This window comes from Gymnoscopelus braueri, assembly GCF_963280865.1.
Source record: "Gymnoscopelus braueri genome assembly, chromosome: 13".
NCBI classification, from domain to species: Eukaryota; Metazoa; Chordata; class Actinopteri; order Myctophiformes; family Myctophidae; genus Gymnoscopelus; species Gymnoscopelus braueri.
In genome coordinates, this window is record NC_137615.1 from 46,069,088 (window position 1) to 46,189,015 (window position 119,928).

At 42.5% G+C, this 119,928-nt stretch overlaps 3 protein-coding genes across 7 annotated transcripts; all 3 read right to left on the reverse strand.

Annotated features, from left to right (window-relative positions):
* Positions 1 to 15,032: 15,032 nt before the first annotated feature.
* On the reverse strand, positions 15,033 to 50,965 carry LOC308099338 (uncharacterized protein). Of its 2 annotated transcripts, none has more exons than XM_080448077.1 (10): positions 50,839 to 50,965; positions 44,154 to 44,492; positions 42,540 to 42,818; positions 28,784 to 28,906; positions 23,730 to 23,833; positions 20,928 to 20,964; positions 20,651 to 20,690; positions 19,364 to 19,433; positions 19,042 to 19,211; positions 15,033 to 18,812 (listed from the first exon to the last, which is right to left on the reverse strand). In XM_080448077.1, the coding sequence occupies exons 1-10, from the start codon at positions 50,945 to 50,947 to the stop codon at positions 18,629 to 18,631; spliced, it is 1,455 nt and encodes a 484-aa protein (XP_080304203.1). In that variant the 5' UTR covers positions 50,948 to 50,965; the 3' UTR covers positions 15,033 to 18,628. The 2 variants fall into 2 exon arrangements, with proteins under 2 accessions (XP_080304203.1, XP_080304204.1); XM_080448078.1 differs by lacking the exon at positions 50,839 to 50,965 and adding an exon at positions 50,421 to 50,546.
* Positions 50,966 to 53,097: 2,132 nt separating this feature from the next.
* On the reverse strand, positions 53,098 to 87,540 carry LOC308098358 (butyrophilin subfamily 2 member A1-like). 2 transcript variants are annotated; one of them, XM_080446676.1, is made up of 8 exons: positions 87,428 to 87,540; positions 74,681 to 75,022; positions 72,802 to 73,077; positions 70,096 to 70,215; positions 69,895 to 69,912; positions 67,599 to 67,628; positions 55,706 to 55,732; positions 53,098 to 55,603 (listed from the first exon to the last, which is right to left on the reverse strand). In XM_080446676.1, exons 1-8 carry the CDS (start codon positions 87,489 to 87,491, stop codon positions 55,551 to 55,553), a joined length of 930 nt encoding a protein of 309 aa, XP_080302802.1. In that variant the 5' UTR covers positions 87,492 to 87,540; the 3' UTR covers positions 53,098 to 55,550. The 2 variants fall into 2 exon arrangements, with proteins under 2 accessions (XP_080302802.1, XP_080302803.1); XM_080446677.1 differs by lacking the exon at positions 87,428 to 87,540 and adding an exon at positions 82,932 to 83,175.
* A 2,921-nt stretch (positions 87,541 to 90,461) lies between these two features.
* mvp (major vault protein) lies at positions 90,462 to 117,385 on the reverse strand. 3 transcript variants are annotated; one of them, XM_080447704.1, is made up of 18 exons: positions 117,232 to 117,385; positions 115,354 to 115,440; positions 112,747 to 112,907; positions 110,474 to 110,669; positions 109,017 to 109,137; positions 108,473 to 108,604; positions 107,812 to 107,906; positions 107,479 to 107,715; positions 106,420 to 106,545; positions 104,347 to 104,580; positions 103,526 to 103,761; positions 101,697 to 101,894; positions 99,942 to 100,086; positions 99,057 to 99,268; positions 97,311 to 97,427; positions 94,096 to 94,222; positions 91,290 to 91,478; positions 90,462 to 90,944 (listed from the first exon to the last, which is right to left on the reverse strand). In XM_080447704.1, the coding sequence occupies exons 3-18, from the start codon at positions 112,905 to 112,907 to the stop codon at positions 90,825 to 90,827; spliced, it is 2,646 nt and encodes an 881-aa protein (XP_080303830.1). In that variant the 5' UTR covers positions 115,354 to 115,440; positions 117,232 to 117,385; the 3' UTR covers positions 90,462 to 90,824. The 3 variants fall into 3 exon arrangements, with proteins under 3 accessions (XP_080303830.1, XP_080303828.1, XP_080303829.1); XM_080447702.1 differs by lacking the exon at positions 117,232 to 117,385 and adding an exon at positions 116,626 to 116,673; XM_080447703.1 differs by lacking the exon at positions 115,354 to 115,440.
* Between the last annotated feature and the right edge of the window lie 2,543 nt (positions 117,386 to 119,928).

The window sequence follows — 119,928 nt, forward strand, 5'->3', positions numbered from 1 at the left end:
TTTTTTACAAGACATTACACGGCGACGGTGACGCCAAACATATAGTAAGTAAATACGTTATCTGATAGGTTTATGATCGTAAATCTTAAACCCCCTTGCTGTTAATCACACAGAGATGAAGAAATACACGTGACACAGAAGATCTATTTTACTCGACGAGGATTGTGACCACCACTGTATCTTCCTTCACAGGGTCCAAAATCACAATGGCGCACTTCCCCTCTGCCCAAGCACTTTATTTGGAAAGGGAGGAGAAGGGAGGAGACAGAGGAGTGGAAACTTACTAACTAACACATTGAATTAATACATTGCAGGATATTCAATTAAATGAATACAATCAAAGAAAGAACTTCTATACACATTATATATATATATTTATAGCTGCACACAGATGCTGTAAACCGATCCTGTCATTCCCTGCTTTTGTTCATTTAATTAATACTCCTAAAAACATCAATCACATTTTTCTTGCTTTCACATTTTCAAAATGGATATCATACCAGGATTTTTATTAATCAAACCAACAACTCAACCATTTGCCTCTTCGCTTCCAGTGGCCTTGGGACTAACTTTCTATGTCACTCTCAAATAGGGCTCGAAGGGAATACACACTCTCGTGTGGAGTGGAGCTCTTGGGACACATATCGTCATCAGTCTGAGACAACGCCGCATATGTCTGAACGACCTTTTCATTGACCATACGGTTCACTAATGCTTTGATACATGGTCTTACACAGACAGATACCACGCATATTAACAACAGAACACAAAGCAGTATTGTTCCGATTTTACACAGACTTTGGACCCACCCCCCCCCCAAATAGCCACGTCAGCCACCCCTGTTCTAGAGCAGGGTGATAGTCACCTTTGATAGCTTTTTGGAGGTCACGAAGGTTTTGCATTGCGTCACTAACATTCTTGGAATTAATGTCATCTGAAATATAAACACAACAGGTCGTGTTTATAAGAACGCAGACCCCCCCACTCGCAGCGGTCAAGAGGTCAAGAGTCCATCTATTCTGGAGGGCCATTAAACGAAGCTGACTCTACTCACGGTTTTGGGCCTCTTCAATTGTCATTGTAGCATTGAGGAACAGGCTAAGTCTATAGTTAATTGTCTCTACACGTAACATAAGCTTTCCCACTCCAAGATGGGGAAAGAGAGACAAACCAACCTTATTGGCGGTGGACCAAAGTTTCATCTCGTCAGGAACATTGGAACCCCAGATGGGGTCATGTGCATCACCTATTGAACGAGAGACACGGTGTGTGATGGCAGCAATTGGATGTGGCTTAGCAGAGATAATAAACGTGTGGTCTCTTACTCTAATGGGGGCGCACACCCCCGCCCAATCGGGAGGAAGTCTTAAAAGCGCCTTCATTCCACACATCCAGAACACATTATCTAGCGGATATGTGCCATTTTTTGCTACCATAAAAGCATTACTAACAAATCTACACCGGTGGGCTGTAATATTGCCTTCTTTGTCTACATTTTTCCATGGACACGGGATACCAGTGAGATTGAATTCTTCACAAACTCCGTACTTAGTGGTCCTACTCAAACATGGGGGAGTCAGCATTAATGTCTTTTTACAGTTGTGTTCGTTGATCTGACCCAAATTCACAGAGCCAGCGCGAACATAACAAGTAGGGAACACTACGTTAGGTTTCAGAGTGACATAGGGACTCAACAGTGTGCTATTTAGGTCGTATTTAAACTGATGGTACGGTTTACACGGCAAATAGCTGCTGTTGGTTCCATTCTGGTACATGTACTTCAAAGTCATTTTCTCCCAAGGCTCACCAGCGATTTTGGATTCGAGGCAATCACATTCACGACCAGTCAACGGTACAGCATTTAACGTAGGATGTGATGCAGATGTAGGTATGTGTGTGCAAACATAACACTCCTTGTCACCATTAGTCTTAGCAATTTGATTCGCGTAATTATACCAAGCATTTAGATTTAGGCGGTGAGAAACATTTTCGTCAACACTCCTCGATTTACGAGTAACTTTAATAATACAAATATATGATACACTCATAGAAATTATAAAAATCACACAAAAATACCAGAGGTGCTTCATTCTCAATTCTAAGTGTAATAGGAATGGGGAAATGGGGAAAGTTGGAGTCTTCTCCAGGTTTGGGTCTGACCTGAGCGCTATCAGCTCGGCCCCACCCTCTGCTGGCTTTATCACTCCTATTACTTAAATGTCTGATAATGTTCGCACCAATTTACAGTGGCTCTTGTGAATCCACGTCTCACGCTCTTGTATCTTTACAGCGGTGGGCGTCGTGACCAGGACTTGGAATGGACCCTCCCAACGAGGAGAATTCCAGTGCTTCCGCTTGATGATCTTTATCAAGATTTGATCACCAGGCTCCAATCCCGATTGCTCCTGTAAAGACAGAGGAAAGACTGGCAGATTATTGGCACTTTGGACCTGTTTGCTGTTAAATAAAGAAATCATCCAGTCAGCCAGGGTTTTGTTTTCATCTACATCCTGTGCTGTCTGAATGGGGTCCAAAAGTGGGAGTCTAAATTCTTTACCATTAACAATTTCAAAAGGGGTTGGGCCCTGAGTCGTAGGTACTATTCTCATGTACAATTCCACTAATGAGATGCATTCTATCCATGGGCGTTTTGACACATCTGTAATTTTCTTCAATCTTAGTTTTACCGTGTCGTTAAACCTTTCAATAAGGCCAGCTGACTGTGGGTGATAACTACAATGATAATTTAGCTTAATACCCAGTTGTGATGACATAAGTTGTATTACTTCATTTCGAAAGTGGGGAGCATTATCGCTGTACAAGGCCTCTGGAATCCCTCTGTTAGGAATTATAGTCTTACATATGGCTTTTGCCACCGTTAGTGCAGTGTTATCACGTGATGGGAATATGTAAATCCATTTGGAAAATGGACAGATCATGTTGAGACAGTACTTATAGCCTCCTACAGTAGAGTTTAGCTGTATAAAATCCATGTGAACAAACTGGAATGGATATGTTGCAGGGGGAAACTTGCCTCTTTTCGGCCTTTCGTTACCTTGCGCGTTATGCCTACAACATGTGATGCACGCCCTACAAAATTGTTTAGCATAATTTTGAAAATTATAAGTGTGAAAATGCTGCTTAACTAGGTGTACCATTCCACCCGTTGAGACATGACCGACCCGATCATGACTCAAATGTGCGGCTAAGCGAAACAATGACACAGGTAGTATTGGTTTTCCATGTATGCAATATATTTCAAATTGATTATGAACAGCTCCATCACGGATCCATTTCCTAACCTCAGATGCAGGGGACTGGTTTTGGATATCACGTAATACTGAATGTGATATTGGTTCTGTCTCACTGGTGGCAGACATAACAAGATAAGACCCATGGGAACCTAGGCTGGCTTCCTTCGCTATTTTGTCTGCAAATGCATTCCCACGCGCTACTGGAGAAACACTGTTAGTGTGTGCCTCACATTTACAGACAGCGATGGAACGCGGAAGTAATACTGCTTCTATCAGGTCAGTTAGCAACACTGCGTGCTTCACAGGTCTGCCAGTGGAGGTCATCATACCTCTGCGTGCCCACTGTGCCGCAAACGTAAACAAAGTAGAAAATGCGTACTGGCTATCAGTGTAGATTGTAACATCTACACCCTTCGCTGCCTTACAGGCTGAAGTCAAAGCAACTAGTTCCGCAGACTGTGCTGAATACGAAGGCGGAAGCTGGCCTGCCTTTATAATAGTGGTTGCAGACACAACAGAAAAACCAACTTGGTTAACACCTAAAGGTGACTTAGACGCTGAACCATCAACAAACCACACCTCCCCCTTGGGCAGGGGTTGGTCCGAGAGGTCAGCACGGGGCTTACAACAACGCTCAGTCAATTCTTTACAATTATGTGGTTCTCCATCTAAGGGCGTAGGGAGGAGTGTGGAGGGGTTTAAAATACCACAACGAACTATTGTGAGATGGGGCTGAGAAAATAATGTGGCAGACATTGATAGGAACCTAGCAGGAGAGAGAAATGCCATTCGAGTCTCATTTAACAGAAGGGATACTGCATGGGGGACCTTTAGTGTGAGTGGGTGAAACAACACAATCTCAGCTGTACATTCAATCGCCATAGCTGCCCCACAGATAGCCTGTACACACGGTGGTAGGGCCTGTGACACAGGGTCTAATCGTTTAGAGTAAAATCCTAGAGGCCTTAACTTATCTCCTTGCTTTTGCAACAGGACTGAAGTCATAAAACCATCTTTCACATCAGCTGTTTGAATAAAGGGCTTAGTGTAATCGGGCAGAGCTAACACTGAGGAGCTCGTCAACATCTGTTTTAACTTAACAAAAGCTTCCTCTGCTGGTGCATTCCAAACTAATTTGGCAGAGGCAGGCAGCTCATCTAAGTACAACAGATCTAGCAGTGGTTGAGTGACAAAAGCATATTCGGGGACCCACGCTCTACAGTAGTTTGTTAGACCCAGAAATTGCATCATGTGTCTCTTAGTCGTGGGTTTTGGTGCATTTAACAAGGCTGCCTTTCGATCAGAATGTAAACAACGGCCCTCTCCACTGAGTGAATGGCCTAGGAAACGAACACTCTCTTGTGCAAACTGAAACTTATCTTTCGAGACTTTATTGCCCGTGACCTGTAAGTGCTTTAAAAGCTTAACTGTGCATGCTACACATTCCTCACGTGTAGGGGAGGCTACTAACATGTCGTCCACATATGTAATGACCTGAGATGAACCTGGGGGGGTGAAACTGGCCAAACATTTAGCTATCTCCCTAGAGAAAATTGCTGGACTGTTAACAAATCCTTGTGGAAGACGATTGTAAGTGAGCTTCTCACAATCATACGTGAACCCAAACCACCCCTGACTCTCTCTCTCAACCTCAATAGAGAAATATGCATTTGACAGGTCAATGACTGAAAACCATAAACTATTTGGAATGAGGCCATTAAGCAACGTGTGTGGATCAGGGACCATTGAAGCGATGGGCAGCACAGAACTGTTGACCTGGCGGAGATCTTGAACTAAACGCCATGATTTCCCATCTGCTTTCTTGACAGGAAAAATGGGCGTATTACACATAGCATCTGGATCTTTTCTTATGATACCAGCCTCGAGCATATCCCTGATTACTGGGCGTATGCCATCCAAAGCATCCTGTTTTAAGGGGTACTGTCTGACATTAGGACGATGTTCATTACAAGGGGTGACTTGTATGGGGCGAGCTGTGGTCATTCTGCCAACGTCCGTTTTGCCTGAGGACCATATAGAGGCTGGCACAGTAGCTAGTGCCTGTTCGTCCTCCTGTGAGAACATGATTTGTCATGAGCGAAGGGGTACATCTAAGTGGACAGCTGGGGTCATGCTTAGAGTGAAACCTAAACCTTTCCTTCTCATGTGCCCACTAGTCTCCCACCCATCTGTCTGTCGTACCCAATCACTCCTGGCGACTCCACTGCGAACTAACTGTTTTAATTCACGCCAGGTTTCCCCTACACCTCTTGCTAATGACATGTGAGGTGTCTTTCCTAACCCCATTACCATATCTGCTTCTTGTGTAAGGGAGACTGAGACTGCTGCATTGCCATTACTATCCTCATAAATATGGTTAAAAGAAACTCTCTGTGGCTTCTGTAGATGTGTGACCAGCTTATCATACTCAGGATCTGGGCCTGGACGTCTCTTGTATCTTAATGTAACATGTAGTGCCCCTAATTGCATGACCTCTTGCTTATCACGTTTGGTTATCTGAGATAACAAAAAGGGGCCCGTCCCTGTGATATCTGGATTTGGCATGTCTAATGTCCAAAAATAACATGGCTGATCTAGGGACTGCTGCACATAAACTTGCTCCTGTATTGTCTCCTCTGCTGTGATGGCACGCATACCCTTACTCGTGGGGACTATACTCAGGCCTAGTTTAATCATGCCATCACGTCCTAACAGGTGAACAGGGCAATCTGGGGCGTAAACAAAGGTTAGGAACACTGTCTTAGAACCATCTACAACTTTTAACGGTTTGGACACTGGCCTCTCATTCATTTGGCCATTAGCAGACTTTACAAAAATACTCTTAGACTTGGGCCACATGCCAGGGATTTCTGTTTTCATCACTGAGGTATCGGCACCAGTATCACATAGGAACTCAATCAGCACACCATTGACCATAAGAGTACGCATAGGCTTAATTTCATTGTTGGACATTGCAGCTAACGCCTCTGTTACTAGAGCTATATCAAATATAGGTTCTAATGGAGGATCGGCATTTACAAAGTTCATACGGTCATGGTACTCTTCCTCACGGTCCATGCCTAGTCATTCAGTGCGATCACTATCTTCCTCTTCCTCCTGGCGCCTAGGTCTACGTGGCTTTCCCTTTTTACGCTTGTCATCATCCCAGCCATCTACTGTCGTGCTAGATCTACAATCAGCCACAAAATGGCCTAAACGACCACACCTAAAACATGTGTTGGGGGCCCTTTTTGTTCCTACCTTCCTGCCCTTTGACTTATCTTGGTAGGCAACATCAACCATAAACACCTGTTTAGGGGCACTGTCTTCCCTTTCTTTCTTTTTCTGATGGTAAGTTTGGGCTGTTGTTAAATGATCCATCATGTGACTCACAGTGCAGCTACGCTGAGTGACATTGTTCTTGTTAACAAAATCTCGCAGGTGCACAAGTGTGCCATTTAAGATGGCTGACTTCAAATGTTGTTGGTATGCTGAGTTCTCTGCTATTTCATGAGGAATGCCACTGCACCGTCGAAAAACGGTTTCCATTCTACTTGAAATCTATCACATCCTCTCCTGGCCTCTGTCTGGTGTCAGTGATTTGTGTATAGTCTGAGACTAAACGGAAAACCTCGCGTATGTTCGCCCACACCCCTGTCAATGCAACCTCAAATGCAGCGCTAGTAACAGCGTCCATATAACCAGCGAACGGCAATTCTCCTTCCATCCCAGTATACACTCCCTGTATACGTGCCAATTTATGGCCGTAAATTACCCGTAAACAGCTCAAAACCTCCAATCCATTCAAATGCCAACCCTTAATTAGCTGTTTAAACTCTTCAATATGTCTTTCAACATCATCCTTAGGGTTATGCAAACCGTTACAGGCATCACTGAGCTGCTGAGGCGTCCAAGCGCGATAAGCTAACACCATACGCTCCAGTCTTGGATCATTAGCGGCTATTACAGGGGCAGCTGGTGCTCCGGGGGGCCTTTGTCCTGCTATCAAGGTGGGGTCCCAAACTATGTTGGGCATTTCTACCAGTGGAAACTGATGTGTCTCTACTTGGGCTGCTAATTTAAAACCTTGTTTCTCTACTGCATAGGGGTTTGGATACAACTGTGGTGGTGTGTACGGGTACGGTGGGGGAGCGCTCACACTGACGCCACAGAAATTGGAGCCCTGAGTCTCTTCTCCTTTCTTCCCTTTAGATCTAAGCACTGGCGGAGAGGCTGGCGGTGGCTTGGTCTCAACCTGTTGTTGATAATCTTGGGTGTCAGCAGTAACTAAATCAGCGAGATAGGGGGCCTGTTCTTTCATTTTTAACAGCCTAACATCTGCTTCTAATTTCTCCTGCCTGGCCTTTCTTTCTTGAAACTCCCTCATTTTTAATATTCTAGCGTCTCCTAGAGCTTTGTCCTGTTTGTCTCTTTCTTCCTCTTCAAGCTTTCGCTCTAATGCACGCACCGCCCTAAGTTCTTCTCTTTCTCTTTGCGCACGATCTCTCTCTGCCTGCGCTCTCTCACCTTCCTCTCGCTCTTTTCTCCGTCTGTTCTGTACTCCACCAATGTAACCCAAATCATCTTCTTCTGTAGTTAGCGCAGCCACTGTGGTTCCACTATTGTCACCTGTCTTACTCATCCCTGCACGCCTAGCCTTTGCTTGGCTGTCCCATATCATAGCTTCTCTTAATTCTTGCCGCAACCTTTCCTTTACTTTCTCTCTCTTAGTAGTGGCCAAATCTGTCTTAATCTGCTCCACTAACAGTGCACATGCCTCTGGGCTGAGCTTGCCCTCAAAATGACGATGCTTCGCCCAGTTGTCCAGGAACCGAGTGCTCCCTGGAGCATAAATAGCCATATACTTCCGATCCTTAACTGTTGGCTTCTCTTTCTTTTGTGAGTTCCCCATATTAGCGGTCAATTACTATTATGTGGGTGAAAACTAAACTATGTGGTTATTATAATGTTCCGTTCAATGTGTAGAAATGATTTTAATCACTGTAAATATCTTGTTCCTATCGTAATTAAATGTATTTCGAGTGTTATTTTTATGCACTGCTGTATACTGCTCAACTTGTATCACACCCAAATTCACCACGTCCACCACGTGTAGACGTGCCCCAGGGAATCACGCACTTATCACTCACTTATCACATCCAAACCATACACCGTACACCCCTGAGATTGTTATCGGGGTTATACTAGATATATAGAATAAATATAGACAAAGCAGTTTACACGACTAGATTTCCCCGGAGGGGGCTGTCAGACCCACTGGCTTTCAACCACCGTGACAAACACACACTCAACTCTCTTCTCAGTATACAATTTCAGATTATAATATGCCACTCGCCACTACAACACAACTCCAGCGAATGTAACTTTACACCTTAAAGAAATATCCACAATTTCACACACACTTGTCAATATTACACCTTAGTAATAACAACAATATGTCCACACAAGGACCACTTACGTGTTTCTTATAGGTGTGTGATCACGTTCAGATCTCGGCAGTCGTTCGTCGAAGAGAAGATTCCGGACTTGCTTTGAAACACCGGCCTGGTGCGTGAACCCAGGGCTTCACAGGGCCGTCTAATGGATCTGTGGCTGTCGACAGACTGGCGGTGTTGTCCTTCCCTCCTCTCCCAAAAACGACGTAGAGATCCGACACGAAGGACCAGTGAAATGATAGGTTTATGATCGTAAATCTTAAACCCCCTTGCTGTTAATCACACAGAGATGAAGAAATACACGTGACACAGAAGATCTATTTTACTCGACGAGGATTGTGACCACCACTGTATCTTCCTTCACAGGGTCCAAAATCACAATGGCGCACTTCCCCTCTGCCCAAGCACTTTATTTGGAAAGGGAGGAGAAGGGAGGAGACAGAGGAGTGGAAACTTACTAACTAACACATTGAATTAATACATTGCAGGATATTCAATTAAATGAATACAATCAAAGAAAGAACTTATATACACATTATATATATATATTTATAGCTGCACACAGATGCTGTAAACTGATCCTGTCATTATCAATGTGTAATCCGAAGCCTCTAGAAACGGCGTGGCTCACAATACAATACTAATATTCACTGCTAAAGACCTTTTCTCTGTCACACCGGAAAAAAATGCTCCTTTTTTGCCACAAAGAAAGGCCTGACATTTCGAATTTCGGCACATGGCCAGTCATTTTGGGCGTACATTTAGGTATACTATCAGGGCCGGATCTAGGCATGGGCTGTAATAGAAATATTGATAATGATAATATTCCATTCGGGTGAAGTTTTAGATCATTTATTCGGAAGATTTCAGCAGAGCAAACAGATCATGAGAAGCAGGCCTCCAGGCCTGCTCCAGCAGCCCCTCCTGCAGCCCCTCGGGGCACAAGCCTCCTCACTCAACCTCATCTAACACAGTTCTTTATACTCCACATTGTACCGAAGATGCTATTCTAAATGGTCATATAAGGTATGGGCTAAAGATAAGAGCGACAAATACACAGTTACACAAATACACATAGCTGACACAGTGAGAATAGCACTGGAGGAAACAGGTCAGCTGTTAGATTGACAGCTGTAGCTGAGTTGGAATTAGCACATTTATGTGAAACCTTGCTTCAATGAGATAACCTGGTGACCAGTACACAATATATATACACAGGTTGGCATTCTAACATCCATTACATTCCAGAGTTTTTGCTTTTGTAAATGAATAATCATATTCATGTACATACGACAGGAGATTTAGAATGACAAATCAATAGACATTTAAACGACTCCATGTTTCTGTTTGTACCTTAAATCTCTGTTTCTCAAGGCTGAGGGCCCCATACGGTTTCATTTACCAATTCGTACCGTCTTTCACGGATTGATTCACTCTCCGCCTTCCACGGATTTTGTACAATTATGCACAGATGATTTACCGATTGACTACGGACGGCATTTCACTGACTTTGTACAGAAATACAGATTATTTACCGTTATTCCACGGACGGCATTTCACCGATTACTTGTATCTCACCCTTCTAGACGTTGATATGCCAGAGATTAGGCCGTACGAACAAATATTTTCAGTTAGATATCGAATATAGTTTTCCAGTCTTCATGGCTCTTTCCTCCATCTTCACTTCGCGTACGGGTCCATTTGGTTATGTCTCTGACAGCGATCTCCACTTGGCTAGTGGTTTCAGTGTTCAGTGGCTCTCTCGTGCAGCATGTCTCTCTGTGGCTTGGTCCTCCTGCTGTGGCAAAGTCTCTTGGTGTTTTGCATGGTGTCGATTTCGTCACCTCCGCTGCTGCATGGTGACAGTGGCGACACTGTTGGTGCTTCTCTCATGGCTGGTGACCATGCACGCTCTGCTGTGGAAAACGCATGCTCTGCTCCTTCCCTCTGGCACTTGAAGCTTGTGGTTTCCTCCTTGTCATCACAGACAGAGTAGATCGGTCTGCGAGGTCCTAATCGTGTCGACCTTGTTGAAGAGGATCATCAGAAGTTGATTCTGCATTAGCTTGCTTCTGTGGCGGTCTCCTCTTTGCCCTCCATCGTATGGATCTGGTCCGGATCTGCTTTGAGAAAATCTTTTTCCCAAAAAGTCCTTCACCCTTAAGTTCTTTTGATCAAGTATCCATAATCATAATTAGTTATGATGATGAAATATTGCGGGGGGGGGCTTGTGAAAGTTACATTTATGTCATGATATGAAATGTGAGCTTACCATAATCAAAATAATCCTTAATCATATTCCATCATGTATCATTGCACAATTCAAATAATCCTCTGCCCTGATTTTCCATGGGCAGTGTTGCCAGATATTGCGAGAGAAAGAAGCCTAGGAAAACAAGCCCAAAAGAAGCAAAGTAGGAAAAACTGCCGCTTCATGTCTCTCTCTCTCTCTCTCTCTCTCTCTCTCTCTCTCTCTCTCTCTCCGCTTCGCACGGCGCCGAGGAAGCCGCCCCCCCCAGCATTTATTAATGCCCCCCCAATTAATAATTTATGTATCCGGGCCTGTATACTATGTATAACTGTATTAAAAAGCATACATTGTCTCTTTCTCTTCACAGCATGTCAGAGCGTGCAACAAGTTGTGGTGATGAGAACTCTGGTGATCTTTCTGCGTATCCTGTCTTACAGGTCAGTCATAACACTGCCGTGATTATTCAACTTACAATATTACTCTTTTGTTTGATTGCTTATGTTACTTATCATAACACAAGTTAGCTTCAATATGGCTTCCATTTGTATTTCATAAAGCTGGCTTCACCCTGGATATGACTATCGTATCATCACAGAACGTCCACAACCACAATGTACAATCGGCTGCAGCTCTGAAATACAGAGACGTGGGAAGCGAAGCCACTGAGAAGTTAACCAAATTCTTTGAGATTGGTCACTCTGCACCTTCTGCCATGTCAGCGCTCCAACACGACCTTCGAGCAGAGTATGGTGGGGAGTATATCTGTTACAGTATGATTGGAGAACCAGTACGATTGAAGAAAGCGCGCTCGTTTTTACCACCCACCCAGCACTAGAGGGAGCCACAAGCCAGGCTTGTGCACAAACATATATGGCCACACACACACACACACACACACAGTCACACACACAGTCACACACACACACACACACACACACACACACACACACACACACACACACACACACGCGCACACACACGCGCTCATGCTTTTTTTGGTTTATTGAAAGCAGGACTGTTTAGATACTTTTATTGTGTTCTGGCTTTTGTTTTACTTTCTCCCTGACACACACACACACACACACACACACACACACACACACAGTGATCCATGAAAAGAACTATTCTGTCCCTATCGGTTTACAACTCAAACGCGCTGAGTCGACTAGTGGAGCATCGGCCGGTCAGAGCGGGCACTCGCGCCTGGAGGCGCGAGGGCGCGCTTCCTCGGCCTCAAGCTCCACTAAGTCGGCGCGCTTCCGTCATGGACAAGCGTGTGCGTGTGAACGCGTGTTCAGCGTTCCCCTCATAGATATTATGGTTCCCCTAGCGTAGCTTCCTGGTTGCTATGTGGGGGGGAACAACAAAAGACAGGTCCTTGTCGGCGCATCAAAGCCCCGCCTCTCCGCGCTCTCCTTCTCCTCCTCGGAGGAGGAGGAGAAGGAGAGAAGGAGAGGACGGGACGGTTTATTACGCGAGGAGGAGGAGGAGGAGGAGGCTCCTCTTCCTCGCGAGCCTCGCGTAATAAACCCCCGCCTCGCAGTGCCGCGTCCTCCTTCTCCTCCTCGCGAGCCTCGCTAATAAACCCTGTCTCGAAAAGCCCCGCCTCGCCCCGAAGGAGCCCCGTGCCTAAAAACGAGCGCTCTGTCTTCAATCGTACTGGTTCTCCAAACGTACTGTGACATATCTATGCTTCTACTGACCGAGCCATATGCCCAGACCGTGGTTACGCCGAAAGGTATATGAAATGTTTTAAAAAGAAACATATGTTTAATTCTCAATTTAGCACATTCTTAACGTCACAGAATATTTATCTCCAGTATGATCGATCCCATGATGGTTGCTAATCACGGAGGGTTTCACTGTGCTTCCGTGAAAAAAAAAAAAAAAAGTCATCACAATTCCCGTTCGCATGTTATACCCAGTTGAAAATAGCATGTTTCGCTCAAAAATACATAGTAAAACACAGGAGCCGAGATTCCGAATATTTCCCTAATACCTTAACCAGGAAGTGAATGGAGCAGTAAATATTTGGATCGCGTTATCTCCTGGTTCTGTGTGAAAAAAACAAAAACATTCTGCCCAGTGACGTCAATCTCATGACGTCTGATTGTCAGACTGGTATCCCAGTCAATAACCTGACCCACACATCACTACTAAGTAGTATCACTGCACTGCAAACAGAATGACCAAGTCTGTAGACATGACATCCAAGAAGAGAGGACCAATAATCTTAATCAGTGGCTTAAACATTACCAAATAATATATTTTCTTTTTAAATAAATTCTGATATTATTTGCATATGATTAAAAACAAACAATCTTACCTATAGGAGCAAGCAGAGCGAAGTGCACAATTGCAGAATAGAGTACATAATATTACATTTTCAACTACATCAATGTTATTTATAAATTAAAACAATACACTAAAACATACCATGTGATGGCAATTTATATCCTTTAAAGCTTTAGTTATTAGCAGTTAGTATTAGACGAAGAGTATATGTGTGTTCTAAATACTATTGTTTCATTGCTGTTCATATACACCCAAAGAAAATACATTACTATGAAATCATTAAAGTGGAAGGAAATTATAGCTCTGTTAGAATGATATTCTTAGAATTAGATTTATTGTGCTAAATATGTTTATATGCATGTATAAGTTGGATGAAGATCATGTCAACAGATAAGTACGTTTTAAGTGGCAGTGACCGTGAGAACTCACGTAAGAATGAGACTGGCGGGTCATGGGTGAGAATTTGCATAATGTATGTACTTGTCCACTGTCTGACATGAACTTTAGAAAACTGCATATCTGCTTGCATAGCGAAACTTAGTATGCTATTTCCCAGTATAACAGAAACTCACTCACAGCCCTGGCCGACGCATTGAGACAGTAGATGCATAAACTGTTATCTGCACCCCTACATAAGACAGTTAGGGAGGATGTACATTCCACAGGTGTTCTGGACTGGACCCCTGAGAAGCAAGGTCACGCCACACATCCCATGGATCTGCATATGGTGGACCAACAGCGACTCCTATTGATAACTTTTTATTATAATATGTATATTATATAGATAGGCTCCAGGGAGATGGTAGGGAGCTCAGACTTCATGCACTGAACTCGAGGCAACTTGTTGCTGATAAGGACAGTTAGTGGGAGCCCAGAGATCTCTGTTAAGTACATTTCTATATTCAATCTGTAATTATTTTAACTTGCTGCTTAATTAATAAATACACTTAATTTTAAGTCTTGTCTGCTCTTAATTTCACCAATACAGCGGACGCACAGAGAGCGTGATCTGAAGGGTTACAAATTATTACATTGCACAATTTGTCTGTTGTTTTTAGCCCCAGTCTCCAACACATGACTGGTAACACTGGATCAGCATCTACTCACTCTGGTCACAATCCAACCTCTCTGAACTAAACACTTCCTGATTTTAAAAGCACACCGATACCGTCATTGGCTAGATCTGAATTGAGTCACCAATAGGCTACAGAAGCACCACATCACACAACTGCAGTCAATTTCATCATACACATACCACAGGTTGAGAATGAAAGACACACATTAATAATTCCATCCAGTAACATGTACATACAGGCACGGGTAGCTTGGTGTAAAGCTTTTTGAAACAAATGGCAGCATTCTTTTCATGATTTTACAGTCACTTTGTATACAACTTTTTGGAATGAATAGCTATGTTCATATGTAAGTAGTTTCAGTCATCCAGCTCTTGAACAGATGTGTGATTTGTAATTGTACCTGGAGGCTGAGCTGCTTGATAATACAGTAAAGTTTCATAAATGTACCTGTTCTCAACACAAAGTTTCAACAATGTTTTAAATTAATTTAATTTAAGCCTGTAAATAGATAGAATAGAAATTTAGTCTAGGAAACTACAAGCTACACATAGTCTTAGTCCTGGCTAAGATATATGCACTTAATTTAGGAGAGAATATCTCAACTGTTCTTGGCTAATATGAACCCAGAAAACTACTCAGGAACTGTGAGTAATTCTTTATACGGGATGAAATACCAGAAAATTACCATGCTCTTTTAAAAATGTATCGATTGATTGAATACTTTATTAGACAAAAATGTAAACAGCATGGAAGTTCAGTAATAAACTTGGGCTAAAAAAAAAGTATTTATTTATAAGTATGTATTCAATTAGTCAACACAGTATAAAATATATATTAACTCGTAATACATGTAATTGAAAAATGCATCATCATCATCATAACCCTCATTTTCAATGTAGCCGAGATACAGAACACAATAATCAATAGGAATAGACATTCATATACAGCTATATTAAAATACATGAAACAAAAGAAACAAAAAAAACTAAAATACTCAAAGAACTAAAACAAAAAAATTATAAAGCAGTTACAATCTTGAACAAAAGTGTTGTTGGAAACCATTACCCTCAATTGACCGAAATAAAGATTTTTAAGGACTTTTGGAGCACATTCCAAGCAGATGGAGCACTGACAGAGAATGCTGCCTTGCCTAGCTCTGTCTGAGCATCATTTGAGCATCAGTGAGCGTCAGGAAGTCACTCGAGAGGGTCTGGTAGGGACACAACCTGCCTTTCTACCCCCGGTCTCAGTAGCGGGGGGGCAGGGGCCGGGAGAGCCTGGCGAGTTGGGGCAAACGCTCAGCCCACAAAATGATTTACGATTCTGTGCCTATCGGTACATAACTCGGACAGGGCTGAGTAGGCTTAAGCAAACTTTGCAACGTTCGGCACGGCAAGTGGTGCCTCTCTAGCTCAAGTTCGCTTGAGACTGCGCACCTCTGTAGCGGTCCAAAACTAGACTTTAACGGCGAAAAAAAGTAGTCTGAGATGGCTTTAAAAATAAATAGATACCTCTGTGCTTATCACGCCTCTCAGACAGAGAGGATAAGCCTTCGTTCCCATAGAGCAGGGGTTCTCAAACCCCATATCATGAGGGAATTTCTTTGGCAATCCCCCAGCCACCATGCAGCCGCATGGCCCACTGCATTTGATTTGTTACGGGGCCAGGCTGCCAGCAGGGCTCCGTTTTGATATTGGCATTATTCTTCCGATTCTTCTCCTTCTTCTTCTGCCACTTTTCGCAGTTCTGGCTTAACCGTGCATACGCTTTTTGCGAAACTCGGCCATATGGTAGATGATCATGAAAAACTATCAAGAAATTATAATACATTACTTCCTCTCACAAAGGAACGGTGCACCTACATACCAGATCTAGCACCCTAAATATAAGAAGGGAAAATTCTAACAACAAAGAAGAACCAACGTTTAGCAAGTCAGTTCAAATATGTATTTATAAGAACAATTTCAGAGGGAATAGGCTATAAGTGTAAATACTGTAAGTAAACAGGTGTATATGTTTGCAGATTATGTCCAAAACCTGATGGATGTCCTTTTTGATGAGGTGCTGAAAGACCCAAGAACAATTACGTCCAAGCTGCTTGAGCTGCGCATCCCACCCCCCCCTGAATGCCAGATATGATCGGCCAGACCAGGACACTGTTACCTCGACAGGAGTGATGCCAACGTTCAGTCGAAGTAAATGGTAAATGGTGCATTTATATAGCGCTTTTATCCAAAGCGCTTTACATAGATTGTGTATTACATTCACCCATTCAATCACACATTCATACACCGATGGCGGAGGAAACCATGCAAGGCACCAACCTGCTCATCGGGAGCAATTAGGGGTTCAGGGTAGAGGGTAGCATGGGTCCACCAGGAACCGAATACCCGAGACCCGAACCGAGAACCGAACATTTTCGGGTCCAAAAATATTGACTTGTCCGTCGGGCAGGGTCGGATCGGTTCCAATTCCCCCGGGGCTTGGTCGGATCCATTTGAAATGGATAGACCCGTATGGACCCGTGAGGACCCAAGCTTTAAAAAAAAAAAACTATATATAGCCTATATATATATCAGGGATTCCGTTAGCCATTGACCGGTAAAATGTTTAATTGGCCGGTAATTATAAACACCACCGGCCACCGTGGCCGGTTGGGAAAATGCTGTTATTAGGCTATTTTATCATTTAAGCCTATTATTAATATTATTATTTGGATAAAGTAGTTGGCTACAACCATTAAAATCATAATCATTTAAAGTTTTTATCATGATCTGACTGTGTGGTTTAATTCCGACAGCCTGCTCTGCTGTGCGCTGCAGTTATAGATTAGCCTATTCGTTGTACGACGGTGTCACGCGTTGAAACTATCAGAGCTACAAGTTCACAGCACGTCGCAAAGCGCCGCTTTGTGAGCTTGTATGTCTGCTATTTTTTATACGCCACAACACAGCTGAGAGACACAGCTGTGTCTCCTCCTAATCAGCGCTGAGTAGGGTGTTCGCTCGGTGTTGATAAACACAACCAGGATTTTCCGAGGTGTCACTGATAGAATCTGAACCAAGCCGGACCCAATTGTCGATAAAGGGACCCGAACACGTGTGGGTCGTGGATATTATGCAAGCACAGTGACTGTCTGTATGCAATGGATAAAGTGGTGAAAGTTGGGCGACGGTGTCGCGCAGTCTGGCGCAGCTCGCCCCAAAACACCCTCGCCCCCATTTTTCAGGCGGACCAGCGGTTCTTGTATTCTTGTATTTGTTTTACTGAGGATAAGGGTAGAAATAGGTTTAGGATTAGGCATAGTTTTACTGAGGTTAAGATTAGGAATAAGGTTAGGTTTATGCATAGTTTACTGATATGTTTAGGAATAACAGGCGAATGAAGCCGGATTTTCCCCGGGGCGACTGTGTTTTGGGGCGAGCGGGCGTTTTCATAGTTTTGGTATTCGTTGCGCAGCAGTTCACTCATGCCCAGGGGTGCAATGCTCACTGGACGGCCTTGCACGCCGTGCCGGAACCTATTTGACCAGGAGCACACGCAGGCACACGCATAGATTTAAAACTACTTTAAATTCGCACCTCAACAAAGTTTTCAAAGGCTCCCGACTCACACCAATGAATTAACATAGGAATAAGCCTAGATGCATATCAATTGTCCATTGTGTGACTTGCAGTGTAGGTGTTAAGCGACGTGCGCGTCACGTCATTGAAATAGAGTGCAAGAACATACCAAATGAGCATTGCATGCCTGCTCATGCCCACTTTATTCATTTCATTTTTAACACCTACAACAGGACAGGTCACACAATGGACAATTGATATGCATCTAGGCTCATTCCTATGTTAATTTATAGGTTGAGCTGGGGGGATATGAAGGTCTGTGAAAACGTAGCTGTTCAACTTCTGCATGACGCAACCCTCCGCTGTAGCTCGCCTCGGAGAGGCGGGGGAGGGTGGCGCTGACTCGCTGAGACGACCAGTCTCGATGTTATGGAGAAAATAAGCATAATATAGCATCGGACACGGTTCGGGTCTAAAGACCCACCCGGATCGGCTCCATTTTCCCCGGGTCCATTTAAGATCGGGTCCAATTTTAATCAGCTCCGTTTCGGACCGGATCCAATCATTCTCGGTGCCGTTTCGGGCAGGGTCCAGTAAATTTGATTTCTTTCTAGGGTCCGTTCGGTTCGGTTCAAATATCCTCGGATCCGTTTCGGTTCAGGTCCAATTTTTTGGACCCATGCTACCCTCTAGTTCAGGGTCTTGCTCAAGGGCACTTTGACACTAACTCTTCTTATTCTACTGCCGCCTCGAACTCCTCGAAGTTGGGTCTGAATCCCCCATACGCTCCATCGTCATCTGAGTATGCATCCTTGACCCGGCAGGTCACACATGAAGGGATGACCTCAGGGTGTCCTGTTGACAAATACCCGTATATCCAGCTGTTGAAGCTTCTGTATGCCAGCCACCAGCAGCGCCTGGAGAAAACAGTTGCCTGTTAGATAGCAAACCACTTTTACATATTCATTTATGATGACCCTCTGCATGGGCAGTAGGTGTCAGTTTCTTTTTTTTTCTCACTGCTGTTGCTATGACACCTACTTCCCCCATAGACATCAATAGAAGGTTTATCTAGCAAAACATATACATGTAAATGTATGTAGACACTTTGACTGAGATTGACAACATATTATGTGTGATTCTTACTCTTTCCCTCCTTGCCATCCTCCCGTGCCATCATCAAGGGGTCCTTTGAATGCCTTGTACACTTTGAAGGCATTTTCTAATGCAAATGGGTTGAGGCAAACCGACTCAAACCCAGGGTGTAGGGAAAAGCATCCTGGAGGATCTTGTAGCTGTTCCAATTTTGTACTCAACTTCATACATTTAGGGAAGACAGCGTATTTTAATCCTATTCTATAATATTTTATACAATACATTCAGTGCATCATCTCTAGGACAAAGATGTATCATGCAGATAGCTACCCGTGACAATTTATTGTCACCTTTTACATGAACCAGTACATACCTCTAGTATCATGCGACAACACTTGTTCTCCTTCTCTGTTGGCATCGTCTGACAGCGTCCACATGTACACCTGCTTGGACAAAGGAATGGCATCATTGTCTCCGTCAGGCCGAAAGGCATGGCGAGAGTATGTTTTGCCCCCTGTCTGTCTGTCTGTCCGTCCGTCCGTCCGTCCGTGTGTCAGTCCGTGTGTCATTCTGTCTGTGTACAGCTAATCTCCGGGCACTGTTGGCTTGAACGCAGTGAAACTGTGCACGCACACTCCCTGGATGCCAATTCAGAACCTCTAAAATGTTTCACATGGGCCTGTTATAGCGCCACCAGGATTTTTGACAGTACTCTTACAGATTTTGTCCAAACATCACGCACATCGGTACACAGTATCTCTATAGTCATTAAACGAAACAGGTCGTTCAGATTTTTCATATTCCATCCTGATTTGCTAAAAATAGCTTCCAAAGTTTGCAGGAGTGCTCTGTTTTCAACAAAATGCCTCAAATCATGAACACAGCGTGCAATTTCCGTGCATTCCCACTAGGCAGAGGAAGAAATGCCACTTTTCAAATCAGCCTCATGGTGGCGCTATAACAGGCCGATTCGTGTTTTACCTTTAACTGCACGATCTGTGTAAAACTTTGTATGTGCACTCCCTACAGGCCAACAAAAAACCTTTGCTCTGCATTTTTCACATCTACCTTTTATAGCGCCACCAGGAGGCCGACTTATGTAAAACACATGTTTTGATATTATTTCTTCAGATTGTATCCAAATTTCACACAAATCGATACACATGATCTCTATAGTCTTGTGATCAAGGCGGATCTGTTTGATTTTTCATATTCCATCCTGATTGGCTAAGATTCACATCTAAAGTTTGCAATAGTGGCTTGTTTTGAACAAAATGCAGCAAATCATGAACGCAGCGTCCGATTGCGGTTAAACATTCACACTATGTTGAGGAACAAATGCCGCCCTTTTAACATTACAGCGCCACCAGCAGCTCTAATTTAGCACAACACATTTTTGGAACAAAATGCCTCAAATCATGAATGCCGTGTCAGATTGCTGTGCAAGGCCTAAGAAGAAATGGCGCCCTTTTCACTTTGGCCTGTTATAGCGCCACTAGGAGGCCACAATGACCTACCTGACCTGGGCAGAGACCTGTGCTCCAATGAGCACTTTTTCTAGTTAGTATTATATCCATTGTCACAATTGACTAAAACTTATGCCACATTTTAGATAATGAATCCTGCATTTTCAAACAGCGGTTTAACTAACATTTCTTACCATTCTGGTGTGTCATTTTGGCGGTCCAGGAGTAGATGCACTGGTGTGTCAGAACATAAAAACTTATTTTTAACACTTTTTGAAAATAATCTTCCTCCTTACATAATAATATTACCTGATGATCATGTTTTAGGGTGGAAACATATCACGGCACCCCATCTTTAATTGGCATGTATTTGCATATTTTGCTTGTTAAAAACAATTTTTGTTAACTTAAAAAACACATTTAATGACAGTAATATATGCGTGCACAATATATTTATATAAAACAACCAACCCGATAACACTTCCACTTCATCTAAGCCGCCAACTCCCTGTTGAACACAGTCATGTTATTTCAGTGATATCATGCATGAGTACTATTAAACAATGTTATGCCCCTTAACACATTGACCGCCGGGCCCGTAGTTCTACGGGCCGTTAAATCCAACGGTTAAGCGCCGATCCCGTAGCCTACGGGCTGTGGTGCTTTTTCCTTTTTTTCGATTTTTTTCAATTTTCTAGGGGGACCATTTTCAGTGTAACACCACCCGATGTCGACCGGAAGTGCGATCACGTTTTTTGTTTCCCGTCTGTCTCCATTCTAAGTCGTACACAAAAACCCCTGTAAAAGCCCCTGTAAACATGTAGTTTTTCATCCTCGCATTTCCCATGTTAACTTAAACGGTCAGAACTCAAACATGGCGGCTCCGTTTGACACGTGGTCTTCACTGGTAGAAGCAGTGAGATCTCCGCGATGTTTACAAACAGTGCACAGCTCAATCTTAAGGATTTTAACAAGATCTGTGGCGACGTGAAAAAAACAAAAAACAACAATAAAACGTTGGCACTGGTGAGTACATTATGAGATTAACCTCTGGCGGTCAATGTGTTAACCGACCATGTCACATGGACATAATGCAGGCATCCGCACGCATGCAGGTTGCAAAAGAACCCAACCGCTCATCAGTCGCAATGGAAAAGAAGTCAAGGCACTCATGTAAAAATGCATTCCATCAGACTTAGAACATGTACTGTGAGCTCTCCTTCTTTAAATATATAGTCCTTGGGCCTCATTCACAAAGATCCCCATACATTTCTACTATATTTTTTGTGTTGTTTTGTGAGACCAACATGGGAGTCATGAAAGGGTGTATAGAGCCTTGTTTTGTGTGGATCCCAGGTGTATCAGATGTTTACCACCTGTTTTTAAATCCAATGCGTGTTAATGCATCATTTGCATTGTTCCACACCCCATTTAATACCATAAAAGGCAACTGGAATATCCAACCTGAAGCTAACTTCACCGTGGTGAGAACTCCGTAGTACAAATTCAACAGCATCGCTTGTTGAAAAGAACAGATCTATGCCTTGACATCTTGTAAATCTGGTTCATTAACATTTTCTTTGAGGTTTGTAATTGATTTTGGATCAAGTATAAGGCATTCTAATAACACCCACACAATGAAGTGCCTCCGAGCAGACATGAGTTTGTGTATTTAACAGAAATATTCACATACATGTACAAATAATAATGATGAATCAGACTGTGCTGGTGGAAACTGTCATATACGCCCTTAAGTAAAAAAGCACGCTTTGTGAATGAGGCACCTTGTTTAAGTGTGTGTGTGTGTGTGTGTGTGTGTGTGTGTGTGTGTGTGTGTGTGTGTGTGTGTGTGTGTGTGTGTGTGTGTGTGTGTGTGTGTGTGTGTGTGTTTCAATATTTGTATACATATATTTGGTCTATGGTATTGGCTACAGTAGTGGTAGTCTAGCAGGAGAAATACAGTAGGTTCCCATGTAACTGCATAATATTTTTGTAACCCGGACCAGACAACATACAAAGACAAATTAATCCACTTTATCATGTAATTTTGAAACCAGAACACAAATGAAAATGTCATTGACATGCTACAACCACTCTGTTAGTGATAAACAGCTCATAATACAACTTGTACTAGTCATTAAAACCCTGTTAAACATATCATTGTCCATCTCATCATCAATTTCCACCTCATTCTCGTCCCCGTTATTATCATTACTGATCAAGGTCAGCTTAATTAAGGTGTTCTTTGGGGCGTATTAGAATTTCTCAAGCTTTATTTTGGGTTGCTCATTAAAGTCGCAGATTGTCTTCGGTAATAAGCTCTTTAGTAGTCTATTGCAAGTGGCCTTGTGATAGCGGAGCCACTTTCCATGTGAAACGGTACGTGGTTGTGTTGCAAAAAAGACTACGGTTTTTGATTATTCTCCAAGCTTTGCTGACACATATACTGTAAGTCTGGGATGGAGGGACGACCACATCTGTGTTCGACTGTCTGCAAGAGCCTTTGCATTGCCTTATGGTTGAGTCAAGTACAGTTCCCAGAGCAGGCAGTGATGCAGCCAGTCAGCAGGATGTAGAATGCCTGCAGGACCTAGCGGCCCATGCTAAACTTCTTCTGTCACCTGAGAAAGTATAGGTGTTGTGCCTTTTTCATCACCCATTAAGTGGAGGAGGCCTAGGAATTTGAAGTCGCTGACCCTCTCCACTATGTACCATCAATGAACATGGGGATGTGGGGCTCTCTTCGTCTCCGTCTCCGGACTTTTGAGTTGAGAAATGCTTCTCAGCCACTGTTAGCGGCATAGTCAACAAGAGGCATGACAATGTAGAGATTTACAATGCGACGCAAGGCATCTTTGCTGTATGTAAACCAGCACAACGTGTGTGTTGCTGTCATATTTGTTCTGCAATCTGCACACCTGGCCAATCGCAACATTTTCACAGTAAGAGCTGTGGGGCGGGATGTGAGCTTTTGAATGTGTTTCAAGGAAATGAAACAAAACACAAGGACATTAATTTAGACCACATTTAAATGAATCTCATGGGTCATTAGTTGATCTTGGCAAAAATAATAACTCTTAACTAGACACCATTAATGTCCTAAAAACAACAGGTTACATAAACATTTCATGCAGGGGAAAAAAAATCTCCTGCTAGACTATGGTTTTCAATCTGGAACCTACCACCTGAAATTCACATACTGTTCAATTATATGGACATCCCTGTGAGTCAACTGTGAGACTGGATAGTTCCACTGTGACAACAAACTCTTACCTCGGACGGCGTTCCTGTTAACATGGGGTAAGGCCCGGATTGGTCGCCGGGAGGGACGACAACATCTCCATTGGCCTCCGTTGGCATACAACGGCGGCACAGCTCTGTCAGACATAGGATGTTAGTTGGATTGGTCCAATTGTCAGTAATCAAAGTTTTTTTGGAAGGATCAAGACGTGAATGGCTTGTTTCGCTTTCCACCCCACCCATCACCAGTGCAGTTGTAAGAACAGCAACGTGAGAGAGGAGAGTTGTGAGATTTCTGAGAAGGAGAGATTAATTGACGTTTGTGTCATGTTATCTTTATCAAATATGGACCCCAAGCCCATTCCCAGTAAGAAAAAGAGTGGTGGAGCTGAAATGACAAGTGTCTGTCCTGTGGAGGAGACAAAATGACTGATATTCAAAGCCTCAGTCAGTCAAATATGCAAGTAAGTTGCACAACACTGATTCTTCTCAACACATGGAGTTCTCAGGAATGCTTTAGACATTAACAGTTAATCATTTAGCAGCTCTGCAGGTCCGTGGTCTAATCAATACATTATGCACTGCAGCTGTACAGTAGGTCCTTAAAATTTAAGTTTAGAATCATGGACCTAGATGCCACAACAAACAGTCCACAGTTGGACATAACTGATATAATGAGTTATTTGTATGTTCCTATAGGGATTATGTTACTAAGCAATGTATTCTCACCAGCCTGTAACAAGCTGTAAAGATTTAGCTCATAACATGACACAATTGGTAGGCTATTCTATATATGGCTGAATGTTTAGCTGTAAAAAATAACCGTGGCATTAGGCTACTTGTTAATGTCAAAGCTTATTCCATTTAGTGCTAGTAGATGTGGTTTGTTGTGGTATTATGTCTCTCATCACAAAGATAAAACCTGCTACTCTCTTATAGTTGAGTGAGTTGACTTTGTCAACTTTTAATGTTACTGAAATAACATTACACAAATTGAACCTTGCTTTTGACATAGGCCTGCTACTGTATATGTTTACTATTCTTACTGTTATTCTACTCGAATATTGGTATTGGCATATTGCTAATTTGATGACAAAATGAGGCAATCATGTTTTCATAATGCCATAGTATAGCATTATTTTATGAGTCCTGTCCAAGATTTGATGGTATGTATGTAGGGAATAGAAAAGCACTGGACTGGATATAGAACTTTTGTGTGACTATTGAATAATGATTTTCGGTGATTACTTAACCAATGTGGAAAGGAATAATGCTGTAACTGTTGAATTCATATGGATTGCACCTGTGACATACTGTACAGTAGAAGTGAGTGTGGTATATGTTTGTATTTTTAGTTTTTTGATAAGAAACATCTTAGACCAAATTGACTATTGTTATGGTCTAAAGCACTGTCAGTGCCGCACGCAAGGCATGTGTGTGACTGCGGGCGGCAGGCGCCTGTGCTCATGTGTGTTCATGTAGCCTAGTATTTGGGTAGGGTGGCCTGACTCCAGGCCTAAATTACAGGCCCAGTCCAGGCCTGCACGTGGTTATATGAATGAAATCTTAACAAAAAGAAAAGAAATATAAGAATGAATACAAGACAAACTCAATAACAAAATGAGAAAAGAAAAAAAAATTATCCTAGTACAAATTACGCAAATTACTCTGTTGTGCTATCCTAGCCTCGCGTGGCCAGACAATATCACACGACACACTGCGTGGATATTAGTCTGGTCCCTATCAACGATAGATTTTTTTCCAAGGGGCGGTTACAAAAAGATCCAAACGGACTCTATTGGTTAGACCTAAACCAATCAGAGCAGTGCTTCCTTTAACGAACGAATCAGAGCAGTGCTTCCTTGTACGTCATTGCTCCAAATAAGGTGATAAGCCCCACATTTGGATACTGGGCCCTGATTGGTCCCTCACGACTTCGGAGGGAGAGAAATGAAATCTCTATTGAGGGGGGCCAGACCTAATCTGCCGAGGGCTAAAGTGCGATGCAATTTTGCAAAGGCAGATTCGTCTGGAACCAGGCTAGTGCTATCCTGTAGTGTAGTGTTGCAGTTGCCTAAAATTCACCTGAATTATAAATGATAATAATAATAATATAAACTATAGAATAAAAACACATTTGGACTATGCTATGAGGCCAGGCAAGCCCATGACTAATCAAAACACGAGTTAAGCATGACCTATGAAATCCATCATGATGAATTAATTCATGTTAAAAAAAAAATTGTTCTAATAGGTATAAAGACAGATTTTTCCACAGCGCACTCAAGCCACAGATACGCGGGCTGCTTTCTGACGTCCTGGCCACTGCAGCAGAGCAGCAGACTGGTGAGGAGAGTTTAGCAGCGAGCGGCTGCGGCTCCGACTCCGAGCCCTCACAGAAGGTACCACGAACTGGCTTGCATGCATTGCTATGTATGCTGAACTGTTGGCTGAAGATGGGCATCATGAAGCTGCTGACAACACAACATCATCACAGATGACTCTTCATCTATCAGAGCCAGTTATCCCAGGCAACGAACAGCCACTTGCTTTTTGGAAGGCCAATAAAGGCCGCTTCCCTGCTCTCACACAAGCAGCATGATCCCATCTCTGTGCACCTTGCACAAGCGTAGATAGCAAGTGTCTTTTCAGTACAACAGGAAGAGGAACAGCTTAACTGCCAAAAATGCTGAGATGCTTATATTTACCAAGGGAAATCTGCCATTCATGCTGCTTAATCAGAAGTAAGCTTTGTGTCTGGACTGTAACCCCCCCCCTATGTTTCTAAAAGTCACAAGAAATTCCTCAGCTGAGATAATGACAAGAGATGTAGCCAGGCCTACAGAAATCTGCAATGTTTATTTTGTTACTTTTGTATTAACTGTGCACTTTATTGCCCATGGCTCTCTCTCCCTACTCCTCTCTTAAGGCCACAGAAACTACCTCAGCTGAAATAAAGGAACAGATAGATAGGCCTACAGATAAACTACCTCAGCTGAAATAAAGTTACAGATAGATAGGCCTACAGATATTAGATCAATGTTTTGTGTTTGTTTATTGCTGTGAACTTGTTTGCCCACTTATTATTCTGTCTGTTATCTCCTACATGCAGAGACAAACTGACTTGAAACTACATTTTATATTTTGGCTATAGCCTGTTTATGTTGCAGTTTGAGTTTCTTTTTGGACAAGAAAGCTACAGTATAAGCTCCAAGTTCTGTCTCCAAGAGAGTGTCTCTGGAGAGAATTGTTATTCTAATTTTTATTTTATGACGTATTTATTTTATTTTTCCACAAAAAAGCTTGTATACAGTAAGCAGTTGTATCTCAGAAAGAGCCTCTAGAGAGAGTGAAATGTTTATTGTTGGTGCATATGTTGTGTGCACATAATCTATTTTTTATTTTTAAAATAGATTATGTGCCCAAAATAAACAGTAATGAGGCTCATATAAGGTTCATCAAAGTAGCCTATACCATGCCTACATAATTACATCCTAGGCACACACTCCGTGTTAAATAACCCAGCCCAGACTGGGGTTCTGGTAGAAGCACAATGTATATTTAATTACTAGTATGCAAGCATGCAACATATTTCCGGGGAAGAGAGTCTATTTGCAGAATTGCCTGTGTGATTTTGTATTGCTGTTGTGTCGGTGTTGTGTAGTTGTGTTGATGTGATGTTGTGACAGTGTTGTGTGTAGCTGTGTTTATGTTGTGGCGGTAGTCTGTGCTAAAAAATGAAATCAAACCGTAATACCGGTTTTGACCACATAGGTGAGCACTTGAGTCTTTTTTTTTTCTTTCTTACTCAATAAAAAACTATGACATAAATCGGTAGGCCTAGCCTACTCAAATAGTGCAAATGAAAATGAAACAGGACTGTAAACATTGAATAGAAAAAACTACTACTACTACTATGCATAAATTAAGTGTAAATAAGAAATAACAAGGCAAACTAAAATGTGCACACAAATAGATTTAAAAAAATGCAATTTAAAGCCTAATTAAACTTTACCCAGGTGTTAAGATAGACCTTTATTATTCCCGCTGGGAAAATTCACAGATTCTTGGCCAGACACACCAACATGCTGCCATTCCATGTTGTCCATGTCTAATAATAAAAACAAACTGACGATCACAGGGAATAGTAAAAACTGAGGAAATATGGCAATTATTTTGGCATCAAAGAATGGAACAGCGGGTTTCAACAAAGACAAGAAAGGAAGCTGAACAACTACAAGTATTTATAAGCTTCAGGTTGCTATAATGATTGCATGCCGAGTACTATTGAGAAAACCAAGGTGGTGCAGTACAAGTGATTTGTTCTGCAATGTGGGAGTCAACACTTTGTATGCCCTTTTGAGAAATGTGATGTACCAATTTACGTGTCGACTGAATGAGTCATGCTGCTGTCTAACCCTAGCCTCAGTGTTACAAGATATCGGTCTACTTTTTGGAAACACTGATATGATTGTCTCTTGTAATAGCTGATGTTTTTATGGTATAGGGGTGTTCTTTCTGTATGTATGTATGTACATAGTGTTTTTTATGTTGTTTTACAGCGACACAACAGCAACACAACTACATAAGTATGCGCAAGCTCACACATGCACAAAGAAACAGGCATGCTGGTACAGGCCTACACTGGTTATCTATTAATCCTACAATTGGTTAAGTATTTCATGAGGCCAATATTTGTGTATATAAAAGTTGGTTAGAAAATCAGGCATGTATTCTCTGCCTCATTTTGTTTCTTTTGTAGTTCAGGGTATTTTCCTTGTATGAACAGCATCCAGTCCAGTACTTTTATTTAATATGCATTAAATGTCTATGTGGTTTATATTGCTGGAACTCCTGTGGAACTGAACACCATATAAACAGCATTGTTAGGGCAATATTCTAAACATGAAACTTAATTGTTTGTACACATATGTAAATGTAGCACATTTGCATTGGTACTGTAGATTTAGACATTTGCAAGAAATGTATTATAAATCTTGTCAGACCTATTACTTTTGCATTGACATAAATATATGGATATATCAAATATAGATTTGAAAAATGTATTAGTAAAGTTGAAGACTTACCAGTTTTCTTCCATTTCTTCCAACATAAAGGTACCACTATTATTGCCACCAAGATGACAACCAATATTACCAAAACTGCTATACACACATGATCTGCAGTTCCACCCACTGTAATCGCTTTCTCTGAAAAACAGTGAGCCATGAGGCAACATTTTAAAATAAAATCAAGCAGTCAACATTATACAATACATATCACACAAATCAATGGTTGTGTTATAGCAGTAAGCTATATAAATGTTATCACTTATAGGGAGGGATGCAATGACACCAAAAACTCACGCTACAACAATAGCGTTGTTGCATACTATTGTTGCTGTCGGGCAGAAACCAGAAACTCCATTTTGACGCTTTTGCATTTTTTTTCCCATAAATCAGTGCTATTGAACACATTTTACGTCTGTGTGTTGGCAAAAAAAATATTGAACCAATGAAAAGTATTAAAAAGCAAACCAGCTAACTCCATTGGATCCTCAAACTTTCTGCTAAACCAGCTAACTCCACCAAAGGGGGGTGGAGTTAGCTGGTTTTGCTGACTCCAGGCTCCACCCTCTTTTGACCTCCGACCTCATTGTGAGCTTGGAGGTCCATTCAGCTGTTCTTATCAATGATGAACAAGACCTCCTAACTCCACTTTTTGTTTTGTTTTTTTCATTTCCTGAAAAATGAACATTTTGGAGTTAGCTGGTTTCTGCCCGACAGCAGAGATATACTAGAGGTTTGTTTGGGCTGCTTCGCGGCCCTCACAGCTATGTTGCACCAGTGATCCAACTGATATGGCCATGGAGATCTCTATCTGTCAGTCCTTGTCCCTTTCATGGGCATATATGGAGATCTCTGTATCTGACAGTCATTGTACAACAACATAGTCCATATTTGGCCATAGCTGCATTGGAAAGTCCTTATATGGTTATGGCTGATCATGGTGACATCAGAGTGATCTAATATTTAATATAGGCATTTTTAATATAGGAAGATTATATGGATGTAGCCCCTCATTTATAAAGGAAATGTACATATGAAATTAAATGTAAAAGAAAAAAGAAATGCATCTAAAAGAAATGGTGGGCAGTGTTGTCAGGGGCCCACTGTTCCCGTTACCCAAGCCAGCCACCTATTGCAATGGTGAAATGGCAGTATAAATGATGTGTGGGGGCACTTGTTATAAAAAAGTTTGGGAATCCCTGCCGTAGACAGTAGACACACACACACACACACACACACACACCCCATTAAGAACCTCTCACTCTGCTATTACAGCTCCGAGATGAGGTCCTATGCCGAGGTCTCCCAGAATCGGTTGAACGGCCGCAAAGGGTCCGCTGTTTACCCTTTTCGCCATATTGTATCCAAAAACTAATGGTAGATTCAAAAGCGTACAGATGTTTAAGGTTTGGTCGGGCACAAAATATTTTAGGTCGGGGACGGAACTACCCGTTTAAATCGCTTATTTAGTCAGCCTGTGGCCATGTTTCCCATTCAACCCGGAAAACCCCCCTACGTCCGGTGCCAGTACTGCTCCCGGTTCGGCTACAATGTGAAACATGGCCACAGGCTGACTAAATAAGCGATTTAAACAGGTAAACCTTAAACATCTGTACGCTTTGGAATCTACCATTAGTTTTTGGATTCGATGTGGCGAAAAGGGTAAACAGCGGACCCTTACCGAGGATAAGGTTAGAAATACGTTTAAGGTTAGGCACTGTTTTACTGAGGTTAACGTCAGGAATAAGGTTAGATTTAGGCATAGTTTACAGAGGTTACGTTTAGGTCGCCGTATTTGGGGGCGAGCGTTTAGGTATTCAGTCAAGGCTCGCACGCACACGCACACGCACACGCACACGCACACGCACACACACACACACACACACACACACACACACTAGAGATGCGCGGATCGCGGTTTTAGCCGCGGTTGCCGCAGTTAACCACGGTTTGGGTGGATTCGGGTCAATCAAATATAATTATTAATTAATATCGGATAAACCGCGGGTGAAATATTGCGGTAAATAAATTAATGACATCTAATATATCTATCCATAAAATAGCTAAATCTCTGCGTGCTTGTGTCTGTGTGAGTGTATAGAGCAGCCTCTGTGCGATGCGATCACAAAATGCATAGATTTTTTTAAACCAGTGCTGGTCTGCTGCGCTGGCAGCAGAGCAGTGCGCTCTGTATGTTGGATGCTGCATGTATGTTGGATGCCTGTATGTTGGATGCCGCACAGAGTCTGTATGTTCAGCGCAGCAGAGCAGTGCGCTCTGTATGTTCAGTGCAGCACCGGTTTAAAAAAAAGAAAAAGACGCACCGACATTCCATAGACTAAATCAATGCATTTTGTGATCGCATCGCACAACTAATACTAAAACTAACAGGGAATACCAGAAAATTATAATATTTTGACATACGGGAAAAACGGTTGGTGCGGATATTTAAATTGGATAATATAATTATGCGGTTGGATAACGGGCGGATAATTAATTTGTACATGCGGATTCGGGTGACGTGAGAGGCCATCCGCGCATCTCTAACACACACACACACACACACACACACACACACACACACACACACACACACACACACACACAGCACAACGGGGAGGATAAAAAATGTTCCAACAGAGGAAAGGTTATAAAGAGTTATAATATATCGGGACAAAAACGTCCATACAGGCTCGCGCACACAACGTCTAGCATGTAACCCTAGTAACGGTAACTTTGCAAATGAGACACACACACACACAGCGAGAGAGATGCGCACCGCACAGACACACACACTGCAACAGGCCGGATAAGCAAAGTAGGGAGCGCAATTTCTTAGCAACTAAAGGAAATAAGGCGACAAAATTAAATAATTAGCTGTTGCTGCTGCTGCTGCAGCTGCTTGAGCCAGGTGTTTTTGCGTGGCGTCGCTTGTGCGAAAGTCCAGTGATGTTTTTTTTGCGTGGTCCCATGGCTGGTGTGTTTAGAGAACAACAGAGCGCGGTGAAACCTGAAGTTGCGTCCGTGATGTTATTGTTCCATGTCCACCATATGTTTGCACATTAGACATTGTTTTGTTTTTTTCATTTCCTGAAAAATGAACATTTTGGAGTTAGCTGGTTTCTGCCCGACAGCAGAGATATACTAGAGGTTTGTTTGGGCTGCTTCGCGGCCCTCACAGCTATGTTGCACCAGTGATCCAACTGATATGGCCATGGAGATCTCTATCTGTCAGTCCTTGTCCCTTTCATGGGCATATATGGAGATCTCTGTATCTGACAGTCATTGTACAACAACATAGTCCATATTTGGCCATAGCTGCATTGGAAAGTCCTTATATGGTTATGGCTGATCATGGTGACATCAGAGTGATCTAATATTTAATATAGGCATTTTTAATATAGGAAGATTATATGGATGTAGCCCCTCATTTATAAAGGAAATGTACATATGAAATTAAATGTAAAAGAAAAAAGAAATGCATCTAAAAGAAATGGTGGGCAGTGTTGTCAGGGGCCCACTGTTCCCGTTACCCAAGCCAGCCACCTATTGCAATGGTGAAATGGCAGTATAAATGATGTGTGGGGGCACTTGTTATAAAAAAGTTTGGGAATCCCTGCCGTAGACAGTAGACACACACACACACACACACACACACACCCCATTAAGAACCTCTCACTCTGCTATTACAGCTCCGAGATGAGGTCCTATGCCGAGGTCTCCCAGAATCGGTTGAACGGCCGCAAAGGGTCCGCTGTTTACCCTTTTCGCCATATTGTATCCAAAAACTAATGGTAGATTCAAAAGCGTACAGATGTTTAAGGTTTGGTCGGGCACAAAATATTTTAGGTCGGGGACGGAACTACCCGTTTAAATCGCTTATTTAGTCAGCCTGTGGCCATGTTTCCCATTCAACCCGGAAAACCCCCCTACGTCCGGTGCCAGTACTGCTCCCGGTTCGGCTACAATGTGAAACATGGCCACAGGCTGACTAAATAAGCGATTTAAACAGGTAAACCTTAAACATCTGTACGCTTTGGAATCTACCATTAGTTTTTGGATTCGATGTGGCGAAAAGGGTAAACAGCGGACCCTTACCGAGGATAAGGTTAGAAATACGTTTAAGGTTAGGCACTGTTTTACTGAGGTTAACGTCAGGAATAAGGTTAGATTTAGGCATAGTTTACAGAGGTTACGTTTAGGTCGCCGTATTTGGGGGCGAGCGTTTAGGTATTCAGTCAAGGCTCGCACGCACACGCACACGCACACGCACACGCACACGCACACACACACACACACACACACACACACACACTAGAGATGCGCGGATCGCGGTTTTAGCCGCGGTTGCCGCAGTTAACCACGGTTTGGGTGGATTCGGGTCAATCAAATATAATTATTAATTAATATCGGATAAACCGCGGGTGAAATATTGCGGTAAATAAATTAATGACATCTAATATATCTATCCATAAAATAGCTAAATCTCTGCGTGCTTGTGTCTGTGTGAGTGTATAGAGCAGCCTCTGTGCGATGCGATCACAAAATGCATAGATTTTTTTAAACCAGTGCTGGTCTGCTGCGCTGGCAGCAGAGCAGTGCGCTCTGTATGTTGGATGCTGCATGTATGTTGGATGCCTGTATGTTGGATGCCGCACAGAGTCTGTATGTTCAGCGCAGCAGAGCAGTGCGCTCTGTATGTTCAGTGCAGCACCGGTTTAAAAAAAAGAAAAAGACGCACCGACATTCCATAGACTAAATCAATGCATTTTGTGATCGCATCGCACAACTAATACTAAAACTAACAGGGAATACCAGAAAATTATAATATTTTGACATACGGGAAAAACGGTTGGTGCGGATATTTAAATTGGATAATATAATTATGCGGTTGGATAACGGGCGGATAATTAATTTGTACATGCGGATTCGGGTGACGTGAGAGGCCATCCGCGCATCTCTAACACACACACACACACACACACACACACACACACACACACACACACACACACAGCACAACGGGGAGGATAAAAAATGTTCCAACAGAGGAAAGGTTATAAAGAGTTATAATATATCGGGACAAAAACGTCCATACAGGCTCGCGCACACAACGTCTAGCATGTAACCCTAGTAACGGTAACTTTGCAAATGAGACACACACACACACAGCGAGAGAGATGCGCACCGCACAGACACACACACTGCAACAGGCCGGATAAGCAAAGTAGGGAGCGCAATTTCTTAGCAACTAAAGGAAATAAGGCGACAAAATTAAATAATTAGCTGTTGCTGCTGCTGCTGCAGCTGCTTGAGCCAGGTGTTTTTGCGTGGCGTCGCTTGTGCGAAAGTCCAGTGATGTTTTTTTTGCGTGGTCCCATGGCTGGTGTGTTTAGAGAACAACAGAGCGCGGTGAAACCTGAAGTTGCGTCCGTGATGTTATTGTTCCATGTCCACCATATGTTTGCACATTAGACCATAAACTGCCATTGATTTGAAAGTCTGTCCGCGTCTGGGTGTGTGTTGCTCTTACTCTGCGTTCATGTGTTATCCTGCGCATGTGCTGTGCGAGTCCAGCGTGTGTGCAGTAGAAGACAACGTACAATCCCCTCAGTGGAAAATTACAACCTGTAAACCTGTTTGCGCATGCGCGCACAGGGTAAATATGGGGGAAACATTTTGTGATTATTAGAAGTGGAGAGTGGAGACACATGTGAAGGTGGAAAAGTAGATGGTTGCCTAGCCAGAGCCATGAGCGATTTTTGTAGTTGGGAGAGAATTGGACGCTTGGCTCTGAGTAAGTAGTGCGCATCCTTACAGGCTGGCCAGTACCGGGCTTTAATACATTAGGTAGCAAGATGTATTTCAATAAATGTAAGCACCTTTATTATTGATGAATGGCCTGAATACTTACACAGTTTATCGATAGGAATGCCCCCCCCATCTGAATAGCTTATGTGAGCATAATAAAGAATAGAATAATAAATGACTATCCAAAATAAATTAGACGTTTTTATTAATTCTACAGTTTCACATACATCTATGTGTTGTATTGTCAAAAATGGCACCCTTCTACCATATGAATCTGTCATTCATAATTATTGATGTAATTCACATGCGCTTAAACCCTCTATTCTCAGTAAAAACAGAAGTTTCTTGGACCTATTTTTTCTGTCAACACCAAATCTCTTTGCCAAAAATAGCCGACAAGCTTGTAGATCGGCTATGTTCCTTGATGATAGAAATGGTTGACTGTATGGAGATAATTCCATCATCACAATTGTCATTTGTTAATGTCCAGTTCTGATCAAATCTCCTCTCCAGTTCCAAGTGCACCAAATCTACAGCTTCATAAAACTTGCGTCTCTACTTGAGTTCTCTTGATTCGACTGCCACCATTTCGGCATCCAACTGTGTGACGAAAGCAGGCTGGGGTTTAGCTCACTATTGGGGGGGTGGCACCTTCAAGCCAATTTTGGAAGCACATGTTTTCACCTTGGCTGTTATACTATATGTTCCATGATGTCGTCATCTCTCAGTGCTCCTACCTGTTCTCTCAGCACATTTGCGCATTCAAATGTGCCAAGTACACTTGCCTTTGTGCTCTGTAAGCTCTTGGCCACTGCCTAACAGGTCCCGAACAGTGCATCACAGCACAGAAGGCCAAAGAAAGTTATTAATTTCAATGGCTGGGTTTCCCAAAGCGATTTCAGGTTCTGTGTAGCTTACGCAGCTGCGTAAGAGCGTCCGACGCAGCTCCGCGGCAGCAAACCAAACACATACACACACACACACACACACACACATATATAATTTATATTTGTGTGTGTGTGTGTGTGGTCTTTTTGTCAATCTATTTCATATATATATATATATATATATATATATATATATATATATATATATATATTACGACGCGTAATGTTCGCCCCCTACCCAAAAAACAGACATACAAGCTATCAATGCACTGCAACATGGCGTGTCGACAGCTTATAGATCTGTTCTTTTGGGTAGGGTGAGCTGCTGCGCTCCTTCATGCGCTGCGCTTGAATCAGACGTTTACAAATTGTACTCTCACGGATAATCCGATCATCTTATAAAAATATTAAGCATATGCCAAGTTAACTAAAGGTAGATAGATGATGCTGAGATAATAGATTCATGAATTAAATTACAGAGGTGAGGTGACGTCTGCAAGGTAAATATGAAAACGCTAAAGTGTACCCCTTATGCAAGTAAATTAAATATTTAAACTACCAAAAGTAAAAATACTCATTATGCAGAATGTCCCATTACACACGTTTAATATGTATAAAAACCTTTTGAAAATAGCAGATCTACAAGCTCACAACGCGTTGCATGGTGATTCTTGTAGATCTGCTATTTTCTAAAGATTTATGCAAGTAAATTAAATAGAATAACATTCGATTGTGGGTTAATAAATAGGCCAATACATATTAAATAGGTTATTTCAATTGGCAATCACTCACATGCACATGTATGCACGAGCGTGTGCACGCATGCCTGACATTGCACTCCATTACAGTAGTTAAAACATCCACAGTACACCACTGTCTATCTTCATATTATAGCCTACATATGTCACAGTTCAGGCTTCGCCTCTCCTCCGGCCCCGCCCCCCCCCTCTCGTCACTAACTTTGTGCCTGTTTGGGAGTCAATTTGAGCCTTTGTTTGTCCGCGGCTCTCGCGGCTGGTGGCCCTTGTGCCTAATGACTTTCTTTTATAATTATCTCCCAGCCGTTGGTCTGGGCTTGGACATTGTTTGGTTTGTGTGTGCTACCTGCCCTGTGTATCTTCATTCTGTCTACCTTCTATGTTTGAGGGTTTCTGTGTTTGTCTTTGAAGTAAAGCCTTTGTTAACCGTCTCTCTTCGTCCGTGTCCTGCATTTGGGTCCTACCCTGTTCCACTCAAGCCCACACCGTGACAGAATGTCCAAGCCATACAGTGACCCAGCGGGACTCGTGTCCGTCGCCTGTCAGACCGATGGCTTCGGCCTCGGTCGGCCTGCCCTGGAGGACAGGTTAGATTTAATTATGGATATGCTAAACTGTATGGACTCACGCCTGCTCCACATGGAGACCACGCTGGCCGGCGGCGTTCCATGCTGGTCCGGACCCAGGACATCTGGGAGCGGGTCATCCAGGGGTCGGGTCCGCCGCCGCGTTCTGGAGTGGCGATGTCGATCCGCTCCAGCGCGCGCGCCACGTGCGGCGGCTCGTCCAGCGAGCCGAGTTCGTGCGTGCTTCCCCTGGCATCGTCTTCCTCGGAGGCGTCGCTCTGCTCGTCCTCAACAGCTCCACGGGAGTGGTCTCCTCCCCGACCTCGGATCCGCGAGAAGGTTCGCCGTCCGAGGTCTCTGTCGGCGGAGAGTGGCCACTTCCCCCGCGAGCGGGAGAGAGCCCCGCGTCGGCGGGTCGTCCCGACGCGCCACCGCTCCACTCCGTGTCCTGTTCCAACCGTGCCACTACGTCAGATCCAGGTTCCGACCGTGTCACTTGGTCCTTGTCCTGCCCCGTTGATGCCTTCTGCCCCGTCGATGCCATCGGTTCCGTCTCCCGGCTGGGAGGTCCCGCCGGAGCCACTCGCCACCGCGAGTGGAGAGTTGGAGACGGAGAAGGAACGGCGGAGCCGTTTAGGTCTCTGCTTCTACTGTGGCGTGGGGGACCACCACATCAACAACTGCCTGGTGAGGCCCCCACGTCCCAAGAAGTGACACTAAAGTTAAGTTCTTGTTCGGTTTTGTTTCGCTCTTTTTCTAAGAGTTGTTTTTCGTTCTAGTTTTGTTTTTTGGCTCACCTCCTCTGCCTCCTGTTTTTTCCTCCTGTCTTCTCTTTCCTCCTGTCCTGTCTGCAGCTCCTGTTTCGCCCCGGGTCGGCGGCGGCGAACGACGGGCGGCCCGCCGGGACGTCCGAACCTGGACGTGCACCGCCAGTATCCAGGTGCGGTGTACGGTCCTTCTGACTGGTCCGCGGTCCCGGCGGGGCCGCTCGTGTCCCGTTTTCCGGTCGTCGCTGTCCGGGGACTTTCCTCTTCTGCCTTGGTTTTGGTTCTGCCCCCCCCCCCCCCCCCCCCCCCCCCCCCACCTGCTCGCCTGCCATCCGGGCTTCTCCAGTCGCTTTCCGGCTGGTCCCCGGTGGTCCTCCTGTGTCGAGCTCTGCCTCTCTGCCCCGGTTCCTCGCCTGCCATTTCCGGACCTCTCCTGCCGTTCCCCGGCTGGACCCGGGTGGCCGTTCCGGCCTCGACCCGTGCCTCTCTCCTGGTCCTGCTTGCGCCCTCTGTGCCGAAGCCCTCCGCACAGAGCCCTGGCAGCCCAAATGCTCACGATGAGCAGGTTGGTGCCTTGCATGGTTTGGGTTGGCCGTATGCGGTGTGTGAATGTATGTGTGTGTGAATGAATGGGTAAATGTAGCCTAATAATGTAATATAACGCTTTGGATAAAAGCGCTCTATACTAATATATAAATGCACCATTTACCATTTAGGTGGTGGTGAACCTAGATAAAGGCGACAACCTGCTGGAAGAGGCTTCCGAGCCAGGGCCCTCATATACCCAGTCACCACAGTCTGAAGCAGAGGGTCAGGCACCAGCAGCAGCGCAAGAAGTTACACTGCCTGTCACTGCGGCCCAAACAACGGGGGATTCCTACAACAGTAGCCTCGGAAACCCATGCCTTTTTTTTTGTTACAAAAGAAAAAAAGTCTGGGGGAACCATGCAGGAACAGTGGTTTCGGAGTGGGAGTGAACCTTGTTATCTCCTAACCAATCAGAGTGCAGAGGGGCGTCGCTCTAAATTTGGTGACGTCAGCGTGTTCCGTGCACAGGGGGGGAGGGGAGGGGAGGCGGGGACATAGATTGGTGAAGCAATAGGAAGCGGCGCTGGAATCCAACCGCCTGGGTTTGGATCCGCCCTTCAAGACCATCGATAGGGCTACTACAACAGTGATCCTGCTCTCTGGGGTATCACTGTGTCTGGGGTGTCACTGTGGATAGTTGATGACAGAGTTCAATCATACTGGGCAAAGAAGGGGCCCGAGTCATGTAAAAATAAGGAGGCGGACACAAAAGCATCAGAACGTCGTTATAAGGAGCAAAACTGATTTTTCTCAAAATCTTTTTTCAAACGTGAGCTCCAAAACGGCGAGTTTGTGCCCAGAAAATGGCTTCTTTATTCCCCGTCCATTGGTATAATTTTTTGTTTTGGTTGCTGACTGTTTGGTGATGATGGAAATGGACAATGCCCGTTTCAAACCGGCTGGAGTGACTGGAAACATGCCTCGGAAAACGTACCGAAACATGCCTCGGAAAACGTACCCAAACATGAGAACAGTGAAGGCCACAGGAAGGCGATGTTAACATACATTAGACGTGCATCAGATATTGGAGTAATTGACACTAAACTGAGAAAACAGCTGGAGTCCCAGTATACATACTGGACAGAAGTACTGAGGAGAGTAGTGGCAGTTGTCAGATTTTTGTCAGAGCGGGGCATGGCTTTCCGGGGCAAGAGTGAAATAATTGGCAGCCCTGACAATGGAAATTACTTGGGCATCCTGAAGGTAATAGGTGAGTTTGACCCATTTTTTAAGTCACACATAGAAACATATGGTAATGCTGGATCAGGTACCCCCTCTTATCTTTCCTCGACCATATGTGAAGAATTTATTCAGCTGATGGGAGATCGGGTGCTGTCAGATATTGTCAGTGAAGTTAAAATGGCCAAATACTTCTCAATTAGTCACACACGCTTCGTAAAATGTCTTCCTATACAAAGCCACACAGGGCAGGCGCTGTGTGAGTCTGTGATCACTGTTTTACAGGAGATGGATATTGACATAGGCAATTGCAGGGGACAATGCTACGATAATGCTGCAAATATGTCCGGAGTTTATAGCGGCTTACAAGCTCGCATCAAAGAGATAAATCCACTATTTGAATGGGTCCCGTGCGCAGCGCACACACTGAATCTGGTTGGTGTCAACAGCGTCAACTGCTGCTTAGAGACAGCTGATTTTTTCAACTTTGTGCAACTTGTCAATGTAAACAAACGCATTGAAACACTGAAATCTCTCTCTGACACCAGATGGGCTGCACACGCACAAGCGACACAGGCACTGTGCAGCAATTATGCAAATATTCAAAACTCACTTAAGAGCATGTAATATGTGGAATTGTATTCTCCAGCGTTTTCGGACTACAAGTGAGGCTCTCAAGAAATGTGTGTGTCCACACAAAACCACTGAAAACACCACAAATCCACTGACAACGCTGTAGTATATATGCCCGGCCTGTGGGTGGCGCTGTAAAGCTGCCACAAAGCAACAAAAAGAGAGAAGAAGAGTGCGATGTAAACACAAACAACAGGTTGTATATGCTGTTCTCCATGTCCACTTGTTGCTGACGGTGGTATTATTATTATTTATATGAAGGCGGCCGCACCCCCAGCACCCCTAGTTCCCACGGCTATGGCTTTATTTACTGTTCTGTACACAGATCTGGCCTACCTTATCCAGAAATTTCCACAACAAAGATAGCCTGCCCTACATGCACACAAACAGACCGTTTCCGTGTCTTCACTAAACCGGATGGGTAGAGAAAAGTGCAGAATGAGTAGCATCACTGGTGAGTCACAAGCCAGACAATAAATAAAATAAATAAATAAGCAAACGACCGAACCTTTTAATTAACATGTGAACGTCAATGTAATAAACGAACCTTCGAACATTCGGACGCTTGGGGCCAGCCCTATCCATTAACATTAATTTGTTCCTTTGTATTATTTTTACGCAAAAATAACACAATGACACATAATTAATGACTACCTCTTCATTTGCATTATTACCACGTGGGTCGAGGATAATGATTTGTGTAACTTTATCGATAAAAGTAATCATGAACCAAGCCAACCAGCGAACTACAATATCAACATGGCTACCAATATTTATGACACATGAAGGAAGTTCCCGAGGGATCAATAAAGCCCTATCATTTGACATAAATAAATTATCATTAAACATCAGTAAAACTAATTATAATAATTAATTTTCCAATCCATTTAACCATAAATGATATTGAATTAGAGCAAGCAAATCATACCAAATTCCTAGGAATAATTATTGATAACAAACTTACTTGGAAGCCATATATAGACATCTTAAAAAGAAAATTATCCAAAACAATATAAATTTTACATAAAATTAAAGGAATAATTAACAAAAAAAATCACTCCAGACACTGTACTGCATGCTCCTTACTATTGCCATAATTAACATACTGTGTGGAAGTGTGGGGATATACATATAAAACAATAATTCATCCTATCTTTATGTTACAAAAAAAAGCAATAAGAATAGTCAATCTGTCTGATTACTATGCACCAACTAACCCACTATTCATTGAAAGCCGCACACTGAAATTGGAAGATCTAGTCAACCTCAACTCCACTGCAATAATGTACAAGGCAGACAACAAACTACTTCCAAGCTGCATGCAGGAGCTGTTCAAGCCTAGAGAAAGCAAATACGAACTCAGGGGAACCGCCATCTTCAAGAAAACAAAAGCAAGGACCAACTCCAAAGGGAGATGCATATCGGTTATAGGGGTAAATCTGTGGAACTCATTGGACAACGAAATTAAAATGTCCAACTCAATAAAAACATACAAGAAATTATATAAAGCAAAGGTAATTGATAGATATATAGCATCAATGCAATGAATAGGTAAAAATATGAAAGTGAGTATCGACATGTGTGTGTGCATACATTCATATTCACACATACATATGTGGAGAAATATGTTTGTGAGTGTGTATTTGAGTGCATAAATTATATGTATGAAGCAATCACTTCATATATATGGAAAGTGTGTTATTGAGATATATATTTATACAAATAATAAATAATATACATTTGTAAAACATTTATATTTAGTATAAAAATACAAATGTAACCTAACAATAGGAAGGATAAAGATTATAAATAAAATAAATTAATACAAATAGTAATGAAAATTCTAAATAGTGATGGTATAAATGCTGCTAGTGATAGAAGATATTGTTATAATATAATTAGTAAAAGGTATATAGAAATTGTTTGAAAAATGTAAACCAAAATGTTGTTTATTTTTGTTTCGTCTGTTCTGAAATGTAATATTTGAAGCTTTGTGTTCATCTCTATTCATTTTAAATGGTAAAAAGATGGGCAAAATAAGCTTCGACTTCAGCCCATACCGTTACGGTGAAATAGTCATCTTTTTGACTAAGTTGTACTGTATGTGCAACTGTTTTGTTTAAAAAGTTGTACTGTATGTTTAACTGTTTTGTTTAAAAAAAAATCATGACTGAAAACAAAATAACTAACTACAGTAACTAACTATCTACCCATCTATCTTTCAGAAAGTCTGTCTGAAAAAACTAAAAACCATCCATCTGTCCTTTGCTCTCATTGGCATTGGAATGTCTCTGCTCTCAGTGCTCCAGCCGCCGACAGAAATCAAACCTGCCAGGTATCTGGGAGCTTGTGATGAGGCATCTCCGAGCACTGGAATGACGCTCGGCTCAGGTTTTTTTAACCGTTCACACGCACACACGATCTGCCTCCGATATGGGGCTTTGTCGGCGAGTGCCAAACTATATTGGTGACTGGATAATCGGTGATAAAATCTCGCATTACCAGTAATACCTGTATGTTACTCTTCAACACTGTTCCTAAAGGTGTTATTAAAATGGTGTTAGATAAATGAAAACGTTCATTACCTGCAATAAAACTGTGTATCTCTTTGGTGTGGTTTATGTGTGGTAGTTGAACTCTGCAGGTCACATAACCTGCTCGTCTCACGGTCACAGTCTTCTGGACAATGTAACAGTCGTCTCTCTCAAGCCTACTATTGGGAGGCTCTAGCTCCTCTACTGAGGATTGATTAGGGAAGAGCCAAGACACCACAGGTTCTGGAAACCAGCACCCAGAGTCACATGTCAAAGACATGCCACCATCTTTTTGTCCATTGAAAGATATCACTGGCTGAAACACAGCGCCTGCAAAAACAAAGAAACATGGTTATTATGTTAATCTATTAATCAATGTATCTATCTATCGTGTATGTTATAGTGAATGACGGAAAGCCGCACTTGTGGGAAACGTAATGTGGAGGTGTTCTTTTTTTCCCCTTCGCCATCGACGTTGTAGCGCCCCTAGGGGGCGAGTGAGACAATAGACCCCCACCCCCAGAAGCGGTTAGCATTAATTAGCGCCGGCTCGTATCCGAACACTGTTTGTTGGTCGGGGACCGAGGACCATCCGATCTGAAAGACTCATGACTCTTTAGGTGGCATTTCAAAGACTTATTTCTTCATTAATCCTATGACATGAAATTTTTGTTTACCGCTGTCTTGCCAGTAGAAGTGCTGTTATGGAAATCGCGAAGAACTTAAGTTTCACTTTCACCGGTTGTACCCCCTGCCTTTGCTGCCCCAAATCTGATATACAAGCAAAAAAAAAATTTGCTTGGAGATCAGATATTTTTGAGCAGCAGTAGCACTAGCGAGAAAATACGTTTTTGAAAGCTTTGAAAGCTTTTTGGGCTCAGCCCTCCCACTTTGCTGCGCAACTCGTTAAGAAAAACGAGCGCTCCTCCTTATGCTTTTCCTACAAGTACGGCTTTCCTTTATGGACTGTAACATATACATACATACTATATTATATCTATTCATCCATCTATCTAAAGGCCTAACCATCCATCGATCCATCCGACATGTGTAATTAAAAACTTGGCTATGGTAGGTACTGTAGCATTTCAACAGTTCATAAGTCAAAATTGTAAAAGTCTTGCTAAAGAAAATTAAAGAGATGGTGCCATGGTTTTGCACTGTTTCTGTTTTTCATGTGTCTATGAGGTTGATAGAACTTCATTAAGCCCCCTGGTGGTGTTTTTATGGTGTTTTATGTCTTCTCTGACCATTTTGAGTTTCTTCCTGGAGGCTGAAACCTTGATAGGTTATAGAAAAACAGCACTTTAATGACAGCGAAATTATAGCCTCCCCCTCATTATCATAACACAACAGGTGTGGGCATGAGGAGGAGGAGGGACTAGGACAGGTGGGTGGTGCTAAGGTGGTGGAGGAGGTGCTAAGGTGAGAATCAGGTATACTTAATGAACTGGAGGGGTGTCCACATAAAAACATAATTTTAACACTTTCTGTACACTTTTTTGAAAAAATCTTCCTCCTAGTATAACCATAATACCTGATGATTATGTTTTAGGGGGGGGGGGATCACTGAAAATCATGGCACCCCGTCTTTAAAAAACAGTTGAATGAAAGCTATTTTGTCCTGCACTTTTCTTCTTTGTTGTTTTCCCATCTAAACCTTACCGACATTGAGTTGGATGTAACAGCTGCCATCAGCCAAGTGCGGAGCAGAACACTTGAACGTCCCCTGATCTGAGAGCTGCACCCCGAACAGGTTCAGTGAGATGTTGCCACGAGACAGCTCCTCCTCAGTAAGCCCAGACGTCCTATATCGGTACGACGGTTGAAGCCGCTTCGGATTATCAACTCCCTGTTGGAGGAGACGCACAAACTGGTCCAGATCGGGTCTTATCCACTCCACCGTCATCTTGACAGCGCTGACAGGCGGAGTAATGTAACAAGGAAGGATCACAGTATCCCCCACTTTGGCCATCATGGCCTGGGACCCAATCAACCGATGACCTTTGGGGGGGAGGAGGAATAAATGGCTTTAGTGTAGTGACATTAATCTTTAATTCATCATATATCTTGCTTGCTTGTGGTTTTTATATTGTTCAATGGATATTTTGTGTTTCCTGTGTAACAAAGTGGGTTTTATATTGTGGAGTGAATATTTTGTTTCCTGTGTTTCTGTTGTTGTGCAATGAGGGTGAGCCTCTGCAGTGATGTGAGTGAGGCTTGCCCATGAGACGGTTATGAAATGGCAAGGTCCACTTTTATTTGTTACAAAATGTTTTGGACAGAACAGTAACACTTGTTATACATCCCATGTCTATAATGCTTTATAAACATTTTTTATAAACAACATATTTATAATACATTATAATCTACTCTACTCTATCTACTCTAACTAATAAATACTCATAATACTTTATAACAACAGTCAAAACAAATTATGAAGCATTTTAATAATGACATAAGCACTAATAATTACTCATAATGCAATCATAACACATTAGTCTTTTATAATGACGTATAAGGTCAAGTATTATACAACTTCATAATTACTGGTCACTCACTGTATAACAGTAATTATAATGTATTACAACTATGGCAATTATAATAAACTGTGATCCTTGCAAAGAAGAAATGTATCCAGCAATTATGAAATAATATAACTTATAAGAAAAATGTCTGCGAGTGTACAGAAATTATGAAATATTATGACTTATAAGTAATTATAAAATGTTTTGTGTTGTGATTATTGTTACAAAGCATCATGATTATTTATGAGTTCTTCTAACTATAACTATACAGTATTATGAGCATATTATAATGCCTTATACAATAAGTGTGTTTATAGTGCATTATAGACATGGGATGCATAGCAAGTGTTAACTTTTATAAGTTGTAATAGGCCTAACAACAGGCGTACAGTTGTTGTGGCTAACATACTATGTTATCGTATGTTAGTATAGTGACTTTCATATTATTTTAGTTTTTTAATTCAAAAATGTCCATGATTTTGAGTATTTTTAAATGTTGCATACATTCGTTAATTGCTTAATGAAATGTAGACAGGTTCCAGTGTTCATTCCATGTTTTATGGTTTTGACATATACTGTAACACAGTTTAAGCCTGGAACCAAGCCATCCAGGCTCCTGGTGAATCATCACCATAAAACATTTGATTCTGTGAAAAAGAAAAAGTAATATTTAATTATATGATGTCCTATATTTAATAAAAACCCTTGCGGTTTTCTCTTCTTTCTTTTTTTTGCGGTTTTCATGATTCACCAGGGGCCTGGTTCCCATTTCACACAAAACATGCCAAAAATCATGACGCATCATCCAATCTACCCCAAATTTTCTAAACAGCTCCCACCCGGCTCGCACCCGGCTGCTGAACACTGCCTGATCACTGGCCCATGGGCAGAGCTTCAGGGGGGGGGGTTACCCCAACAGCAGCACGGTGAATGGGAGAGAGAAGGAACAGCCAAACAGTCAAACTGCAAACAAACTTAACGTCCGTACCGAGAAAAGTCAGAGATGGTTTCTTCTACATCTTAAAGCAATACAAGGTAGGTCCAAAAATAACGATTTTTAGCAACCTCTGCTGGTCACTACCGTCATTGCAGGTCTTTAGCGGAGTCCTGCATTTCCCAGAATTCCATTTGTTTTCACCGGAAGACGGAAGTGTTTCAAAAAGTGTTGTTTTTGTTGTTTTATACTATCTGCGGATCGTTTCTCTTAGCCAGTGGAGCTTTAGTTACCGTGAGCCGTTTTCTTTTGCTGTTGTTTTTCCATCTTCAAATCCTATTATGCCATAAAAACAGCATGAAATTCCTTTTTGTTACTAGCGCGGTAGCCTCGGAAACCCATGGCTTTTTTTTTGTTACAAAGAAAAAAAGCCTGGGCGAACCATGCAGGAACGATGGTCTTAGGACCTTGTTATCTCCTAACCCAGTGTCTATCAACCTTTTTTGTGCCAAGGCACACCTGGCATAGCCAAAAGATCCCAGGGCACAACTAGATATACGGTATATATATATATATATATATATATAATTATATATATATATATATACGGTATATATATATACAGACACACTAGGGGTGTGCCGATACACTCATTTCACGATACGATACACATTTTTTTATTATGAAAATATATGAGGGAGAAAAAAATCAAATGCAAACAAATATTTCTGTTTTTGCATTATTCAGACATGCAAACTTGTAGCTTTTCAGCTTCCACTAGCCGTTTTGAATCCAAATAGGGCAATAGTGTGACACCTGACCCGAAAAAAAAACAGCAATTTTTTTTTTTTCCAACCTTCTTCAAACGGCGCGGCACACCTCAGCAGTAGCCCCGGACCAAAATTGGGACGTTTGCCAGGGTTGATAGACACTGTCCTAACCAATCAGAGTGCAGAGGGGCGTCGTTCTAAATTTGGTGACATCAGCGTGCTCCGTGCACAGACGGGGGGGGGGGGGGGGGGGAGGGGAGGCGGGGACATAGATTGGTGAAGCAATAGGAAGCGCCGCCTGAATCCGCCGGCTGGGTTTGGATCCGCCCTTCAAGACCATCGATTGGGCTCGTTCTTTCAGTCTACTAGCACGGTAGTTCCGGGCCAAACAGGAAACCGGTGCATTTCCGTTTCCGTTTTCCGGCCGGATGACGTCATTTTTGCGGGAAAGACGCCCCACTCCACTTTCAATAGAAAATATGTTTATAAAAGGCTTTCGGGGGTGAAATTCATGGAATGGGTGTTGTGAAACATTTGCCACTCACAAAATATATACAATATAACTTCAGTTTATTTTCTTAAGTTACCTAGTGTAACTTTAAATTAGATTAGAGTAGTGATAGTGCGGTAGCGTGACACTCAGCCTGAATTTTCATTTTGTTTTACTCCATTATTCAATCTGAAAGCCCTCTCAGTGCAGCCGTTTTCTGAGATGGGGGCGTGGCCAAAGTGGGACTGTTTGGCGATTGGTTCATACTAGAATCTAGTATGCCCAATCGGGATCGGTATAATCTAGTAACTAGATTATACCGATCCCGATTGGGCCAGGCCGCCGGTTAGATTTTCAACTGAGAAAACCCCGCTTTTCTACGGCGTCACCAGACCCTGAATGCGAGGCTAGCGATTCAGGGGATCGAGCCAGGCTAATAGTGCGGAGGATATATTTAGAACATAAAATGTGTATATTGCCTCGTTAACATCAAAGTAACAAGTACTCGAGTTCAACGGCCGCAAGTGACGGCCGCAAGTGAGCCTGCGTATTTTACCACAGAGAATGAGCGTAAATTAACTCAATTGGTAATGTTTCTGTCTTTAATGTCCGTGTTATCCTGGAATGTTTCTGTAGTGTAATTTATTTATTCCATAAATATTTTTCATCACAATATGGTCAGGAGGAGGGGGGCTTACCATCAACTTTCACCATTAAAACAAATTTAAAATAAAGAAATTCAGCAATGAGCTCAATATAAATATAATATATGATAATGTAATATATCGGTATCCCGATATATTACATTATCCCTACATTATATTATCCTGGTATCACCCCCCGGGTGACGTCACTGTAGTCAGAAGAATATTTTGTAATCCTGCCTGCTGCATAGCCGAATGATGTGACTGTCATGCCCTCTTCACGAGAGAAGTTAACTTAACGGCAGTAATATCGTGTCACTAGGCTTTCCAGACAGGCCATGACAGTTGGAGAATGGAGACACTGCAACACTTTGTGAAGCATTAGCCTAGCCAGGTTCGCTAGAACTGTCCGTGCCCCGCTGAGAAGTCTAATTAGGAAGAGTCATAAATATCCATAAACGACGAGTTGAAGCCGGCCAGTTGCAGACAAAGAAATTAGACAAGCTCTACTGCCCTCGTAAGCTTAACTATTTCCTGTTCTGTACACACAAACAATAGTCGAGACAGAACTGAAAGATGTATGGCGCGCCGGAAATAGTAGATCTACAATCTCACAACTGCCATGTGTTGTGAGCTTGTAGATCTGCTCATTTCAATGAGCAATACTGTCATATGACAAAATATAAATCTATTTTGAAGTTTAGTTTTTATTATTATATTCTAAAGCTGGGGATATATACAGTATTCTTTATTTTTTCAGCAGCATTTAAGTGAATCACTGATTAAGTTTTCTAAAGTAGGCCTAATAAAGAGAGGAAAGAGACACAAGTTGAGGGTTGTTCATTCACACTGAGCACTATAACTATAACTATATCTATATCGTTCACCATTGTATTTTGTTATAGTTGGTGTGAACTCTGCCATCCACTTGACTTTTTAAAACTATATTTTTATAGTATAATATAATACTATACTATATATAATAATATATAATAATAATACAAATAATACGGTTGATGCAGTCAGTTCTTCACTACGTAAAATGTCATTTTCAATAGAGGTTACTCAAGTGTTCAAAATGGAAGAAAATGTAGTATTGCCAGGTAATCCTTGCTTGAAACATAGTGATGCCATGGCAATAGGACCTACTGGCGGCTGCCATGAACTGGACACTCATATCATATGTGTCCAAGGTTTTATACGTTTTTAATAATGATGCAGTCCTTATTTGCTCATCACACTTCACTTTCACAAAGTTTGGAGCAGCTACTGCCTATTCCAAACTTTTGCAGCCACTCCCTGCCATGTCCGCAACTCCACTGTAAATACATTTCATTTGTTGTAATGTAGCCTACTAGTAGGCCTATACAGGGGTCACCACCATTCCAGCTTGTGGTGGACATTTTCTCAAAATTAGATTTTTGCCACAGCCATACAAAATAAGTGGTCAATAATATTACCAGAAACCATAGAGAATGGAGAAGGCTAATAGTCTATTTGGATACAGGATAGGTGGGCACTAGGGACATCTGGGAAATGTAAAATGTAAAATTGGCTATTTTGTCCAAAATGTAAAAAAAAAAATGCAAAAAAAAAATTGCAATTTTTTGTTATATGTAAAGTATACATGATGTGAACATGCACGGTACATCATTATCAGATTCAATTGTATCCTTCAAATTATTGTTTATGCCCCAAAAGGACTAGATATACAGGTTTTGTAGCAATTGTAGAGAAAGTTTACCTTAATTGTGGAATGTTTAAGCATGTTCTAATCTTTACTCTAAAATACTTTACTTTACTAGCCTATATATATATATATATATATATATATATATATATATATATATATATATATATATATATATATATTATTATTATTATTTATTTTTTCATTTTGTAAAAAATTGCCAATTTAACACTGAGGTGCCCACTCTTCCTTGGTGCCCACCAGGGGTGCAATGCTCACTGGACGGCCTTGCACGCCGTGCTGGAACCTATTTGACCAGGAGCACACGCATAGATTCACACCTAGCGAATTAACATAGGAATAAGCCTAGATGCATATCAATTGTCCATTGTGTGACTTGCAGTGTAGGTGTTAAGCGACGTGCGCGTCACGTCATTGAAATGTGAGCAAGAACATACCAAATGAGCATTGCATGCCTGGTGCCCACCTATCCTGTTACCGTCTACTTTACCAACTATTGTAGACTATTTGTTTTAAGGACCACATGGGCAACGTTATGATGTAAATAACAGCAATTATGTCTAGTTCTCTCTCTCTCTCTCTCTCTCTCTCTCTCTCTCTCTCTCTCTCTCTCTCTCTCTCTCTCTCTCTCTCTCTCTCTCTCTCGCTCTCGCTCTCTCTCTCTCTCTCTCTCTCTCTCTCTCTCAAAGAGCAAGCAAAGCAGTCGTGCACGACATTGAACAGCAGCTACAAAAATAATACATATTACTTTGTGCACAATAGCCAGCGGCAGCTACGATTACGATTATGTAAAGCAAGGGGAGTCATTGCGACTACATTAAAAGTTGTAACTTGTAGGCCTACTGCACAACTCACCCAATAATGAACTTGGGGTCAGCTTTGTCCTCTAGTTTAATATCATTTGACATTTATTGGCAGAAAACGTGCATTAAGTAAAATATCTCCTCTTTCCCACAAGATTAAGACGGACTTCATTCTCTCATCTTCCTCCATTAACTACCAAAACGCTCGCCCCAAAACACAGTCGCCCCGGGGCAATTAAACCGGCGGTATTCACCTGGTATTCCTAAACCTAACCTCAGTAAACTATCTATGCCTAACCTAATCTTATTTCTAAACGTAACCTCAGTAAAAAAATGGGGGCAAGCGTGTTTTGGGGCGAGTCTTCCGGTTACCAGTAGTATACTATAACTTAGCCCTGAAACATGACTGTCATACCATGACAGACGAGCGTCATATGAACCATGGCTAACTATAACTTAGTTAATATTACCTGTCAGCGAAGTACTGTAACAGCCGGTCCATATGCCTATTACCAGAAAAATCCACATCGATGATTTCATAGTAAATACATTGACTTGGAAACTGGTAAAATACTCCATGATTATGCTCCTCGTGGAGGGAACGCAATTCGTTAGGCTACTTTCGTTTTAGTCTGGTGACGCGAGGTTACACCCTGGGGGAAAAATCATTTCAGGGAGGTGCACGCATGCACGCGCCCGTTACGCCAACCTTCCAGGCCCATATTTCAGCTTTTTTTCACAAATTAATGAGGCCACATCATTCAAGAGTGTCGCGCAAAAGTAGTGAAAATAGCAGTTCTACAAGCTGGTGTTGTGACTATTTTCACGTTGTTAAAATAATAATATAAAATGAATGGTTTTGGACAGGGTTTCCACCCAACAGAGCTACGATACAGTATGATTTGAATATGCACCCAGGCCTGGAATTTCGTCATTTTATGGGCAAGGAGGCTCAAAGGCCAAATGCCAGAGCAATAAGAAGGTTTAAGCCCTTAAGCCCACTTCCTTTATACTTCATTTGGGATGTAATGTTATGTAACATGTGAGAGAGTGCATTTAGGACTCATGTGTTCTTTTATATGTAAAGCACTTTATAGCATGTCAGGTCTATGATATGTTTGGACATGTGTATTCCACGGGCGTCGCCATTACGTCCCGTGCCACAGCTGCGTCGGCCCTTCGATGTCCAATTAAGCCACTTTAGCACAGCTCAAGTTATGATTATCACCAGGAGTAATTGATGTATGTGTGATGTTACTGAGCGGCTTGTATTTGAACGTGTATTGATTACTATTATGTTTATGGGGAAGTTAATGCACTTATCTTGATATTGGTATCATTGTCTGATCACACAGTGATACTTAAGTACTGTGATAACCTGTGTAGTGTAGATGCCTAGTATATTGCATACTATATTATATTATTGAAGTAATGTGATATATTGTGATGTATGTATGCATGGTATTTGGTACTCACACCGGTTATTGTTTCTTTCTGTATTTACTGCAGAACCACATTGTCAGTGACCCAATTGTCACTTGCACTCAGTGCCTGTACCTATCATTCCATTCTGCAACCCATGCCTGTATATGCCTGTACCTGCCTACAACTCAGTAAAGCTGCCAAACTAAACCCTCTTCAATCTCCTGTCCAATTGTGTCCTGACCGACGCCCCGGGGGCGAATGAAGCATAACCCCATAGAACCATGGGTTCTATCCCCTTATACAGTCCTTTACAAAACCTCACCAACACCCAGGTATAAAGGGGGTACCTAAAAGTTAATTTAATTTGGTATGTGACCTCTGTGTATTGAATTTACAGTATGCCCCTTAACATTTTGACAGGATTTAGCTATTTTTCAAGATAAGTGGCAGCAGAAGCTAGTGAAAAAGTGATTCTCAATAACATTCTACACAAATTGACATGACATTCTCTAAATATATATACAGTATAGACCCCTTAACAGACAACATCACACTGGCTCCAAATGAAACCCATTCTGTCAGGTCTCGCTAGGACGCGAACAGCCCTCTTGCATGTTGTTGAAGGCAAGGGGCGGGGCCCTCTTGGACGTCACATTCTAATACAACCCGAATACCAAATTTGAGTACCGGCCTCAGTGGCTCACCTCGCTAATCATTGGACTACCGATCCACTAACTCCGGGAGTCTGGTTTCGGCTCTCGCTTGGGACAATACTTTTTCAAACAACCGCAGACTATTTTTTTCGCCGATAAAGTATAGTTTTGGACCATGACGGAGGCGCGCCGACTCAGCAGACCTTGAGGCCGAGGAGTCGCGCCCGAGCGCCTCCAGGCGCGAGTGCCCGCGACGACCGGCCGATGGTCTGCTAGTCGACTAAGCGCCGTCCGAGTTATGTACCGATAGGCACAGAATCGTAAATAATATTGGTGGGGACTGCGTTTGCCCCAACTGCCACTCACTGCACTAACTTAGCCCGCCAGCCCCGCCCCCTTGTGCTCTCTCCCCACCCGCCAGCCCCGCCCCCCCCCCCGGCCCCTTGCCTTCAACAACATGCAAGAGGGCTGTTCGCCGCTAGGACGCGCCTCACTAGCCAACACACAAGAGGGGGTTGGGTTGCGCACCCCAAAACAACAGGTTGAGAATTGATTGCATGAAAGAAGTCTCAATGTTGGTAAACAAATAATTGGTCTATTTGCCCTAAAATAAAGTGGAAGATACAATGGACCACAGTGTAAACAAGCCCCTTGGCTTTTTGTCTGAAATTATTTTATTGGGATTAACCCTTTGGACCCCTTCTTTTAGGGTTATTAAATTACAAAATACAAAATTCATACATTTAGACATGCATTCATAATATTTAACAGACAGTTCAAACAACTGCATACAACAACTATAGAAAAAGTGATCCTCGGAGCACAGGTCTCGCCAGCACAGGTCTCCGCCAGGTCAGGTAGGTGATTGTGGGCCAGTAATGTTTGGAATTTGCCAATCAGGATGGAATATGAAAAATCAGACAGATCCCTCTTGATCACATGACTATAGATATAATGTGTACCGATTTGCGTGATGTTTGGACATAATTTGTTGGAGTAATATAAAAAAATGTGTTTAGCAAAAATCGTCCTCCTGGTGGCACTATAACAGGACAATGTGAAAAGGGTGGCATGTGTTCCTCAGCCTAGTGGGAATGTGTGCAACGTTTCACAGCAATTGGGACGTTGCATTTATGATTTGAGGCATATTGTTCAAAACGAGCTCTCCTGAAAACCTTAGATGCCAATCTTAGCCAATCAGGATGGATTATGATAATGTGTACCGATTTGCGTGATGTTTGGACAAAATCTGTAGGAGTAATATAAAAAAATTTGCTTGCAAAAATCGGCCTCCTATGTGGCGCTATACCAGGCCGATCTGAAAAATTCGGGCCAGAGGTTGTACTCTGGCATCCAGGGAGTGTGTGCACAGTTTCACTACGATCGGCCCAACAGTGCCAGAGATTAGCTGTTCACAGACGGACGGACACACAGACAGACGGACGGACAGGGTGCAAAACACCGCCATGCCTTTCGGCCTGGCGGAGACAATAACACATTAACAACAGCAGCAATACACAGAGCACATAAATGGATCATTGCTTAATAGATCTATTATAATGATGATTTAGTCAAAACATGAACAGGTAGCGGCCCGGGCACTTAGGCTCTAAAGCCCGACAGCGTGTCGCGGGTTCGAGTCATGTTGCCGACGACCTTTGCTGCGTGTCTCGCCCGTCTCTCTCCCTCTTCCCTGCCAGTCTTCACTTGAACTATCAATAAAGGCAGAAAAAGCCAAAAACAAATCTTAAATAAGGTGAGAGGACAGCTCAGTTTTAAACAAATGGAAAGATGTTATTGATCGAATATATAATATATATATATATATATATATACATATATATATATGTAATGCAAGCTCTCTTTTTCAAGGACACCCTGAAAACGGCATGAAAACAAGTAGTTATAAAATACAATACATTTAATTAAAAACTATAACAAAGATTTGAACTACAGTAGACTGATATATCTAATGTGTGTCTGTGAACGTGTTGAATGTCCAGTAACCTTTGGTTCTAAAAGCAAGGATAGATACAAAGGAAATTTACCACACAAGGCCTTATAAATAAATACAAACTTGGGTCGGAAAACCATCTCTAGTATGAATCGCAAAGCACTGTGGTAGTCTGCTTCAAGAGGCTTCAGCGTGGAGAGTGAGAATGTACAGCACATTACCATAATCAAAACAGACATTGTTACAGATTGACAGTCTTTCTAATGACAAGAGAAAAACAAGACTTGTTTCTGTAGAGGAAACCAATCGGCCCTCTTAGTCTTTTGGTGAAGTGTTCCACATGGACCTTAAATGAGCTTGGCATCTAGCCAAATGCCCAGATATTTATCAAATGTGACCAGCTCATTTTGTTCACCTTTTATTGTATGAATACCTGTAGAGGGATTTGTGTTGGGAGAGCTAGGAAATAACATGCATTTTGTTTTGTCGGAGTTCAAGACAAGCTTATTATTAATTAGAGCCAATTGAAACCTATCAAAGGAAGGCCAATTTGCAATGGCCATTTGAACAGGTGTTCAAATGTCAGAGGGAGTTTTTTGTTTTGTTATCCTTTTAGCATAAAGGAATGCAAACAGCCCCGAGGTGAAAAAGGTGACAACATGTTGTTTTCTTTCGGGTCAGGTGTCACACAATTGCCCTATTTGGGTTCAAAAAGGTGACTGTAGCTGAAAAGTGACACTTTTGCATGTCTGAAATATTTGATTGTGCTATCTGTACTATTAATAATCATGTTAAAGAATCAATCAATCAATCAAAGCAATACAAAAGTGAATTATCAAAGATTTACTAATTAAAAATAACTTTTGAATATATGTGTCAAATGCAGACAATTCCATCATTAATCACATTTCTGTGAAGGTTCAGGGCTTAAAGCTTTAGGGAGGACATTGGAATTGGGCCTATCCCTCACATAATGTTCATACTGCATATTAATCTGGTATCCCGTTGTTAAAGCTGAATTCTTGTTTTGCACATTAATACAAAAACAGATTGTAAATTGTGGTGTGTCTATTTAAAAGGCTTTATCTGGTTATTTCCAAAATAACCAGATAAAGGTTGGATGGACTATAACACTGTCAGATCCTCATCATCAGTGGGTCTCTCCCTCTGTGTTCAGAACCTCTGTTTGTTGTCTCCAAGTCTCTGCAAATAGAGGTAGAACACCATGAAAGCAGCTGTTTATATCTAATGTTTATAGTTTACAGGCAGAGACTTTATTGAGTCAAACTCAGAATGGTTACTTACTCTGTGGTAATTCAACCAGTGGAATGGCTGTAAGATAAAATATCAGAATGAAAATATCAAAGACAGATTTAACAGAAGCAAACAAACCAAAATATGTCTATATGTCTATATATATACATTGCGGGACCAAGGAGTCAGCACACCAGCATCATATTCCTACAGGGGTCATTAAGGACCCCCTTCTCCCACTGGAGTTATTTTTTGGGGGGGAGATATTGGCATGGCCGTTAGGCCTAAATCTGATTTATTTTGTTTTCATGGGCCAATAATGAAGGGTCAGCCTCTGCTTACGTCTGCTGATGAGCATGAAAACTATTGGGGGTTATGTGAACACATTCTTGAGTTATTCACCTTTTTATGAAAAGCCACAATCTCTACAATATTAACTGGCTCACTGAGGCTCATTTTTGACATACAAACTTTTATTCACAGGGGATTTTAGACACTTTATATGAAAGTCACGCATTATAATGCACTTATAAGGCATCATAACACTTGTTATAAATGTTTATAATGATGCATGACAACTTGTGACAAGATGTACTGTATTAAGTATTATAAGTGCTGGTAATAATGTACTATAATCTCAGCAGAATAGCACATTTTAAACTTAGTCTATTATAAATCACATAGAGAAGTGTTCTACGAATCACAACACATTATAAATTATGTTTCTGAATGGAACAATGTCTTATTAACATCAATACTATGCTATATCATGACTTTGTGACTATAAAAAAACCTGACTGGAGATGTGCACATTGAAAATGCAATAAAAACTGCCTCCAAGCGGCTGCACTTTCTCACGGTTATGGCGAGACACGGACTACCTGCAGATGACCTCGTCACCATCTACACCACTCTCATCAGGCCGTGTCTGGAATACAGCTCAGTGCTCCTAGTGGGCTGCTCTAAGAAACAACAGGCAGAGCTAGAGCGAGTCCAGACACGTGCCTGTAAAATCATCAAAAGGAGAGCTGGTAACATCTCACAACCCCTACCATCACTCCAGAGCAGGAGGGAGGAGGCTGCAGTGAAGATGGTCAAGGACATGCACGATGAGCAACACCCTCTGCATGACCTGCTACCTCCAACACGAGGCAGCTGCACTGCCAGGACTTTGAGGAACCAACACAAGCTGGCTGAACCCAAGGCCAAGACCAACAGGCTGACTAATTCAACAGTGCACACTGCAGTCAGGCTATATAATGACACTATTTAGCTGCCAAAACACAGTATGGCCACCTGAACTGCATACATGACCATGCTCTGCTGCCCTGAAAATGTTTTAACCTGTACAATTTTGTGTTTTTAATCTATTTTTATTATTATTATTATTATTATCATGCATCAAATGTAAAGTTCTGCAGTTTTTTCAGTGGGGCCTTGGCTCCACTGCAAGCATGAATTAATAAAGTCAAAGTCAAAGTCATAAGGTTATTAGCAATGGTATCATACTAATATACTCCATGGCATGACTTTGTGACCTTTAAGTAAAGTGACACTGTGTAAGGTTATTATCAATTGTATAATACTATATACACTCTATATCAGTGGTCAGCAATAGGTGTCCACAAGCCAGAACCGGCCGCGCAACAATAACATCTGGGCCGACAGATTATTTGGAGAATATTTGTGTCTGTTGTTGTTTTTTACCATATCGGACCGACAGTCCAACATATACCGTAGCTATAATTTCCAAATAGAGAATATATCCCCACCTGAAGAATGTTTTATCCATGTTGAGAGTGAATACTATACCAGGGCTGGGCACAGACAATCAAGCAGTGGAACGATCCCGCACAGATTGAAGCACTGACAGGCAAGTATGCACACAGCACCTGCTACTGTAAGCATACCAATGCCTATCAGTGTTTCAATCTTGTGCTTTCAAGCCAGGCTTGGGTGGAAAGACCACCTATTAAGATACTATGCTTCGTCTCGTGGTGTCGTTAAATTTGCTGCAAGCAGTCATAATTTATGAATGGCTTTGCATTGACAAAACCAGATGAACGCTTACTTTGCTCTCCATTCCTCTTTAAATGTCTAGTTTTCACTAGCAACTTTCCTCTTAAGACTTTAGGATAGTGCCATTTAGCAGCAGGTTAAATGTTTAGTGAACTCAATCCAGGAATAATCTAGTGAATAATCCAGGAATGCTCAATATACAAGGTATGCTCCGTCTTATAACAGTCTCAGTTATGAAACATTAGTCACCCCTGCAAATTAATAAAATGTGCAGACCCAGTTGAGTACTCACTATCAACTTTCCTCTTAAGACTTTTGGATAGTGCCATTTAGCAGCAGGTTAAATGTTTAGTGAACTCAATCCAGGAATAATCTAGTGAATAATCCAGGAATGCTCAATATACAAGGTATGCTCCGTCTTATAACAGTCTCAGTTATGAAACATCAGTCACCCCTGCAAATTAATAAAATGTGCAGACCTAGTTGAGTACTCCAGTTATTTATTTGGGTAGTGTGTCTATTTTTAAGAGCCAATGTAACTTTCTTTCCATACTGTAACAGAGTAGCCTACCTATGCATGGATCAGGTCCCTGTTTGTACCGTTGAGAAACCTGGGTCCAAATAATTTCTTCAATAATTATATAACAGATATGCCCTTCCTTCACAGAATTATTTTATGTACACTGAAATGTTCTAAAAATCCCTGCCCTATGGAATGAAAAACAAGATTCCATCATTGAGAATCTTCAGGGGAATCCCTTCTTTTCATGCACTACTGACCTAACTGACCTATGGACCATGCGGGCCACATCTCGAGGTTACGAATGTAACCCCGGTTTCTTTACTCTCGGAGTAATATACTCACTATGGGATAACAGCGCCCCCAGGCGATGCACAGAGCAAAACACACATACACTCCCGGGCCAATTCTGATTGGCTCTGAGGGCCATGTCACGCGACCGGCAGTCCGGAAGGGGTATATAACCCCTTGTGTGACTTAACCACGCCCTCTAAACAAACTTCCCTCTGCACGCCAAATGCGCACAAAAGGGGTGTTAGGTAAGTATATTACTCCGAGAGTAAAGAAACCGGGTTTACATTTGTAACCTCGAGTTTCTTGGACCTCTCTCATAATATACTCACTATGGGACCTTATAAACCCCCCTGGGGCAATAAGTCACGCGACCCTCACAGACCCACGCGCCCTTGACCCCAGGCCCCGCCCCCACAGGCGTGACGTCGGCCTCACAGGCGCCCCAGCCCACCGGGCTTGGGTGCGGGATAAGTAAAAGAAGGAAAGACCCTGACAGACCACAAGGTGTGCCTCATTCAACTAATGGGCAGACACAGGTCTATCCCGTCCAAAATGAGGGAAACAGGGCCTCCCCCCCTGGGACCCAACCCGAAGCCGGGCCCAAGGGGACCTAAGAGGAAGAAACCGGGAGAGAAAGCAAGGCCGTATGCCTGCTCACCCCTCCCCTGGCTAGAGACAGCTGCTACACCCAGGACAGTGTGCGCCATTGAAGACGCCGCCACATCCAAACTGTAGAAGGTCGCAAAAGTCGAAGGAGACGACCAGTTTGCAGCCGAGCATATCTCTCGAATCGAGACCCCTTGTAGAGGGCCCAAGATGCAGCCACGCCCCGAGTAGAGTGAGCCCTCAGTCTCTCCGGAACTGGGGCGCCACCACTCACGTAGGCCAGCCTGATGGCATCCACGATCCATCTGGACAACGTCGGCTTAGCCACCGCCTTCCTCTGACCACCCCGGCCAAAGGAGACAAAAAGCTGTGTCGACACACGGCCGGCCGCTGTCCTCTGGCAGTAGAGCTTCAAAGCCCTCCATGGACAGAGACAGTGCAACCGTCTATCCTCCGCCGAAGCGAAAGGAGGTGGATGGAAAGTAGGGGTGTAACGATACGCCTAATCCACGATTCGATTCGACTTTCGATTTTAATCTTTAAAAATCATTTTTGGACTTAAAAATCTTTATTATTTTTTTGGATGGCCTTCCTGCCCTGGCATTTGGCCTTTGTGCCCTCCAAAAAATTACAACACCAAAGGCCAAGTGGCCTTGCCCCTAAAATGACGAAATTCCAGGCTTGAATGCAATAGATGTACTCTGAGTCTATTACAAGTAAAAGTCCGGAATTCAACATTTACTTGAGTAAAAGTACTAAAGTATTGGTATAAAAATGTACTTAAAGTACCAAAAGTAAAAGTACTAAAATGTTTGAAAATAGCAGATCTACAAGCTCAGAACGCGTGCATCACAACACGTTGTGAGCTTGTAGATCTGCTATTTTCAAATAGCTTATAGGTATAAAATAGGGCTAAAGTGGTTAATGTATGTTTCATAATGAATAATTTATATCTGCAAAGTAACTAGTAACTAAACATTTCAAATAATTGTTGTGGAGTACAAGTATAGACAATTGGAAATACTCCAGTAAAGTAAAAGTACCTCAAAATTGTACTTAAGTACAGTACTTGAGTAAATGTACTAGTTACTTTACACCACTGCACGTCAGTGAAGAAAAAACGCTGGGAACATCCCTATTATAGTAGAGGCCCTAGGAGGGGTCCACGCGCACCCTCTTATTTTTTTTTCTAGTTTTGATTTTTGGCATCCATAAGACCTCTAATATAGGGATTTAGATGATCCCAAGAAAAAAAGTGGTCCAAAGTGTGTTTTTTTCAATGTTTTATTACCCCTATGAGACCTGCAGGATTGCTGGCTGAAACGCCGGCGAGACTGTCTTTCGGAGACTGTGGCACGCTCAAATTTAGACGTAGCCCAAAGATAGAGATATCATTTGACTCTAGACTACCTCAGGTTTCCAATGGGACCAACCTTGTCATGCTACCTTGTCGGGAAGGGGGCTAAATACCTAATGAGTCAAAGTTAGACAACATTTTGTCGAGGGAAAAACGGCCATCACTATTTTCCAAATGGTCCCCTGAGCTGTCACCTTGATATAAGTGAATTGAAATGGGTTACATGTATACCTACAAGCCTCCCCTGTACATAAATGCCACATTTATGCCAATCTCATGCAGTTTTGGGCAAGAATCATGCAGTTTATTGCATGCAGTACAAATATGTAATTTCCGCCTATTGTAAAAAGGAGACCACTGTACTGTATCTATAGCTGTATGAGACCACTGTACTGTATCTATAGCTGTATGAGACCACTGTACTGCACCTATAGCTGTATGAGACCACTGTACTGTATCTATAGCTGTATGAGACCACTGTACTGTATCTATAGCTGTATGAGACCACTGTACTGTATCTATAGCTGCATGCATGAGACCACTGTATCTATAGCTGCATGAGACCACTGTACTGTATCTATAGCTGCATGAGACCACTGTACTGTATCTATAGCTGCATGCATGAGACCACTGTATCTATAGCTGCATGAGACCACTGTACTGTATCTATAGCTGCATGAGACCACTGTACTGTATCTATAGCTGCATGAGACCACTGTCTGCATCTATATCCCACTATACTGAATCTAAACCGCTGTACTGCATATATAGATTACTGCATCTCAACTCAACACAACTCAATGGGAGGGGGGGTCCACATATGCACTACAGTGGTCTCCAGATGTGTCTATAGAAGCACTAGAGGGGTCTACAGGTGCACTAGAGTGGGCTACAGATGCAATAGAGTGGTCTTCAGGTGCACTAGAGTGGTCTACAGATGCACTAGAGTGGTCTACAGATGCACTACAGTGGTCTACAGATGCACTAGAGTGGTCTACAGGTGCACTAGAGTGGGCTACAGATCACGCCAGTGGTCTACAGATGCACTAGAGTGGTCTACAGGTGCAATAGAGTGGTCTACAGATGCAATAGAGTGGTCTACAGGTGCACTAGAGTGGGCTAGGGAGGCACTAGAGTGGTCTACAGATGCACTAGAGTGGTCTACAGATGCAATAGAGTGGTCTACAGGTGCACTAGAGTGGGCTAGAGAGGCACTAGAGTGGGCTAGAGAGGCACTAGAGTGGTCTACAGGTGCACTAGAGTGGTCTACAGATGCACTGCAGTGGTCTACAGATCACGCCAGTGGTCTACACATGCACTAGAGTGGGCTAGCGAGGCACTAGGAGTGGGCTAGAGAGGCACTAGAGTGGTCTACAGATGCACTAGAGTGGTCTACAGATGCAATAGAGTGGTCTACAGGTGCACTAGAGTGGGCTCGAGAGGCACTAGAGTGGTCTACAGATGCAATAGAGTGGTCTACAGGTGCACTAGAGTGGGCTAGAGAGGCACTGGAGTGGTCTACAGATGCACTAGAGTGGTCTACAGATGCAATAGAGTGGGCTACAAATGCACTACAATGGTCTACATACCACGACAGGGGTCTACAGATGCACTAGAGTGGTCTATTACAGCATTCTATAGATACAGTAGGTAGTCTACAGATGTAGTACAGTGGTCTCATACAGCTATACTGTAGATACAGTGCAGTGGTCTATATATACAGTACAGTGGTATATATATGCAGTACAGTGGTTTATAGATTCAGTACAGTGATCTATAGATGCAGTACAGTGGTCAAGATGCAGTACATGATCTCATGCAGCTATAGATGCAGTGGTCTAATATAGAAAGAGATGAAGTGCAGTGGTCTAGATACAGTACAGTGGTCTCATGCATGCAGCTATAGATACAGTACAGTGGTCTCATACAGCTATAGATACAGTAAAGTGGTCTCCTTTTTACAATAGGCGGAAATTACATATTTGTACTGCATGCAATAAACTGCATGATTCTTGCCCAAAACTGCATGAGATTGGCATAAATGTGGCATTTATGTACAGGGGAGGCTTGTAGGTATACATGTAACCCATTTCAATTCACTTATATCAAGGTGACAGCTCAGGGGACCATTTGGAAAACAGTGATGGACGTTTTTCCCTCGACAAAATGTTGTCTAACTTTGAATCCTTAGGTATTTAGCCCCCTTCCCGACAAGGTAGCATGACAAGGTTGGTCCCATTGGAAACCTGAGGTTGTCTAGAATCAAATGGTATCTCTATCTTTGGGCTACGTCTAAATTTGAGCATGCTACAGTCTCCGAAAGACAGTCTCGCTGGCATTTCAGCCAGCAATCCTGCAGGTCTCATAGGGGTAATAAAACATTGAAAAAAACACACTTTGGACCACTTTTTTTCTTGGGATCATCAAAATCCCTATATTAGAGGTCCTATGGATGCCAAAAATCGAAACTAGAAAAAAAAATAAGAGGGTACGCGTGGACCCCTCCTAGGGCCTCTACTATATGTACAAGTGGCTTTGCAGGGAAACAAGCCCAAAGTCGCTTATAATAAGCAGACCTGGCAACGCTGGCAGGCTAAAAGTCAAATTAGCACATGAATGGCCAGTCGGCTGACAGACTTAAATGCCAACTTTTGCCAACCGAATACCAGTCTGTTGCAGTCTGAAGTAGTCTGAAGTAGTCTGAAGTAGTCTGTTTGGTCTGGAGACGCCTTTAAAGTATGTTCACATCGTTTGAACAGGTAAGAGCTTTTTTTTTATTTTTTCCTTAACCCCTTCCCTTTTCTGAAGTGAACTTTAGCCAAAAATAGCAGATCTACAAGCTCACAACGCCTCGCGCTGCGAGGCGTTGTGAGGCGTTTTTGGCCGAGAGGTATAGGTGTAGAGGGGAAAAAGAGAAGACGGAGAAACTATCAATGTGGAGCATAATCGACAAACGGTAGCCGTTTTGTCAACAACACGTCGGGTGCCCTCATAATTCACTGGGAAGCCAAAATATTGCCAGACTTTTGACTTAAAGGAAGCGGGAGGGTTTTCCAATTCTTCCGTTTGTGTATCATCATTACCATCGCTGGCTTCACCCGGACGTGCAATTGGATGTGCGCATGCGCGGGAGTATTTTTTTTTTTATTAACCCTTGAATCGCGATACGGCTTTTGATTTCGATACACTGTATCGAACGTCATTTTCGGTTCAATTTCGATACGTATCGAGTATCGTGACACACTTAATGGAAAGCCACCAGCTCAACTGGGCCCTGGGCCACCACCCCGGTATTGGAGACAAACGCCATGTTGGGTTTAAGCAGAACCCTCCTGTCGTCGCCCGAGAACCACATGCATTCCGAACTCACTGAGAGTGCCTGCATGTCACTGACGTTTAGCCGTACATAGGGCCACCAAGAGGACCGTCTTGAGACTAACGATCTTCAGATCCGCAGACTCAAAAGGCTCGAACGGAGGACGGCAGAGTGCCTCCAGCACCACCGCCAGGTCCCAGGCCGGGAACAGAGACCTGTTAACCGGCCTAGCTCGCCTAGCATCGTTCATAAAACGGCGCACCAGCGGGTGTTGGCCAACCGACTTGCCATCGAAACCCTTACACCTTAACACTCGAGAAAGCCAGATCCTGACTTAGCCTGTCCTGCAGGAAAAGGATGCTGCACACCGGAGCCTGGAAAGCCACCACTGACGGTGACTGTTCCTGACACCATGACACAAACATGTTCCATCTGACGTCATACACCACCCTCGTGGAAACGGCCCTTGCGCCCTGGATGGTAGCCACTACATCAGGGGGCAGACCACGTAAACTCAAATTCTCCCTTTCACCAGCAATACCGATAGACCCTGGAGCCTGACCCTCTCCAGCGTTGGGAGGATCAGCCCCAGTGGCGGGAAAGCATACATTAGTACGTTCGGCCAACTGTGTGCCAGGGCGTCCACGCCCAAAGAGAGGTACCCCCTCCTTCACCGAGAGCACTTCGCGTTCTCTCTGGATGCAAACAAATCGACCTGAGGCCGGCCAAACCTGGCCCAAATCAGGTCTGCCACCCACGGGTTGAGGGACCACTCTCCGTACCGAACCCTGGACAACAAGGACCGCCCCGCAGTTCAGGAGGCCCGGTACATGAAACGCTCGTATTGACGCCAGGCACGAGTCGCACCAAAGCGTCAGATCGCGTGCTAGTCTGTCCAACACTAGGGAGGCCAAGCCCCCCTGTTTGTTGACATAACACATAGTCGTGGTGTTGTCTGTTCTGATCGAGACATGGCAACCCAGGATACGAGCCTCGAAGTGTTTGAGAGCGAGGAAGACCGCCATTAACTCCAGGTAATTGATGTGGGCCTCCCGCAGAACGGGATTCCACGTCCCCCTGGCCGAGTAGCCCTCCTGGACGGCTCCCCACCCCGAGAGGCTGGCGTCCGTGGTGATGACCTTCCGCGATATCACAGTGCCTACACTGACCCCTTCGGAAAGACAAGTCGCCTGCGACCACGGTGCCTCCACGCACCGTGGGGGCACTACCACACTCCGAGAACCCATGGTGGGCGGGATCCCTAGAGCCCACATCCACCTCTGAAACGGTCTCATGTGGAGCCTGCCCAAACGGATCAGGTGTATGGCTGATGCCATGAGACCCGCCGCTTGCATGCACAGCCTGTACGTGACTCGACGCCCCAGGCGAAGAGACCGCACGCATGCCAGAAAACCGGCTATCCTGTCCTGGGACAGGCGTGCCATAAGCGTGGTTGAGTCCAGCGAGATCCCTATGAAGGTGGCCTGCTGGGACGGGACCAAGACGCTCTTCTGGACGTTGATAGTGAAACCCAGGGACGTCAGGTGTGCGATGGCCACCTCTGTATGCCGCGCCACCTTCTCCCTCAAGCCCCCAGCCAACAGCCAGTCGTCAATGTAAGTCGACAGGCGTATCCCCTGTCGTCGCAGTGGAGCTATGGCCGCATCGGTGCACTTCACGAACACTTGTGGGCTCAGCGACATACCAAACGGGAGCACCATGTACTCGTACACTTTCCCTTCGTAGCCGAAGCGCAGGAACTTTCGGTGCGGAGGGTAGATTGGAATATGGAAGTAGGCATCCTTGAGGTCTATCCTCGTCCACCAATCTCCCTGACGTATCGTGCGTAACAACGCCACGGTCGTCAACATTCGGAAATTGAAAACCCTCAGATATCTGTTGAGGCCCTTCAGATTCAGAATGGGTCTTACCCCCCCCCCCCCTTTCGTTTTCACCAGAAAATTCAGGGAAAATTCTCTGATCGCCCCCTTGCTCAGGAGAGAGACAACCTCCTCTCTCAGCGTCCTGGCCGCTTGGCCTGACGCACGAGAAAACACCACTTTGTCTGTCATAGGAGGTTTTGTGGAGAATTGCAGCCTGTAGCCCTTTTGAACGGTGCGTAACGCGAACAGCCTTTTTGCATGTAGTTGGGGGAAGCCTCGCCCCGAAGCCCGAATACCCAATTTCAGCACCGGCCTCAGTGGCGCACCTCGCTAATCAGTAGACTCTAAATCCTCTACCACTGAGAGTGTCCCGCATGGGACAATATTTTTTCAAACAACCGCAGACTACTTTTTTTCGTCGATAAAGTATAGTTTTGGACCATGACGGAGGCGCGCCGACTCAGCAGACCTTGAGGCCGAGGCGTCGTGCCCGAGCGCCTCCAGGCGCGAGTGCCCGCGACGACAGGCCGAGCAAAAATTGTAGCCACTAGTGGCAAAATGGTACACAAATCCTCCAAATGGTCTCCTAAGTGGGCGCCGGTGTCTGGCGGCATATCTCTCGAACGTCCTATGTTTACTGGTACTACTGTAGATCCCGCGAGAGTGTGTTGCTGGGAAAGAGAAAGGTCGATAACAATGTAAATTTTCTCCTGATTTGACACTCTGGAAAAAGCAATTTTAGTATGTAATAAGTAATCTTGGGAAGATTGTGTGGCTTGTGATGATCGGGTCCAATATTTAGTTCAGTGACCATGGGGCTAAAGAATGGTTCAGAAGCTGTGTTCACGTTCACTCTACCATTGGAAGGCGTCCGTCTACTTAATACAGATACGGGAAGTAAACCGGAGATGTCAAGTCTTGCTATTATTGTCTTGGCCTAAACCCAACCGGTTTGTCAGACATTTTTAATTTATTGACCGTGGCGAAGCGTCAAACTTCCATGTTTCACTGCCAAACAGGAAAAGAAAACAGCCGATCTACAGGGTTATGTTTTTCCTTTTTTTCTATGGAACTTTTCAGCCGATTGCCATACAGACTTGTGGGTGATATCAATTGACTCAGATAAGAGTCCTTCATTGGCGTAACTAGGCTCCACTTTTTTTTCTGATTTGTCCATATTTGTAAATTCCTATATTTTGCCATAACATTTGACCTGCTTGTCGTAGCCACTTGTGAGTGGCCTCATTGGACTTGGTTAAGAGTCCTTGTTCTTCATTGGTTTTACTTACTTAGCCTCGCCCACTTTTCTGATTGGTCAATATTTGATAGTTTCTATCTTTTGCCCTAACTTTTGAACAGTTTGTCGGTTTAGAGTCCTTGTCCTTCATTGTAGTTACTTAGCTCTGCCCTCTTTTCTGATTAGTCAAAGTTTAAGGAAATCACCAGACATAAAGGTCCCTCTACCGGTATTTTATTTAAAAAAGAAAAGAAAATCCTGATAAAAGCCCCAACATTCATTATAGAAGCCATAGACATAGTTACAAAAATATTTACGCATACAAATACTTGCTACAAAAATATCTGAAAGGTGACAAACAACATTTACTAAGTACTCCTGTGGTAACTGCACAGTGCCCAAGTAGGCTAATGGTCAAATATGTTTATGCCTCCGTAAAGACAAGCGGTATGAACACAAACTGAGTTGCATGATTTTAATGTTTAATGAATAGTGTTTTGCTTTACATTGTGTATTGTGATTGACATTGCACCTGGAATTGTTCAGGAGCAAGTAATTAGAATGTGAATGCAGCCTGACATCAATGGAATCATGATCATTTAGAAGTGATATTGCATAGATGTATGAATCCAGATAGTGTTTCTGAATATAATATAATAATATAAGATTTTTACTTGTGTGGAACTACAGCATCTAATATTTTTTTACTTACCCACACCCACACACTGAGCCTCGTTAGATGCTGTATATGGGGGAAAGTTTACAGGATGTTACACATAATGTTGACTCATACAAACACAATAGCTACATTATTTCAGAAGCTCACATGAATTCCAGGATCAAATTAACTCTTTGACTGCCAGAGTATTTTCATAAAGTACTCCCCCAGTGCCAGCAATTTTCGTGTTTTTTTATTTTTATATTTTGAATTTTTCTCATGAAAATAATTTAAGGACACATAATGTAAAGACCCAGCACAAATCCGCCACTAGAGCGCAGCACATGACAGCTTTGATCATGTCGTTGGGTCTCTCTCACCCTTCTTCATAGATTAGACAAGGAAAAACATGAAAACGGATGTGACGTCCCCCCCATTGTTTTGATCGGCGAAAATTACGTTGTGATATACGACGGCGATGACTGATCGTCACCCAGACCATAGATTATAGAAGAGAAACTGTCCGTTTGTCCGTCATACCGTGTGAAAGACCGTTTATTTACCTATTTTGGACGAAAATGACTGGGGAAAAGAATCAAAAACCGGAAACGGAATCCAGGTCATGAAACCGGATGCAGATGTCCGTGAAGTAAGTGGAACTCGAGAATAACATTGAATATTAAGCAGCATAGCGCAATCAGAGATTAAACAATGAACGCGCGTCCAGCGCGTCGAGCGCGTCGACGGCCAACTGGACAAAGTAGCACTTGACGCGTTATCGCGTCGTCCGCAGTCAAAGAGTTAAAGGATCTACACCATGATTTTTTTTTTTTTTATATATTTAATATCATATAGTTTATGTCCCTCAAACGTTTTTCCAAAGGTTTGAGCCTAAATCAAGCCTCAGATACACTCATTCCAACTAACTTTTCTCTGGCTTATAAAGCACTTTCACCTGCAATACCACATTGTCCTGATTTGCACGTGGCTTTATTGAGCCAGTTTGTATGCATGTTATATCCTGGTTCTGAGTGGAAAAAGTAAAAAAAATAAATAAAAAAAAGTTGGAACTGAAAAACGGGAGGGATTGTACCGCTAGTTTCGGGGCCAAATCAGTTTGGCCTGTTTTGAGACCAATTTACATAAAACCCCAGATATGCTGTGAAAGCCTGAGTGCTCAAACTGGGGTATTTTTTGGGATGGTAGGTAGGGGAGACCAAAAACACAAAAAAGAAGGAAAAGTTCAAATTCATGGTGTAGTCCCTTTAAATCAAATTGTACTGTAGATCCATTTTATGTGTTTTTTTTTCCATGATGGATTTTCTACTTAACCATAATACTATAATCTGAAAACGATCTATAGGAGGAAAGGTTGCAGGTATGTTTCACATAATGTTAACTTACAAATACAATTAGGGCTGACCTTCGATTTCTTTTTTAAAATGGAAGCTTCTGGACCTTAAAATGATCAAACGACGAGACCCTGGGGGGGGGTGCACTTGTTGTCACGCTCACTATCCGCTCATGTTGCTCCCCCGCCCCTGCTCCGCTCCCGTCCGCTCCGTCGCTCAGACCCGTCCACTCAGCAGCAAAAAAAAGGAGGGGAAAAAAGTATTGCGTGTATATATATATATGTAACACATATACATATATATATATATATATATATAAACTAAAGAACGGCCAACTTTTTTTTTCATGTTTGAATCCGGTGCCATCGAACGAAGCTTTGAATATTCGAACTATTTAGGTCAGCCCTAATCTCTCAAGAACAGATTCTGCACTGCGTTGGAATCTGTCGGGGAGGTTCGTCATAACAAGTGCGCATGGGCGTGCCTTCAGATCAGGAAGCGGGCCGCGCTTTACCCAATCAAATGTAGTGGGCGGGATTCACGTGTCCGTCCATCCTTCCCCCCTCGAAACAAACCGAAACTAATTTAACAATAACGTCCGCGGAGCAGACAAAACCACGGAAAGATATTCACATTTTAACTTACTCTTTCATCATAGAAACAAGTGGGCTTATAACCAAAACGATCGATGTTCTCTGGGAGAAGTGGTGTTAGTGTTCCGTGTAGAAATATTGTTAGTGGGAATGAAAACATAGTCGCACCAACCGGAAGTGACGCGTTGAAGGCATACAAAACACCGGTTTCCTTTGCGCTCTGGCTCTACGTTTTCTTCCGCCCAGAGCCAACAGACATAGAACAAACAGCAGAGGGCGCTGTTTTTCATTTTCAGTTGGCGATGGGTTCCCAGATTGGGTCAGCCCTAAATACAATATCAACATTTCCTGCATAAACCAATCAATGATCAATATAATCAATATATTGAAGTTAAAGTCTCTCACCCTGGTAGATGTCTTCACCTGAAATTATATGAAATATTGGATTATATTAGTAATAATACACTTATTTATTAATGCATGCACGACACAAAGTCAAAAGTTACGTTCATACGTACATATCAGGGCTCCGGAGTACACCTACTTTCCAGTGCAACAAAATGTTCATTGGTCGCAAAAGTTAGGCAAAAAAAATAAATTACTTACTAGTTCGTCTGCGCCATTTCAAAAACAGAATTGTTGTTATTGCTGTCAACATCACTGTAATCAATGTAATCCATGTAGGTACGCTTGTCCTTGTTGACTGAACATGACTCATCATTTGGTCTGAAAGACAGTTAGCACAACAGTTGTCAACATTATAATATGAAATCAAGCAAATCAATAGTGGTGTTAAAATGTCTGAAGTTACAGGCACTCAGGTGGCGCAGTGGTGAAGTCCCTGCCCACCACCACAGAGGTTGTGGGTTCGAATCCACCATGGTGCACTGGCTTTGTTGGGCGTCTATGCGAACACAATTGGCCCGTGTTCGGGGGAGGTTAGCCGGGCAGGGAGGGTGATATTGATCATTATTCCTACGGGCTGAGGCACCTGTCAGCAGGGAGTGTTGGGGGCGGGAGGAGTAGAACGAAGGCTCTACGTCCTCCCGGTGGGGGTTCATCACTGGCAGATGAGTCAGTAGGATACATCAGCAATGACAACACTGAAATGTGTGTGGGGAAGAATCAATTGGCATAATGACTAAATTGGGAAGAGAAAAAGGGGTTAAAAAATATTGGCTACTCTAAATTAACTTATTTTTTTTATGAGTTACTGCTCACAGGTTTCATTCCTGTCAGGTCTAAATGAACAGCCATGTGTCCTGCATTGTACAGTAAGTCACTCTGGATGAGAGCGTTGGCTAAAATCTACCTTTCCGTAGCTTGTCACTCACCATATTCAAGTTAGGGACTGGTCGTTATTTAGTTGCCAGGGGGGGGTGGTCCAGATGTGATTATTTATTTTTTTTGACACCCCCCCGACCTCCAAATATTTTTCTGTGACCCCCCCTGAGTGACTGGAGGAAAATGCATGACCCCCCCTCCAAGCTTCATATCTGCATGAAAGCATCAAATAACAAAATGAAGGCTAACTAACCACAGAGTGCAAAGAAAGAGTAGCTTGTCAGACAAACCAAAATGCGACACATCTGGCAAACACAATAACGGACGCACACACACACACGCACGCACGCACGCACACACACACACACACACACACACACACACACACACACACACACACACAATTAATCAGTACTGATAAACTTGCCACGTTCCTCTGATCGGTACCTCACACTGTGTTCAATATTAGGTTTAAATATGAATCTGGCAGCTAGGGGAGACATTTATTCACGTGAAGTCAGCGGAGTAGCGCAAAATCCCGAGCCCCCCCCCCCCCCCCCGCAAACTTTCCTCCACTCTAGGAAAGTGTGTCTGTGACTGTGCGTGCGTGCCTCAAACACCAGCAGACCAGACGGCATGCGTAATGTATGTGCGTAATGCGCGCATGCATCGATAGACAACAACATTGTTTATTTATAGACATTATCAAAATTACTATAATTAGTGCTTTGCAATTAGCCTACTATTAATAGAGCCGGTCGTCACAGGGAAAGTGTAATCATATTTGCAAGCCCTCTGCACCACACATCAGCTGTCACATTCTCTCAGAAACCACAGCAGTCGGCGCTGCCCAATGTCCAAGTCCAACCATACATTACATGAAGCCAAACACAGCATACAGGGTATATATAAATGAATACTAAGCGCTGCACGTTGTATATTTGACTTACCAAAATGAGTAGTGCTTTCTTTTAAGGCGAAGTCCTTTATAAGGTCGGAACAATCCAATTGATGCAACGGGTGATTCAATGGACAAGTCAGATGGTTCAGTCTGTTGTCATGAATTGATGCACTCCCCAGTCTATTTATGATAATTTCCAGTTTGCAAAATTATCTTTCCCCGCTACTGATACAGGGAAGAGATACATTCTGAGAGCAATGTCAACATTGGAAAACGGATGAGCTGTCGCTCTTTCAGTGGTAGGATGTGAGCAGCTCTCATATTTACATTTGATGAGGAAACGAGTGTGACATCTTTGCTCTGTCTAGACACAAGACAGTCTGTAAAGAAAGTCTTGGTAGCCTACTTGCAGTCAATATTGAAGACATTTTCAGTAGTTTTGCTATATTTTCGTTTTTTCTCTGCTGTTCTAGACTCTATTGGGCACGGCTGAGATATTTCCGTTTACCGGTAGTCATTTTGAATCATCCGCTGCCAATGTGCTGCTGCTACGTGGGGAAAAAACGCCAGATATGTTAAAAAGCAAGCGAATGTGCCCGTCCATTCATTGGGCGGGCACATAGCATTGGGCCCCAATGCTATTTTTTCCAGCCCAATAACTTAAAATTTGCCAATCTGGCAACATTGTCTCTCTTGTTCACTGCGCAACTAAACAGACTCCCACTGTGGGAGATACCATAAACATTTTTAACATACATAATTCAATAAATTAAAGTTAAGTATGACCCCCCTAAAGCCAAAATAAATAAAAACATGCCCCCCCCCAGGGCTCAAAAAAAGGTTTGATGACCCCCCCCTCTTCTGGGCCATACCAACCTCTGGTAAATAACCAGTCCCTTACTGGTGTGCAAGACAGAATATGATGCTAGATACTAGTCTGACAAAGTCCCCCTTTGTCAGACTAGTATCTAGTTTAATGCAGCATATGTCTTTTTAGCTCCCACCCCACCATATGGAATATTACACTGACAATCTTACAGTATGACAGAAGTCATACTGAGGTTCCTCAAGGTGTTAAAGAGTGATGGAAAGGTCCAGAATCAGAATCAACTTTATTTTTCCATTACCTGAGACATAACTGTGTATTTCAACAGTATGGTTTAAGAGTGATTGATGAACTGTGCAGATCACTTGACCTGATCTCCTCACTGTCACACTCTTCTTGACAATGTAACAGTGGTGAGGATCTCTGTCTGTCACTGAAGATTCATCAGGGAGGGGGTTTCCCTCACCGTCCAGCCAAGACACCACAGGTTCTGGATACCAGCACCCGGAATCACATGAATAAGATAAGCTATCGTCATGTATTCCAATTACAGAGACCACTGGCTGAGACACAGCACCTGCAAAAACAAATAAACATGATTATCTATCCATCTATCCATCTATCCATCTATCTATCTAGTGTATCTATCTATCTATCTATCTATCTATCTATCTATCTATTTATTAGGGGTGGGGGGAATACTTATTTGTATACAAGTCGCAATACTTATCTATCTATACATTTGGGAAATCTCCCAGCTTCCGACGCCACACTGATTTCATTGTTTCGGGATAAACACAACAACAACATATCACATGTCACCACAACACTAGCCACAACGTGCGCCATGAATTTACGGGTGGCGTAGGCTACTTTTCATTACTCACTACACATTTGCCTCCTGGGAGCATAATTTATTCAACTAACCACATTTACGACCACACCGGACGGGGAAACACTTTAGCACCGTTTACCGTGAGCACACCCGAGCGCCGACGGCCACACCCGACGCAAAACGAAGCGGCCGCCATTGAAATCTCTCTGCATCTGCACAACAACAGACGCGAGCCCTTCGTTTCAACCCCCGCTCTTGCTTACCTTTTTGTTTGGTCATGTCTCTATCCCACCACACTCACGCTAATATGTCCATCATTTTCGTGCCATCCACATCCCAAACAATACAGCGTCTTTATACAGCGTTTTTTTTTTATTAGTTGTAAAAAAAATTATCCCACGATTTTGTAACCCCAAAATAAGCAAGCCCTCACTAGAGCCCTGTGCGCGGCTAGGGGGGCGGGCGCCCGAGTTTTATACAATTATGAATCGATTCACAATCAAGAATATATTTATTTTTAGTTTTAAGCTGCCAGTTATGTAGACTTGTCTTCACAGCTTCCGTAGTTGTCACGCACCAAGGAGAGTGGCTACTAGTGGGCTAATACCCATTTCCTATGGGGACTGGCAACACTAAGCAACTTGGAGCGCTGCGACGCCTGGCGACAACGTCACAACAAGTGACTTGGTGAGTGGTGACCAAAGAAAGCTCAAATAATTTCATAGATATGCAAATGTAGCGACTACATTGAAGCGTCAACGAGCAGCGACCAATCAGATGGTAGAGGTGTTCGTGAAGTTTTTCTTTTTCCTTTTTTAAACTGTACATGAACAGCTCACAAAATGTCAAACTAGCTGTTGCAAATGTGAAATTAATCAATATTGAGCAAGCGAATAAATTTACCGAACGTCGCGAAATCCGTTTCAGCCGACTCAACACTGTTCATAGGGATACAATTACTAAAATGATTAGCAGCTAATTTTATCAGTTTTATCGATTAATTGTTGCAGGGCTTTTAGTCAATTTAATTGATTAATTGTTGCAGGGTTTAAAATTATCAGGTATTATTGAATGATTGATGACATTTTATGTCTATGTAATGGGAAGTGTTGTGAATGAAATGACATGCATGACATTTATTGAGAATTCTAATGAATAGAGAATCGTTTTTAATCGAAAATCAATTTTGAATCTAATCATGAAATCGAAATGTAATCGAAATTTGGGATACCAAAAGTTTCAAACAAAAAAAATATCTAACTATCTATGCTCATGCTGAAAACTGTGCTACGGAAGGTATTGTCTTGCTATTTTCTTCCTTGTTGTTTTCCTATCTAAACCTTACCAACAATAAGTTGGATGAAACAGCTGCCGTTCAGGCCCTGAACAGAACACTTGAACGTCCCCTCATCTGAGAGCTGCACCCTGAACAGCTTCAGTGAGATGTTGCCATGAGACAGCTCCTCAGCAAACAGAGAAGTTCTCCATGTGTGCAACTGGTTCAGACGCTGCAAATCCTCACGTCCATCTTGGCGGGGATGCACATATGCTGGCTTCAGGTCAGGTCTCGTCCACTCCACTGTCATCGTGGTTGCGTTGACAGATGGCTTAATGTGACAGGGAAGGATCACATCACCCCCCAATTTGGCCAAAATGACCTGAGAGGACCCAGTCACCTGAGGTTCTCCTTAAAACAAAACAAAATGGCTTTAGTGTCATGGTTTATCCCTATCGGTTTGCTAAATAAGAAAGATAGGAGCTACCCTAACGTGAAATGTGTGCGTGTATTTTTATCTTTTGTGTATATGTGCGTGCGAGTGTGGATGTCAAACTAACCCAAAACGGCACCGTCCCCACCACGCCAACAACCCCACTTCAATTTGACACTTTTGTCAGGAATAACCACTTAATGCAATGCTATTGCATTCAGTTTGGTGTGTGATTCTGTTCCTGCGATACTACAGATTATCTGCGCAAGTATGACACAGAATCTGAGATCACAAACCCCCAGAAGCAGAGCCTCTAAGGCCCTAACATGAACAATCTACATCATCCATTTAAATAACACAAGTAAGACGCGCGAACGCTGGAAGCGAACGCAGCTCGAAAATATTGTGTATTTACGGACTTGTAATCCGTGTTATTTCACCGTGATGGGGAGAGAACATTGTGTGTGTGTGTGTGTGTGTGTGTGTGTGTGTGTGTGTGTGTGTGTGTGTGTGTGTGTGTGTGTGTGTGTGTGTGTGTTTTGCAGGCTGTTGTGCATTGTAAGCAGAGCATTGTCTAAATTCCTGCACTCTGGCGCACTCTGTCGGCTGCTTACAGGCAGTGCACGCATGTGAGTCACATGGGTGTGCGAGCCAATGAGAGCATGAACACAGACAGACAGACAGACAGACAGACACACAACCTGAGCACGGTTACATAGTAAGCTCCACTTGGTCGGAGGCGCGCCGCGCCTCCTTCCGCGTTCGCAATTAAAAACTAAATGCCACAGGGATGAGGCAGGGGAGGTGGAGGGAGTTTGTACCTGACAGGCTGCAAAACGAGCTGTGACAAGCTGAGCATGTAGAATGAACAGTGAATAGAGGACTGCTTAAAAGGATATTTCACTTTCAAATAAAATAAACATTAAAACAATATTTTAAACATAAATAAATAAAAAAGCAATGGAAATATCACGTCCCCCTCACGCATTAGAAGGACATTCTAATGCCTATTTAACACCAGTCAAATGGTGTCATCTAGCTGGAGAAATACAATAACAAAATATAGCTGCAAGCAGCAATAAGCGGGGCCAGGGAATGCAGAAAGAAAAAAGAAAGAAGCAATGATACGTAATATGCACAATAAGCCATAGAAACATAGAAGACTGAACTTGAGAGAAAGAAAACCATGCAATTAACGTGAGCATTTTAAACCCTCACTAACCCTAACCTCAGTAAAACTATGCCAGTTTTTCATGACCATCTATCATATGGCCGAGATTCGTAAAAAGCGTATGCACGGTTAAGCCAGAACTGCTGAAAACGGCAGAAGGAGAAGAAGAAGAAGAAGAATACTGCCAATATCAAAACGGAGCCTTGATCTGCAGAGCCTGGCCCCGTAAATATGATATATATCACAGCTTAGAAATTAGAATATATCCAAATACAACCATAAATGTGTCTAGATCGTGCACTTGGTGACAAGTTTTAGATTTTTGGCATGGTGTTAGGTATGGGCATAAGGTTTTCAAAAACCACCGCAAGCAAGTTGGGATGTCTTACAAGATACCTCTGCCAAAGGGAGCCCAATGGCAGAAGTTCCTTAAAGATAGTCAAAATAAAGACCAGCTCTTTCAATTCATCAGTCAGGAACTTTAGGAGAAAACAGTTCATTCACACAGTACCACCTCTTCACAACAAAGGCGGACCTTGTTCTCAGCAACAAGCCTACTGACCCAGCAGCCTTGTCACCATGTCAGCAAGAAGAAGCAGACACACGGATGATGCCCCATTTGCGTCATGCTGCCGAGCAAGGTCACACCAAGGCCTACCTCAGGACAGTGGATAGTGATGTGGTGGTGCTGGCCATCAACCTGTTCCAGGAGCTAGGCCTCTCAGAGCTGTGGATCGGCTTTGGATCAGGAAAGGCATATAAAGATATCCCAATCCACCACATCTCTCAAATGCTGGGATTTAAAAAATGGCAAGCCCTGCCCTTTTTCTACGCGTTCACAGGGTGTGACGTTGTGTCAGCAATGTTTGGAATTGGCAAAAAAACTGCATGGAATGCATGGGCAGCCTTTCCTGAAGTCACAGACACTCTCATTGTGATCACCCAAAACCCGACCAGCCTCACACTGGAATCAGTGCACATGCAACGCCTTGAACACTGGACTGTACTCATGTACAGTAAGAATTGCAGTGCAGTCTCTGTGAATGAAGCAAGGACACTCCTGTTCACCCATAGCCTCAAATCCCTGGATTCGATCCCCCAACCCAGCACGCTTTATTCCAGCATGGGAAACGTGCCCTGCACACTGCAGCTTTTGTCTTGAAGCTGTTCCTCACCAAAGCTCCCAAGATCCCAGACCCCAGTGAATGGGGTTGGGAATAGAATGCCAGAGGCAAAGTGTGGGTGCCATATTGGACAGATTTGGAAGATGTCAGCAAGGCATGCTCACTGATCCTCCACTGTGGCTGTGTGGTTGCCTGTAAGGGCAACTGTAAGTGTTGTACCACATTGTGCAAGTGCAATGGGGGCTGCACTAATAATGATGAGTAAAATATTTGAATAAATATTCTTTGCATGCTATTTAGCATGCCCAATACTAACAGAATCCATTGAACAAAAATGTTCTATCAATTATTTGGGGTTTCAACCATATACTGACCAATCCAATATTGGAATCATTGCAAGCAGACCACTAGGGGGCGATCCCAACTTGCTTGTGATGGTCTTTGAAAACCTTATGCCCATACCTAACACCATGCCAAAAATCTAAAGCTTGTCACCAAGTGCACAATTTGTATGATTTTTTACATATTCCCTCCAGCTTTTAAGCTCCCGGCAGCCATCACGCACGCCATCTTGAAAATAATGCCTTTCCACAACTGAGATTGTCCTAGATTTTCAGTATGCTTTTTAGCATGCCCAATAGTAACAGAATCCATTGGGGAAAAAATGATATCAATTATTTGGATTTTCAACCATATACTGACCAATCCTATATTGGAATCATTGCAAGCAGACCACTAGGGGGCGATCCCAACTTGCTTGCAGTGTTTTTTGAATACCTAACACCATGCCAAAAATCTAAAGCTTGTCACCAAGTGCACAATATGTATGATTTTTTACATATTCCCTTCCAGTTTATAGCCATTTTAGGCTCCCGGCAGCCATCGCGGACGCCATCTTGAAAATAATGCCTTTCCACAACTCAAAATTTCCTAGATTTTTAGTATGCCTTTTAGCTATTTTCTATCAATTATTTGGATTTTCAATCATATAGGCCTACTGACCAATCTAATATTGGAATCATTGCAAGCATGATTGAGGATCATGTGGCGAGTTTAGGAAACTCTGAGACGGTACTAATTGGTGACTTTAACACCTGTGTTCTGAAGAAAGACTCAGCTACCTTTAAGTCCCTCAGAAAGTTCTGTGACCTGCACAGCTTTACCCAGCTGATAAAGCATTTTACAAGGGTAGGCACTGCTTCTCAATCTCAATCAATCATAGACCTAGTGTTGACAACGGACCAATCCAGAATTTCCAGGAGCGGGGTGATTGAGTGTAGCTTAAGTGATCACAATATCATTTTCTGCACTCGGAAGATTCACGGACCTGGAGCTTATTGTCACAGGACAATCAGCTGCAGGTCTATGAAACACTACTCAAGTGATCTTCTAACAACAGCTCTTGAAAAAATGGACTGGTCCCATGTCCTAAATTGCACCTCTGTGGAGGAGTCCTGGTCCTGTTTCAAAAAAGCTTTTTTGTGTGTACTTGATAACATCGCACCCACAAAGGTGGTGAGGGTCAAAGCTAGCACAGAACCTTGGATGAAGGGTGACATTTTGAATGCCATCAAACTCAGGAACAAAAGCTACGCCGAGTTCAGGAAAAACAAAAGTGAGCAGCTACTTGAAAAGTGCAGAAATCTACTAAATGTAGTTACTAAATTGATCAGAAATGCCAAAAAGAATTTCTTAAATGAGAACATAGAGGCAAACAAAAGCCACCCACAAAAACTGTGGGAGGCACTAAAACAATTAGGCTGCAACGGAAAAATTCAGACAAAATCTACAAACATTTGCATTATTTCAAGTGGCTCGCTCACTAGCGACAAGCAATTGGTAGCGGACTGTTTTAACAGTTTCTTCACCACAGTTGCAACCCAGTTGGTAAGCAAACTCCCTCAGCATTCAGGTCTGTATGGCCCCGACCACATTCAAGCTCACTATGAGAAACTAAGGGCTAAAAAATATTCCTTCTTTTTCAAACCTGTATTGACTGATGATGTGCAAAACAAACTCCTCGCCCTAAAGCCAAACAAGGCCACCGGCCTTGACAACATCCCCACCAGATTCCTCAGAGACGCAGCGGTCTCCATTGCTCCCATAGTAGCCCACATTACAAACTTATCCATCAGTCAGTGTCACGTCCCACAAGAATTCAAGTTGGCAAGAGTAATCCCTCTATTTAAAAAAGGAAGCAAACTAGATCCTGGCAACTATAGGCCTGTTTCCATCCTTTGTTCCATCTCAAAGGTTATAGAGCGATCAATCCAAGAACAAATCAACAGCTACCTCAGCGAGCGTAAACTGTTGTTTGAATTCCAATCGGGCTTCAGAACATCCCACTCCACTGACACATGCCTACTATATTTGACCGACTACATCAAACGTGAGGTAGACTCGGGCAAATACTGTGGCATGGTCATGCTGGACCTCCAAAAGGCGTTTGACACTGTAAACCACGCAATTCTACTTGATAAGCTGAGGGCGATTGGTTTTGATTGCACATCACTAAATTGGATGAGATCTTACTTGGAGGGTAGAGAACAAGTGGTTGACATCAACGGAACCATGTCCTCATCCCTCCCGGTGAGCTGCGGGGTTCCTCAAGGCAGCATTCTAGGGCCGTTACTGTTCCTTCTATACATTAACGACATGAATGCTGCCTGTAACTGCAAACTGTTCCTGTTCGCTGATGACTCGGCACTCCTGATCTCGGGTGAGGACAAGTTGCAAGTTGAGGAAGCTCTCAGCTCTGAACTCTCAAAAATCCGTACCTGGCTTACCGATAACAAACTGTCACTACACCTTGGGAAAACTGAATCCATCCTATTTGGGACCAAACATTCCCTCAGTAAAATGAAGATAAATGACTTCAAGGTCAAAGTCGATGACACAATCATCACTAGCAAAGAAGAGATTACCTATTTGGGATGTATTCTTGACAAATACCTGACAGGTGAAAGCATGGCAACAAAGGTTGTCAAAGGAGTAAACCAGAGAACCAGATTTATGGGCAGAGTTTCCTCTTTTGTCAACCCTCAGGCCCTCAGGACCCTCTCAGGGGCCCTGATTCAGCCCCTTTTTGACTATGCTAGCTCCTCTTGGTACTCCAACACCTCAGTGTCACTGAAGACTAAGCTTCAAACCTCCCAAAACAAACTGATCCGACTATTTCTCGGACTGGGGCCCATGACCCACCTCTCTCCCACTCACTTTGCCAGCCTAGGCTGGCTCAGGGTGGAAGACAGGGTTAAACAACTAAAAATGGGTCTGGTCTTCAAAATTGTAAATGCAGATTTGCCCGAAATGCCCCCTATACCTGTATAAATTATATCTGTATAAATACCTCGAAAAAGTTAGTGACACCCACAGCCACGAAACTAGAGGGAGCGTAAACAACAATCTGGTACCACCCACCCATAAAACAAACATGGGCAAATTCTCCTTCTATAGCACAGCCACCAAGGAATGGAATAGTCTAACCCCATCCCTCAAAAAATGCAGTTCGCTGGGCTCATTCAAAACAGCCCTAAAAACTCATCTTTCTGGAGGCCGAAAGAGGAGCTAGTACCAGTTTCCCTGTAGACAGACGACCCCCCCTCCTCTTTTTTGTACATATTTTGTATTTCCTCATGCTTTTTTTTGTATATAATTTTTACTTTTCCATGCTTCCCCCCCCCTTTTTTTGTACATTTATTTTTTATTTTATTTTTTCATGCTTCTTTTTTTTTGTACATAGTGGTATTTTTTCTGTATTATCTGTATTTTCATTTTTGAACTGTTTGGTTGCTACTATATATGTCTATGAAATTAATTCAAGGACCCCAACGGAAACAAGTCCGCAAGGACTTTTTTGGCCGGACCTTTTAGACAAAAGCATTATAAATGTAACTGTGTTGTTTTACATTCTTTGCCTAATAAAAATTTCAATCAATCAATCAAAGCAGACCACTAGGGGGCGATCCCAACTTGCTTGCGGTGGTTTTTGAAAACCTTATGCCCATACCTAACACCATGCAAAAAATCAAAAACGTGTCACCAAGTGCACGATTTTTCTGAATTCCCTCCGGGATAATTAGGTAAAATGCATTAACACATTCACTGCCTGAATTATTTCAGATTTTTTGAAGTTTTATGCTAGAGATTTTTCATTGAAAAAAAAAAATTACTCAGGAGCCGAGATACAGAATTTTTAAGTTTTAAGTTAACAAGGAAGTGGATAGGAGTCTAGATCTTCGAAAAATCATATCTCCTTGGTCTTTGGGTCAAATAACATGACTTGACAAATAACATACAATATACTGTATAGTCCAGTGGCTTAAGGCCATTACCGTTACGAAGCGGATAAAAGTGGCACATTTTTCGTGAGGCTTCTTTAGGACCTACTGATTCTAGCCTAGGGGCCTAAAAACTAAATCTAATTAAAAAATAAAAATAAAAAAACAGCCGATTCACTTTTTGGCCTACATGTATAACTGCTGTACACTTGGAAATATCCTTCCAATTTCATATGACACATCGTCGATGTATGCCTTTACAAAAAAAATAAAAATCACATTATATTGTAGAGTATTGTTTATTAGTATTATTATATTTTTAGAGTGAATATATATTTAGATGCCTGTCAGATGGTCAGACAATGCTGCTCGGCATGTTTACAATGGAACAAACTGGTTAAAGCCAACACGTGAGATTTGAGCGGGCAGTACGCTCAAGTCAAAGTCACGATAGAATACGCCCGTTTTTTGGTCTGTGCAAACTTGATGAATGTATCTCTGGGGTCATGTGATCAAGATGTATAAGTTTGATTTTTCAGATCCCATTCCAAATGGCTATGACCAAAGTTTGTGGGCCCTGGGTAGGCAACCCAGCCCAGCGGAGACCTGTGCTCCGAGGAGCACACTTTTCTAGTTAGTTTATAAAATAACTGACAGTGGGCGAATTGCGTTTGGTCATTAAACTGTGCCGGAACACATTTCTCAAATGTTGTCTGAACATAACACACATAACACAATCCAAAAATTATGTTAAACATTGAAAAGTGATAAATAGCATACAAACTGGGCAATATGATCACCAGTGGTTTAGTTTTTAAATGACAATTATTTTGTACATGCAGGCACACAGGATGCCATCTTGAGCGAGGAGAGGCGAGTAGTTGTGATGCGAAATAAGGATGGACATATCGATGCTGATAATATCAATACTGTAATTTCCTTTTGAGAATCGATCCCCATATTAAATCTCTCTCTCTCTCTCTCTCGCTCTCTACACACACACACACACACACACACACACACACACACACACACACACACACACACACACACACACACACACATTAGCCATGATTGCACAATTTTGCATGTATAAACAAACTCAGACTTGCAGACGTTGTCAAAATGTGCCATAAGGCAATACCTCGGTGAGCTTGTTGCGCAATTACGCAGGACGGTACTTTCCCAAAACAGACAAGCCAGAGGCGTATGCTCATTGGGGCCAACGAGGCCATGGCCCGGTCTGTAAAACCCTGCTCCCCCAGGGGAAAAAAATCAAAAAATCAACATTACAACATTAGCAGCGCCTCACCCTTTAAGTCGCCTTTGTTTTCAAATGGGGCTCATTTGCATTCGGCCGAATTGTTAATGAGTGGCCATTAGAAAACCAGTTTCACCGTCAAACCGGTTCTCCATTGCGCAGAGACGAGCACCTCTCCATTCAGAAATGTAATAGAAGAAGAACCGTCGTCCTGAAACACCCTGCCCCGCGTCTAAACCGGCGGCCTCGGTCCGCGGAAAAAAATGGGGCAGTGTGTTTTGGGACGAGCGTTCCGTTTTCCACCCGGAATGGGTCGGTAATTCTCAATAGACTTATCAGCCGTTGTTGTGCGAACCCCCCGGTCTGGCCCGGTCAACGTTAGAACCAGTGGTGTGTTCTACCGTGTCCCGCTGTATACGCCGTATACAGTGTCGAATTTTTGGGGAAAAGGCGTATACAGTCTACTAACCATTTCATTCATTGAAAACGCGCTAGCGTATACCCACGACCATGCGCATCTCGTGCAGGGAATGATTAGCGTATACCTCCGAAAAAGAAACTAGACCACACCACTGGTTAGAACCCACCATACGCCAGTGCTGAGACAACAGAAGTGAAAACAGAAGTGGATTAATAATCCATGACGTTTTCTTTCATCAACTCATTTGATACATATGTGAGCCTGGGTGCTCTTACCAGCATAAAAACAGTACAGGCATAGACTGCGCATGGAAAATTACCTGAAATGTAATGAACTGTATAATAAATAAAATAAAATATTTCACCGGAAGGAAAAATTAGGTCAATAGAAAAATTCCATTGACCAGATCTGTAGAGGGCACTGTGGAGCAACCAAAACATTTTTTTCCTTCCGGTGAAATATTTTATTTTCTGGCCAAAAAGTGTATCTTACAGAGAAGGTGGGGTGCTGAGAGGCATCCCACCTCTGAGAACAGACTTTCAACAACACAAAACAGCCTTTGTTTAGGTGTGTAGCGAAATGGTTTTGTTTATTTTTTCACTACTGTTGGAGCCCTCGCAGGGCAGTGGAATTCCTTGTACAAGCGCAGAGCCCAGCGCCTGGGAGGGCGTTTAGTAGGGGGCACTAAGTGAAAAATCGTTACGCAGCGGATAAAAGCATGAAATTTGATACAGATGTCCCTTGGGTCATCCTAAAACATCCTAGAAGGGGTGCCCAAAAAAATCTTAAACAGGAAGTGAGTTATGGACAAAATCCAAAATGGCCACCTAAACTGTTGACCGTTGACTCAAAAGACACCAAAAGAATCTCCAAAAAGCATAACTTTTGGCACACATGTCCCTTGGGTCATCCTAAGACATCCTAGAAGGGGTGCCCAAAAAAATCTGAAACAGGAAGTGAGTTATTGACCAAATTGAAAATGGCCGCCTAGTGTTGTCGATTGACTCAAAAGACAACTAAAGAATCTCCAAAAAGTATCAAATGTGTCACACATGTCCCTTGGGTCATCCTAAGACATCCTAGAAGGGGTGCCCAATAAAGTCTTCAACAGGAAGTGAGTTATTGACTAAATTGAAAATGGCCGCCTACAGTGTTGGCGATTGACTCAAAAAGCCTATAGAATCTCCAAAAAGCATACAATTTGGCACATATGTCCCTTGGGTCATCCTAACACATCCTAGAAGGGGTGCCCAAAATAATCTGAAACAGGAAGTGAGTTATTGACTAAATTGAAAATGGCCGCCTACAGTGTTGAAAGATGATGCAAGATACCTAAAGAATCTCATAAAAGCATGAAATGTGGTACAAATGTCCCTTGGGTGATCTGAACGCATCCTACAAGGGGTGCCCAAAAAGGTTTTAAACAGGAAGTGACCGCCTAAAGCAGTTGACACAAAAGAAAACATAAAGGGACGTCATAAAAGTGTATAATTTGGTACGTACATTGAGTGCTTCTTAATATATCCTAGAAGGGGTTATTTATTTGTTTGTTTGCTTGTTTATCAAACTTTTTAGGAAGGGACCATGTTGAAGAAATTCTAAATGGCTGTTTAAACAGTTGACCATGGCAGTCTGCATATTATGCAGACTCAATACGACAGGTTATGCAGTGCATAACCTGCCGTATTTTGTAGTCTACCTTCTGTTTTCATTTCTACATCACTTATTTATTTTACTTTCTGCATTATTTTTTTATTGTACTCTTTGAATCTTCTTTATTTATCTAACTCTCTGCATATTCTTATTTATTTTACTCTGCGTCTTATCTTACTCTGCATATTCTTATTTTACTCTCTGCATCTTATTTATTTTGCACTCTACATCTTCTTGCTTGTTTTACACTCTATCTTCTCATGTATTTTCTTCTTACTCATCGTAATCATTACTGTTTTTTTTGTGATTAGTGTTTAGTAACTACATGTATTCATGTGTGCCATTTCGCAATTACCAGCACATTGGCATAATGCTCTGCAAGGTAACCCAGCATCCCGGCATCTACACTTTCTCGAACAGAAGGGCTTTGCAGCCACACTTGAGTTCTCTACAAACTTAAGCAGCCTCTGGCAAGAGTGTCCATAAAGGTGTCCACGAATCAGCGACTTTAATCCATCCATATTTGTCAGGAGATGGTAGAGATTGCATAGCTTTCAGGCTTCTGGACCAAATGCCAGATTGGCTGCTCGATTTGAATATTGTAGCAGTGCAGCCCGTGTGGGAGGAGTGTTTTCCATTGAGAGACTATTAAAACTTTGTTTTGCACCCCTTAGGATGCATTCAGATCACCTAAGGGACATTTGTACCAAATGTCATGCTTTTAAGAGATTATTTTTTATGAGTGTCTTTTGCATCATCTGTCAACACTGTACACGGCCATTTTCAATTTAGTCAATAACTCACTTCCTGTTTCAGATAATTTCAGGCACCCCTTCTAGGATGTCTTAGGATGACCCAAGGGACATGTATGCCAAATTGTATGCTTTTATGAGATTCTTTAGTTGTCTTTTGAGTCAATCGACAACACTAGGCGGTCATTTTCAATTTCGTCAATGACTCACTTCCTGTTTAAGATTTTTTGGGGCACCCCTTCTGGGATGTCTTGGGATGACCCAATGGACATGTATGCCAAATTGTATGCTTTTATGAGATTCTTTAGTTGTCTTTTGAGTCAATAGATAACACTGTAGGTGGCCATTTTCAATTTTGTCAATAACTGAGTTCCTGCTTAAGATTTTTTTGGGCACCCCTTCTAGGATGTCTTAGGATGACCAAAAGGACATGTGTGCCAAATTGTATGCTTTTATGAGATCCTTTAGTTGTCTTTTGAGTCAATCGACAACACTAGGCGGCCATTTTCAATTTAGTCAATAACTCACTTCCTGTTTCAGATTCCTTTGGGCACCCCTTCTAGGATGTCTTAGGATGACCCAAGGGACATATGTGCCAAATGTTATGCTTTTTGGAGATTCTTTTGGTGTCTTTTGAGTCAACGGTCAACAGTTTAGGTGGCCATTTTGAATTTTGTCCATAACTCACTTCCTGTTTAAGATTTTTTTGGGCACCCCTTCTAGGATGTTTTAGGATGACCCAAGGGACATCTGTATCAAATTTCATGCTTTTATCCGCCGCGTAACGATTTGGCCATTTTTGGTGGTTAGTACCCCCTACTAGTTAGAGAGAACTCACTAACGCTCTGGTCCGGACCAGGGCTACTGCCCCTGTAGCCGTAAGACTCTCATCTACGACTACGAGAGTCGTATTCTACGGCTAATGCCCCTGTACAGTGGTGTGTTCTACCAGTACGCCATACGCACCTTAAGCAGTATACTCAAACCGACATTTTGAAAAAAATAGTATACCCTGTCCCTCTGTAATAAACACAATAATTCATTGTGTGACAGCGCGCGTATATGTGCGGGTGGCGGGTGCACGGCCGTGCGCGACGGAATAATTATGGTATAGCATCTGAATAAACCTAGACTACAGCACTGCCCCTGTAGCCTGTGACGCCTATGTGCGCAGGCGTGTGTATATTGTTTCCACACAATGGGGATGTACCATACGTGTCGGTCACACGAGCCTCCTCGGGCCTGCTCTGATACGTGTTAAGATCCGAACAGTCCCCCAGCATCCCCACCCCCCCCTCCCCACCCCACACACACGCACGCACGTACGCACTATTGTTCCCCAGACTCGGTACTGGGGTGGTGTTAATGGCCGGGATTGTTAACTGTGTTAACACAACTTTAGACAAGCCTATGATAAGCCTATGCGTGTTTTTAGGCTTAATGAAGAGTTGAAGACTAAACCAGAAAGGCCTACCTCAAACTTCTATTCCTGAAAAATGTCCGTAAAAATGTTAAAGTTATCAATAAATTAAATCTGAATTGCAGTAAGATAAAACCCATTATTACCATATTAGTTCACTCCTGACTTTGTCGGTCTCTCAATTACCTGCCCGTAAACCCACTGTAAAATGGCCACAATTCCATTTTAGTTATGGGCAGGGAACTTACACAGGCTAAAACAACTTTTATAAGTTCATATCTTAATATACACTTAATCTCACCTGTCACAGATGTGTCGTAAGCCCAGCTGGTCCAAATTACCAGGATAATGTGAAAAAAACCCATGGTTTCACAGTACAAGGACTTGGAAGAAATAATACGTTCGTTGTGTCTTGTGATTTTTCTACTTTACTTTCGTTTTCGTACTGGGTTTTAGTCAAAATCATGTGTGAGTGTGACTGTAGAGGTCACTGTTGCTCTGCTCTTTTATTGCGTCTTAATGGGCTGGGAATGGGCATCACGCCTAGCTGTGTGTGTCCAATGAGACTGACACTTTTGTACATGAACAACAGACAGACAATTTAACGTGAATTTTAGAAGGAAAAAAGAAATGACAACTTTTAATTCCACATTTGCTCTACCCAATAAACAAATGAAGTACATTTTTAAATGTACTTAATTTGTTTATTGGGTCAAATATGATTGGTTTCAAAAGCACAGAAACATTCATAATGCTGTAGATGGTAATTGGCATCAGTAGACCTGACCTGTAATCCTAATTTGATGCCATATATTTCATATAGCTACCATGTTGTAGACCAAGGGTTCCCAAAGCTTTCAGGCTGTGACCCCCCCAAATAATCATATTTGAACTGGGAACCCCCCAAAATAATAATGCAAGGCGTTGCGAGCTTGTAGATCAGCTATTTATTTGCACAATGTTTGACAATTTTGTATAGTATAGTTTGGTGGTTACTTTTGACGTAGCCATGGAAACCCATGCCTTTTATCTTTGTTGACTCTGTGATCATATAGATGGGTTTCTTGTTTGTAAACATGAGAGGATAATGCGCGCGCAGTGGAGGGATGAGCCTGTAGAGGGCGCTATTACCCGCAGCAGCTCTGCCCATTGTACATTCATAAAATGAATGGTCTTCACCGGGTTTAATGAAAGTAGATTAAATGATGCAGTTTGTAATATCTTCTTTACTCAATAAAAATGATTTGTCAGAAGTTGGATCTGTTTGTATATAATAGCAGCATTATGCCTATTATGCCTAAAATAGCAGCATTATGCCTATCTAAATCCCGAAAATAACAACAGAGTCAATGGCGCTTCCGGTTCGTTCTACCTCCCGCATGCGCAGATGACGCACTCTGCTCTGTGATGACGTCGCGCGGAAACCCATCTATAGTGAGTGTGTGACTGTGTCCCCCCTTTGATTAGGACTCTTCACAGAAGTTTGTTTAGTTTGTCATGGACAATGAAAGTTTGTTATTTCATGGAAGTAAAAGTGATATTATTCTATTATTCTATTATTTGTCCTGTCTGGAGATTCAATCTCCAATGTAATTGTTTTTGCATCACATGTAGACAGTGTGCACATTTGTGTTGCATGTCAGCATACTTGGCTGTGGTCATTTTAAGGATGGCCAGAGAGGTCTCTATTGTAAAACAATGATATCTTGCTGTTGCCAACACAGTAGTGCACCTTCTGTAAGATTGTTTCCCTTCAGGGTTTTCAAAGTTGGGTCATTGTCTTGGATGACTCTTCCAATGTGTAAATCATATTACGCAACTTTGCAATTTTGTTATATTTGCAGTGAAGTGTGCAGCGTGTGTGTGTGTGTGTGTGTGTGTGTGTGTGTGTGTGTGTGTGTGTGTGTGTGTCTGAAAATACTTTAATACAAAATCTTAAGGTTTGAGCAGCCCTGCATTTCTTTTAACTCTTAATGTTCTTTTTTTTTTTTTTCTCTAAATTTCTATCCCATGATTTTGTAACCCTATTTTTTACACCCAGTGCCAATTGTCTATGTAATCCTGGGCACTACCTTCCCTCTGCCAACCTAGGGAGGCCAGGGCCGAGCTCATGCCGCCTTCAATGCATGAGAGCCAACTGACCTTCTTGTCACCTGACAGGGGAGAGTTTCCCTGGTTGGACGTAGTGCGTGGAAGGAACACGTTATTCCAACCAGTTCCCTTCCCCTCCATCAGGCGCCCCGGCTGGCCAGGGGGAGGCAGTATAGTGACCAGGATTACTGCATGTTTTTGTGAGGGTACCTACTACCTACCCTAGGAGACACGGGGAGAACATGCAAACTCCACACAGAAAGGCCCTTTCGCCAACCCCACCTAGGGTATGGGCACTGATGACGCGGAGGAGAGAACACACCCCCAGCGCCCACAGCGTCCCCTGCGAAGGACCTGCCAGGACCTTCTAGCTGTGAGGCGACAGCCTTTAATCTTGATCCAGGAGACTGAGTTCAGAGGCCATCTCTAAAGCCAGCCAGGCTAAAGCAGTACAGAGCTATTGGACTCATTCACACAAACGGCAACCTTAAAGTTTCGTAGACCGTATGTGAGAAAGGCAAATGTCCCGGCTCAGTAGGACCTGACTTTCCGCCTTCAGCTCCCTTGGGTTAAGTCAATCTAATGTTTGATTCAGCCCAAACTGCTCAATATGAGAAGCCAGGTCATTGTCTGGCAAATTTACGTTGAGCGAGTGGATGTGATGATGTTTCTATTGTCAAGGAGAGAGGAGCATCCCTTAGATGTAATCACTGAAAAACTGTTCATTCATTTGTTTGTATTGGCGTTTCAGTTGGAAATATTCACAGATTCTAACTTGTATGATCATTGGCTCATAAGCAAAACATTGTTAAAACACAAACAACGCACCTTTCATACCGTAGTATTGTAGACAGCCTAATATTCATTACATGCATTCCGTGCCCACTCATCTGTACATATTGACCAATGTTATTTGTCTAGCTTGGAAATTGCTTTCTAGCTTGTTATCAATGGTAAGAAAGAGTTTGTGTTTTAACATAACATTTTAATGTTGATCACGAAAGTTCTATCTCTTTACCATAGTTATAGTCTTCATATATTTATTTTTATGAAGAAAATGAACCCCCGTCTGTATTCCCATTTCCCCACAAATTCAATAATGGGACCCCCCCATCCCTAAACCTCATTGTTGGTCATGCTCTTTGACCAGTATCACTATAGGAAGGCACAACAAGTCTAAAACAGCCCTGTTCATAAAAAAAATGATGTTTTCTTGTATTAATTAAATCAAAAACGTCAAGGTGTTGCAGAATACCATTTTATTCAAACATTGCCATTTGAAACATACAATAGAGTTGAACCTACCTACAGAACCTTGAACAAGAAGCAATTGACTGCTGTAGAAAACATAAGTGCTGTATACAGTATAGAACCATCTCAAAGAGAGGCAAAGAGAAGAGTCAAAAAGCCCACATGAATAACATGGTTAAAGTGAACAAGGCTGGAACAGACTGGTTAGATAGAAAATTAAACACCTTCTTGCATCCTGTCAATGAAATCAGGAAGAAAATGGATATAAGGTGCAATATAATCTAAATGCAGGCAGCCACACAATCTCCTGAAGAGAAGTGAAGATGAAGAGGAAGATGAGTCGACTCATTCATTCCTCATTGACCCTGGGTGGACAGCGCCCCCAGGAGGCCATTGGCGGTGGTGAACAAGTTGATAGGCGAAGAGCCGTCTGTGATCAATGTTGACTTCAGCCCCAAAGACTGAAGAAGTTTGACCTGGAGGACGGATGGAGGGAGGGAGGGGGGAGAGGGAGAGATAATAAAGAGGTGTGGGTAAAGTTATGTTGAGATTGGATGGTAACTACAAGGTCTAACCATGTCAACTGGGCAATTCTATAACAGTCCTAACCTGATTTCTCTCAGTAATCAGGGTGTTTGTGGCCACGTAAAAAGAAAGCAGATGTTGTCTTTTTGGTGGGATCATTTAGATTTTGTGTTTTGCTAAATTACTGTATTAGTCTACTTATATATAATTATACTTGTTAAATGTTAAGAATTATACTGTTAAATGTAAATACATTTATGTGAAAACAATTAAACAAAGCCATTGTCAGTCTGTACCTGCATCTCAGGCCCAGCCCGGGCCATATCCTTAATGGTTTCGCTGCCCAGACTGTCCACCATCTGTTTGAAACGCTGGCTCTCAATCTGGGCCAGTTTCTCCTGTTTGTCAACCTCCAGATTGTTTACTTCCTTCTTGTAGTTCAACTCCTGTTCCCGAGCCTTGCCAAGACGCTGCAGCTCTCCCTCCTTCACACACACACACACACACACACACACGATTATATGCGTGTGTAAACAAGCAGAGAAATAAACAGAGATGCGTTTACATTTCTGATCTGGTTACTACACCTCCTGCCCCTAGATTACTTAGATCATCTTCCCAAAAGCTCCTTGCAGTTCCCCAAACAAGCCTTAAAACTAAATGTGACCGGGCCTTCTTGGTTATCACCACACTCTGGAACAATCTTCCATTGCACATAAAGTCCAGCTCCACCATTGAAATTGAAGTTTAAATCCACCCTAAAAACTCACCTCTTCTCCATTGCTTTTAGCTCAGTCTGAGGGCAACTAACTTATGTTCTACTTTGACCATTGAATGTATTTAAACTTTTGAGTTTATATTGTATTGCTTTTTGTGTTCTTTTAATTATGCTGTATTTCTATGAAGCATTTGTTTTTTATTTTTGTTTCTTTTACCATGTTGCATTTTATGAGGTCTATATGATGTTATTTTGAATGGAAAGCACTTTGGGTCAACTTCTGTCGTTTTTAAATGTGCTATACAAATTAAGGTGATTTGACTTGACATAATGAGGGGCAGCCCTTTGATGCTACCGATTTATGACAAAAAATGCAAAAAAACAATGCAACAAATGCAATTAAATTATACAAAAACAAGAGTTTGATATCAAATTGCCTCATTATTCAACAGTTCCAACCAAGTAATTTACTTGACATGAGTGCTGACTAGATTATGAAAGCACTGGGACATACAATTACATTAACGTTATCCATCTTAGCTTAATCAAGCAACGTTGTTGTCACTATTTCTGGTGAATGCTCCCCGCAGTTTAGGGGGCACTAGGGTTCAAGTCAAGTGGTTGACTCATCAGATCACACATCCTCTGTCGGGTGGAAATGTCCAAAGTTTGTACTTTTCAGGATTCAAATAGAAAAATAGCACCAGTAGCAGATCTACAAGCTTGAAACACGGCGCAGACGCTGTAGTATGATCAAGTAGGGCGTTAATTTACAGAAAAACAAAAAGGTTATGGAATATGGAGATGAGAGGTTTCTGCGCGGTATACCAGTATACAGTATACCATCAAAGTGTCCATCAACAGACTCTTATTTCACTGGTTGCACACTCATACATGAAACAGTAGCTGGCCTGCAGTAATGAAAATGTTTGTTGCTTGGCAGAAATGCTTCAGCTGGCTGAGCCGAATAAAATGATTAAACAAACACATCATAATCTGTTAACTAATACATGGAGCTTGTAGAGCTGTTGTAGAAAAGCTACATCACACTGGAGGTCGTGTTGTTGGACTGTTGTCAGCAAGGCTGTGATTTATCTTTGGCGTTGTGCCTATTACTCATTTACAGCCTTACTGATATCGTCGGGTGGAAATCTTTTAAAATTTAAAAAATATTTAACAATAGTGAAAATAGCCGATCTACAAGCTTACAACGCGTCAAGCTTGTAGATGTTGTTTTCACTACTTTTGTGCGACACAAACACATCAAATGTTGAAATAATATGGATAAACAAGGTTTCTGCCCAACAGCAACGATACACAATACACAACCTCTAGTGTGATATACAGTACAACACTGCCTCTCATGTGATATTGGTGGCAGCACTGAACAACTATTGATCATTGCGATTATTTTATCAATTAGATTAAATGAAAAATCAACACATTAATGTAATGGGACATTGTGAGCGTGTATATCGCCTATTGTATAATAAAATCATGTCCCCTTCAATTCCATGCATGAGTGGAGCTAGAGCACTGCTCTTTTAAATGATGTTCCCGTCTGTCTGTCTCTCTGTCTGTCTGTCTGTCTGTCTGCAATGGAAATTATGTTCTTGCATATCGTCGCTGTCGGGCAGAAACCAGCTAACTCCATTATTTCATAAATCAACTCTATTGAACACCCTTTATGTCTGTGTGTTGGTTAAACAAATATTGAACCAATGAAAAGTATTAAAAAGCGCTTCTGACAAAACCTCCTAACTCCATTGGATCCTCCAAAAGTTAGCTGGTCGACCAAACCAGCTAACTCCACCCCCTCGCCCCTGCGTGGCACACAGAGCAGCTGCAGACTCAGAGCGGAAGAAAAAAAACTTTAACGGGGCAGGTTTTTTTTCTCCCTTTGTCTGTTAGAAGTAACTATGCAGTGTACCTGCTTATCAAACTTAGCACTGACGCAAATGTTCTGAAAACAATAATTCTACTTCTAAAATCTATGTACCGGTAGTGTTTTCTGCGGAGAGCAATGTGACAAGAACTGAGTTCATATACTGTAGCATGTATCTTGCTAGTTCTACTGAAACTCGTGAACCCCTCTTTGCAGAAGTTATTGTAATATTTAAAGTCGTGCTTATTATTGTAGGTCTATATAACCAGTGTCATGAAGCATCAGGGCATTAATTCACGCGTTGTGATGCAGTGTGAGCTTGGAGATCCATTGTCGGCTTATATCTAGCTTTTTCCTGAAAAATGAACATTTTGGAGATGGCTGGTTTCTGCCCGACAGCAGAGTTATGCATTTTTGGTGATAAAAATGTCTATCAAACAAACACCCTCATAGTTACAGTTGCTCCCTCCCCCACACAAACACAGACAGTGGTACGTACAGCCTCAATCCTCTGGGCCTCTGCCTTCAGTTTAGCCTCATTAACAGCTGCTTCTCCCTGGATACGAGCTGCCTCCGCTTTGGACTGAGCTTCAGCCTTGGCAGCACCTGTGCTCTCCACCGCCGCACTGGAAAACACACACACACACACACAGTGAGGATGGGTAAAGACCCGATTTTTGAAAAATGTGGACACGGCTCACAAAAGCGCCATTTTTTTTCTACATGCTCTCCATCACCATAGGTTTCATTTTGGAAGGGTAGCCACGTCATCAAGATGGCAGAAGGCGGCCATCTTGGATTGCAAAGATGGCCACCATGTAATATCTATAAGTGCCAATATCTCGGCTTCCAAGCCACTTAGAATGTCAATCTTGGTGTCTAAATATACATTTTATGGGACAAGGAATGCAATAAAACTATAGGGAATATCAATAAGTGACTAATTCTGCCAATATTAGATAATTTGGTTGATTCTGGCCATATATGAACACAATTGTATTAATATGTATGTGTCGGCTAGATTATGCACAGCATATTGGTATGCGTTAGTATGTTTTAGAAAAAGGAAATAAACACCACCATGAAGAAAGAATGGCTACACAAAAGACATTCAAAGAGCAAACACTAGCACTTGTGCACACCATCAGTGGGATGGGCAATCCGTTCCTAGATGATCGCCACAAGCTTCTAATGTTGGACACACGAAATGTGATTGACGAGTCAGTGGTTAACACAGTCCGCACTGTGGAATCAGTGGGCAGAGAACAGTACGACAAGTACCATAAGACAGTGATCATGGACCGCACACACTCCATTCATGAGCCCATCAAAAAGAACTCACTGCCTCTCTTCAGATGCCCAACACTCAAGATCAAGACCAAGCAGGCAGGGCAGATCTCAATGTTGAAGGATGATGTGGCACTCTTCTCCCGGTTATATATAGCCACGCAACACAGAGAGGGGAACATGAGCACCTTCTTTAAACATGAAAACCATCCATACCCTCCCTCTCTATCTGACAGAGGGAAACTACGGCTGGGAAAGAAGTCAGATCTGCTAAATATTCTGACACAGAAGACACAAGAAGAACCTCCAGCTACGTTTGATGTCAAAGTACTCGATGGAGCTGCTGTGGTGCACTTCCGGTCCACTACCAACATTACCACATTTGACGAATATGCCAGTTGTGTCTTTGTTCCCCACATCATGAAACACCTGGAGATCTCCAAAAGAGTTGATGTGGTCTGGGATACTTACATCACCAGCAGCATAAAAGAGTCAACAAGGGAGAAGCGAGGCAAAGGGATACGACGGAAGGTGGCTGGTCAGAACAAGCTGCCGGGGAATTGGTCAAATTTCCTGTGTGATCCTATAAACAAGCAGGAACTCTTTGCTTTTCTCTCTGGGAAGATTGCATCCACTGCCTGGCCAGAGGGCAAGCTGGTCTTCATCACATAAGGCATCACAGTGGTCGGCACAGACACCAGCCACTCGATGCTGCCATGTAACCATGAAGAGGCCGACACCAGGTTAGTGATTCACCTGCTTGATGCCCTGGAACATGGCTGTTCTACCTGCTTGATACGCACTGTGGATACGGATGTTGTCGTTATCCTCATCGGCAAGTTCCATGCCCTGCTCGCCAAGTATCCAGCTGCAGACATCTGGATTGCTTTTGGCACTGGCAAGAACTACACCTATGTTCATATAAACACCATCTGCCATGCTCTGGGCAAAGACAAGTCCACAGCACTTCCCGTCTTCCACTGTTACACAAGCTGTGACACAACATCAGCATTCTGCGGGAAAGGGAAGAAGTCAGCATGGGTGGCTTGGAATTCCTACCCTGAGGTCACCCAGGCCTTCAACTACATGGCAGAAAATCCATACACTTCTGTGACGATAGATGCCCAACACTTTCAGCTTCTTGAGCGTTTCACAGTCATCATGTATGATAAGACAAGTGATATGGAATCTGTCAATGAAGCACGACGAGAGTTGTTCTGCCAGAAGAACAAAACGATGGAACACATTCCACCAACGCAAGATTCACTGCTGCAGCACGTGAAGCGAGTTGCCTACCAGTCTGGGATCTGGGCCTCGTCTGAACTGGCCCAGCAGCCGACACCTAGTCCAGAAGGATGGGGATGGACATTGGATGACAACAACCAGGTCTGGCTTCCTGTGTGGAGCATTCTACCGATGGCGTCAAAAGCCTGCAATGAACTGGTCAAGTGCGGTTGTAAAAGAGGTTGTGGTGCAAGGTGCTCATGCAAGAAGGCACACTGGAATTGCACAGATCTTTGCAGTTGTCAATGTGACAAATAATTTGAATGTTGTTATCCTTGAAAGTGAAGCTAATAATCTTCAATTCTCTTCACGCTCCATTTTTCAATGTGTCTGAAAATGATGTACATACATTGGCAGAATCAACCAAATTATCTAATCTTGGCAGAATTAGTCACTTATTGATATTCCCTATAGTTTTATTGCATTCCTTGTCCCAGAAAATGTATATTTTGACACCAAGATTGACCTTCTAAGTGGCTTGGAAGCCGAGATATTGGTAATTATAGATATTACATGGTGGCCATCTTTGCAATCCAAGATGGCCGCCTTCTGCCATCTTGATGACGTGGCTACCCTTCCAAAATGAAACCTATGGTGATGGAGAGCATGTAGAAAAAATTTGGCGCTTTTGTGAGCCGTGTCCACATTTTTTTGTTAACAGCCCTCACTGAGTCATACTTCCGTAACTCATTATTATTTGAATGTTAAGAAGTAGGCTATAAAAATGACAAATTACAGCTTCATCAAGTGGATAGCAGTGCAGTGGCCACATTTTTTATCAATCACTCAGCATGAACTATTAGTGAACTAAACTCACAATGTGTATGCCTTTTTTATTTGAATAATTTGATACATAGCTACTTTTAATTTCCCCCAAATAATGTTAAAAAAAATTGCAGCAGCAGCAGAGGTTAACAGTGCTGCGTAACTAGAGGTTTCAGCAACATTACTTAATATAGCAAGGCGTTGTATAGTTTTGTGCCAGTTAACAGCAGCTTATTAAAAAATATACTGTAAGTTTATTAGCGCAAGAATGATAATTCTAACCATGTATACAGAGTGTGTGATGAGATGTTATTAGAGGTTAACAGGTAGGTACTAATGATCTTTAAAACAACATGAGGAACGTGAGCTTGTGTTCACCTGAGAGCCTCCAGTTCCAGCAGTTCCTTCCTGGCTCTCTCTGCCTGGGCCTGGTCTGTGATCTTCTGTCTCTCCAGTTTACCTCGTGCCTCCTGCTCCAGACGCTCTGCCTCGTGGCTGCACACACAGTCACACACACATTATTTAAAAATGTGTACTAACACTAAAAACTGGCATCTTCATTAAGCCTATACATTGTGAGTAACTTGACTTTTCCACTCCTGATTAACAATATCCACACTGTGTCCTCTGAACTCAAGTTGTGATCAAGTTAGAAGTAGAAGAAGTTTTTAGGTCATTATGTGTGGTCTGTCTGCTTCCTAAACGTCTTTTTAATACTGCAATAGTGAGGGGAGTTCAGAGAGTGAGAGAGAGAGAAACTGCAGCTGAATTAATTCAATTTGCATTTTCTTCTGTTGTATCATCAAATTCATGCACCATTTTCTTCTTTGAAGGGTGGGGGGCTCTTAGTACTGTATGTGATCTGGTGTCTCAGTGGTCTGACCTAGTTTTAACATGAAAGAAACCAAAGGGGGGGGCGGTGTCTGCTTAACTGATTCACTGCCAATCACGTAGATCTACGCGAACCTATTTAAAGCCGCCACGTGCCAATCGCGTAGATCTACGTGAACTGAACTTTTTTTCCAATTTGACTCAAAGACCAAGGAGATATGATTTTTCGAAGATCTAGACTCCTATCCACTTCCTTGTTAACTTAAAAATTCTGTATCTCGGCTCCTGAGTACTTTTTTTTTTCAATGAAAAACTGTGGCACTGGCTAAAAAAATATGAAAATACCTCTGGCAGTTAATGGGTTAAAGACCACGGCTCCAAAATAACACATCTGCCATTTATTACAAAAATGGTTGATTGCACAATATTCCAACATTTTTGTTGCCAGACCCAAGGGGTCGGTCGGGCTTACATGAGGCTTTGTATCTGTTTCGTCCATACATGGGCAGGGGCCATTTGTCCTCCGGCCCCAGCCAAAAAAGTCTGTACCCCTTTCGTCCATACATGGGTATACACAGGCTGACACGTCATGTGAAGTCCGGCTTAGCCGTGACTGGGTCTGGCAGAACCAGGTCTCCTGGTCTTGTCTTAATGCAGGCATGCAAACAGCCCCGAGGTGAAAAAGGTGACAACATGTTGTTTTCTTTCGGGTCAGGTGTCACACAATTGCCCTATTTGGGTTCAAAAAGGTGACTGTAGCTGAAAAGTGACACTTTTGCATGTCTGTTAATGTGACAGTCATAATGTACCCATTATATAGTTTCTGTCGGGCAGAAACCTCTTATCTCAATATTTTAACTTTTTGTGTCAGAGTCACAGAAAAGCAGCAAAAGTAGCAGATCTACAAGCTCGAAACGCAGCACAAAGCGTTTTGAGCTTGTCGATCTGCTACTTTTGCCGTTTTTGAATGCTGAAAAGTAACAGTTTTGGACATATGAGGTTTCCACCCGACAGAGACGATATGCATCCTACTAGAAGAAGATTAAATATCAATAATTCATTTGGTGACCCCCGGGAACCCCTGGGCGTTCCTGGCTGGACCCCATGTTGAAAAGCACTGATTTTGAATAGTGAAACTTAAGAAACCAACAACTGTTAGGGAAACATTTTGAAGAGCGTGTGTACAGTAAGATCTTTAGTTATTTGGTTCAATGTGGACACACTTTGGAGTTAAATGAACACTGAGGGTTTACTGTGCGTGTGACGTGGTGTGTGCGTGTATTTGCTTGGTACCGTGCGGCAGCCTCCTGGGAGTTGGTGGTGATCTCGATGGCCAGCTGGACGCTCTTCATGAGGGAGTCTCGTGTCCTCTGGTCCACCGGCTCCACAGACTGGATGTCCACACTGCTGATGACCAGGTTGTTCTGGCCGAAGCGCAGGCTGGGACGCACCGCCAGCTTCTCATCAAAGCCAAACACGGCAGAGCAGATGATACGGTTGGAGTTCTGCAACCAAAAGCATAGGAAAAGGTCTTTAGATGCCATTTTGAAGCACCCCTATGAAGCACTTCAATACGTACTGAATCCTACATATTTGTTGCAAAATGTGTGCACAAAGAATTGAAACTCCTGATTAACAGATGAACCATCAGGTCAAATTGTTGATATAGTATAAATTATGAATGGATTGATTGATTAGTTTTTCATAAGCATTGAATGGTCACTTGGCGAAAGAAAGAGGACATGAGACTGTTGTGGTTAAAGGTCAAGCAATGACAAGAACAACCTTAATACGCCATATTACCGACAAGGCCTAGCCTTTTTGAACAGGGTCTGTGTATCTAATACATCTCTGTCATCATTAAAGTAGACCAATCACAGCTCAGCTCATCAACATCGTTGGTGACGTGTAAGCATTGTTCAAGATATACTTCATGCATCATTGTATCCCAGTGCAATGAAGGAAAGACATTTCTCCCACTACAGTAAGACTGAATAAATGTTTTCAACTGACATTTTAAAATGTAGGCTATTACATGTACGGGAATTCAAGCCACTTATATAGCCACATAAATACTCATTAATTTAGAGAACTGTCTGAAAGCCTTATCAATTGGCACATGGAAAGCATGACATTATTAAACTTCTGTGTTGCTTTTAAAAGCTACCGGAGGCAGACCTTGTGGAAATCGTCAAACTGCACGGAGGCGACGGCTCCTCTGATGCGGGAGGCGATGGCCTTGCAGGCGTCCCCCACAAAGTCGGGGACTGAGAACAGAGCTGCTGCCTCGGCAACATCCGACCGGTTCTTCACTTCAAAATGCCTGAAACACAGAGGATGGGGGAGGGACGCAAGGAGTGAGAAAGATAGTGATGTGTTGAAATATTCCATTAAGACCACCTACTGTAAGAGATGCATTCAACAGACTAAACATGCTGGCCTCTCATCTAGGGCAGTGGTTCGCTTTCATGTCAAGGACCCACAAATTGATAGGTATTAAGGTAGGGTAAGTGATATTTTTGGGTTAAAACAAAAAGTATTTTTTTTAAAGGTTAAAGCACTATATTCTGATAGTAATCATTGCTATAGAGTGTTTGTTCAGTAACAGGAGTGTCCCCGTCTCTCCAGCTCTTTAATAAACAGAAAATACATTTTCTGGTAGGTGTCAAAATCTCAGCCAATCAGGAGAAAGTACCCATTTTTAAGCTTCATTTTTATAGTGTTCCAGTTCTAATTTTGCCTGCTCATTTCTTAGTGTCATCACTTCCAATTTCACTTGTTTAATCTATATCCTGATTGAGTTCTCTATCCTGATTGGATAAAATTGGAAATGAAACTGAAACTGAAACGAAAATGCATTTTCTGTTTAATAAAGAGCTGGAGAGACATGGAGACTCCTTATATGGACAGGACACTCTATAGTAACGAGCACTATCAGAACATAGACCCATTTTGCAATTATTTGAATAAATGCAAATCACTTACCCTACCTTTAAGCTGTAAAACCCCCATTTGAAAAGATTTTGTGCTAGGGACGAATACAAGAAGACTCGCCCCAAAACACGCTCACTCTGGGTCAAATCCGTCGTCGACTTCGGAACAGTCGCCACCAGGTATTCCTAAACGTAACCTCAGTAAAACTATGCCTAAATCTAACCTTATTCCTAAACTTAACCTCAGTAAAACTATGCCTAAATCTAACCTTATTCCTAAACTTAACCTCAGTAAAACTATGCCTAAATCTAACTTATTCCTAAACTTAACCTCAGTAAAACTATGCCTAAATCTAACCTTATTCCTAAACTTAACCTCAGTAAAACTATGCCTAAATCTAACTTATTCCTAAACTTAACCTCAGTAAAACTATGCCTAAATCTAACTTATTCCTAAACTTAACCTCAGTAAAACTATGCCTAAATCTAACTTATTCCTAAACTTAACCTCAGTAAAACTATGCCTAAATCTAACTTATTCCTAAACTTAACCTCAGTAAAACTATGCCTAAATCTAACCTTATTCCTAAACTTAACCTCAGTAAAACTATGCCTAAATCTCACTTATTCCTAAACTTAACCTCAGTAAAACTATGCCTAATCTAACCTTATTCCTAAACTTAACCTCAGTAAAACTATGCCTAAATCTAATTTATTCCTAAACTTAACCTCAGTAAAACTATGCCTAAATTTAATTTATTCCTAAACTTAACCTCAGTAAAACTATGCCTAACCCTAAAAAGGATTTATTTGGCTATTCTAAAATAGCAGATTTACAAGCTCATAGCGTGGCACAGAGCTTGTATATCAGCTATTTTTGAATAGCCAAAGAAATCTTAAAAATGACACAGATGCGTTCCCGGATTGAATGGGTTAATCTGGCGTTTTAGCAAACCATTATAACCATGTATGAACCAAAACATTGCAGTGTTGTGTTTACCAGTTGTAGCTCAGCTGGAGCTGTAGGCGGGCGTGGTCCGCCGTCTCGATGACAATGATGTCAGTGAAGAAGTCGGGTCCCAGCAGCAGACACGCGGCCTTGATGACGTTGGCCCTCTTGGGTTTGTCCCCAGACAGCGACAGCACCGTGAACTGCTCGTCCGGTCCCAGCATCACCATCTCTGGACCGAACACCACCCTGGGAACACACGGAGACACAGGTCAGAATCTACAACTCCATGATGCTTAATGTCAGCGGTTCTCAAGCTTTTCAGGCCGCGACCCCCCCAAAATAATCAAATTTGAGCTGGAGACCTCCCTCCCTGACAATCAAATGCATCAAGGAGGGAACCACTGCTCTATGTAGTGGTTCAGTGATGGACAGCGGCCCTAAGCCAATCAGGTCCTCTTCCTGACACTGAGCCATCATTTATCTATCAATGTTTCCATCTACAAATTAGCTCTCTCCATCTATCAAACATGTAGCGATGAAACACGTTGTGAGCTTGTAGATCGGCTAGTCTCACTACTTTTTAAACTTTAAATAAAAATAAAAGAAATCAGGAAACGAAAAAAGGGTAAGGGATATTTATTCGCGACCCATAACAGAAATGTGCCCACAACCCATACATGGGTACCAACCCACTGTTTGGGAAACCATCCTATAGAGTGACTGGTTCAAAGATCCAATCTTAAACTTCCCAATTTGCTCACAGACGATCTGGGCCGGACAGATCATTTAGCTGGATGATTCCAGGAGTGGCACGCGACTGAGAGAAACAACTAACAAGGAGACAGACGTGAAATGACTGAGAAGACGGTGGTGCGTTGCACAGCTGAGGTGGTCGATATGTGGCACGAACATGACCGTTCGTTCTTTGCTGCATTGTTCCGCCCAGGCCTGATGATGGCCTGGTGAAATCCTGTAGTGTGTGATGCTGATGCGCCATCATTTTAAAATCTTGTAATGTGTGCATGTTTAAGATTATAGAGAAGAGAATATAATAACATTATCCTGTAGTGTGGGATGCAAACAGACTTCCAATCTTAAGACTTTAAAACCCATGTAGAGTGAGCTGGAATTAACACAGCAAAATCCACATTGTTAATGTAAAACGACCATCTTGAAGTTTTTAAGATAGAAAAGCTGCTAGGCTTACTCTGTGCTTTCAACCAGCTTTTAATCCATTTCCTGTGTATAACCTTAGTTCAACCATTCAGGGTGAGGTTTGACGACTGGATTATCCCTCCATGATCACTCGATGGCAAGCAGCCGTCAAGGCTACCATTGCTGTGCAGAGGGGACTTTTTTGCCCCAACTTGAGTATTGGACAGTATTTTTATAACAAGTAAAATGAACACTCAAGATTTGACTGTGTCCATCTAGGGGTGAATCTCTATTCTTCTTTTTTTAAATAGCTAAAATAGCCTATCTATAATAGGCTATTTTTGCCATTTTTGTGTGACACCATTGTACGATGAACTATAAAATAGGGCTTAAATGGTTTATCAAAGTAATTGATGTAGTTGATTATTTAAAAAAATCAATTCGAATTGAAAATTAAAAGTACCTCAAAATTGTACCAATTCATTCACTGCCAAGGACAACTTTTTTTTTCTTTCCTATACTACCAGACCCCCGTGCCTGTAATGAACTGATCTCCGTGAGGACGTAGGTCACAGAGAATATTGCATGATTTTTCAAAGGTACAGTAAAGTCGCTGTTTTCGCTGGGACGGTAGACGGGTGAATGAATTAATGAATTCCTGGCAGTGAATGAGTTAAGTACGGCACTTGAGTAAATATACTTTACACCACTGGTATGCATACCTGGCCCTCTTCTCTCTGTAGTCGTAGACCTGCACAGCAGCGTTGTGAGGCACTCTGTAAGACACCACCCTGGTCTTGTCCCTGACTATCCTGTCTGCTCCACTGCTCCGGTCAGAGCGGTCCGCCAGGGGGTCTTTGGTGGACAGGAGCAGGGCCTCCACATTCTGGGGAAGCTCCTTCTCCCATAGCTCCTCGTCATGGGTCAGCATGTAGCTGTGGCCGATCACCGCACGCACCTGCAGAGTTTGAGAGACACCGATGCGAACACCGTGATTGGTCAGACACTGGATGTGCCTGTGATTTACATAGCAATCTACACACTCGGAGACAAAATTATGCCAAAGAGTGTCAGAGGTTGATGTAAACAACAGAGATCCATTGTAAAATGACGCTTCCAGCACTGTATCCAGTGGCCGGAGTTTAACATTCGGAACACTGAGAGAGTTTGTTTATTCCACAAGAGAACTTTGTTCGTTTCGGCCAGACCTGACAAAGACAAAAAACGTTGGCTGTCACATTTACCTGCTACAAACTCTAAATAATATACCCAGCTCTGTGCCTTGCTCAAAGGCACCTCGGTAGCCTCCACTAGCCCACTGTTTCTCAACATCGGGTTCGGGGCCCATCAGAGGTCATATGGGTCTGTAACTCGAGAGTGTATAAACGGAACCAAACAATTTGTACATCCTCAGTAAACACTGAGGATTTAAAATTATAGTCACAAAATGGTTATCACATAGGGGGGGTCACCCTGGGGTAGCGATGAAATGAAAAAGTTTGGGAATGGCTGCACTAGCCACCCTTTGGGAACTGGTGATCACCTTTCCGGTCTTGATGTCTCTGACGTAAATGCCCTCGTTCTCGTCCAGTGGGATGGCCTTGCGTTTCACCATCACCTCCACGGTGGCGGGGGGGACGTACTCGATGGGCCCCCGCAGCATCCAGCGGTCCCCGGGCCGACGCAGGACTCCGCCACTCCTGCGTGAGCGCTTGGCCCTCTCGGTTGCCAGCTCCTCCTCATCCTTCTCTTCCTCCTCTTCCTCCTCTTCCTCGCCCTGGCAGAGAGAACGGGGGAGAGACGTGAGGAGCGAGAGAAGGGTTAGCGTGGCAATGCACCGGAGGGAGGGAGGGGAGGCCGGGCAAGGAGGAGTGGGGATGGGAGAGATGCACTGAGGGAACGCAGGAGGAATTAGAGGAAAACGACAGCAGGAAAGAACAAGAATGAAGGAGGAAAAGTCCAGGCGAGTAGGAGAGGCAAAGTGTCAGAGATAAAGTAGAGGACGGAGAGAACCGGAAGAGGGGGAGAGGAGAGTAGAATGATGGGGTTTGAGAAAAGGGAAGAAAAAACGAGAAGAAGAGAACAGGAGTGCAATTCATCAGACAAGTTAGGAAAGGGAAGTTGCTGGAACCAAGGATAGAAGAAAACATTGGTATTAGTAGTGGATAGGTTAGCGGGACAGTAACGTGCATGCATTGCCTCTCAGTTACTAAACCCCCCTTCCCAGATGTTTACCTTTACCACACCAAACATAACAATGTTTAAACTAATGCCTTAGCTTAGCTCATACGTCTCTGGCTGTTTGCACAATTTATCATTGGCATTGTCCTGGCTGCAACCCAGAAAGAAATGATCTTTGTCCTTTAGATTCTTGATGCATCCAAAATTCCATACTACCATAGTATTTAGTATCCCAAAAGTATGCGAGATGATTTAGTATGTCCGAAAGCTTGGTAGGTATTCAATAGTAAAGCAGTGCGACAACATAACATTAACCAGAAATTACATGGACAGTGACCATGCCTCTGGTGCAAAGTCAACCTTTGATTAAATAAATAAATGCATCTAGAATGTAGTCATTTGTTGAAAATGAGGACAAAGGTTTAACTATATACAAAGCTCCTATACATGAAACCAGATGGCCACCAGATGGGGCACTTTCCTAAGATTCCATGTGGATCGATGACAGGTGATTATGTCTGAAATGAAATGTACTTTGTGTATGCACTATGCACTCTAAAGTATGCTGAAAAATAGCATCCTGATTAGTATGTAGCATAAATCAGCGTATGTGATTTTGGTTACAGCCCCTGTGTCTCTATGGCATTTGTTGTTTCTCACCCTAAATGCATATCTCTTTGACGTGTATGTATTTAAGGTGCGTGATGAAGGAGCATTCTGTTCCTTTACACAACCAGACAGTTGTACCAGAATGACCATTCAAACCGGCAGAGAGTACAACTATGTTTGTTCAAACTAAATACTTTCCCCCCCAGCAACCATTTACCATTCTTTACATGTCTGTAATCTCATTCCACACCATAGAGATAGAGCGAGAGGACAAGAGCAGGGGTAAGAACAAAAGCAAGAAATGAAATAACAAAAACCAAGAGGGCGTGGACCTCCCTGTACAATCTTTACTGGCATTCACAGTATGAGTCAGGGAAGAAACTTTTTTTTTTTTACTTCAATACTGTTTGCTCGTCTGTTCTCAGCAAGATACACCAAAAAAAAAATATCAAAGAAATTGACAAGCACAACTGCTTCTTTGCACATTATTTGAACACATTGACATCAAAACTGGACTTACTGAAATGTTATCACAGCTTAAAATGAATCTGCTCAGGTGGCACTAATTGCATCTCTTTCACTCCATTTCTTATTTGCAATGTTGTAGTCCTCAAAAGATGGGTTATCATCCATTCATAGCGTCATATACTAGCTAGTAGCTATGGTTTTCTCTTGCAGTTTTCTAAGCAAAATGTTTTAGTTGGGTGCAAGGGGTCTGAAGGGGTACCTGTCTCTGATTAAAATTCTTAAATCAGGGACAGGGGCTACTGAAGCCAAATACATTCGAGAACCACTGCTGTGGGCCTTGCTCTCCACCTCTCCTCACCTGCTCGGTGTCAGTGAAGGCCTCCACAGCTCTGAGGACCAGGCCCTCCTCTTCTGACAGCACGTACACGTCCTGGATGCCCTGCTCCAAATGCTCCCCAGGCTGGAGGAAAAACGAACGCTCGCCCTGAAACACAGGAAGACAGCAGAGAGGAGGAGGGGGGGAGAGGAAGAGATTTACTAGGCTTCAAAGTGAATGAGAGATGAGACTGGCCAAGTTCAAACACGGGGAAGCTTCCATTATAATATGGTTCATCAAAAAACAGTCATGTGCGGATGTTTCATTTAATTTCATGGATGGAATCACTGTGATGCAGGCATTGTAGAAATATCAAAGTATACCAGTGTTTATATGTACGGTAATAATTCCATCAGTCCTGATTAAGGCAAAAAGAATGTAAACGGCCACCTTATCCTGATTACCTTATCATGTTCAAGCCCCCTACTGAACCAAATGGACCCTTAGTATAGAGGTCCGTTACTCTGAAAGTGTCCAAATTGAACCAAATGGACCCTTTGAGTGTACTAGTGGAAACTTGACGTTCATTTGGTGGAAACTTAGACGCATGGATGGATTAAAGATAAATAAAATCTCACGACTGAAAAATGTTGTATGGCCAAGTCCTAATGTGCGATTTGTGAAACCGTGTGAAAGGACCCCCCACCCACACCAGTGCTGTTCCCTAAACAATTAACACAATATGTAAAATGATGTTTTAGTAATATTGTTCCTGCTGTTCTACATACTGCCAACCAGGTGAAGAAATCACAGATTGAGGCTATAACCTCATTTGCTATTAATGAACCTTTATCGCAGACTATTACAATTTTATGGAAGATGCTTCTGAACATATTGCTAGTTTTACCCCTTCAAATGCTCTAATCTTAAAATAATAACCGAAAATAGCTTATCTACAAGCTCTCAATGCGTCTGTGACTCATTGAGAGCTTGTAGATTAGGCTATTTTCGCTGAGCAACATGCTTCCGTAGACTGCTATGGAATCCAAATGACATCAGTCGTGGCGACTGAGAACTTTAATCCATGTAGACGTCCCATACCTTCACCACTCTCTTCTGGCCCAGCTGGGGCTTCCCGTCCGCGCCCACAGGGTCCATGATGACGCAGTACTGCCTGCTGGTCAGCGTGGTCACGTCGACCACGCCCACCACCTCCTCAGCCACTGAGGGGATGTGAGCCTCCCTGTCCGCAATGGTGACCAGCCACTCCTCCCCCGTATGGCGGTCACGCCCGCCCGCATCCTTGAAGGGGCGCAGAGCGCGCACGTGAAGCGCTTTCTAAGGACGGACGGAGAAAGAGACAGTTTTCATAAAGCATAGATCTCAGAGAGAGAGACAGAGACACAGAGAGAGAGACAGACACGCTGTGGTTACCTTGTCAGTGAGGATGAAAGCATTGACAATGTCAATAACTTCTTCATGGGCTCCAGGTAAGTATGCTCCTACCTTCCTCACCAGCCATTCCTCACCTAGCACACACATTTTGGGAAGAGTTTCCAACACAGTTAAACATTTTCAAAAATAGCAGAAATAGCGATCTACAAGCTCACAATGTTACACGTTGTGAGCTTGTACATCTGCTATTTTTGCTAGGTACATAGGGCTTAAGTGGTTGAAGAACGATTACAGTCTTCAAACAATGATAGCAGTATTTCCCGTTACTAGTTGGCAGTTGGTGAAGGAATGTTGTCTTCTGTTTGGAATTCTAGAGTATGTTATTATAAAACTCGGAATGGCCGTGGTACTTACAGATTGTTGTTTTAAACCTTTCACAGCCTTCCATTACAACACACATGCTAGCCAGTTTCACTGTGGCAAGTAACTAGGCTCTTTAAAAAGAGCACGCTGTGTTTAACGAGTGAAAATTTGAGTAGCCTCATCCTGCATTGAGTCACCTACCTTATGCATTATCATATGAGTGCGTTATATCATACTAGTCTTAATTTAACTCTGGGAGGGTTTTCATATTGGATCAGATGGCGTGCCATTCTGTTCTATTCCACATAGTTGTTGGGTGTTGTGTAGCACACAGTACCAGTGACCCTGCGGACTCCGCCTCGGTCCACGCCCTCCTTGCGAGCCCTCAGCCGGATGGCCTGGTTCTCTCTGATGACCGTGGCCTTGATGGTCTCCAGCACCGCAACCTCCTTCCTGGGGATGTAGGTCCCTGTGGCAGAGGGAGGGCTCACATCAACTGCGTTCACTTACACCAATTGGACATTAAGCGACAATACTGTGGCAAGTTGTAGCCATGTGAGGTATTAGAGGATGGATTGCACAGTCGTATCTAGAGTTGTGTGATGTTAGGTATTAGACAATCTGGGAGCCCATTCGGTGACTAAAATAAAATGTTGTTTCCTCTGGGGGCACAACTTCCTTTTTTGTGTTTAACAGTTTCAGCAGACTCCCTTGAGGGATTAGGTATTAGAGGCTGGATCGTGGCAGAGTCGTATCTAGAGCTGGGTGAAACAAATGCAAAGTGTTTCTGGTATACAGAAACACTGGGGACATCCCTGGAACCTCCTCAAGGACCATTGGGGGTCCCCGGACACTACTTTGAGAACCACCGTTCTACTTACCAGGACCTTCGAAGAGCCACTCGTCTCCTGCCACCCTCTTCTCTCCTCCCTCCTTAAAGTCCAGCAGAGCCTGCAGCCTCAGTGCAGTGTCAGGATACACTATCTGAAGAGGGGTTACGTCCTGAAAGAGACAAGAGTTCACGTCACACACCATCACAGAGCCCAATATGTGAAGCCTGGTTTATGCTTTGCTGTACGATGGCGTCTTCCACTCACAATGCACCACGAGCTTGTAGATCTGCCGTTTTTGGTGCAGGACACTGGCGTGCAACGAAGTATAAATCAGGCTAAAGCTTTGTATTGTTTGAGTTAGAGTTATCAGCTTGCCCAGTGTTGCCAGGCTTATTGCCCTGACAACACTTTGCAAAGTAAGGTATTGTCAGGGCAATAACCCCGGTAACGTGTTCCAATATTTAGTACCCAGCTGTGGCCAGGTTATTGTGTGGGTGAAATAGGCTCTCTGTTCTGCTCTTGAACTTTATATAGTAGATCATTCAATGGCTTTGTTGCTCAATACTGATTGCTCATTTAGGGTATTCTGTTGTAGCAAGTTCACAAAAGCAATTAGTTGACACAAAAGCAATTAGTTGAGCCATGAAACGGTGCTAAAATATTGTAAGCGCTTGTCGATATGGGATTATGTCAATTATGCACATCTCTAAACTAAACCAATATTTCATCTCAACCATTCATAGAAATGATTTTAAAGGATCATGCAAGACGGAGCTCGTCTTTGACTTACCTTTCCCTCCCTGCTTATCAGTAGGTCAGGTATGGCTTTGTGCCCATACTGGCTACCTCATAAAATGTGTTGTAAATGTCTCTAATCTGTGTGTGTGTGCTCATGGAAGTTTGAATGAGCACTTCTGTTTTCTCACAGATGAATACCTGGAGTTGAACAATGCACATCTGTGTATCATCTACCACTGGTCACTGAGCTGCACCATTAGAGCAACGGATGGTTCAGTGCCTTGCTCAAAGGCAACTTCTGTGCCTTATATTTACTTTTACTTTACCGGAGTATTTCCAATTGTCTATACCTTTACTCCACTACATCTCAGAGGCAAATATTGTACTTTTATTCCACTACAATTATTTGAAAACTTTGGTTACTAGTTAATTTGCAGATATAAATTACATTATAAAACATACATTAACCACTTTAGTCCTATTTTATACCTAGGATATTTGAAAATAGCCGATGTACAAGCTCACAACACGTCGCGAGGCGTTGTGAGCTTGTAGACCTGCTATTTTCAAACATTTTAGTACTTTAAGTACATTTTGATACCAATACTTTTGTACTTTTACTCAAGTAAATTTTTTATTCCAGACTTTTACTTGTAACACAGTTACACCCTGATGGTAGTAAATTGGTCCAGGGTTCATGGATAAGGTAACATTTGTGTCCCAGTGCTAAACCAGTGAGGAACCATTCCTTTGGGGCCTGCACCCACCTGTTGGATCTCCTCTCCTGGGTAGAGGGGGAAGGGGTCCTGGGTCAGACGGATCTCCAGGTCGGCGTGGCGGAGCTTAGCCTGCCCTGCCTGGTCAAACAGCACCTGATCGTTGTCGTCACGTGCTACAGGGTTGATGACGACGCAGTAGTGGCGCGGTGGAACCATGGTCATGCGAACGGGACAGAACAGCACCCTGGGAGTGGAACACAGAGTCAGACACATACAGTAACACTCACACTGCCTTGTGGCCATTTTAGCTGAACAATGAATACTGGGGCTCTGTCTCATTAACAATGAAGCTTCCCATTATGTGGTACTGAGTTCCTTATTATCAGGTTCTGGTTTTGACCAAGAGTTTACATGAATTGAGACAACCTAGCATGCTAGTGTCACGTAACTGAAGTAAAAATCACACTGCCTCTGGTTTCTATGGAAATCAAGCCTCTTGCAACTGATAGACTGGATGACAGACAGAAGATTAAACTATAACTTGCATTTAATAACATAAATATCCACATGTCTTATGGGATATCCTACTCTGCCAAGGAACCACTTGATGTTTCCTCCACATGTTGTCAAATCAAGATGCCCAACTAGGATGCATCTATACCAGTGTTGATTTTGTCGATTAAAACTATGACAAATTTTTCGTCGACTACCTTTTTTCATTGACAAACTATATGAAAACTAAGCTATGATGACTAAAACTAAATATATTGACAAATTCGTCAACAAATAAAAACTAGACTACAATGTTAGGGAGGGACTAGTGGAGAAGAGATCCAGTAGAACTAAGACAAGTTATTTTATGCTTAGTTGCGCTCGGTTGTATATCGGCTATTTTCAGCATGCAACCAAGTGTAAAATCAGCCATTACGACGCCATCAAGGGCCACCAAAATACATTTTAGTCGACTAAATCAACTGTAGATTTAGTAGACTATATAATCTTATGATATTTAGTCCACTAAAACTAGACAAAAACTAAATGGAATTTTATTCAAAAGACTGACTAAAACTAAATCAAAATTTGCTGTCAAAATCAACACTAATCTATACTTTGTAAGAATCATAACTGTACTAACAAAAACAGTCAGAACTAGCAGATATGTTCCAAAAGACATGACCTAGGAAGCTTCCTTGCTAATGAGACACTGGCAATGTGATGTTCATGTGTGAGACACGATGAATTGCATGCATGCTGTTAAAGCAAACACAATATTTGCTGTTTTAACACGGTTTACCCATGGTCAAGTCAGCCTGCTGATGCAATTATTTTGATATATAGATTCAACCTCTTTACGCACCATCGACTTTATTGACTGAGATTTTCCAACGTGAGCTTTTGACACAGTGTGACAACTCCACGAGTCTCACACATATATATATACACACACTGCTCAAATTAATTAAGGGAACACTTTCATCCCTTAATTCTTTTGAGCAGTTTGTTAGCAGTATGTACACAGTTCATGAAAACTCAAAATAATTAAGGGATCAAAGTGTTCCCTACATTTCTTTGAGCAGTATATTTTGAGGTGGCAAAATTGTGTATAGTCAATGTACATGAAGGGAAATGCAGTTTTGGGCAATGACAGGTCAAGCAATAAATCTATGTTCAACTCAAACTGTTCCTAAACACGCAGGAACCCATCTAAAATGAATATGGTTGGCCACAGAAATCCCAGATAGAAGCTGTACGGAAGCAGCCTCCCGTTTTGAAAATCCTGCTGCTTTGCCATTTGTAGTTAAGTTACTGTGGTGTTTGTGTGCAATATAATCTGGGCGTGTGCAAGCAAATCAGTGTGTAAATGAATAAGGAAGTTGAGAGAGTGTGTTGCTGTGTGCACACACACACACACACACACACACACACACACACACACGTGGTTCTCAACATCGGGTCGGGGGACCAGCAGTGGTCCCTTAGGGGTCTGTAACTGAGTGTACAAACGGAACCAAAAGTTCATTTTGTTCCATTTGAACAAAGTTCAAATGGAACAAGTTCAAACACTGACAATTACTGTGTAAATTAGAGTCCTTGAGATCCAGTTGAAAACCACTGTTTTAACACCACTGTTCTAACTGGCAAAGGTGCCATCATATTACTTGTCGTGTGCGTTATGGAGAGAGCATCCTCTTCGTCCAGTGCATTTGGGACACAGTCCTTTAGGAAGTACCTTATCCAGAGGTGGCATTGGCCATGCTGATCCTGTGGGTTCACAAAAAGTGAAAGTGCCAGGCTACCGTACTATCCACCCTGGCCCTCACCTCTCATTGTCCTGGCGGATGTAGGTGAGTGGGCCGATCTCCACGCGGGCGATGTTGGTGTTCTGGTCCAGTACATGGATGTAGTGGTGAGGCGGGATGCGGATGATCGAGCCCTCCACATCAACCTCCGGCCCTCGGTTTCCTGACTTCTTGGATGCCATCTAGGAGGACAGAAGAGATGTTGCAGGTAATGAACAGCATTTCATGTCCAAAATAATTACTTTTCAAGAAACGTTAAAAATAACCTGTGATCCAATGTCATTGTTGGATCGGTTAATACTTTTCTCTCTTCTAGCTATTGTTAATACTTTTCATTGGATAAATATGCATAAAACATTCAGGTTCAACTCATTTGTATGGCATTTCATTAAAGGCAAAGTGATTTGTGAGCTTGTAGATCGGCTTAGGCTTAAGAAGGTCCTCTTTGCAAAGGACAATCTGTCTGTCTGGGTGTGGTACTGATGTCATTTGTGTTAATCCATCATTTCTGTTAAAAGGACACATTTTGTACAAAGCGTTCTCTGTTCATGTCAAATACTGCAGATGACAGCTAAAGTGCAATGCATCTTTCCCACATGGAATCCTACATTGTCACCTGCAGTATTTGACATGAGCGAGGAGCGCTTTGTACAGAATGTGCCATTAACACATGGACACTCCCTTTAGGTATGAATATATATATATACACATGCATACCAAAAGGAGGTGGAGGTGAGTACAAGGCTATCATGGTTAACCCCTCCAGAAGAAAATAGTGTGGTGGCAGAGAGCCAGCAGCATACACAGATTCACCCTCCCATCACAGAGGACCAATGGACTCAGTCAGTCCTTGGTGCCAGAAGCCATGAAGCTGTACAATATTGCCAATGGCCGCTCCACTATCAGTCAGCAGACTAATGACCAATGTGTGGGACTCTTGCTCACACTATGACTTTTTCCCCGTATTTTTATGCTCTTGGCCTCTTTTTCTATCTGGCTGGATATTTTATTATTAGGAAAATACATACATGTCATAGGTTGTTTTCATGGCCTTTTTGACATATCACATGAAACCTAGCATCTGAGCAGTGGTCATAAGTAACTAAGTACATGTACTCAAGTACTGTACTTAAGTACAATTTTGAGATATTTGTACTTTACTTGAGTTTTTCCAAATTCCAATACTTTTACTACTACTCCACTACATCTCAGAGGCAAATATTGTACTTTTACTCTACTACAATTATTTTAAAACATTAGTTACTAGTTACTTTGTAGATTTTGATTAGTATTACAAAACCTACATTAACCACTTCAGCCCTATATACATTTCAGCCATTTGAAAATAGCCGATCTACAAGCTCACAATGCAACCCATTGTGAGCTCGTAGATCTGCCATTTTCAAAAGACAAGGGAAAAAGGAGGGGACCAGATATAGACCCCTGGGGAACCCCGTTAATGAAGTACATAGGGTTTAAGTGGTTAAACCAGGCAGAGAGCTGGTGGTTTTACTTTGAGGAAGAAGAACGGTTGATTGCAGAGAAGGACACAGGTGCACTTCCTAAGTGTTCCTTTACCTTTAACACAAATGATGGACACACCCTTTAGGGATGAACACACTGTACTGCACAAACACGCCTTCTGCTCAAACAAATCGGAGCTTTACATAAACATTACACACCTCCGCACATTTCACACAAAGCATCCTCATGAGGAAATCTACCTTATGCATTAGTGCCACACACACACACCCAGACAGGTTGTCCTTTAAAAACAGTAAACGGAAGCTATTGTGGAGCTACAGACGATCGATCAGACGATTTAAAAAAAAAAGTGTTACATGAATAGAATAAAAAAGACAATACTTGTCAGAGGAGCATGTAGTTCCTTGTAGATTATTATAATTGCATTTTTTAAATTATTGTAAAGTGATCACTTCTGACTGTCGACATTAACCCTAGCTTGTCTGAATACACTGACAAATTATTGTCTAAACCCCAAGTAGTTTATAACACTGGATAGGTCCGTTAAAAGGAAAGTTCCTACTTTAGATTAAAGCTCCAAAGCAACATAAATGAAGCAAAGCTACTGTGCTTTAACGCTTCATGATGAAAAAAACGCCATTACTAGACTGAAAAAACAGAGTCTGGTTGAAATACGGAATATGTTAGCTTTACAATAAGTACTTCAATAGAACTAATGATACATGTGAATCATATTTTGTCCCTGTGAAACCGTCTCTCTCAGAGACATTCACTACAGCGTGTAGTTAATCAGATCTTTGGTTGTAATAATATGATCTGATTTGAGTTCCAAAGTCCTGTCAATTATATAAAGCAAAGTTGAAACATTTTCAACAACACAGATTTAGACTATGCTTTATTCATGCATTAATCAGTGGACACATTTAAAGGTAGGGCAACAGATAAGGCACAACTTATGATATTTGCATATAGTCTAGTGACTCCAGTCCATATCTATACAACAGTATGTCTCATGTTCATAACCAGCTATACTATTCATAACCAATGGTCTGGAACTCTTTCTACTGTTAATTACTACATTTAATGTATGGATATTCATTATGAGTATCCACTTTATTTATAAAGGACCTTGGGTGAGTTTACCTGGGTGGACTTCTTCCACTCCTGACACGGAAAAGTACTCAACTGGATGATTCCTGATTCCTGAGCCAGATGTAGCTGTTCAACCACCTTTAACAAATTCCAAAATGTATATTTAACATATTCGTTTATGAGAATGCCCAATTATAAGATACTATACTGTGTTTCCTTTCCACATTGTTTGAATTTCCAGTGTTGTCACATTATCTGTTGCACTGTCCTCCTAAATACTAAATACTACCAACTCTCAACACAAAACAATAGTGCAGTTTTAGGATAGTATGTGCAGGAAAGCTCACCTGTGGTTCTTTTGGTTGAATGCAAAGCAGGCCAGGCAATGTCAGCTCAGCCCAGCATTGCAATAAGATACCAGCAGAGCTAACCTGTTGTTTTTTGTCTGACTTAGGGTGCGTTCGAAAATACAGCACTGAGCGCACTGGCCAATACAAACTAATAGGCGAGTGTGCTCCGGTGCGTAATTTTCGAACGCGCCCAAGACAAATACTTTAATTCGTTTTACATTATTATAATTTAAGAGAAAATACTAGCGCACTAACATTATTTGAATGATTTGTGCATGTCATCTACAACTGAATAAACAGGCATGCAAACAGCCCCGAGGTGAAAAAGGTGACATATTTTTTCGGGTCAGGTCCAATTGCCCTATTTCTATTTGGATTCAAAACGGCTATTGTAGCTGAAAAGCTACAAAGTTTGCATCTTTGAATAAAGCAGTGATGGAACAATATTGAGTCAACATGAGAGGAACTACTGACCCCTTTCCAGTGGTGGAAAAAGTACCGACATGTTTTACTTAAGTAAAAGTATCAATACCACAATGTAGAAGTACTCTGTTACAAGTTAAAGGCCTGTGTTCAAAATGTTACTTGAGTAAAAGTACACAAGTATTGGCATCAAAATATACTTAAAATACCCAAAGTAAAAGTACAAAAATGTTTGAAAGTAGGAGATCTACAAGTTCACAATGCATCTGACGCCTTATGAGCTTGTAGATCGGCCATTTTCAAATAGCCTAGGTACAAAATAGGGCTAAAGTGGTTAACTTATGTTTTATAATGTAATAATTTATATCGTCATATCTTCATCTTTATTTGAAAACTGTCTGCATAATGAGTACCTTCTACTTTTGGTACATTTGATACCAATACTTTTGTACTTTACTCAAGTAAATTTTGAATTCCGGATTTTTACGTGTAACAGAGTATTTCTATATTGCAGTATTAATACTTTTACTTAAGTAAAAAATATGAGTACTTTTTGTCTTTTTCCACCACTGCGTAGTAACATCATATCAGGGCGGGGGGGTTCAAAGTGCGTCAACTCAGCCCAGCCCTGTAATAAGACACTACACTGGTTTATTGCACTTGAGAACAGATGCCTGACATTTTAAAACTTTTTTAATATTTAAGTATACATTTCAGAACGTTAGCTCCAACGCTGTCACGTTCTCGGTGTTTACCATAGAATAATCTGCATCAATTTAAGGAGTTTTAATTCATTCAAAATCTTCAATTTAAGCAGTTGACCAGGGATCCAGTCAAGTGCTAAGTTTTAGACTTATGTAACATTATTCGCATAATAAAACACCAACTTAATTGACTTTATATGTTATGATAAACAAAAGATGCCTCTTTAGTTGCGTGACTTGCAATACTTTCATTTCCAATCCCCCACTACCCAGCGTTGCCATATTTTGTGAGAGAAACAAGCAACCAGGTCTAGGAAAACAAGCACACTTTAGAAACAAGCCCCAAAAAAACCGCAACCCTCGCAACTACCAATATTTACAAGCAACTTTACAGAAAAACAAGCCCAAAGTCGCTTTGGACGCCAACGTCGACATGGCAACACTGCCTGTACCTTGTGGTGTTGCTCAGCAGAGAAGACAAGTACTCAGATCAGACAGTCAGACTCAGACAGTGTTCTTCTGACTGAGATTCAAGCTCACTGTTGATGTTCCTCGTGTTGAGAAGGAGCAGCAGCAGTTACAGGCTGCAGGTAGCCAAGTACTTTACGTAGGTATCTCTGATGAATGAGGAAGAAGAAACAGCTGAGCATAGAGGCGTGTCATTCCAGGAAGAAGGAACAGTCACGTGCTTCCAAGTGCTGCCAATCGGTGTCGCTCGTGTGTGTGTGTGTGTGTGTGTGTGTGTGTGTGTGTGTGTGTGTGTGTGTGTGTGTGTGTGTGTGTGCGCGCGTGCGTGTGCGTGTGCGTGTGTGTATATATATATATATATACATATATATATATATATGTGTGTGTGTGTGTGTGTGTGTGTGTGTGTGTGTGTGTGTGTGTGTGTGTGTGTGTGTGTGTGTGTGTGTGTGTTACTCAAGTACTGTACTTTACTTTACTGGAGTATTTCCAATTTTCTGTACTTTTACTTCTTCCACCACTGCTGTGTATGCAAGTGTTTTAAAAGCATTACGTTTTCCTTTCGATATGATACTGTAACTATTACTTAAAGGGGAATTTTGGACTAAAGTTTTCTTACCTTTTCTATGACGTTATGATATCTTAGGATGAATGGTACAGTAGAAAAATTTCATAACTCCACCCCTGAGCCGCCACAGCTTAAAAGGTGCGCGGATAGGCCTTAGGTTAGATCACATATTTTAATAGTTTTTTTTTTAGTTTTTTTTGGTGAGATCTGACGTTCATAGTGACAGAACACTATGCAACCAAAAAAAAAAAAAAAAAAAAAAAACAGAAGTCTCGCTAGACGAGATTTCAATCTCGAGATTTCAATCTCGTCTAGCGAGACTTCTGTTTTTTTTTTTTTTTTTTTTTTTGGGGTTTTTTTGTTTTTTTTAAAGCTGTGGCGGCTCAGGGGTGGAGTTATGAAATTTTTCTACTGTACCATTCATCCTAAGATATCATAACGTCATAGAAAAGGTAAGAAAACTTTAGTCCAAAATTCCCCTTTAAGAACCTTTTAGAAACGCTGCCATCAACAAACAGCTGCAGCTGTTTTCACTTTGTGATGGATTAAAAGTATACAATATTATTACATGTCTCATGTGATGTCAGGTACACACACACAGGCCAACATGACTCATAACCAAAACGTGATGGCAAACGCTGATTGGCCCCTGCTTTGACGTCAATGGACCCCACATGCCTTCACACTTTAATTATTGTTTACTTCATGACGTCTATCATGCAAACGCAAAACAAAACCATTCAAAACATAGACCCTGTCCAAGGAACAAAACATCAATTAAACCAATACATTGAATGCATTTTTAACTTCAGAATGTATCAGAACGATGGTGAAGCAGTGAAAATGAATGATACCTTGATCCAATATGATTCACAATGTGACTTCCACAGGACCTTTGAGGGATTGATTAAAAAAGAGAGCACATATCGTTTCTGTCGTGCAGAAACCTTCTTATCTCCATAGTGTTAACTTTTTGTGTTTTTTCGTAAATGAACGCCCTACTTGATCACACTAAAGCGTCACCACGCGTTCAAGCTTGTAGATCTGCTGCTTTTGCTATTTTGGAATTTGAATCCTGAAAAGTAACTGTTTTGGAGATATGAGGTTTCCACCCGACAGAGGCTATATACCGTATGCAATGTGGGCAAAAATACCTTACGTCTTATGTGTATTTCTCTACGTAATGCGGAAAAGACGTGTCGTATGCCCAATGACGTCAAGCGCATTTCACAGAGACGTACACAAATTACATACAGTAATAGGTATAGTTTGTTTCCCCATTATTATATGAGGATCTCCTCACATCAAAACAACGGGAATTCCGTTCAGGATCGGCAACGTTTCCCTTTAAAGAGCAGACCTTATCACTAACTCACTTTACATTTTTCCAAAGATGTTATAAATGATAGGACTTGATCATTTTTCAGAAGATCGGTGGTTGTTGCAATTACCTGCACTACTAAACCCACAAAATGTAACAATGTGTGCGTTCCTTAATGCAATTATGGTGAAAGCTGTGTTGTTTTACCCGGTGAAGGAATGGCGGATTCGGCCATGCCCTTATTATTATTATTATTGTCTCCGCCGAAGGTGGAGAATATGTTTTCGCTTTGTGTGAGCAAACATTGTTAGCCAAGCTAACATTGGGCAAGCTCCACGTGACACGTGTCAATTTGTTGACACCAATGCCTCTGATTGGCTAGAGGGACGCGTGACGAAATAAAATTCTATAAATAAGTGTGTCACTTCAAAAAGCCCCTACTTTTTGAAGTGAGGTAAAACAGGATCAATCAGACTTGATTGGAACAGTACCTTCAGTAAGTCCAAGTCACCCGTCTGTGCGTGTGTGTTTCCCTCTGAGAACACCTAACATTGGTCAAGCAAAGGCGCAGAAGGCCAAAGCTAAGAAAGCATACTCATCTACAATTGTAACGTAGAAGAGGACTAGAGTTGAAATGATCCCACAACAAAGCCGAACTCTTAATACGTGTCAATATGTTGACATCAATGTCTCTGATTGGCTAGAGGGACGCATGACGAAATACAATCCTATAATAAAAAGGTGTGTCACTTCAAAAAGCCGTTTACGTTTTTGAAGCGAGGTAAGACAGGA

Excerpts from the sequence above, each read along its gene's own strand:
- LOC308099338 (XM_080448077.1), bottom strand. The coding sequence starts at position 50,947 with ATGGAGTATTTTACCAGTTTCCAAGTCAATGTATTTACTATGAAATCA. Across the intron at positions 23,834-28,783 it reads GAAGAAATGGAAGAAAACTG|AGCTGTGCCGCCGTTGTATG; the intron begins GTAAGTCTTCAA and ends TATGTCTGACAG. Across the intron at positions 19,212-19,363 it reads GTTGTCGCATGATACTAGAG|TTGAGTACAAAATTGGAACA; the intron begins GTATGTACTGGT and ends AAATGTATGAAG.
- LOC308098358 (XM_080446676.1), bottom strand. The coding sequence starts at position 87,491 with ATGGGTTTTTTTCACATTATCCTGGTAATTTGGACCAGCTGGGCTTAC. Across the intron at positions 75,023-87,427 it reads TTACGACACATCTGTGACAG|GAGAACCTCAGGTGACTGGG; the intron begins GTGAGATTAAGT and ends TTTTGTTTTAAG. Across the intron at positions 73,078-74,680 it reads TTTCATCCAACTTATTGTTG|GTGCTGTGTCTCAGCCAGTG; the intron begins GTAAGGTTTAGA and ends TTGTTTTTGCAG.
- mvp (XM_080447702.1), bottom strand. The coding sequence starts at position 116,661 with ATGATGTTACTACGCAGTGGTGGAAAAAGACAAAAA. Across the intron at positions 109,138-110,473 it reads CAGGAGAGGAGATCCAACAG|GACGTAACCCCTCTTCAGAT; the intron begins GTGGGTGCAGGC and ends TGTCTCTTTCAG. Across the intron at positions 100,087-101,696 it reads CTCCAGCTGAGCTACAACTG|GCATTTTGAAGTGAAGAACC; the intron begins GTAAACACAACA and ends TCTGTGTTTCAG.